We start from the raw sequence: 101,833 nt of genomic DNA on the forward strand, positions 1-101,833 counted from the left end.
AGAGTTTGTTTGTTTAAACGCGCTAATCTCAAAAATTACAACGATTAGAATATATTTTTACTAATAGGAAGAAGCTACATTATTCTGGAGTGCTGTAGGGATTTATATCCCGGTACATATTTATTACGCAAAACTTTTCCACGCGGTACGAACCGAGGCAATAGCTACATACAATATATAGACATTAATAAAGCTTCAAATTAAAATAAATAATGTAAAATTGAACAGAATCAAACAACACTCCATCACGCATCTTCCCTTCGTGTTAAAAACATCTGAAGATAAATTGTAGAGTCCACAAAAAACATTGACACTCCCTCTGCATTCACTAATATATCTTCTAAGAATTTTCGCACCCTATAGACGCGTTTAAAAATGCGTAGGACGTGTCTTTCAGTATAAACTAAATTAGGAAGTGTGAAAAAATTGGTGACAAAAAGATGTTTCGGATGTAAGGTTAAAAAATCGTTGAGAGCTAAGTTGGAGACTCTGATGTGGTAAAATAGAATAGAGTATGCAGTAAATACTTCTCTAATATTGTAACGACTACCAAAAATATAATAAATAATATATATGTATATTTAGTACAGCTTTAAGTCATGCTGGTGGTCGGATATATATTTCATATCCTCCCGGATAGCGACCACCGTACGTAGGATGTTAAATCCACCATAGCAACAGACCGGCATAATCGTGTCGACTGTCGAAAGGTAATCATCTCTCGTCTAGCATACCCCCCCCCCCCCCTCCACCACCACTGACCAACCGAGCATATAAACACAATTAGCGCCATTGTCATTCAACCACTGGAAAATAAATAAGTCCCTTTGGTTGAATCATTTGGACAGAAAAAAAAAATCTAGTCAGTCGACATACTATTAGACCTTACTCCACTTAACATCAGTGCAGTGAAATCAATTTGCCGCGCCCGTATAAGGAAAATCATTAGATTTTAAGACAAAAATATATAGATGCCAACAATAGGAACTATTTTGAAGCAATCCGTTCAAGTCTAAATAGACTACCTACGGAAGCGGCATTGAAAATTCTGTTATATAAATCGTAATACAATCTAAAGAGCAGATCTGTAATGTGTGGTAGCACGTTACACCCACGTTGCATAATGAATAATGCATTCTCACACCACGCTTAGATTTTTAATTGAAAAACTGACGAACACATTTATTTTTGGGCACTAGATAATCTTTGAATAGGTATCTACATAAATTATTTAGATGATTTCTCACAAATTGTGAATATAGCCTAGCTTTTAGTTAAATAATAGAGTTAAGAACAACGCAAAATTTACTAATATTTATATTTATTTGGTGCTTCAAAAACTATTGTTTCAATTTTTTATTTATGGTATCTTTAAACTAATTATAGTAACGGTTAGCCTAGCCTAGGAGCAAGGTAATGAGTATGCGTATTTATGTATAATAATTACTTAAGTAATATTATATTACATAATAATTTTAAATACATTATATAAACATCGAAAATGTGTAAAAACCTATACAATAAATCCCTACTATAAAACTAGGTCAAACGATAAATTGTAAGACTTCTTGAGTGAATTACTGAAGCCACATTTGTGATTAAAGGCAATTCACTTCAACGAATACATCGTAAAACCCAGCTAAGTATGCGACTATTTTTTTATAAAGGCTCGTCAAGTGACCACGCTGTACCTGATGGTAAGTGGAGTGGGATCCAATAAAATGTCGACTGACGAGAGACGATTATCCCTTGGCAGTCGACACAATAGGGGACCGTCCTGTGTTTGATTTTGTACATTATTCTATATGTAATGGTTAATAATACGAAAAAGAAGCACATTTGCGAAAACTGCATAAAAATTGGTTAACAAATGAGCCAGCAATTCATATTTAAAATATTGTAATGTACAGAAGTGGGCACGTAGTGGGGATATCGCTTCATCTCTTTCTTTCGCACGTGTCGTAATGCCCGATGACGTCACACGTGGGTATTGCGCCTCTTTTCTGTTTCTTGTTACTTACCCCTTCTACCGAAATTGAAAGACTTATAACTTGTTGATTTTTTTACCGGATTTAAATAATTCTTTCTGTGTTATATTTTATATAACGTAAATGTTTGATAATAATAAAGAACAAAAATGAGTCCGGTCCCCTATTATGCTGGCCTGTTGGAACTGGATATACACAGACCAATCCCGGAACGCGGCACATGTACGTAAGGCAGTATTGCGGGTTTTAACGCTATCTGGGCGGATGTAAAATACCATCAGCAAAATCATCATCATTTCATTCTTAACATTTATTATATATCCTAAAATGACATAACACTCTCGCATATAAACAATCCGCAGAAACAATAGCAATTAGCAATACACAGAATTTTGAACCAAGCACTAAATAATCCACAGTATCGAACTGCTATAGTCACCCTAAAATTAAACCTAAAGCTAAAAAAGCATAAAGAATTACGTATCTTATTTATCCCTCACAGAGATATCCATTACGTATTCTATATTTGTACGTACAAAAAACGATCAGAAACACTTCATAAATAATGTCAGTCATAACAAAATCGTCACGTAAATGAAACACACGTTTTTACCTCACGATATTTTTGTTTCTTTGTCGGCTTCCGACCCTAACATGGACGGATATAATGACGCGAGGGCAAAAATTAAAAGTAAAACATCGAAATATATTAAATAAAATTACTTAATTAATTTATTTGTATATTCTGATCCCATTTGACTTTAAACATTACTCAAGAACAAAACAAAGATTTGTTAATCATATTGAAATCTAAGAGATTTGAATCAAGAATATGAGTATATTATAATATGAGTGAAATCATATTTTTTATAAAAAAAAATGATATAATTTCGTAATTTTATTACTCTATGATTACAAAAAATATCTGTTTCGTAATTTCTGCTTGACATTCGATTTTTTTCAGAACATATTATGAATTTCAGTGTGATGTGGTCGGCCCCTTTGAAATTCATGCTACCCCTGGTATGGCACGTGGGATGGGTGTCATTCGATACATGTTTTTTTTGTCGTTTTTTGCGTCCCGCAGCGAACGCCCCCGGTATCGTTTTAATTTTGTAAAAAACTAAGGATACACTCATCTTTCGCGCCCACGATATGTTGTCATTTACGCGGATGCGATTCCCAATCTTTGAATAGCATTCAGTTGCAAAGAGTGACATTTTCCAAAAAACCGGACACTACATAGAGATACTGATAATCTGGATAAATGCGGTCTACAAATCGTTCCAAGTTCCGAAAGGGATGCCGGCACGAATCTAATTATATAGACCCTTCGCCTCTGATTAGCATTCATGTTTTAGTCAAAATCTGGCATTTGACATCAAGCAAATTGATCAGATAAGCTGTAAATTAATTTTAGTTGGCTGCATACACTACGCGAGTTTAGTCGGCTAACTTATGGACAAAATTTAATACTGCAGCTTATAAAAGCAAAAGTGATGGTGAAATGATTACGATAAATTTAATACAAAACGGGTCAGTTATTAATAATAATTGTACGTCAAAGGGCACTTTATAAACCTTTGCAATATTTCATGTTCCACCAAAATGGAGACCTTCTTCTCCATCTCAATAGAACACTATTTGAAATTTAAATGGAACGTAAAGTTTGAGAATCTTTCATATTGCAGACCTTAGTAATCCGTACTGACAACTTCTCTAGCTTGTAAAGACATCCGTCATTCTACGCTCTGCGACGATTTAGCCACCCCTGAGTTTTACCGCCCCTCCTTACAACTACCCACTTTACCATGAACTCACATCTTTTTAATTTTGAAGGTAAAATTCTCTAAGGAGGTGGGTCATGTTAGACTGGCCCTTTTTTAGGGGTGTAATGTGCCATTTCCGATTTAGATTTTTAAAGTCAAAATTTTTGTAGTTTAGTGAAAACTTAATGGTTTTATTCATAAATCATTTTGTAGACAATTTATATTAAACAAACAGGTAAGAAACAAACGTTACCAACGCTACAATGTATCTTGTATTCTCCTACTTAAGGTGTATTTTGAAAGAAGTGAATGTCTAAAAACATTAAAGAATCATAGTTTTCGAAAGTATACCCTATCTAGCCAACACTTAGATAGCTAAGTGTTGGCTAGATAGGGTATATACCACGAAATTATAGAATTTCGTGGTATTCTAATAACATATAATCTTATCTCCACTAAAATATATCTAAAGAACCCCTAGTATTGGATTAAACATCATTCAAGAACTTGCTACTTTGTAAAATACAATCTACCAAGTAATATATACATAAAATAAAGCCGTAGAGTCTGTTAATTTGTCCGCGCATCACGTAAAAACAGCGGAACGGATTCCGCTACAGGTTTCACTATTAACTTAATCGAAACTCCGATAAACAAAGGCTTTATACCGGGGTTAATAATGCAAATAAAATTCCACGAACGAAGCCTATGACATAACTATATCTCATCGTAATAGAGTTTATTTTGCTATTATAATAAATGAAATTGTTTGTGAAAAGATAACCTAAAAACCGCTTAACGGAGTTGGTCCAAATTTGGCACATAAATATACCATTATCCGAATTGACCCTTAACTTATTTATTCTAGGCACCTAGATAGAGGTACTTTTATTTCGAGAATTAATCCAAGCGCGCGAAACTTTGAGCAAAACTAAGAAAAAAAAGGTATGATTCAGTAAGAATATCCCACTACGTTTTACTAATATTTTTCATCTCCAGATTACAACGTAGACAAAATATAAGCAAAACATACTTAATGTTTAGTATGCTTTTTACTCCACATCGTTCAACTGTGACACTGATTCGTCCAAGCCGCTATTACTGTGTGACATAACCGTTCTTCTTTACGTTCTAATTTTCCACCAGGCTTGCTGTACCAACTATCAAGGCTAAGTCGATTGTTGTTTCTTTCTTGAGAACACTATCATGAATAAGTATTGAATTTACTAAGTTTAATAATACCTATAAATGCTTATGGATTTAACCTCTAAGCTTATACATTAACTAAAGATTTCAAAAATAATAAAACCTATAAACGTATTATTCTAATTTGAACTCTATTGTTTAGGTCATTTGTGTTTTTGGACAGAATTATTAAATCCCAATTCCAATAAACTACCCAAACCGCTAACTACGCGTTACTGGTAAAAATAAACTTATCAAAGTATTAAAGCCTGAGAAAAATATTGCCTAAGAATAGGTATGCTTTGAAGATATTGTATACGTACCTATTGTTAGTATTCAATTGCTTTTTCCCTCGTTTTATAAGAAGTCGAAACATAATAACTAAGTGCCAATTAGCGAGAAAATTACATCGAAATATCTGATTGGCAAAAACGGGCGGATGTCACACATTCGAAGATATTCGGAGGGAGTTATGATGTACGATCACAAAAACATACGACTCTTTGTTAATGTCACCTTGATGAATGGAGCCGAGGTGGAAAATGTTTGATTTATCGGCGTAGGGTCAAATCTCGGGAATGACGTCGTTAAGAGTTACCCCTTGATACTGGAAGCTGGAAATAGATTTGGATTGACGTAATTTGTAGCTTACCTATTTGGAAATACTTGCTCCATGAAGTATAGATGCATTATTGGTTATGATATGACCTTATAATTACATTTTAAAACATTAGTTACAAGATGGTGAACATATTTATTATTAAATGTTTTATTAGATTAAAAGATTTGTTTATTTGTACATAAAATACCTCTAAGGCTGATGCATAAGGTATCTCATGTATATTCGTATTACATAATATAGTAATCGAAGATATGGGAGACTTGTTACTCGCGTAAGACTATCTTTTTAGCAGATTGTTCTTCTATAACATTGATTACGACGTTATTAAATACAGATTTGTGTACGTTTTTTTAGTTAAAATACGTTATTAAATACAGGTACGTGTAAATATTTTTAATTAAAATATAATAATTATTGTAAAGTAAAGATCGTTGGTTAGCTGCTAGTTTCAATCATTGCGTTTGATTGAGTTTATTTTAAGAATTATCGAACCTTTCGTTGGCTGTCGATCTATGTTACATTACAAGTGTGGTATTCTGTAACAATGCTTTAATCATACCTCTATTCAATAAAACTCACTCGTGAGGTTGACTGAAGGATTTGATAACTCTTTTTGCAAGAAAATTATGTTGTTAATGGGTATACCTAACATGAATTATTTTGTACATTTTTATCTATTTCTCAGGATGGATGCTATGGGTAATATATTAATCCCTAATGGTGTTCATTTAAGAGTTCTCGCGGCGCTTAGCAGGCAAATAAATTGTCAGTCTCGTCATTCAGTTGCATGACTAATGTACTAGTATCACCCACATAAGCTTGCTGGAGGTAGGATATTGGTATTCGGCGGGGTATAGATCACCGTGCACGAGATACCCACCATAAGGGCCTACGTGTCGCGTACTGGATCAGCCTGAGTATGTACTCAATGTTTAGAACATACCAGCATACTTGTGTCTTTTGGTCAAAGGTTGCAGTGGCGAATGGTGATATTTTCCAAAAACTAACTTGAGACAAAAATCAATTGTCTTAGTGAACCTAACCCGGCCAATTTGACAGAAATGAAAAACTAAGACTAGCTAACTAAGGGAAGCCGGCAGGAATCGGATTCTATGGACGCTTCGTCACTGAAAGATTGCCATCCATCAGTCAATATCTATTACCACTACATATACTATCAAGTACATAGAGGTCATTTTTCCTTGCATTTTTATAAAGAAATATTATCAACGCGATATACTTAGTAAAACGGTATACACTCCTACAGACCACAAATTACTTCGCAGGCATCGCTAAATGTATTTAAATTGTCAACATTGTGGCTTGCTTGTGGTCTTAAACGTGAAGGTTTCAACTTATAATTCAGAGCGCGAATATTCCACGGATTTTTATCTGTATGACAGTTATGTTCGGGAATCCCAATGTACGGAAGAAATGGTTTATGTCTTATTTATAATTCGCACTCTTAATAAAATAATGACCCATTCCAAAATTGCCAATTTGTGGGAATCGTCAAACAACCAATTTCTGTTTGTGATCTTTTAGTTTTTTCCCTTTTTTTCATGCTATAGGTTTCATTTTTGACCTATCTTTAATAAGCTCAATTTTATAGCAAATTCAAAAAAAGGAAGCAAACAAAAATTTGCTTTCTGACGACTGCCAAAAATTAACAATTTTGAAATAGGTCATTTTATTAAGAGTGCGATATCTATTTATTTCGTAAATATTAAGTACTTTGTGTATTTATAAGAATATAACGTTTTTACACCCCACGTCACGCTACTGGAACGCTTAGGCAGTAGCGACAGCATCTTACACTGACGGTGAATCTGCTTGATCGCCTGAGAACACTTATTCACCTTTAACCAAATGGAGAGAATTAGAAATGCATTTATGGAACACTGATGTTCCTAAATTCCAAACACCGGATGAAATTAGCTCTAAATTAAATTACTCTGTATTTAAAACCTAATTGTATACAAAAACAATATCACAACTTTGAAGAAAATATAGGCGACGAAATAAAAAACCTGGGATATATTTTGAATACATTTAAACTCCTACAAACATTATAAATATCAGCAAACAATTCTCTAATCCACCCTATATCAAATGTATAGCTGTGGAACATTTCAGTGAACTGAAAGGGGGCGACTGCATACGAATGAGCGGTTTAATGTGACGCGGGATAACGGGCCGCGCGACACGACTCCGCCACTGGTTAACACACTGTTCAATAGGCTTCCAATTATAAAATACTATCATATATTCATAAGCTTTCGTGAGATAAATAAACTACTATAATATAGGTTGACATATTAGGTTCTGTATGCTATTAGTCACTCTACTGCAGGCATTCTATATTTAAGTAAAAATGGATTGTAAGACAGAATTTTTCAGATTCAAAGTCCTAACTGGAATTGATTGAGTTCATTTTTGGACTAATACATTCTTTACTAAAGTATTAGTAGTAGTAGTAGTAGTAGTTACATATATTCTTTACTAAAGTAAGACTGCGAAAATACTTAGTTGTCGGCCCGTCAATTCATGTTTAAACTATGCTTTGCCTACTCAAAATGATAATGGTCGAGAACGATTATAATAGCGTGCGTATTGTTTTGGAGTTCTCGCATATTTCTGATACCTATTAACTAAATCTATTAAGTATAACTATGTAGATGAATTAACCATAAATAGAACACATTATGTTCAATATAGAAATCTTCGGAAGCACACACATGTAGCTGCATAAAATTGACTGGGAGAAAATGCCTTCGGTATTAAGTCCGTCTTGAGACTTTTAGTGTATAGAGTGTATTTAGTAAAAAGAAATAAATAAAATTCATCAAACATCAAGCAAAACTCTAGATGCGAGCAAAATCTAGAAGGCGTATGACGACTAACCTCGAGAAATTCGTAATTAACAAGAGATCACTATAACTTAAATAATATGTAACTGTCGACGTTTAACTTGTCTAAATACTTACGAGCTTGGGTTGTTATCAACATCCTCGATTTTTATTATAATTTGGCAAATGACAACAGCCAATTGACGTCAAGAGATCTCTAGTCTATTCCGCCCAAAATATCAATAATTCCGGCCATACGGTAAGGTAAGGTATTCACCTCTAGAACTCCTTCTCTACACCAAACTAAACAGCTGGCTTTAAACACAGTAATTTTCTGTTAGATCTACAATATATGAGGGATTTTTAAGCCTGCTTTTTATTTGTGAATGAACAAGTCCACGTCCACACTTGCGCCTTGTCTGCCCACGTCGCCGGCGCACACGCGGTCATTATCACCGAGACCGCGCATACATATCAATTAGCAAGCGAATTGAGCTTTTACGCAATGTCAACATCAAATTCATTAAACCTTTATACGATTCCTGGAATTGTGACGTTGAACAGGTTGCGGATCTTTTCGTTGTCTGATGTGTGGTTTTATTTTATTAAAGCATGAAAAACTGACTAAAATGCACCTGATGATGAGAACGATGCCGTCACAAAGAAACAAGTTGGCGCACCTTGGGGTCGTGATGGTGTTAACCATGAAAGCTGTGGCTTCGCATAACTGCACGAGTGGTTCTGCTCAGCAAAGGAACCCAATCAAATTGAAAAAATCCTGGAAGTGTTTACTGTAAAAAAGGGCGAACTCAGGAGTGAAAAGAAATTACTTGCGAGAAAGAAAGAAAGAAAGAAAGAAAGACAACTTGCGAGTTATACAGCCTCTCCATCATTGAGAACCAGACTAATCTCACTTGCACTGGTGACCGACTAACGGACGAAGCTCTGATGACCTTATAACTAACGTGAAGCTAATGCAATACGATTCTATCATAAATAAAAATAATGTTTGGCCCGCCTATGGAATTATATTTATATGAAAGAAAGAAAGCTTTTATCGGATGCCACATTGAAACAATAATAACATAAATACATGAGACAACTTAGATTCCCAGACTATGTTGTCTATTTGATATTCGGCGTAATTCTTAACTATCCCACAGCTTTAGTGTGGGATCTGTATCTGTCTGATATTAAAATTCAATAGCAAGACACAACACGACATTCCGACGTGTTGTAATCAATTAGAGCGAAGTGTTAGTTATACAGAAGCCATAATAGTAGTTGCTGTCCGTTGTTACTTGCAATGATCGCTTCTAGAATGCCAAATATGTGCGCAGTTCGCAAAACTTTGTTGTGCAAGTTATACGCTGTGGCGGGTTTTGGCGACTTACAGACGTTGTCAACCTGTTGCTTGGAAAAACTACTATGAAATTTAGGACGTGTTTCAAGTACATTTTACTTGACATATTAATGGCAAAAGTATGTAGATAGTACTCATTTTAATACCATTTATTTTGGAGCATACATTATTGTGACTTTTGTTTTGGTCGATTTATACATTTATGTAATGAATAGCATTTACTCAGAAGCTGTGAAACAGGCTCTTATAGTTGCAATAACTTTAACAATTGTCAGTTTTATGGTAAAGTTTCTCAGCAAGAAATTGATAACGCCAACCATCGGCCTCTATGTTACCGAAGCGTTTTATTTATTTAATTACTAACCTAACCTAACCTAAACTTATATAAACACTGTTAAATTCCAATACAGGACAATAAACAGTCTATTATTACATTATTTAATTTACCAAGCATTACCCACTGCAGCCATCTCTCATGCATGAAAGAGGAGCATAAAGAAATTTCACAGTACGCTTAGAAAAAAAGGATTATCTGGCCACATTAACCATTTATTACAGATTTGTCCGGTATCACTTATACCTTACACCAGAACGAAGCGACATTACGACGAGACGAATTGTAAATGTCCACGCGACCGCGGTCGAGCAATAGTAACAGTTCACACGGTGACGCATCATGAGTTATCTTTGCGAATGCTAAGCGATCATTTCATGGGATGATGTTTATATGCATATGGCACATTTTCCTGGTAAGTTAAACAGTTAGAATCATTGATTTCTGGATGTTTAATTTTCTTGGAAATTTTGTATAATTCTTTCACGTCTATGTGCGACGAAATAGGAAAATGAACGATTAGGAGAAGGTTAGCAGGGTAACCGCCCAAGGGTTCTTGCTTTAAGGGGCCTCGCGTTTCCAAGAGAGGATAAAAAAATAAGTAGACCTACCCTCGTTCGGAAATTGGGTAAATGGCCCCACAAAATTCTGAAAAGACAGTTATTGTCTGTAATATGTATTACATGTATAATAATGTGCAATTGAAAGCTTGCAATTCTTCAATTCGCTGAGGCTATATTCCTTTTTTTAAACAAGAGTGATGTATGCTATTTTATGCGCAAACTACATTTACTAAGGACTTCTTTATGATAATATTTTATTGGAATTTATCACAGTTCAATTCGATCTTTTGGCGTTTTTTTTTTATATTTGATTGTGAAATAAGAACATTTTTGTAGCTACACTGTATGGTACTAAAATAATTTGTTAAAACTACTATGTACCGCGACGCTCATACAGAGCGTCAGTTACAAAGTCAATGATGACAATATTCATAAGACCTATAAAACGCGCTTTGAATATAAATTGCATATTACCGACCTACATCGTAAACAGGGCAGCGGGCAGCTGATAAATGAATCGCGTGTTTGAATTCCTTAAGATGAAGTATGAGATGTGATGGTACTTTATTCTATGTGAAATTAATTAATATTTCTACATACATTCAGATTCACACACACATTCTACACATTTTAATTGTGTTAATGTTATAAGTAAAGTCGAGATAATTCTGGAGACTACTGAGTGGTACAAAATTTGAAGAGCGGTTACTCTAAAATCTTGGGTACGTATAGCTGCTAGACAATACAAATAAAACAATCTGTAAGGAACGAAATAGTGTAGCAACTTGCTAGTCAATAAATAAATAATGTGATTGAATAAAGCCTGGTTCCTAACATGGCCCACCATCCATATTTTTGTTATTTTGTTGTTTTGTACTGTAGAAATATACTATTTTTTGTTCGTTTTTTTATTGTTAAATTTTATAATAATTACTTACTTAGTGATATATTGCAATTTTATCAAAGGTCTTTTATACTTTTTTCATGAAACGATTTAATTATTTGGTGGCCTTTCAAGGGTACCGTTACCTTATTGGTAGTAATATATTGTAAAAAAATTACAGTATTAAAAAAATATACGGACTACGCCGCACTTACAACTTTGATAACTTTAACGTGCCTTTAAAAAACTAAATTCCCACATCCGCAAAACCCAAAAAATCAACCGATACATCCTGAATTAATACAATTTTATTATCAGTCGTGTTACAAACAAAAAGCCGGCACAAAAAGCGTGTGTCGGACCGGTACAGGAGCGTGACATCGCAGCGACGCATCTCTAATTAGGATGTTTAGCGTGCCGCGGACCTCCCTGGAGAAATGGAGACGGATTGCTCGTTACATGCATGTTTTTGTCAGGATTCAAACGGAATATGAACTTTGAGAGGCGTTTGTTATTGTTGTACTAATGACAGTTTTATTTCAAATGCAAAATTGGAAAATGTTAGACGATAATAGAAAACGCAGAAATTCTTGAAGGACTCGATGAAATTCGGCACATACTTACGGACAGGTATAAATTATAATTACTTTGTGGTACAACAACATTTTCCAAAAGGCTCAGTTTTTTCAGATAAAATCCAAAAAAAAATTGTTTAACAAAGTTTTTACATTGTAAATGATAAGAAACGAACAACACTTCAATTAAGTACAGAATAACAATAGACTGCGGGAGCTAATCACCGATTTCCATAGCTTGACACGAACCTTCACCGCGCTAGCATTGTTTGTTACGTAAGCAATTGGAAATTGCTTTTAAAATCCTACAATGAATATTGAAGTTTTAATTGCAAACTATAATCTAAACTAATATTATAAATCTAAAAAGTTTGTTTGTTTGAACGCGCTAATCTCAGAAAAACCGATTTTAACATTTTTGCACTAATTTAAAGCTACATTACATAGACTGCTTTTTGTCGCAAGAAAATATTTATTGCAGAAAAACTGTTTTCATGCGAACGAAGCCACAGAACCTAAAATAAAACCTAATTAGTCTACATAGGTGTAGGTATTCCTATTTTTATGACTGGTAACGTTTTATTTAAATATCCATTACTAGTAGTTTTTTAGATCATTTTCCAATTACCACAAAGACCTTCGTAATGCGGTATTAATACTTCGCGTTAGTAATTGCAAAGTCAAAAAAAAGAACTTTTGAGTAAAAAAATAATAATAATGGGTTCCTATTACAGTTTACAAAATGTGTCGACAAGACGGGAATGGATAAAATTGCACGGTAGGGGTATCAATTTGAATTTTTATAACGGAAATTTCACGCGGGACAAACCGTGAGGAACAACCTTTTATAAATAAATATACTAATTCCTTCGTATATTTATTGATAAAAAATATTTCGTGTAAAAAGCACGACATATTTTTTATCTTGTGCTATTATTATTCATACATACATAGTATCACGCCTCTATACCATAGAGGTAGGCAGAGACTATGAATTGCCACTGCACGATTCTGGCATACTTCTCGCGCTTCCTCCACCTTCATTAATCTTTTCATGCAATCCCGCAGGTTCCGGGTATTATTCGCTTATGTGAATTTGATTTGGTTTTTACAATCAAATGTATCTATCGTCAGGTCCTTTAGATATAACAGCAAATAGTTCAGCTAAAAAAATAATATTAAAAAAATGAAACACCATGTACATTGTATATTAAATCACCTTTATTCGTCAACAGATTCTATATTGGTTAAAGCGTATAGTCACAACATTTATTTGTATAACAATTGACGGTATTTACTTCTTGTATTTTCAGTTCAGTCACTTATTTAAGGCTATGAATATAGGTAAATGGCCAAGAACGTATGAGGCCAGGATTACTCGTGCGTGGAAAATACAGGTGAAGGGTGAAAATGTAAGTGTCAAAAACTGGGAAAAAACAAGAAAGAATCCTTCAATCGATGAGGCAATAAAACAACTTTACATCATAATAAATATGAAATAAAACATATTTTTATATATTTACAGCTTTATAACCAGTCAAACTTTGTAATACTTTCTAGCATATTTGTACATGGTTTATTATTTTTTACAGTGTTTGATGCAACGTATATGGCAGTCCGCGTATTGTAGCTATATTCACTGGGTCACAGGTGGGTATGGTTCGGTTGAAGTGTAGGTATATTATGGTTTGGCATCACGAATTCTGGAACAAAATATTTGTTTTAAACCAACAATTCTATCACAATCTCGACTAATTTTTTTTCATATCATCTCATCCTCAAAGATATTACCTAAGGCGGCGGTGCTAGCGGTACGAGCAGTGGCTCGCGCGGCCTGCGCGGGCGACGCGGCGGCGCGGCGGTGCGCACGCGCGGCCGCCCCGGTCCGCGCCGGCCGCGTCCGCGATTTACGTCCTCCGTGCGAACTTCTGGTTCCAGCGGTGCGTCAGACTCTAGGAGGGCTGCACCTAGACATAAATATTATACAATTTATTAAAAACTTTGATATGGTATGGTTTTTAAGTTGACAATAACTGGGAATATTCATTCGTAGACCAACTATTTAAGATCATGTAATGTATTTTAATATTTTTGTTTATTATAAATGTTTAAAAAATCAAAGTAACAGACTAAAAATGATTCATAAATTGAATACTAAACTAATGTTATTTTATAGGACGCTGCGTACAATTTTGTATAATTTTAGCTGCCTTTTACTTGACATCAATTTAAACAACAGTCAATCACACCCAAGAACAGCCGACACTCAATCAGGTTATCCCTACAAGTTACATGAGTTACGTACCAGCGGCGAGTGCGGCGGCGTCGTCTGTCGCGGGCGGCTTGTGCCTGCGCGTGAGTGCGTGTCGCGAGCCGCGCGGCCTCCCGCGCCGCGCCCCGCCGCGCGCGCCCCGCGCCGAGCCCCGCGCGCTCCACGCCGCGCGCCCCACCGCGGGAGCTGCGCCCGCGCCCACCGCGCCCGCCGGACACACCCCGCCCACCGGGGAGTACGCTGCAACACACACCCGCAACACGTTAGCTTAAGTTCGTTTTTCAAGTAGTCCTTATACCTACATACAGTCACCCGCAATATTGGCTGAACATCTTCGGCAACAACTTTTTTTTTAATAAGAAAATAAGGGTTAATTTTAAATACCCATATTTACAAAACATCATATTTAACACAATGTACTCACATCTAGGCGTGGCGGGCTGCGACGGGACGTCAACGACGAGGTTATCTCCCTCATCGTCCACTTGCAAGGGACTGCCGGGCTCCGACGCTGATTCGCGAGCTCGCTTCGGCTCCACCACCACTGGTTGTTGCTAAAAACAATATATATTTTCTGATTAATTATATTAGAAAGTAAGCTCAAACTGTTTAATATGAGTATTAGCTAGTGTTTCTTAATTCTTTTAAAACACTAAATAGCGTGAGCTGAGTTACTTACTGCTACAGGCAAAATGCCCAATTTTCGTTTCCGCTCTCGTTCCTCCATAATTTTCTTCTCCTCAGACTTTTGGCGGTCTGTTAAATAATACAATATTGATATTAATAATTCCAACAAAACTATACCACTTCACTTATAGTTGTACAGATACGCGGCACGAATCGTGAGCACGCTCGTGATTGGCCGGTTTGACGTCCAACGCGCCGATGTTTTGCGCGATTGGTTCCTCATTCGATTCTCATTGTCGCACATTGTGTGGCTTACACATGCCACAGTTACTATATACTTGTCCAATTTGTATTTATACGAGCTGTCACAATAACAAAACAGCAACATGACAAATTTGTTACAAAATTAAATAAAATTACACACCTGCTCTGTAAATATATTATCGATACTATAGAAAGGATCCTGGAAGTAATATTAGTTTGTAAATAAATAAATAAATAAATAAATTGTTCATGCGTGCTCATGACTTGTACCGTTTACTGTAAAAATGTGTGTACTCACATTTGAGTTCAATTTCCTCGTCGTCCAGAAGCAACGAAACCACTTCCTTAGGCTTCAACGTGTCTGGCTTGAAGTTGCCGCCACTGATTACCATTCTTTGGATCTGTAAGAAAAATATGCAACGTCAACATCAGACCCATAGAGGAATCTTTATAATCGTTTATAAATTAAGTCTGCTCACAAAGCTTTAATTTTTTTAGCCACCACAACGACGTCACCCTATAGTATCCTATCTATCCTATCTATCCTATATCTATCCTTTTTACTTTGTAACAGCCTTTATTTTCAATAAAAGATACTGCCACTAATATAAACACAGGTAAAATTTTTTCACGCAAAATATTAAACACGAGGAAATCCGTTTACGAATTTCTGCCGGACTCGCATAAACGGTCGGTATAAACCGTCCTACCGACTACAACCCTGCCATTCGACTCTCTCTCCCTAATATCAATGGTCACGGAGTGCGCAAGACCGTGCAACCGCAACCCTCTCAAGAGCCGGCTCTTAGGCAGAGTATCTCACCATCCAAATTAGTCGTCCTCATACATAAATGTCAACTTACCTCACTCTTTTCCCTAGCCCGTTGCATTATCCTTTCTTCAATGGTGCCTTTGCATATGAGCCGATAGACGGTGACTTGCTTCGTCTGACCCAAGCGATGAGCGCGGTCCATAGCCTGTTGGTCTACAGTCGGATTCCAATCCGAGTCGTAGAAGATTACCTAAAAATATATTAAATAATTTAGAAGGCTGAAAATCACTTGGTTACTTAACAGTTTTTGGACATAGTACTGACTACCCACCATTTTCATTAAACACAATCGCTTTTTTCAATGTATCTCAAAAATGAACCAATTGGTCTGATACCAAGGTTTTGTTTAATGCTTACAAATGAGTTATTTTGATTAGTTCACTCTCGGAATCGGATTGGAGATTGAGATTGGTATCGATTATTGAAAACGGGTGTAAATGTTCAAATACCGGATTAGGTTTGGAAATTGGTAACTCAAAAATTCGAAACTTCAATTCTTGGAAATATCCACACCCTTTTTATAACCAAATGTAAATTATTTAACAATTTCACAACACTTTGCATAGCAGTTATTTATACTGACGATTACTATAACACAAATGCACTTACTGTATCGGCAGCTGTGAGATTGATGCCAAGTCCACCAGCGCGAGTCGACAATAGGAACACGAATATATCCGTGCGGGCCTGTAACATAAACCAAGTATATTATGTATAGTGGTAATAAATCGTTTTTTTTTCTATCTATCTATCTAGTATACTTGATAATAGGTGGAACAATGCAATTATTGATCTTACGTCCTAATACATATTATAAAAGTCCCTTGCCGCGCCGGTTTATCTGATCGAGATAAACTCAAAAATTACTGAATGGATGTCGGATGAAATTTAGTATGGAGATTTAACCCTGGAAATGACATACGCACTTTTTATCCTAGATAAACTTTGACGCGTGGGAAGCCGCGAGCAGAAGCTTGTTAATAATAAGTAAAAGTTTTATAATAATAAGAATAATATCAGCCCTGTTATATACTGCCCCACTATTGAGCACGGGCCTCCTCTACTACTGAGAGGAATATTAGGCCTTAGTCCACCACGCTGGCCTAGTGCGGATTGGTAGACTTCACACACCCTCAAAATTTCTATAGAGAACTTCTCAGATGTGCAGGTTTCCTCACGATGTTTTCCTTCACCGTTAAAGGAAGTGATAATTCACAAAGAATACACATATAACTTTTAGAAAAGTTAGGTGTGTGCCCTTGGGATTTGAACGGACATTCGTCTCAGCAGTACGTTCCACAACCAACTAGGCCATCGCCGCCTTTTCTAAGTGTTTTATTACCTGAAAATCTGCGACCATGTCGCGTCGAGCTGAGATCTTGCTCGAGCCGTCCAGTCGCATGTATTTATGTTTGCGATGCCACATGTATTCCTAAAATGTACACAGAATTAAAGGTATCAAATTAAATCAACTTCCCAACATACAAGGCAGTAAATAATGTTTATGTTTATGCGAATGTTAGACATCGCAATAAAACTAGTTTTAGGACTTTATCGACTTTTTAAATTTTAATTTTCTCACCATATTTTGGCGGCTTTGCAGCCTTCTTCGTCACAAGACGTTTTGACGTGTTGGTCGTCCAAAAAGACAAAGATATAATATCTACCTACATTTTACAAATGTACATTTTTTTTTAATTTTATTTGTATTTCGATGTCAATAAGTCAGTATTTTTGCCCAACTTGAAATTGTTTACTTCATTTTATCTTAGAGAATAAATAATAATAATTGTTACTGTTCGTGACTACCTTCAGTCTCATCCAGTTAAATAATTGTGTGTAGCTGTTATCTATTAAAAATTATCTAAAAATTTTATGGTCGATACTGGGTACAGTCGGCAAAACAATACCTCTAAGAGATCAATCATCTTCGTCATTTGGCTGTATATGAGCACCCTGTGCCCACGCTCCTTCAGTCTTTTCAGCAGAGAGTCCAGCACGGTCAGTTTACCCGCGTCGCTCACTAACTGGTTCTTATCTGCAATAGTGGTGTTACTTTCGATTTTTATCACCTTTTTTTTTTATTACACTTTAATTGGAAAATTGTGAAACATAAACATGTGTAACGGGCGTAGCCTCTGGAGCTATTTTCGGTTCGAAGTTTGAATCTCGGATTTATTCAGGAATACATTCCAATTAGCTCCCGATGACGCGACATGCGTGCTCCGCCAATCGGAGCGCGGGAACCCCGACGGTAAAAAGCGCGAGCAGTAAAAACTTTGCGTGCGTTGGTCGCTACCCGGATGCTCATGTGATAGGACCCTTTCTTTTAATTTTATCCGTGGTGCTTTATAACTAGCTTATCTTGATGTAAACGTCCTTATCCTTGAGGTTAAAACGCCTCCTTAGATCATGATTTTGTCACCCGCATTGCTATGGAGGGAAGTGGAAAATTAATATTTCCAACTCCTTCCTATCATTTTATTTGATTAATTTCGTTGCGGGATAATAAAATATTAGTTTCCCCTGAGACTCGCCGAGCTTCACTGCTCGATGTCATAAAATGCGTGCCACTGCTGATCCTGGCTTACAGGAGTTGTAGTGGTGGGTGTGAGGGCGGGGAAGTCTCTACCCGGATGTACACTTACCGGGCACCTGCAGCGTGGCCCAGCCGGCGGGCGGGCGCGCGGCGGCCACGAGGCGGCGCAGCGTGCGCCAGCCGCGCGCGCACTCCGCGTGCTCGTGCCGCGTCACCGCGTACGCGACCCGACGCGACGTGCGCTGTACACTTACCGGGCACCTGCGCCAGCCGTGGGCGTACGCGCGACGCGACGTGCGCTGGGGCGGCGGGCCCAGCCGGCGACGAGGCGGCGCAGCGTGCGCCAGCCGCGCGCGCACTCCGCGTGCTCGTGCCGCGTCACCGCGTACGCGACCCGACGCGACGTGCGCTGTACACTTACCGGGCACCTGCAGCGTGGCCCAGCCGGCGGGCGGGCGCGCGGCAGCCACGAGCGGCGCAGCGTGCGCCGCGCGCGCAGCGTGCGCCGCGTCACCGCGTACGCGTGCGCTGTACGGGCACCTGCAGCGTGGCGTGCGCCAGCCGTCACCGCGTACGCGACCCGACGCGACGTGCGCTGTACACTTACCGGGCACCTGCAGCGTGGCCCAGCCGGCGGGCGGGCGCGCGGCGGCCACGAGGCGGCGCAGCGTGCGCCAGCCGCGCGCGCACTCCGCGTGCTCGTGCCGCGTCACCGCGTACGCGACCCGACGCGACGTGCGCTGTACACTTACCGGGCACCTGCAGCGTGGCCCAGCCGGCGGGCGGGCGCGCGGCGGCCACGAGGCGGCGCAGCGTGCGCCAGCCGCGCGCGCACTCCGCGTGCTCGTGCCGCGTCACCGCGTACGCGACCCGACGCGACGTGCGCTGTACACTTACCGGGCACCTGCAGCGTGGCCCAGCCGGCGGGCGGGCGCGCGGCGGCCACGAGGCGGCGTGCGCCAGCCCGCGTGCTCGTGCCGCGTCACCGCGTACGCGACCCGACGCGACGTGCGCTGTACGGGCACCTGCAGCGTGGCCAGCCGCGCGCGCGCACTCCGCGTGCTCGTGCCGCGTCACCGCGTACGCGACCCGACGCGACGTGCGCTGTACACTTACCGGGCACCTGCAGCGTGGCCCAGCCGGCGGGCGGGCGCGCGGCGGCCACGAGGCGGCGCAGCGTGCGCCAGCCGCGCGCGCACTCCGCGTGCTCGTGCCGCGTCACCGCGTACGCGACCCGACGCGACGTGCGCTGTACACTTACCGGGCACCTGCAGCGTGGCCCAGCCGGCGGGCGGGCGCGCGGCGGCCACGAGGCGGCGCAGCGTGCGCCAGCCGCGCGCGCACTCCGCGTGCTCGTGCCGCGTCACCGCGTACGCGACCCGACGCGACGTGCGCTGTACACTTACCGGGCACCTGCAGCGTGGCCCAGCCGGCGGGCAGGCGCGCGGCGGCCACGAGGCGGCGCAGCGTGCGCCAGCCGCGCGCGCACTCCGCGTGCTCGTGCCGCGTCACCGCGTACGCGACCCGACGCGACGTGCGCTGTACACTTACCGGGCACCTGCAGCGTGGCCCAGCCGGCGGAGCGGGCGCGCGGCGGCCACGAGGCGGCGCAGCGTGCGCCAGCCGCGCGCGCGTGCTCCGCGTGCTCGTGCCGCGTCACCGCGTACGCGACCCGACGCGACGTGCGCTGTACACTTACCGGGCACCTGCAGCGTGGCCCAGCCGGCGGGCGGGCGCGCGGCGGCCACGAGCGGCGCAGCGTGCGCCAGCCGCGCGCGCACTCACCGCGTGCTCGTGCGCTGTACGTGCACCGCCGTAGCCGCGAACCGAACCGACGACGACGCGAACGCGCGCACTGTGCGCGCGCACACCTGACAACATTACAATAGATATAGTATTCAATTTATACATTCTTTTAGTAACATTCTGTAGACGCACCTACTTATCTACGGTAGAAATCAATTCTTATTTTCACCATCAGTAACGACCGAAATTAACAAACAATCTCCATATCTCTGAATCGATCTTGAAAATAAACTGATGAAAATATAGTTGAATCTTAACTCTTACATATCACCTATTTTGATTAGTGTAACGCGCGAGTTTTGGCGGCAGTAGTTTAAAGTAATGCGCGCTGAACTGAGGCTCGGCGTTTGTTGTTATACGCAATCCGCCGCGTCGCTAGCCTCACTGATTGGCTGAAGCCGCTCCGACGTGCGGTGTGCGCATCGAATCACGCGAGGCGTCTGTCGACCGGGTTTCGCGAAGTTAGCCGACAACAATAACCGCTCTCGAGCTCACGGACGCGCGAACGGAAAACAATCCTTTTGTTATTATTTTTATTGTGATTGTGATTATGTTTAGAACACAAACAGATGTTTCTATATTAGTTTATTTTCGAAATCGAACTGCGGGTATCGATCAAAATAGTTTATTAATTTGTTCCGTAAATCCGAGACACGAATATAAATCAACCACTAAAGACTATAAAGTGTAAAGTTCCCCGAACAGTACCTTCTGCTGCGTGGTGTAGAGGAAGCCGGGCAGCGTGGTGGGCAGGTCGGGATAGAGCACGGGCGCGCGCTCCACGTGCGGGAACTCGGCCACCTCCTCCGTCTTCACCGGGATCACGCCGCCGTCCTCAGTCTTTATCTCCGTCAGCATGTCGGGCTGCAGGACATTCAAATAACAATCTTTTAGGTAAGAATATGGAACATATTTCCTAGTTTGGACACAATGCCTCAATTTTAATTAACTTTAAAATTTAATATGACGAAATTTTAAAGGCCGAAATATCCATGATTATTAATTATTTTTACATTTTTCTTTCAACTGCGAGAACTAATCACTAACTAGACGTGAATTTAAATTCTTTACTTGCCAATACTTGTTTAGTTACCCAGATTAAAGCCGAAACAAAATGTATGAAAATGGACCTTGAGCTACCACCTTAATGCTATATCAAAATTAGTCCCTACATCGATACTTTCAAGGCTTGTAAAAAGGTATATCCCATGGTATTTGATGGGGAATGACACCATCTTTCCAATGTTTAATAATCCTTCAAAAGTGCACTTTATAGATGGATAAAGTAATACGCACCGGTTCTCTCTCCTTCATATTCCTCGTGCGTAACGCTCGATGCTCTATCGTCTCGGGCATGTAGTATATCGTGACGTCAGCATGCGTGTAGAATGGACCCCCTGAAAAAAAAATCACGAATGTATAAAAAAATCTGTTCATACAAGACGATAGTAGCTATAAATCATCTATGTATCAATATTAATTTCAATTTTGGATTGATATTTGTTAAACTGTCGGTTGAAGTTATGTCTGACTTCGAAGAGGTATGCCCTTATAAATTGGAAAGAAAGTTTCTGAGCATCTCCAAACCTACAATTTAATAGTTACTCATACCTTCAATCCAAAGAGGATCTGTAAACAGAAACTCCCTCCACAAAAAGCTGTCCTCTTTCCTCTTCTTTAAAACATCACCATCGGGACAAACGGACAACATGTTTTTGTAGTGTATTCTGTCGTAGTATTTAGGGTTGTGAAATGGGTCGTCTTGTGATGTTTGTTCAGATATTTGATCGTACCACCAGTATTGCCTGTGACGTAATTTCTCATATTTCTCTAAACATTGTTCTATGTGAAGCATTCTGTAATAAATTATTGACTTATATTTGACAGATAAGGTTTTTTTATTTTGACGTATAGTAAATATGGCATAGGTTTAATAGGCTTTCGTTGGTTCAATAATGAATAATTAAAAAAGTATCGATAAAATTTACCTCAATGATTGCATAGAAAATTTTATAAACGGTATCAATATTTTTTAATCGATTTAACAACTTTGACGTGATATTTATCACATAATTGAGTACATTAATTGTTCCTAATAATTTATAAACCATCGATTTCAAAGCTACAAACATCGATAAAACAAAAACATCGATACTCACGCGTACAGCCAACCGCATAACGTCACTCTATACAACTCCATGGGTGACAGATCAATAAACCTTGTGAATCCATAGAATTCGCTCTTCCCACACAAGCTACTATGTATATACTCTGGTGTCAGCACTGACAATATGTTGTACAGCAGATGACGTTTAGACGGCACTGAACGGATAAGAATGCCGTCTTCAGCGATTAACTTCGGTATGTGATAGTCGTCAACTTGCATCGCGAAGGGAGATCTGACGTCACGTCGCTCGAATAGTTCTGGGTGATTGCACACCTGAGGGGAAATATGAATGCATGTTAGAATTGAAGACCTCAGTGGCGTAGTTGTACTGCATGCGGGGTACGGCAGCGCTCTGAGGTCCTGGGTTCGAATCCCGGATCGGGCAGTGATATTTAGATTTTTCTGTTCAGTATCAGCCTGGAGTCTGGAATTTGTGCCCGATATGGCGATAAGCTCGCCCCCTATCACATCATGAGACGTAACACACTTGACGAAAAGTTGGTGCCCTGGTTGCGCCTTGGCCTGTGTGTGTTGTCAGAATTATAAAAATATTCTTTAGTATCTCAAAATCGCCTACTCTTAACGCTAAGATAATACAAGCATGACAATAGTATGTTGGTAGAATTGTTCAATACATCCCGATATTGAACACTGTACACAAGATGTAAAACCCGCTATAAGAGATCAGCCGGTGTATATCCTGTGTTGAACAGGTCGGCATAATTGTGTCGACTGTTGAGCAATGATCTCTCGATAAAAATGCCCTTCCTAAGGCTGTTACTAATCTATACGAGAATAGTGATATTTTTTTAATTACTCCATTATAATAAATGCTTGTTTACCTTCCTGAATTGCATAACCAAGTTCATCAGGTTGGATGTGAAGTTCTTATCTACGCTGTGACCGGACTCGGCACCGACCGAATAATGTAACAACTCCTCTATCTTTATCTTCTTTTTTAAAGCTGAAAAATAGGAAATAATATTTTTATACTCATTCAATATTTATAGTATTTACTTCTCTATTACAATAAAATCTAAAGAACTTAAATTACATAGCATTGTTTGACTGAACATTTTAACATAAGTATGAAATACCTCCCTTATTAACAGTTCTATTTTATATTATTAATCTATAGTTACATATACAGTTCAAAAGTTTGTTTGTTTCAAAGCGTTAATCTCAGGAACTACTAAACCGAATTTGAATATTTTTTCATTAATAGAAAGCTACTTTACTCCTGATTTCTATACTACTCTCTATCCCGGGATATGAAGTGGGAAATTTATCCTGAAAACCTTTTTTCACGTGGACGGAGCAGTGAGCAAGAGCTAATGCATTAAACAAATATATAATTTTGACTCACCTATATACAAAAGTTTCTGTCTAATAGTGAGTGGACAGTGCACCATTATCTCGATCTTGTCCGACAGCTCGTTCTCAACATCTTTCTTGATGCGCCGCAACATGAACGGCTTTAGAATCATGTGCAAACGGGACAGATGTTCTAAAAAAATATAGTCATAATGATTAATTATATCGGAAATTATTTTGGAAGGAAAAAATATTAAATTCGACAACTCGTTATCTTAAATAACATTGTACCTCAGACAATTTTAAATAAAATGTTCGATATTTGGTAATATAAAAATAAACTATGCGAAATCTTCAGAATTTTTCGTCGATATTTGTTTTTTTTTAATGACTTGAGACTTTATATAACTCGACTGCCTTCAAAAATTCAATATTTGTTTGATACAGGCCTTATTTGTTTAATAATCCCTTAAATACGACTACATCCTGTATAACTCACTCTCATCAATGGTGCTCTTGTTCTCAGCGTGGCTCTCGATGTCTTTAGAGAACCACTCGTTGAACTCCTCATGAGAGTCGAACAACGTCGGCATTATGAAATGAAGCAGCGCCCATAGCTCCGCCATGCTGTTTTGTATAGGTGTACCTGAAACAGGGGATTTGTTTTTTAAATAGGGGATTTTGTTGTTTAAATAGGGGATCAAAAATTTATGTGCAATTTTTTTTAATCATAGAACGTACGCGTCTAAATCAGTTCTCATATTGTGTACTGAAGCGATAATTGGCCAAAGTAAATTGTCCCGCTCTGGCGTTTGGCATCACGACGCGAATGAGCGAAACAGTCTTAGGTACTATTGTCAACGCTCTAGTTGTGTTAGTCGTACGCGCTGTACCCAAAAAACACAGCTGTTACGTTTATACTGCAGTATTGCAGTCTACGTGTTAAATAAACGAAGCACTCACCAGAAAGCAACAGTCGATTCCTACAACTGAACCCAAGTAACAACTTCCATCTCATACTGGCTGAGCTCTTGATCGCCTGCGCTTCGTCTAAAATCATGTACTGCCACGACACTCGATTCAAATACTTGAGATCGGACACCACTATCTGATACGAGGTGACGACTACGTGGAACGCGGCGGCTCGCGTGTGTAGGTCCTTGCGTTCCCAGAATTGACGGAGGATCTTGCGCTCGCTCGGACTGCCCCAGTATGGGACCTAGGGAGGGATGTTGAGGTCAAGATTATATCACATTATGAAGACTGAAAAAACCAGACTTATAGACATACAAGGTCAATATTAAGGGGGTGGTGCTCAGACGAGTGACATGACATTACACTGGGCTTACCCAGGACTTATCCTTAGAAACAGTTTACAGATTTGTAGTAAAGTATGTCGCAAAAAATTTTCCTATGTAATGAATTAGATTATATAACATAAAAATTACCAATTACAACTATCAAATTCCAAGGATAAACTCAACTTACTACTTTAAAATCAGGCACGAATCTCTCCATCTCCTGCTGCCAGTTGTGAAGAGTCGAAGCCGGAGACACGACAAGGAACGGACCCCACACCCCGAGCCTCTCTGCCACGTGACAGAGGAACGCTATGCACTGCACTGTCTTGCCGAGACCCATTTCATCAGCCAGGATGCCACTTATACCCTGAGGAGAAATGTAAACAGATTTTGTAATTAGTTCTCGTTTGACAAAATTTTATGTTAGTGATTCCAATTCTATGCAAGTTGTGAATATTATTAATCAAATTTACATATAGATATTATTTGTAATACTAGCTATTATTCACTGTTTCTCTTGCATGGAATTTAAAACAAACGGATTTTTTTTTGTACTTATAAAAATATATTGAACATATGTAATTGTAGCATTATCCAGTCATTATTTTACATTTCTCACCTATTACTTTATATTGACGAGGAATGCTAACCTGATCATAGAGATTGGCGAGCCAGTTCATGCCCTTAAGCTGGTAGCCCTTGAGCGTGCCCCTGAAGATGGAGGGCTGGTCGTAGTCGCCGGGCGGGCGGTCGGGCGGCTGCTGGTCGAGCGGCGCGGCGTCGGCGGGGTCTGCGGGGTCGGCGGGCGCGGGGAAGTGGCGCGTGCGCGCGCGCTCCGCACGGAACGCCTCGCGGGCGTTGCGCGACGCACGCGCCTTCATCTCCTCACTGGGGGCGACAAGTAACGTGTTGTTATTTACTAATTTAATTAAGTTATAAACAACAACCACCTTCTGGTGAGCCTTAACGAATCGTCAATAACGATAAACGATGCCAAACTTTTTTTTATCGATCTTAAAAATTAACCAATCAGAATGGCTTTTGTGGACATGTTTACAAATGAATTATTTTAATTATTTTATTCTAGAGATCAGAACAGAGATTAAGATTGGGATCGTTTATCAAAAACAGCCGCTAATACCCATCTCGTGATAATTCAAACCCAATTCTACGATTCCAGCCGCCTAGTAGCAATTCTTGGAAAAAAACACCCAATGTAATGAACCGCACCTGTCATAATGATCTATAGCAGCGAGCCTCGGGTCCCGGTCCTCGTCGAGCTGCCTCAGTATCCTGTCGGCGCCGTTCTCGCCGTCGTCCGCCGCGTTGAGCTTGCGCTGCATGAAGTGCGCGTACAGTTCCGTCTGCGTGATCAGGAAGTTTAGCTTGCGACGTTGCCGCTTCGCTTCCATCAGTTCTACGTCCATCTGTGAATATTAATATATTTATTTGACTATGTCATATCTTACAAGTATTTACGTAATGTTCAATTATATTACTATTAATATTGTTGAATAGTTTTCTTTCCCGAGAATGCAATTTGTTAAACCATGAATTGCTTGGGCACATTCTAGAAAGAAAACTAATATTTTGGAGCTGTTTTTATGTTAATTGACTACATTATCAGTTGACTCAATCGCTATCTCGCCCACATCATACATTGCCCACTTTCCTGTACAAAAAGGTATTCAATAGCACATTTTAAATACGGAATAAAAATTCAGAATCACACTCTCTAAGAACGGTCTTACCTTTCTCTGTTCCTCTGCTTCCTTCTCCATGCGCCTGCGCGTCTCTCTCTCGGCGCGGTCATATCTCCTCCAGTACGACTGCATCTCTCTACTCAGCCGCTTGCACCGCCACACCGTCTCCTTCATGTTCTTTTGTGACTGTTACAAAACTTTTGTGTTATACATTTGATGAAGCTTTGAACCTGATTAATTATATTTTATGACACAGTCAACCTCATTGACATGTCGGGTTCCGGGATTAGGGTGTGTATATCCCGTTCTAACAGGATGTTACAATTTTGTCGACTGTCAAGGGACAATCAATTCTCGTCTGTCGGCATTCTATTGGACCCCAATCCACTTACCATCAGGTGTTGTGGGAGCACTTTCCGTGCCCTTACAAAAAAAGAAATAGGTCACATTCAATACATTAATTGGTCAAACCCTTCATATGTGGAAACTGGTTGAGGTATTAATAAAAATATACCTAAGCGAGTTATTCAGTTTGAAAACAAAGACTTGTAATATTTAGGATTAAAATTTCAATTGCGACAACTCTGTTACCACATCAGTGGACATATAAGCTCAATTAACCTTTATATCTCTGCTATCTATGAACGCGTACAATTATAAACAATATATTACCTGCATCGCGATATGCCGCCAATGTTTACAGCACAGAGTCGCGAGTCGCTTCCTCTGCAGCGTGACCTCCCGATGCGTGGACGTCCTCGCCCTCTGCACCTTGCCGAGCTCTTTCTTCACCAGCAGTAGCCAGTGGCGACGTCTACGGGCCGTCAGGGCTTCAGGACTCTTGAGGGTCGATAGCTTTTTACGACCTCTGAAAATCGTAAAGTTGTGACCGATGTTAATGATTTAAGTATGTTGATGATATTAAATATTGTTGCATGAAATCAGGCATTTTAATATATACTGAAATTATTGTATGAATTTGAAATATCAAACTTCAAATTCAAGTATAAAAAATATAGTTGTTTTTGAGAGGTATGCTAATAACTTACGTTGAGCATTTTATAGTGTTTTATAAGTTCAGTGTGGAAACTGATTCATACCTGACTCCCGGTTTTTCAGGAGCGATAGTGTACTCATCTTGGTCATTCTCCTCCTTCAAGTGACGCAGTTGCTCCTCCCAATCCACTCCGTCAGGCTAAAATAAAAAAATCCCGAGTCAAAATATAACAAAACTTAAATCAAAATGAATTATGAAACTCGGTTTGTTTTACTAATACTTATAAAAATGACAGATTTCTACTGTTAATACAAAAAATATTTGTTTTATACAATCTTCGGTGTTTTTATTAAGGACTTAAGGATTTATGAATTTAACCACTTAAAAATACATCAAAACATTTACAAAATAATTTTAAAAATAATATTTCATTTTTATTTTAACACGCAACAAAAACTATAATTACCATATCGCCACCATCGCCTGACCTTCCCTCTCTAGCCCGGCCCCTGCGAGCCTTATGCGCGCCCCTAGCCGACGCGCCTCTCTCAGACGGGCGGCCCCTACGCCCCCTAGTGGACGGGGGCTGCGGCAATGGACGAACGACACGACGCTCTGGGTACCGGTCCACTGTAGACAGCAGCCCAGCCCCGTAGTACATGTATCGGGAATTCTTAACAATGGAATAAATAATAATATCAGCCCTGTATTATATACTGATCCTCCTCCTATTACTGAGAGGATATAGATCCTCTATTACTGAGAGTAACTAGATTTTAGTCACGTTGGCTTAGTGGGGATTGGCAGACTTCACATACCCTTAAAATTCCTATAGAGAACTTCTCAGGTATGCAGGTTTCCTCACGATGTTATCCTTTACCGTTAAACCAAGTGATCATTACAAATAATACACACATAGCTTTAGTTAGCGAAAATGGACAATCAGAACAAACCCTTTTGACATGCCTACAAATGACTTATTTTGATTGGTTTATTTTGCGATCAAATCAAAGATTAACATATGGATCTATGCGTGATTATTTAGAACAAAATTTATACCGAAAATTATTCCCAGATAAAGCTACTTATTTGTCAATAAGGTTTTTGTTCAAGTACTTTCCTATGTACATGCTTAAACATATAATAATTTTCGTCAAATTCAAGTCACGCACAAAAATCCTCTTCATTACTGTGTGCTGAATAATTCAATTCCACCTTCAAAGAATTAAAATGGCCCAGATGTGATAAAATGTGAAAGTTTATGTTAAATGTACTTTTAGAATCAAAAAGTTCTGGTGAATAAACCAAAAATGTTTATTGAAACGGAAATGGCCTACAATGCCTGCTTTAGATATAAAAATTAAGTTAGTTGCAAGAGAATATTTACATATTATCATCAAAATAACAAAATATTATGCACATTAATTTAGCTACTTCTCAGTAAGTAACTCAATGCTAATAAGTTTTTTTTCATGCCTTTTTTTTACTTGAATTTAGATTTTTTTTCTCCATGAGTATTCTGTCCTATGATGTGATGGGGACACTCGGACAAGTATATCGTCATATCGCTTATAAATTCAGGACTTCGAGATAATATCGAGCAAGAAACCCAAAACATTTTTCAACATTTCGTCTGCGTTTCGAACGCGAGACCTCAGTGCAGTAGTCATACTGCGCCCGCAATAAAACTGCCACCGAGAGAGTAAAAAATGTTTTAACACATCCAAATTATTTTGTCTACCACCTAGTTCATATTAGAAACTACCTTTTATATTAAGCTGCGTGTGCAGAAGGAACCGGCTATAACGACGTACCGGTTATAACGATTAAATGGCAAGGTCTCATCCAATGCTCCATATAAACACCTATGTAGACAAACTACATATACTTCCTATGTTAACGCAAATGTTAGATATCAAAATAAAAACGAGGAGGACATGAGCACGTGACCATAAAGACTAGTCTCCAAACCGTCGGGACAAAGTTAAAGTATAAAAAACCGCAATAAAATCCAAAACATAGTTTTATTTCAATGCATATAACTGTTAAGCTTTTGTCTGTGTTTTTTGGTTTTGTGTAAATTATTACTTATTTATTTTTTAATTTATGTAACCAGTTTGTATACCAACTGAACATCCATGCGATTTTGGCTTCTCATTAAACACCAGCACTGTAGCTGTATTGAATTGAAATTGAATGAACTGCCCATTGTTGCCAGATAAATTGATTTTATGTAAAAAAAAATATACTTTGTTTTTGTAAATGTTAGTTGTGCTAAGAATAAACTAATTTCTTTCCTTCATTCTTTCTATATAACGAAACCGAATAAACCGAAACATATCACTTCACAAAAGTATTATTTTTATCCTTTTGTTACATCTGAAGCCATGACATAAGAATTTATTTTATTATTAGCTATAGCTATGATACTTCAGAATTTTCCTGCATGTTATATTAAGACCTTACATGTATTAACAACTAATGAGGGCAAATTCACAATTTGTATACAATTTTATTGCTATTGTTTGCAAACCAGTTGAGATGCATAATAAAATATTTATTTCAGTAAAAAGGAATGACTATTGGATATAGGTCTATATGTAGTCAGATTTATTCTCTTTAATGTTGTTTTAACCAGATTTTGCTATATACAGTTGAAGCCATAACCATAGTAATTAATAAAACAAAACAATATCTTACTCCTGGATCCTTATAATACTTCTTAGCATATTTGTTCTGATATTTCCTCTCCTTTAACATCCTCTGTATCCTCAACTCCGTCTCCACGGGAGTGTCTTCATCACTGCTAGTCTCCGACTCGGATGAGAGGAGCACATCTCGAAGCCATTGCCTTTCCTCACCTACTGCTGAGAAGTTGTACAGTCTAAGACGGTCACTCTGTCGTTCTGTAATAAAATTTATTACAAGAGCTGAGGATTTAAAATAGCAAACTTTAGCAGAAAAGAGACATTTTATACTAATATATCCATATAATTATATCCATAGTGCTAGGATAAACCACCAGTAAAATGTTAATGTGATACAAACCGTAAACTAAGACATGTATGTTACTTATATGATTTTTGGTTCAGATGTGTTGTTAACGCACACACATATTCTTCTCCATTAGTATTTCCAAAAATTGCGACTCATAAGTCAATGTAGTAAATTTTGATATTTGTAATGGATAGAGAAATCAATGAATCAGTTTCATGTTAACAATGCCAATAAAACGCCATGAAGTTGTCGCATTTTGTTATCCATATTCTAAACACTTTGTGTGTTTTCCATACAGATACTATGATGCTATATTACTATCTACATAGGTCCTTGCTAATAAATACTGTGTACTTGTATATCTGTCACAGTTGTACAATGTTTTGTTTCGTTTCCTGTGATAATGTCATTCAACATGAATATACCAAACACTAAAAACTAGTACAGACATATGTACCAATATTTATTAGTATAACAAATAGCATTTAATGCAAGTTTCAATCACATTTACGGCATAAAGATGCTTGTTAGTTTATTACAGATACATGTGTACAAGTAGGTCTATATAGTTTAAATGAGTATTCGGTTTCATAACATGCCGATTGTCTCAATGTTAACATTCAAGATTAAATAATTGGCCTGCTCCAGGGCTTTGGTTACCTCCTTAGTTACTCAATGTGGTGCGTATAGTTTATCTTTTTAACCTCTTTAATAAATTTCTCAACTCTTTCTGACACACAGACACACTTATACAGCCTAAACTGATGGCAAGAATATGAAATTTTGTACAGAGAGAGATCATTATGACCACTAAGGATCACTTTTAGATCTTTTTTCCCCTAAGGGAGATATACATAATTACACAAGTGGCTAATTCTATATAAAATAATTCCAAAAAGATGCTTACTAGAAATACAAACATGTGCATCATTTATACACTGCTAATAAATGCCTGCCAGATATTATCTATAAAATAAAATGAAATAACTCATTGAAAGCAAAAGCTTTAAATGAAATTCTCAACAGTAAAATATAATTAACATTTAAGTATATAGAAGTACTTCACTTAAGCAACTCAGTTTAAACACATTCTTAGGGGACTAGTGTGGAAATAAAGTTACTTGAGTGTGTTTTACAAGTGTGTGATAATTGCAACTGAGAATTATTATATGATACAATTAGTTCTTTGGCTACTGAGAATTATTATATTAGTGGATGAATTTCCAAAAACAAATTCATAGTACTCACTTATATTACATAAGGAAATTATGGGCTAATTTTCGTGCTTCTAGATCCATCAGCTTAGGCGGAATGTCTTTTAGCCAAGTATGTAGTTGAGCAATAAAACACTTATGAAAACAAACAGATAATGTTGTTTAAAACATACCTTGCTTGGTGGTGACCACTCCATGCACCAGTCTGTCACCTTTAGACATCTCATTACTGACAGATTTGCTGTCAGAGTCATCCTCGCTCTCAGAGGGGCCATCGGAGTTCAAAATCCTCTCTACTTGGCACACGAACGGGCGCACGTCCAAAGCCGCCTCCAACCTTTGGATATGCACCGGCCTAGCGACCTCGTGCCTCTTTAGCACCGTCTGCCCCACCAATTTGTCAGACATTTCACTAAAACCTGCAAAACCCACTGTTTCAAGTACGAAAGGTTAAGAGATGACTAATCGCACTACACGAACGACAAACTCAACGATTTGAACAGAAGTAAAACAAAACAGCAACGAATAAACTGTTATCACAGGCACACTACGGCTACCACACAGAAATCGCGAATATTTCAAATATAATCTCGAATCTAGAGGATACATTCCATCAGTTGAACTTACACGTATTTTGACCTTCTCACGTGGATTACTTAATACAAAATTCCATAGCGTTCACAAAATGGCGCACGAGAATATTCGACAAATCGCTGTCAATGTCGCCGCCCGAGCGGCGCAAATAACTACTCATTTCATCTTTGAGCTTGAAAAAACACGAACCCGCCATAATTGACGATATTTGACAACTAACTGATTTCTTTCTCTTAAAGTTCATTGGTCAGCCATAAACAAATTACATTTTTAACCAATTATATCAGTATCTATTATCTATTAGACCAATCGTAATAGAAGATGCTGCCTATTACGGAAAAATGTAAATGAAAACAATCTATATTATATGTAGCTGTCAAAATAAAATGCGTTCAAATTAAATTCGTTAAATCCAAAAGAAAGCTTTTATAATTCCTGATCTTTATTTCATAATCAAAATACTTAATTCCAATAATATAATAGAATTATGAATAAATATAAAAACAATAAATTGATATTTAATTAGTCACAAACAAGTCTTGATTTTAAAACCATCGTTTTATAACCCTTTCTTTGGGGACCAACGATCAAATAGTAGTGATTCGTAAGTAGGTTTAGATGTACTAGGAACTACTTGAGATTTTCGGTCCCACGATTGTATTTTTATGTGAGAATCGCGGATGAAAGAAATATTGTTTAATTAAAATAGAATATGAGTGTCAATTGAAGCCAAGTGAATTTCGGGAGAAAGTATGAGAAAGATACAGCAATTGTGAAATCAATAGACACTTTATTCTAGAATTCCAACTCGTTCACATCACAAGTTCGCAGAAACGAATGATTTTGTACCATAATTAAATCTGCCTTCGACACTAGAGACTTTGGAAAAAAGAGTCATAGGTATTTGCTGCTCAATGATTTTCTTTTTTTTACTTATGTTTACTGCCAAGTGATCAATGTTTTGATGATATTGTTCAATCCATTCTTTATTTACTATATCTATGGATTTACACGAAATGCTGAAATCATGCGGTGCTATACTTGAGCTATGACGCAGACCAATCTATTAAAATCTATTTATAAAAAAATGCCATTTGACGATATATTTTTCACAAAGTTCATACGTTTTTTATTCGTATTCATCGCAGAGTTGGTTTAAGCTACATTTAATCCATAAAAGCAATATAACAGGGTAAATAATAAACTACGTACGACAATAATATTATAATACCGTAAAGCATAATACAGCTCAGCCAGGGAATAAATTTAAATGTATAGGTAGGTACTATGTCTTTCCGCAGAACAAAAAGGAAAGTAGTGAACTATGAAAACCGGTATATCCTTGAATTATATTAACGTGGGACATCACTGAAAGCGTCACCTGTTGCCAACATAACCATTCGAATTTTTAATTGATCACACACAGTACTCTTTAATTAATAATTGGCCATATGATGCTTTTCTACACTAAATACTGATTTTAAAATAAATAAAAAAATATTTTATTGCTAATTCTCAATGTTTTTGTTTAAGTTATGTATTTTTGGGCTTTAAGTATTTTTTTTGACAGCGTATATACATCCGCAATTATTTGGCAGGGTCAGGTTGATTCCAAAATGGTGGCCGTTTGTTGTGCTTTCAAGTGAATTGTGAAAAATATATGGGCTAAGTAAGCGAATTTATGGACTTGTAGTGCTTTGTTAAACCATTTTTATTGAATTTAATTTTATGACCTCTGTTATATTTTGTGTTATGAATATATTTTATGCTATATACTCGCATTACTTACAAAGGAACTTCTTGGACATCCTTGTGGTAAAAGGCAATAAATATGTACGAAAACAAATAAAACAGTGCAACACCGTGAATTGTAGAGATTTTAATATTGTGAGTGTATCTTGAAATATGTATGGCATAAAACGGCGTGAAAATTTCCAAACAGAAATAAGCGCGGGATGCTCATAGCTTGCGTATAAATTGGCGTCATGAACAATTAAGCACTTTATTATGTTCTCGATCTTGTAAATGAATATTTCTGAAGGGATTTTTGTGTATATTGCATTCAACAATTAAATTAAAACACATATTTGTTTATATTTTTATTCGCTGATGGTACCCAGTAAAGTTATAACCTAAAAATGAAATCTGCCGGGTGCGGCGAATCAGTGTATCCAAAACAGTGTTTTAAAATGCCTTTCTTTCATTTCAGATGCGATATCTTGATTGAATTACCATAACCTTCCTATTGGATTGGAAATATGGACGAAAAAGAGAGTGTGGTGGAGAAACCAGAAGCGGAGGTCTCTCGGGGCTCCGGGGACGATCCTGGGGGTGACACGGCCGAGGTAGCCGACCCGCCGGCTGATATAGTCGACCCACCGGCTGACATAGTCGACCCACCGGCTGTTAAAGTCGACCAGCCCGCCGATGTAGTCGAACCACCGGCCGACGTAGTAGATGCCCCGACCGAAGAAAGTGATGTGAAAACCGACTGTGATATAGACAGTGAACTGAAGGACAGTGCGTTACAGAACCATATCGAGGACAATGCTAGTGCTGATGACAATGTTAGTGTAAAAAGTGATGTGGATTGCTAAAAAAGACGATGCGGAATCTATGGATGTAGATAGTCAGGATGGAAACAAGGAGAGTGGTATGTTTTTTTATGTTATAGCAAATTTAATAAGTGTAGGTTTGAAAAATCCTTGCAGTGACATCTAGCAAATTTAATAAGTGTAGGTTTGAAAAATCCTTGCAGTGACATCTAGCAAATTTAATAAGTGTAGGTTTGAAAAATCCTTGCAGTGACATCTAGCAAATTTAATAAGTGTAGGTTTGAGAAATCCTTGCAGTGACATCTATTTATCAGGACAATTCACTTATAATGTTGTATGAATACAAATTTAAATCTACAAATATTTATGTGATTTGAAATTTGATGCAAAGTTGTAAGTGAGTAATTCATGGAAAATTAAATGTATCAAGGGCTGTTCATTACACAACTGAAAGCTTACTGCATGTAATTTATAAAAATGTTTAGCATCATAGTAACTGACAAACTTTTACGCATTAAATATTACTTATAAATATTATTAATTTATATTTTCATTTTATTGATAAACCCACAAAATTTGTCAAATATAGTTTAATTTGGTCATTAAATTATATTTGAGCAAGTTTAATGACCCCACGTGGTCAGCAAACATCTCATTTAAAATCAATATAATAAGGCTATTCATTTTTTTTTGTTTAGTAGGCCATATAAATCGTTAGGCTCGGAAGTCTCAATAAGATAGCAAAATAAATATAAAATACTTAAAGGATCTTTGTCTAACATAAACAAATACTGAAATCATATGTTTAATCCTGGAGAGATGGTCAGAGGTGAAAGTAGGGCACCCCTTATACACCTAATTGTTTCTCTCTCGTAATGTGATAAGGAGCCAGCTTATTGTCATTTGGGGAACTAATTCCAGCCTCAATTTAGCAAAAACAATGTGATTATCCTTCTTGTTAGTGTTTTATAGCATATTTCTTATAATGAAGATGGCTTGCCAATATACATTTTATATTGAATGATGTCATTAAATTTGTTGTAAACAAGTTTACTTTGCTATCAACAGTACTTGTAAGACTTGATACAAGCATAATATTTTATTTATTGTTATTAAAATATTATTCTTTTTAACTAAAACAACTTCAATCAATTCAATTCAATTTAACTATAATTCTTATTAACAATTTATTTTTTGTCAGTAATATTTGTTTTTAATGTATTAGGTTTAGGGTTCCATATCTTGAGAAACCCTTATAGGTGTGTAACTGTCATGTCACTTTGTAGTCTGTCTCTAAAGATTCTTTTTGTTGGGGAAATACTTAGGTCTATGGTCTCTTAGTTGTGAAAAAAAAACCTAAATTTTAAATCTACATGATCAAAATATCTGTTTGTTCATGTTACATATTTTACAATTTCACAAGGGAATCGAAAACCTACAGAGTACTTCCCGTTGGACTAGAATTATGGAATTTGGCAAGAAGCAATGTCTTGTAGCATGTAAGGGAAAATCGAAAAATTGTAAACATGCTATTTTATTAACAAAAATAAAAACCAAGTTGGTATGGAACTTTTGGTGTGTGAGTCCAACTTGCACATACAGTTCTTTTTAGACAGTGACTGCTGATTGACTAAAGGCATACAAAAAATAAAATACACACAGCCGATGGTTTCAAAGTCCTAGTCATGTACTTAGATAAAAATAATATCAAAATGAAACATACATAGTCTTGTTTTGCCATTGGCTCATTACCTATTCTGCCAAAGGCGCTGCAAATACAATAATAGAGCCAGTACAACATAATTGTATTATAATAAATAGAAACTTTGGATGGAATTGTTTTATCAACTAGTAACAGTGAATGTATTATGAATTTACAGCTTAAATGAAAATGTAAAAACTAGTTTGGTGTAAATGGAACCAGAACCCCCAAATTCATGCAACAATAAATTAGTTTAAAGCTTTGAAATGCGGTGGAAGGAGTAAGTGTCTGTATTAACAAATTGCAATGTCACAGAGTCACTGGCCATAACACCTCATGTTTGGGACAGAGATAGAGTGATAATCCCAGCACACCCCCAGTCTTGTTAACAACAATAGTTAAATAATTAATAATTGCTTTATTTTTTTACCAATTCTGTTGCCAATGTTACAAATGATTGTTTTTGTATTATTTATTGTTATAAATAAAATAATTTACAAAATAAAACTATAGTAAAATACCCTATTGAATGTATTAGTTTTGCTTGCGGATCTTCCCATGATAATGACTGTGCCTGGGATGAAAAAGCTTGTAGGTAAATATTGGTAAAATATTTTTTGAAAATTGGTTAATTATTTTTTGAGTTACATAAAGTTTTTCATCTCTCTCATTCTTGTGATTGGCAATCTAGATGGTAAATTCCTGAGGTTCAGATAGTCAAGTCTACACTATATTATATTTATAATAACAGTACAGTACAGTACAGTAAGCTTATTTATAAAGTAAAAATGTATGAATATACCTAACATTTTTTAATTTATATATACAGATTTATTGATGAATACATCATAACAAAAATATACCCTGTTGGTGTTGGAGTGTATCTCAAATCAAGTTTATATCAATAAAATGAAAATATAAACCAGAAATTCAATATTTTCTGCAGTTTTGAAAATGCATAAAACATCATAAAAATTATAAATGTTGCACTAAGGTGATTTTTAAAATATGTGGTAATACATTCCATCTACATATAACTAAATGTACAATAATTAAAGTTACAGAAGACAAAGAGAAACCACCATCAGAACAAAATACAGAAGACAAATTAAAAGAGGAGTTTACCAGTCAAGATACCACAAGCCATGAATCGACAAGTCAAGACATTGCCTCACAGGAAAGTGAAAAGACAACTTCCGAACAGGATGAGGTTGGAAAGCCAGAGTTTGAGAATGCACCAAATGTATCAATGGATGAGTCACAGGAAGATCACACACAGGTATTAATGATTGTAATTGGTTTAAAGATACTATATACCTGTGTAAGTTTAATATATTGAATTTAATTGCCACAACACTAAGTTAGTGCCCATGTCACCTGGGACCTAATTGATAATTATCAGCACTATCAGTTGGATTGTACTGCACTGTACTGCAGCATGGAGATGAATGAAGTTCCCAATGTTGGCTTGTAATATATTCCTGCTACATTTTATAGTGAAATCATGTAATTGTTAGTCCCAAGAACAAAATTCTTTTCTTTTGTACATTTGAGGTATGCCCATAGTCAATGTGGTTCAATAAAAAAAAATACCATTAAAGAAGTAGCAATAATATGTTGCAAAATCTAATGATATTTTCATTTTATTAAAGTTTTTGTCTCCTTTATATCCATTGTAACTTTAAAGTCTCATGTTTGAAACAATCAGTCTTTCATGAAAATAAAAATTCCCTATCAGTTTTACCTCATCTAAATAAACCTATGTATATTGGTATTATTTACAATTTTTTTTTACCAATGAAATATTATACATCAACATATTATAAATATAATATGGGAATTTAAAATAGAAATACATTAATCACAAAAATATGTTGGCAGGCCTTGGATCCATTTGATGCATTGTTAAAAGATACAACCACCGACGACAATCATCAAGAGCCAGAGACGTCAAAAACTCAAAACGCTGCTACAGCAACTGATGATGACGATGATGATCATGCTGATGCAGACATCAATCGTGAAGATGATGAGGAACATGCAGGTTGGTTATAACGCTTTGTAAATTATTCATAAAACTGCAGCTAGACTAATGTATGTTGACTAATATTGTATTAAAAGCTGGAAGGTAATGATGCAAAATGTATGTTGAGTGCGTGACTCATGTGCTTCAGTGTAATATCGGGCGAAGGGTAAACGGAAAAAAAAGCTTTCTTAAAACATGCTAGAAAGATTGCAACATCATCTCAAGATAATGTGTCTATTGTAAGTATAATTCAGTAGCGTTGGAAAACAAGGCGAGAATATTCAGATTTATTGAAATCCCAAAAAAGGCATAAGATATTAAAACTAAACACACCTCAGGCCTATATGCCCAAAGGGGGCGTGAGATTAGTAGCTCGGGCACGAATTTTTCGCCAAGTATATTCTCCTATCACTATGATGAGAGCGAAAATATCGCCATATCGGGCATGATTTCACACTAAGGTCGTAACATTGAGCACAAATACCTAATGTCGTTGCCTGATCCGGGGTTCGAATCCGGAACCTCAGAGCGAAGGTCGTATTGCGCATGCAATACAACTACGCCACTATGGTACAAAATATTGTAATGTTGGTAAATAAAGTTAATAAAAATAAATAATGCAAAAGTACTGATGTCTGCATAAAAGCAATCAAATTTGTATGAACTATTTTTATTAAACACACAATTTAACATTTATTTATAAAAACCCTGAGCAATTTATACTTTTATGTTAATGGCACAGACGTTGATTGTCCACTTTAACTGGTTTACTAAGATGTTATGATTTTAAAGAGACCTATATTTATATAGCATGGCTCGACTAACTGAATGGAAATGAAGTGAAATGTAATTAAAATTCTCCGAATTCCGTGAAAGATGGTTAACATAAAATTTTTAATATAAATACCTTTGATACAAACCTCCTTGTTAGGTTTTATTGTCATTTCATGTTTAATTTCATCTATGACATTTCTAAATTATTTATTTATTATGTCAAAAATGTGTTGAACTTAAATAATAAATTAAAAACACAAATATTCAATTTGTAAAACAGAAATAAAACTTAGTTTATAAAATATAATTGTGGGATGTCACTATACTGCTATAAGAGCATGCGCTACCTCTACTCGACATTTGGTTGTTCTGACCAAATTATGGATCGGAGGCCACGCTTAGTAGCGCTTTTAACAGAATACAAAGAACAAGATATAGGTATGTGGTATTGAAACAAAATACTATGAGATATCATAGTGATAGAAAGCAGGATAATTGAACAGTAGGAATAAGATTACTGTACATTCATCATTCTTTGATGTACTATAGGCTAATGGTATTACTATAAGATTAAATAGGGTTGGAAATGCTTTGTGTGCCATAGTATTATAATCGAAATGAGATAAAGCGATCTGCTCAAGTTGTATGAAAGTTGCTTTCCATAAAATATGATTGTCAATTCATGGTAGTTTTAGTTATTACTAATTTCCAATGATTAATGCCAAATTATATATGTAATTTCTCATTATTTGATACAAATCACAAATCAAATTGGATCCTAATCCTTGAGCAGCATTTGTGTGCTTCTTACTTTCTATATTGAATATTAAATTAACAAATTAATTTATAAAATATTAATCCTTATGACTTCTTAAAGCTGCACTTTTTAAGTGGAACATATTTTTCGTTATTTATTTGTCCACTTCCGGTTTTTTCTGAAGCCACGGAACCATAGGCCGTGTACAGTTACTCCGAAGTTTAAACCACGTTAACTAAATCCCCACTGCGGTTGGACAGAATGAAGCAAATTGACTCCATAGCGTCTAATGGAAAGTAAAGTGGCTTTCAAATATAGACTATTGTCGAGAGACAGTCCCTCGCCTGTTGACACAATTATGTCGGCTTGTTTAATTTGGATATACAAAGCTTGATTCCGCGACACTCTTCATGCCAACGTCGCGTTTTTTTTCAACGTTTTTGCCTTCCATTCAAATTGTTAATTTACTCAATATTAAACTTACTTTATATTTTACTCACAAGATGGAGCTGAACCAGTCGCAGTTGATGATCACGACGAGCTGCACGAAGTGCCTGGAGCTGATGAGGAAGTGTGCCTGCTTCCGGACACCGAAAGGGAAATCTCCGAAGCAGATAAAGCGGAAGCGGAAAAAGTACTTGCGGAGAAGAGGAAACAGGCCGAAGGTAATATACATTTGAAGTTTCGAAGGTATCGGAAATGATAGGAATAATTTATTAAGGAGAAACTATGCTCCTTTGGAAAGTTATTAAGGAGATGATTCTGCATTTTAGTTATTTCTTTCAAATGATGTATTTGACTAAATAAATTTTTGTTTATAATTTACAGCCGAAGCGGCCGAGGCGGCGATACCTAAAACGGAAGAGGAAACATTAGACACAGACGGACATGCGGAGGAACACTCGGCGGAAGGCGGAGAGCACATGGACGGCGATGGGAACACTGAGGAGACGGAAACCACGCAGGAGAACGGAGCTGGTAAATTATTCAAATATTTGCTTGATATTAAATAAGGGTAATTTTCAAGATATCTTTTTTTTGTATTTGTGCAATAAAAGAAACATGTTCTTGGGTTATTATATTATAAATAAGTAATAGATTAAATTATTTGCAGACAAGGAGTATGAACACGAAGGCGGTGAGGCTGAAGATCAAGCAGAACATACATCAGTATTCAATGTGATACAGGACCCAAATCCCACGGAAGGGAAGTGCCTACAATGCAATCGAAAAATATTATGCTTATACAAATATACGAAAGATGGAGAAACATTTTACCTATGCAGTGAAGCATGCCTAACTGCCTTCCAATTAGACAACCCTGGTCAGTTTGTTGTCACACACAAAAAGTACATGGTAGAAGAAATTCTACCCAAACAACTGGTATGTTCTGAGTGTGAAGAACGGAAAATGTGTTATTTCTATTACAATTATGACGGCGAGGACACGAATTACTGTTCTTTAGCTTGCTTACACAGTATGATGGCGGACGAAAAGGACAACTACACTTACAAACGGCGAAGAATCACAATAGACGAGATACAGAATAATCATATGGTGGAATGTTTGGTGTGTAACCAGGTGAAGAATTGTGCCTACATGATGAGGAGGTACGGGGAGACGCATTATGTATGCGAGAATAGTTGCATAAAGACATTGAACTTGAAGGAGAATGGAAGGTATCTTATTAAGAAGTTAAGGATGCCTAGAAAACAGCCGGCTAAGGTGCAAACGAATCCGCCTTTACTGAAACTAAAAGTGATAAGCAATGCAACTGACAAGTATTTGGACGAGGCTTACAAGATCCAGGCGAAAACACCCGCCATGGTGCAAGCAGCGAGGGAAGAGAGAGAGCGGACGTTCATGCGCAGATGTAGTTATTGCTCGCTGTTGGTTAACATCGATGAGAAGCTGCTGAACTGGGAGACCATGGACTTTTGCGACGAGGTGTGTCTGGGACGGTATCAGAACAAAATCGGTTCTCGATGCGCCAACTGTAAGAACCACGTTCAGCATACCAGTTTAGGGAAGTATTGCGTGCGATTCGGCTATGATATACGGCAATTCTGTAATTCGGGATGTTTGGAGGAGTTTAAGAAGGGATTGAAGATATGTTGTTATTGTCAGAGGGATATTTCTGTCGGACATCAAGGATTCCTAGCGCCTGTTGGGGACAAGGGCCAGTTTAAAGACTTTTGCTCGCAGACGTGTATGGAGAAATTCGACCAGATGAACAAGAATCAGAATCAGCCGTCGGTATGGGCGAAGTGTGCGGTGTGCTCGCTGGAGAAGGCAACTAGTATAGAGGTGGAAGTAAATGAGGATACTATGCAGAGATTGTGTTCGGATCCGTGTTTTGCTGCTTTTAAGTTCGTCAATAATATATTCCCAGGTGAGATATTATTGTGTGTACAGTTTTTGAAACTCATAAAGATCTGTAGTATGAATCAGTTTGCTTCTGATACTAATATTTTAAAGAAAAATTATTGCCATAATGTGTATGGCCGTAGGATGTCCAGAGTCTTAATAAACAGTCCCTGTTCAAACTCCAATTTCCTCACCTTAATAGTTAGTAATGCACCTTCTGAATGTACATAGATCATTTACCATCAAGTGACTCATTTTCTTATTTCCAACCTTTTTTTTTATATGGGCACTGGAAAGTAAGCCCACTGAACACGATGGTAAGCAGAATGATACAATTATTTGTTTGAAACTAGATGTACAGGGTGATGTCGGAATTCGACATACTTACGTCGGCCACCATGAAGGTTTTATAGATAAAAATATCGTACCTCCAGCAAACCTACCTACTACGCCATTTACCAAAAAACTTTCACATCCACAGACCAATGCCGCTGGTGCAAAAAGTACTTCGAACGCAAACAATCGAAATGCTTCACGATATACGAGGACAACAACGCGCAGTGTTTCTGTTCGAAGGCGTGTCTGAACGTGTACATCAGCAACACGCGTCACATAGTGCCGTGCAACTGGTGCAAGGTGAAGAAGTACAACTTCGACATGATACGGCGCGTGCAGACCAACGGGCAGGCGGTCATGATGTGCTCGCTTAATTGCCTGAACTTGTATCAGGTTTCGGTTAACGCCGTGTCTTCTAGGAGGTGAGTATCGTCCAATTATAATATATACTAATATATGAACTGAAGAGTTTGTTTGTTCGAAGTAGCGCGTTCAAGGAACTACTAAATCGATTTTGCAATTGTTCTACTAATAAGAAACTGCATTACTCCAGGATACTATAGGCTATTTTTATCTCGGGAAAATATTCACGCTGGCGAAAACTAGTATCTTATAATGGTCTCTCATACTGATATGCTGTGGAGTGTTGAGGGTAAATGAGATAGGGGTGTGTGGCTAGCTGAATGTAGCTGTAAATTAGCTCCTGATGGCTTTTCGATGTTTGAGGTCTCAGGTTCGATTGATATCTGAGGTATCTGTAATAAGTTATTGGTTTTTGGCGTCACCAGTTAAGCTTTTCTTTTTTTTAGGACCTATTTTTGGTTTTTACTTTGCCACTTAAACATTCTATAAAATCGATATCCTAAACATTATCCCACTTATTCATATTGAAATATACACACAAAAACTACAGATATCACTCAATTTATTTTCAGAACGAAGTGCGACATGTGCAAGAGGACTTCGCTAGCGCAATACCACCTGACGATGTCTGATGCAACTGTGAGAAATTTCTGCACGTACCAGTGCGTCATGAGTTTCCAGGTAACATAGCTTAGATGCAACGGTTTTAAGAAATGATAGAATAATAGGGAATATCCTAGTATTTCATCTAGAATACTAAGAAACATAATATATGAGCTGTATATTGGCCTGTTGATCAGAATTTCCTATGCTCGACTCCTGGGTTGGGGCTATGCGTTTTGCATGTGATTTGCCTGAATTGACCACGTCACTGCATCACGCTTATCACCCAAGAGATTCGATCTTATTATACAGTATAATTTCGCTGATTACAATATCTTTCAACTGGAATTCAACAATACTAACAATGTTGCTTGATGAGAGACATAAACATAATCGAATACAGATAATATCGAAACAGATTTGAATATAAGAAAACTTATCGAACTGACGGTTAGGTACGAAATTATTCAAATACATTTAATCTCAATGTGTATGATGACTAATTTATGTAAAGGCCCAATATTCGAAACACACGCCGCCTCTCATCCCTGGGGAATCGATGGAACAGCAGAAAGCCGTGCCAACAGGAGCGCCCAGGCGGACGTATTCCGTCGCTAACAAAAACAATGGTTAGTTGCTTAGTATTCTATTATACACATATTATGTCCAATATAAAATGTCTGTAGTTATATAAACAACTTAATTAGAGTAATAATTAAATATTCTCATGTACTTTGAACAAGCATTTATTTTTTATTTTTATATGCAATAAATGTTTTTAGTATAAATTATAAATCTTGGTATGGAATAACTCGAGAGATATCTTGAGGGTACCAAGTTATATTCAGATTCATATGAGGCCTAGTTGCTGAGTGAGCCACCTTGGGTTCAGAGAAACAAGTGAGGCATTTGCACCCAGGACAAAATAAACTAATGGTAGTTTAGAAAATAAGTAATTAATTGAACTTTCTAAGTAGTATAACAGGCCATGCCCAGCAGCACAGCATATGTATGCTGTTAAATCATCCATGTGGATAATTAAGGTTAATTCGCTAATTTATATTCTACCAGATACTAAGGTATTTGCAGCCAACCAGTAAGTTGCAAGTCATCTGCAACATGACATACATCGGAGCCTACAACCATCTATAGGTCTTTTGTCCTGTCATATGTGAAGAGATGTTGACATTGTCTTTGGTCAACACTGAACTTATTTTCTTAGGAATTGGGTACATGGGGCGAGCTGACATTCTAAACCTAGTGCCTTGACTAAATTTGTATATGAGCAGTTATTTTATTGGATTTGCTATTATGAATATGTAATAAGATCTGATTGCCACGGCTTATTTGTTAAATATCTGCACTGATTGGGAAGCAAAATTAGAAATACTCCAATGCAAGGCATTCTTCAGTCCACACAAGTGATTCACAGAATTTAATGATATATATGGTGCAAGTAATGAATGTTACGACTAATCAGCTCAACTCGCACTTAAAATCAAATCATCAGTACTGATATTGGTTTGTTGACTTGAATACGTTTTTTTTTCCAGCTCAACGTACGGGCGGTATGCCGGTGATTTCCAACGTGCAGTCGTTAGCCACCCCACCACCGCTGATGCCGTCGGTAACGCGCGCCAAGTCCAAACGCCTGGCGCAGCCTCCACCCCCGGAGCCGGAGCCCCCCGCAGCGCCGAAGACTCCGCCGCCGCCCCCGAAGCCGCCCACACCACCACCGCCACCTCCTCCGAAGATCTACAACCACGTCATCGTCAAAACGCTACCCCCACAAGAGGTGGCGAATAAGGGCACCATGTCGAAACCCATGATGGTGTCGAAAGGCGTGTCCTGCAGACCTCATCCGTGTACTAAGGAATGCCAAACGGACCCCAGTTTGGAAAGAAGAGTATTAATTCCTGTACCGGTGCCAATTTACGTGCCAGTGCCATGTGTGATGTGGTCGTTGCCATTCCCAGTGCCAGTTCCGATTCCAATTCCGATTCCGACGCCCGTGTTCATACCGACGACGAGGAATTCGGCCAAAGGTATCATGAAGGAGATAAATAAAATTCACGATAAAATGCCGACTGATCCATTCGAGGCCGAGTTGTTGATGATGGCTGAGATGGTTGCGGGGGATAAGAAGAAGGACCAGAGCGATTCAGAGACTGATGACGATAATGGTGAGTTGAAATTATAATATCATAATTATGATAACATGTTTGAAATTTGTAATGTGTGAGATGTTGATAAAATGGGGTATCAAGAGCACGTAACTTACGCCTACAGGAAAAGTTTCTGAAGACAATTTCCTTTAAGTGTAGAGATACTTTTATTGGGTTTCACAAATATTGACGAAAATTTTGTAAAAAAAAATTTTCGTTATTAACTTCGGGCTGATGATAATATTTTATTTTGGCGAATCACCGATACAGGCGTAAAGCCATTGAATTATAAAAGAGGACTTTGGACGAATTATCCATAACTCTTTCCAGGTCCAGAGGAGGGCTTCAGTCCAGTCGGCGCGATAGATGGCAACAACGCGTTCGGCGAAGATATGCTGCAGATGGCGCTCAAGATGGCCACGGAGTACGAGGACCAGCCAGTCGACCTGGAGTCGGCCATGACTGCCAACACCATCACACCTAGTTCTCATCCTGGTATGCCTGGTGAGTAGGCCATGTATTTTATGTTTGGGCATTAATTCTACCATGCCAAATGCTGTGTAAAAGTTAGTGACATATTGTGAGTTGTGTATTGTCAACGGAAATATGCTTGCCTTAACAGTTGACAGGAAAAAAATGTTTCTTTTTGTATTGACAGTAGTATAACTCTGGTCGAGTTTATATATTTGTATTTATAGGATTGGCAATCCTTTATTTAATCGATAAATGAATTAGAATATGTGTTAAGTGGATAAGTAGTTTGAGTAACCAGTGTGTACTGTGCAGGATTAGAGGGCGAGAGCATGCACCACCACCACATGATGGTGCTGGAGCAGCAGCGCGCAGTAGCAGCGTTACGAGCAGGCGCGGGGGCGGTGGGCGCGGTGGGCGCGGCGCCCGCGCGCAAGCGGCCCGCGCCGCCCGCCGCCGCGCCCGCGCGCGCCCTGCGCCTCCAAGCGGCGCCGCGCCGACCCGCCGCCGCCGCAGCCGGACCCGCCGCGCGAGCCCGCTGAGAAACCGGACGCCAACATGTGCCTCAAGGTACTACACGTTACTAACCTCACCCTTTATACGACCGACTGAAGTATGTCGCAAGTAGGTGTTCAAGGACTAATTAGAGAAGTATAGAGGACATGTAAAGACGTTAATAGCAACTGTCCCTATTATTATACTGCGAATTTTTTACGTTAATACTCAACTACATCCATGAATCACAACTTGTAACATTATCATAGCAAACTCTATAAATAAATCAAATAAAACTTACGTGAATTAATCGTTCGCTTAAAAATTATCAATATAAACTCCAACAAGTTTCACGTTACAGTACACATTCGGCGTGAATGCGTGGAAACAATGGGTGATGACTAAAAATGCGGAGATAGAGAAGAGTTCGATACGACGGAAACCGTTCAAGTCGGAGATATTGCAGCTGACCGCAGACGAGTTGAACTACTCTCTGTGTTTGTTCGTAAAGGAGGTGCGAAAGCCGAACGGCAGCGAGTACGCGCCGGACACTATTTATTATTTGGTTTTAGGTGAGTTTTATTAGAGATTTCGATGGAGAATTCTTTTATGATGATAGTAGTTATTGTACTACTTAGATTTTCAGATATTTGATAAAAAAATAAATAATATTTTAGAGTATGCATTGTTGACTAAATGATCTCTTTGGTAAAATAAAATATATATGAATTGTACACATCTATTGTAATACAAATTCAGCTGTGTAAAATAAAATTTATGTTTTCAGGTATACAACAATATTTGTTTGAAAATGGTAGGATAGACAACATATTTACGGATCCGTATTATGAAAAATTCACAGACTGTTTGGACGAAGTTGCGAGGAAGTTTTCAGTTTTATATAATGATTCACGTGAGTATAATTCTATATTATAAAATATTCATGTACAATAATGTAGACATATACTGTATGTTCTAATCAAATACAAATAGTATTATCTATTAGAAATCTATTGGACCTTGTTATTACTGGAAATGTTTGAGGCTAGAATGTTTAAAATCTAAACACACAAACAAAATACTATCGATTAAGAATACTGTCTTATATTATAAGTAATTTATTGCTCATATAAAAAGTATTAATTTAAAAACCCACGACCAAACAGATGAATGCTAAAGGAAAAAAAAGTTTTTTATTTATTAATGATCATTGAATTTCCAGAGTATATCGTGACGCGCGTGGAGGAAGAGCACTTGTGGGAGAGCAAGCAGCTCGGCGCACACTCGCCGCACGTGTTGCTCTCCACACTCATGTTCTTCAACACCAAACATTTTAATTTAGTCGTGAGTTATTTCTTTACAATTTTATTTTTTGAGTTGCCATCCTCTTCAGCCAGTTTCTGAATAAAAATATAAGAATTGGCAAAACAAGAGTTGGTAAAGTAAATTGAAGTTTCCACACACAATTTAAACAAATGTGACAGTAACTTCGATGTTTATTCTCAATAAAGAGGATATTGAATCTACAAACTAATTATACACCTGCAGAACGTCATTGATACCCCTTTTTTTGGAACACCCTGTGTTGAATAAGTTTGACCAACGTCAACACTCTGTGTGTAATTTGTCTTGTATGAGTTTGATGCAATGCCATATGCTATTGCACTCGACTCTATGAAACTGATGTCTATATGTATCATATAGACTGGGATATTATGTAATTCCCACCTTATGTATCATTTACACTGAGCAATTAATGCTAGCAATAATGGTATGCAACTTTTGCTTATAAAAGTTACCCCGTCTGAACTAGCGCAATGGCGAGGCGATCCTCGCGCACTTTGACGCATAATAATGAATTTTTTGACAGATATTCAAAAGGGCAAAAAAGGTAGCAATAATCGCTCCGTGTAAATGAGGCTTTACCCTTGCCCGGCGAAGAGAAGGCATATATTTTTAATTATTTATTTATCACATAAATCTTAATAGGTGAATAAACGTTGTGTAAAGTTTGTCGAATTCTAGACAGTTGAAGAGCATATGCAGCTATCCTTTTCGCACATAATGAAACATTGGAAACGGAATCCGAACCAGCCCGGACAGGCGAAGATACCGGGTTCGAGGAATGTTTTATTGCGATTCTATCCGCCACAATCTGCATTAGGTAAGATCCGTAAATTGTTTTTTTTTTTATCTGAAATAGGAGTTATAAAATTTAATAATATTCAAAAATATTCGAAGAATTAAAATCAAATATACGACTGGTTTACCAAGTGACGTCATTGCCATTTTGGTGCTGGCGCGCAAAAGAGATAACGTTGCTGATAATTTTATTTTTCTAACTAGAAAACAAGTCATAGGAAACTGTTCTTTTCAAACAAAAACATACTAATATAATTGTTATTTATTTTGTTGTATTTCAGAAGCTAATTCAAGAAAGAAAAAAGTATATGAACAACAAGAAAATGAAGAGAATCCTCTACGTTGTCCTGTTAAATTATATGAATTCTACATTTCGAAATGGTAATTTTTAGATAATAATTTTTGTAAGTATGTACTGAGTACATAGAAACGATACAATGATACCGGAGTGTGGCGTTACGGTTAAAATTCCTTGTCCATTCTACTTCATGTTTGACTAAATGCGTTTAGTGAACGCAGCGATTTCATATTACGAGCGTTACAGAGAACCCAGCTTGAAGTATAAATACAAAATTGTAATTTACAAATACCAAGCAAAAATCTGGGCGCATTAAGGCAGCTACGATAATTACGTACAGTTTAAGGATAAACAGACTAATGTAGGATGTACGATGCTTTGTTCCAGCCCGGAGTCGGTGCGCACGCGCAACGACGTGTTCTATCTGCAGCCTGAGAGGTCCTGCGTGCCAGACTCACCGGTGTGGTACTCCACGCAGCCGCTCAGCAGAAATGCGCTCGCCAAGATGCTGCACCGAGTCAAGATGGTCAAGGAGATCAACATTGCGCTACTTACTAGCTAAGGTGATTTATAAATTTGGAAAAGTTGCCTGTGTGTTCTTACTTTATTTGGAGACTGGTATCTTAAGGATATGACCACTAACCAGACATGTATCGTCTGTTTCTTTACAATTCTTAATTTCAATGTTTCACTGACAGTCGTGTCGTGTTTCATAGGACAACCTACGGCAGTTGTTATTGTTTTTGCGAAGATAGCACGCTTACTATCACGCTAGTCACATTCTTATACGTGTATGTCAACGTGATCCCACTCACTGCATCTGATGGTAAGTGGAGTGAGGTCCCATACAATGTCGAATGACGAGATTACCAGTGGGCAGTCGACGCAATTATGCTAGTCTATTGTAACCGAATATACACTGGCTGATCCCAGAACCCATTACGTGGGCAACTATAGCGGATTTCATGGTATACCGCTACCACCAATAAAACATCACTAGCTTGTCATTGTGTTATGAAAATAAAATGTGTCGATATACAAATGTTGATATAAAAATTCCTTTCCAGATTACATGGCAGTCTACGTTTGGCTAGAGATAATGTGCATCGACATGAAATCTAGAACTCTCTTTCAGCCGACCACTGCTGGGCCACTGTGGCGCGCGGGCACACCACACGGGCGTTGTGGTTCTTGTGGCTCACGGTGACATTGTATATTTTTTCTACATGTATATCAGTCTACGTAACGGACGATCGAACATTATTTTATAATGATAAATACTTTATCATAGTTTACGTTTTTTTATAATGTTGCAATGTTTTAGAATGTAAGATTTCTGTGCGGGACTGTTTATTCTATGTACAGTTAATGGTACTAGTTTAAATATATAAATATCACATTTTTCGTTTTATCTAATTTATCATTTTACGTCCAGTTATTGATGAAATGAGTCAGTTTCGTCACAAATTCGAAGGTCTAATGTTTCCTTATGGTGGATGTCAATATTTTATTTTGGTTAATTTCAAATTGTAAATACGCAAAGCGGCATCAATCATGATTTTAATGACGAATACAATAAATATATTGGCAAGATAGATAACGCTTTCTGCAGTGCCAGGGGATGGAGGAAATGTTTATCGTGTTGCCCATGTGTAATAATGGAATAAATAATAGTTTAGTAGATCGTAAGTTGAAAAATTCCAACATTTGTTTTTAGTGGAAACGCACTCTTATGTTACAGTAGCGTACATTTTATAAAAAGGAAAATGAATATAATATTCTCACAAATAGATTTTTATTGAAATAATAATTATAACTTAGTGAAAGAGTCAGATTCGTATTATATTTTAAGAATAAATACATCAGCTGTAAGGTTCTAGAATTACTGCTGTGTAAAAAAGAATACTGATTCTCGAAACTGTGTTTTATTTACTTCCCCATATCAAAAATGCTAAATTGCTTTGGTAGGTGTCAGTATATAACCACTACGTGGAGACTGTGTACAGCGAGGGAGAATGGCGCATATTCGGTAATTTCTCAGTTCGAGGATACATATCTAAGAAAAGGGTTAGATTAAATCGTCTGAAATAAATCAGTATCACTGGAACGATGGCAGTAATAAATCAAACAAAAATCTATAATCGCAAGCGTTTTTATTTAGTGATCTATCTGAAGATGGTTATTGAGATTGTCAATGAATTTCATTAGTTCATCAATTGTTCTAGTGGTCCGTAACTTTCTGGTCATATTTTTATAACAGGTGTAAACTTCTGAGGCTGCTTCGAAAAAATCAGAAAACGTCTGTGAACAATATCTCATGTGCCAGTGGAATAAAAATAACAGTATCTATGACCTACTTTTATTGTTTAGAAAATGTGTTTATTTATTGTACATGTTTTTTAAATATTCAGTCCGGACTCAAAAGTAAGAAGACATAAAAAATATTCTCATTAGTTATCATATAGGTACAGAGATTGAGCATTTTACGTAGTGGCACTGATAGCTTAGTTTGCCATAAATATTATAATTATTTTTCGGCTTTGGCTTGCCATATTGCTTGCTTACTGCTTGTTGTATCGGTTTTATCTTAGATTAATTAAAAGAGCATTACAATTCTACGGAAAGAGTAAAAGTAATATACCACGTAAGAGATTTTATAAAACCTTGTCTACATAATTTTAAAATAATGCCTAGTATACACTGCATAAGTTTGTTCTCTGTTACAATTGTCTTGACATATTGGTGGACAAAAATACACTAAAAAGGTGACTACTGTTATCTACTCTATTCCGGTTTCCGAATTCTAGTCTTTACTTTAATTATTTTTCGCCACCGAAAACGTAATAAGAGTTGTTCGCAACTTAAACTCATTGTCTACTATACAATGCACATGATGACAACTTAGACAAAAATACACATATCAGAATCTATACATAATTAACATGTTTTATAACGATTATTTATGATAATATTACATAATATATTAGATTTCAACAATCGTCTATGTTTTAATAATACAATATGGTATTAAACTTTTATTTGATAATTTACTAATAACAATCTGTTAAAAGTCAACAAAGTGTTAAAACACGTATAGAACATAGCTATTTTGTGCTATAACTTGAATCCCTCTATAATCTACATAACGCATACAATAGTGTACACTTTGCTTTACTTCCGTTAAGAACTTCAATGAAAACTCGTTTATTTGAATAACCGTTCATACAGGCTGGACAAATGACACAAGTTCGACTATCGGAAGTCTCGCTTTGATGAAAGCAAACTGGCTTGGTAAAAGCGAGACAGAAGAATACACAGAAATTAGGCGCAAGACACCCTAGATTGGTAAAATTGTAAATTGTAATTACATATTGTGCAGAAAGAAAATAAATTATCAAGTGTTTTCAAATTCTTTTCAGTTTTCCTTTCGGGTCAATCGATAATGCAGTTTTCATTTTAAAACCATACTAAATGTTATTCAGTCAATAATGCGAACTTGTACTGTATTGTTTGTGATTATCGACAATTAATAACAGAAATCACAAAAAAATTGAATGAATGGATCACACACGTTCGCCATTACTATTAGTGATACGCAAGATATAAAATAAACGACGCAAGTGTTAGACGATGTGGAAGCGTCATCTACATACCATCTTGAAGGTCTATTGCAGCATTTTGTAAAAGGAACAAAGTTTTCTTTCAATTTTGGCGGGAGGGCTGGCACGTTGTTTCACTATCGTCAAAAGGCGATCTGTCACCTGTCGCCTGCGGGCCTCGTCGACGCCGAAATAAGTTTATGTTTCACCAGTTTTGTGTAAAATTAGCAGTGAAATTAGTGGTGTGCGTTTAATGTGGACGTTCGACGATGGTTTTCGCGTAGGGTCGGATATGGATAGCAGGCGAGCGTGCCCAAACTACGAAGTCGGATTCGACGTTTGCGATCCGTTGGGATCGGTGGTGGAGTGGTCGGGCGCGCGTGGTCCGGCTCGGATTCTGCGGCGGAGGTGCCGCAGCGAGGGTGTCGACCGTTCGCCGTACGAGGATGCCAGTCGGGAGCACCGTTCTGCGGACGGGGTTTCTCGCCATCGGCACGCCAACAAGAGTCACTTCACGCTAAGCGCCGAGGAGGCGCACTACGACCGCTTCCGGCACGAGTGCCTGTTGCCCACCTCTGCTGCCGAAAACGGAGACTACCTCATGGCCCACGACCAGGACAGGTACCATGGGTGAGCATCATAACATAACCTTAACAACACTATAGTTGACCATAACCTATTTTCACATGTTGTATTGTTTTGGTAATGTTTTGTTACAAAAACGAACATTGCCTTGTTGTGTTAATTTTTTCCATATACAGAGGACATTATTTAAATAATTACCCAATATATTAATATATTAATATACAATATACAGCCAAACATCTTCCTCATTATTTGCATTTATATTAGTCATAAAATTATTAAAAACCATGTGTTCAGTATTCATGATATCCAACACATATTACCAAAATAATTTTCCACTATTCAAGGTCACAGAACTTGTAAGTAATCATAATGGAATACTTTCAGCAGATATTCCCCAGGAAGATCAAAATTGTACAGATCAAGTCCGACCAGACCGTTACTGGTGACAACATTATCGAACACAAAAGTTGACGACAGACTGCCCAAAGTAGAAGAGTTGTTTGAGAAGGTAGATCATGACATGATGGAACCGATGGGGAAGCAACCGTTAAAGTCAATACTTAATAACCCACTGCCAAAATCACCACCTCAGGGTATACTCAAGAAGCCAAAGAACAGGTCTTACCAGGACTCAAGGACGAGCCTTGAGGGTCGACGGAGAACACGGGCATCAAGCGAGTCTGATAACCTCTATTGTGGATTTCAAATTGGATCACCGATTCCATCATATGAAAGGTGAGTTTTCATCTTTCCGTTACTTGAAAAGAACTATAATTTTGAAAAAGTATAGATTTCTGATACCATATAAAATCAAACAGAAAAAGTCTTCCACGTACACACAAACTCTTGGCATTGATGTGTCATGTGAGTGATTTATTAAATTTTTTAACAAGTATGAACAAAAGACAGCTTGCATTTGATGTTTACACAAGTGAATATGGATTAATTTCAAATAGTAACAAAATTAATCAGTATTTTATATTAGTCCGAATAGAACTGACATAAATTTGTGTGGAATTTATTATTACGATTGATCTCCACTTTATTTCATCATTCAGTATTCGGGATTCATATTTGGTATGAGGAAAATAAACACAATTTCCTTCAATTGTTCTGTTTATGTGGTATACATGTTCTAGTTTTGTCTTCTGTAATTAAACTATGTATTATCCAGGCTGCTTAAAATTGCTTTACAAAAATATACTTTATTTCATGTCCATCAATGCCACTCTTAAAGAGCTGCCGGCAGCTGCGATCAGTTGACATTTTGGTTATGGTTAGTCTGCTTATAGACAATATGAGAAGTTATTAGAAATAGGGATGTGGGACAAACATATTATAAATTAATAGTTCCTAAAATAGGTTGTCCACAATGCTTGAACTGTCTTGTTCTGCACATTATTTTTTGTAAATGGTTGGTCCATATGGTATTAGTAGTGTTTTGCATTTTGTCAGTTTGCAAACCTTTGGATGAAGTCTATTATCAGCCATGGAAATCCTGTTGATGCGACAAGATGACAAAAATCGACAACAAAACAAATAAAATCAGACAAAACTGTGTTACGCTATAATGAGGTGTTAACATTATTAATTATCTCTGCCAGACCATCTTATAACCTACTAAGAATATTTTGTTATGGACTAGTATTTAGTGGCGGTTTCATCCTAGTGAATCTTTCGCTGCAGTATAAAGTTCTACAGGAATCGTATTTTTCCGCTATATAAAGCAATTTACGTCACGGTCCACTTTCCTGATATAAATTGGCAGCTTTTGAGCCTCCCTCCCATCAAAATAAAAAAATGTCAATCATTTTTGTGCTAAAATATTATTTTGTTCACTTTAAAAAGTAAGCTAACGTTTTATGAAATAGGTATAGAAACATGCGTATTTCTCAAAAAAAATAAAAAAATGTAACGAAATAGTTTTTGCGAACTATTCCTTTTTCATGTCGATATTTCTTTTTTGTTTGTATCAATACGTGCATTATCTGTATTATTTTATAGATAATGCATTAAGAGAAACAAAAAAAAAAAAAGAAAAATGAGACCGAAAATTTCGTAAAAACAATTTCGTTACGTACATTTATTTTGAGAAATACTCAGAAACTAAACCAGAGTCGGTGCTTTTATTATATTATTTGATATGATATGTCTCGCATACTAGACAGTGCGATTCCCTTGTTACCTACTTACGTACTCAAACATGATATTAATTATCTTATCGCAACGAAAGTGGTAACAACATGTTTATATTACAGTTATCTGTGTGATCTAGTAGGCTTCCTCGTAACAACGCACAAATCATTCCTTACTGACATTCAATGTAAATTATTGTAATCTAAAGATAAATTCGTCTGACATATTTATGAATGGGTTGTGTAAGTTCTTTGTATAGAAAACATAGTGTATGAACTGGGCTTGTTTAGTTTTATTCCTTTAAGCATATATCATAAAAAAGCGGCGGTTAGGAGTGGAATTGACTGCTGAGATGAATGTCCGCATGTTCAAAACCCAAGGGCACGCACCTCTGACTTTTCTAAAGTTATATGAGTATTCTTTGTGAATTATCGCTTGTTTTAAATATGACGGAAAACATCGTGAGTAAACCTGCATACTTGAGAAGTTCTCCATAATGGTTTTGAGGGTATGTAAAGTCTGCCAGCTCGCAATAGGCGAGCGTGGTGAAATATGGCCTAAACTTTATCAGTAGTAAAGGAGATCCATGCCCAGCAATGGGACAGTATATAATACTAGGCTGATATTATTACATATAACATCAAATTTTTCGTAATAACGGTAAGTATATTAATTTTCCGATTTAAGATCCTTTTTTTGCTGTAAAAGCAACCCATCGATGATTTGTTTGGTATTATGGATATGTGATATACATTCTTAACATCCTTTAACAAAGATTAAGGAAAATGCCAATAGGAAATGACATAGTAAGGCTTCAACTTATTAGGCGAAGGTCGTATGCACTAAAAATAAAATGTAATCAATACTTTAAATTCCCTACGGGCTAGAGATTGTCAATGTTTGGTTCGGTGCCAATATCTGAGTGCGTTTCTAAGAGTATTGACTAATTGGAGACTAGACAGCAGACGAATGGATAATGTGTTTATAGGGCAACGGCCCTAATATTTTTATGCAATGTATTACAAGCACGTAATATGTGTTTAACCCACGACTTGAACAGCTTGGTATTGCCCGAAATGTTGTTTGCTATTGGCTGCTGCGTCTCATATTTTATAGTTCTTACGTCATAATGCTGGTTCTATAACACTCCTGGTTTTGAAATAAAATTATTTTTACGGTTTTGCCGCGGTTTTTTATATAATTTTCTTTTGAGGTTTCAGTCTGCAGGCTTCACGGAAACGGAATGAAACTGAGTCCCTTATAAAAAACAGCTATTAAAATAGCGAGTAAATGCAGGAAGTGTTGAAAGTATTTGCATGAATTTTCGGCACACGGATAGAATATCCTTAATTAACATTAAAGCTAATTTCTGGAACAAATTCAGATCAAGATCGATCATTATCAGCTTAAATACATACTTGACGCTTTTACCTAAAAAAATAAATGTTTGGACATGATTTTGGCGCTTGTTGAAGAAAAAATTGGCGTATCGTTTAGTCTTCGTGACGTCAATTCTAGTTGATTTAATGCAAGCTATTCAGATAAATAATTTGCATATCGATTTATGTTCTTTTGGCAGGCGTCTTTCATTGCGCTGTATCGATCTTCAGAATAATTAGTTATTGTTGTCATTGATTTGCCATATATTTGGGATGATATTGCAGAAAGTTAAGGGATTTCTATTCATAAGCTGTGGACGAATACATGCTATAATTCTATAGCAACTTTATATCTAAGTTAAATAAACTAGTTTGCGACCTCTTATAATCTTAAAACGGCTACTCTTATCTTAAATTAACGAAACGATATCCACATTATATAAAAAAATAAACAAAGAAAGGATAACATATTCTAGAAGTGTGGTATTTAATTTTGTTCCTATATGTATAATAAATTTCGAAAAATACGGGTAGCGCGCCGTTATGCGGGGGGCATCGCCTTAAGTTCTTATCGTCTAAACTCGCTTCAGGGTAACATGTGCATAATTTGTAATCCTTAGTACCTGGTTGCGTTGCTACTTTTGTTTAACGAAAAAATATCTTTGTCATATAAAAACTAGTTCTTATCACCTACAGCCATTTTCAATAAACGATCCCAATCTCAATCTTTTACGCGAATCCGAGATTGAACCAATCAAAATAACAAATTTGTAAGCATGTCGAAAAGTAACTTGCTCTGATTGGTCAATTTTTGCGATAGATCTAAAAAGCGCTTGCGATCGTTTATTGAAAACGACAGTCAGTAATCTACGTTTTTTTTGCCAATATATGGTAGTAATATTGTTTCCTTTTACAGCCGTCTAAACTAAGTGCCGAAAAAGCGATTGGGATCCTTTATTGAAACCATCGTTTTTTGCCACTTTCTGGTAGTAATATTTTTTCTTTTATAGCCGTCTAAACTACGTGCCGGGCAACATGAAGCGAGCCAAAGACAACTCAGGTTCATACTCCTACGGGTCGGCGCTGGCGACGCTGGGTCCGAAAACATCGTCGAACTACTCGCGGGCGTCGCGGTGTATGTGCAAGGACCAAGTGTTGGTGACGGATAGCCACATGCATGTGCTTAGGACGACCGCGATCAACAGCGATACTGTGGACTCCGTTGATGATATGGTGAGTGTATAGTGATTATACCACTGCTCGGAAATACACGCCGGTAATTTTTTTTTCCTTCCTAATCGAATTTCGGCCATGGCGGCCAGTCTCAGCGGAGATCAGCCAAGTATGCAGGAGATATAGTGAACAAGTGTGTGCTCAATACACAGGTTCACTCCAGTGGCGAAGGGTGATATTTTTTAAAAGGTAACCCGAGGCAAAAAAAATTGCCTTAGTTAACATATTGCGGCCATTTTAACAGAAAAAAAACATACGTAATAAACCTAAAAGGGAAGCTGGTAGGAATCGGGTTGTGTGGACGCTTCGCCACTGGTGCACTCTCTGTTCCTTCACTCTCGAGTCCGGTGAGACGGCAATCCGACATGACCGGAGTGAGATCAGGCGCAGGACCGATGGCTTTATGGGCTTACGCCGGCAAATATTAGGTATTTAGCTAAAGAATTGACAAGATAGCAACTATCCGCTGTTTCAATAACCCGATCACTTTTTCAAGCGTGAAACTGGACCAATCGGAGCAGTTTTTATACATGATTGTGATTGGTTTAATCTCGGGATCGGATCGAAGATTGGGATTGGGATCGCTTATTGAAATCTTTTATGAATGTGAGTGGCATTGCGTTTCTCGGTAGTTGGTACTCGGTATGCTATATACACATGCATTGTCATTTGATTTTCGAGTACAAACTGTGCTTTTGTTGTAACTCCGCGTAGATTTACATGATCGATTCATTCGGTATGTTAACTAAAGAATATACGTAGACATTTCCATAATTCCACCACACTGTACAGTTGTGTTCCGGTTTGAAGGACATTGTAGCAAGTGTAACTACTGGACATAATAAGACTTAATATTTATTTAATATCTTATGCCTCAAGATGGCGAGCGCAATGGAATTCCAAACAATACTTTGTTTTTACTGTGTATGGGCGATTGTATCTCTTACCATCAGGCGAACGGCGAGCTCGTCTCGTCATTCAAAGCAATAAAAACAAACACTGATCTATCACGTTTTCATCCATTTTATAATACTATAATTGATGCAAACTGAGTTACCCTATACATCATAATGTCAGGATGCGTTCAGCGTAAAGTCGACGTATAAAATTCTTAATGTCAATTTTTGTATTATGGTTTGATGAAATGCGAAATGAATGATGCTATATATCGCACTCTTAATAAAATAATGACCTATTCCAAAATTGCCAATTTGTGGGAATCGTCAAACAACCAATTTCTGTTTGCGACCTTGTAGATTTTTCCCTTATTTTTCATGCTATAGTTTTCATTTTTTTACCTATCTTTAATAAGCTCTATTTTATAGCAACTTCAAAAAAAAGGTAGCGAATCCAAATTAGTTTTTCGACGACTGCCAGAAATTAACAATATTGAAATAGGTCATTATTTTATTAAGAGTGCGATATAGCGAAGTCGAAAACCACAATGATTGATTATGTTGAATGTCATTGAACGCATACAAGTTAGCGTAACTGGATATAAGCTGGTTGATTCCGGAACATGACTCATGGAATGAATTACTGACATATTTACGGATGGCACTGACCGTGATACTGATCCGACCTTGTAATTTCGATACTAACAGCAGCAAAAGACGTCATTTAACTTTATTGATCATTAAAGCTGTCGTAATTCTGTTGTTTTCACATCCAGAGCGGATTAACGCTTCAAATTAATCTATACCTAGTCTTGCCATAAATATTGTAATAAAGAAAAAAGAAAATTGTTAACTGCAAATAACATTTATTACTTTTACAGTGTGTCAGTTTAATACATAAATATAAAACAATTAAAAATATAAAAAGCTTATTCGAAGTGGTCTCCATTGGCTGCAATACAGTCCTTTAAACGATGAGGCCAGTTATCAATAGAAGCACGCACTCTTTCCATGGGAAAATTCTTCACTGCCAATCGTATAGATTGTTTTAGGGACTCAAATTATCATGGCGTTTAGAGCAAGCTGTACTCTCTAAAACTGACCACAAATCATAATCCAGCGGATTAAGATCGGGACTAGACGACGGCCAGTCTTCAGCTCTGATGAAGTCCGAAACGTTCGATTCCAACCAAGACTGCGTGGACCGAGCTTTATGACCCGGCGCCGAGTCTTGCTGGAAGGACCATACTTGGTTATTGAACATGGTGATGTTAAGGGGCTTAACTACCTTCTCAAGAATGGTATCTTGATACACTTGTGCCGATGTTTTGATACCTTTTTCACAAAAATATGGCTCAGTCACTCCTTCATAGCTAACACCCCACCAAACCATCACTGAAGTCGGATAATGTCCACGTTGCACTCTGTCGACTAATTGGGAAGCTTCCTTAGAGCTTTGAGCATAAATACGGTCATTTTGTTTGTTAAAATGTTGCTCAATTGTAAAAATTTTCTCATCCGTAAACAAAATTTTTCTGTGACCTCCCTTTGCGTACCGCTTCAGTAGTTGTTTCGATTTTACCACCCTATTCTTCTTTAAATTATCAGTTAAGAAATGGCCAGTGCGTCTCTTATAGGCTGCAAGTCCTAAGTCATCTTTTAAAATACGCGACATGGTTCTAGGTGCTATCTTCATTTCCCGAGATAAAATCTTTTGCTTTCGGACAGGATTTCTTCGAATTCTTTCCCTTACTGCTTTGACCACCTTTTTCGTACGAACACTACGTGGACGGCCAGATCTTTTTCTGTCACAAACAGAGGAGGTCTCATTGTACCTATTAATAGCCCGGTACACAAACATTTTACTAATACCAAGTGTATGGAGAGTTTTAAAAATTGCATTTGGCTCCATACCTACTTTGTGTAATGCTATCACAGCGATTCGGTTCTCTTTATCACCCCACACCATTTTAATATCGCAAAATATTTTACAATGTATTGGCGCCAAAATGAGAAAACACAATGAACAATCGTATAAAAATGACAGATTCGAAATTCAAATGTAATATTTTTTTATAATTAAGTGTAACAGTATTTATGGCCAGACTAAGTATATCTATACTTATATCTATCTATACTTATAATAAATCTGTAGAGAGGTCAATTCTGTACATGAAATATATTTCCAAAATAACTATCAGGGGGTGATTAGGGATCGATACTGATGCCAAAAATGCAATTAGTAAAATTTTTGTCCGTCTGTCTGTCTGTCTGTCTGTCTGTCTGTATAACCGTTATAGAAACAAAAAACTACTCGACGGATTTTAACGAAAGTTGGTACAATTATTTATCATACTATTGAGCTGGTTATAGTATACTTTTCATCACGCTACAATTAATAGGAGCAGAGCAGTGAAGGGAAATGTCGGGAAAACGGGAGAAGGTACTCCATTTTTTAAGCTTCCGTCGCGTGTGCAACCTTAATGGTTAAAGCTACACAGAAATCATGTTCACCAGGATCCCATCATCAGACCCTGACCGGACAATCGGACCACCTGCATACCACCATACATTAAAAAACATCACAAATTGAGCACCTCCTCCATTTTTGAAGTCCGAAATCCACGCGGGCGAAGGTGCGGGCGGAAGCTACTATGTTAAATAAAACTGTTTCGGTGGCGTTGTTGTATTACGGTAGGTTGCAGTGCTGAGGTTTCGGGTTGGATCTCCGAGTCCGGCAATATTATTAGGTTTTTTTACTCAGTGCCCGACTGACTTTGTAACCAATATGGCGATAGCAGTTCGAAGTCTGCAATTTGTGCCCAATATGGCGGTAGGCGCGACCCCTCTCACATCATGGGACGAAATACGCACGGCGATGAGTTGCGCTTCTGCCTACCTCTTCGACGATATAAGGCGTGATGTGTTTATTTTTACTAAATAAGGGAAAAAGAAATTATAAAAGGTGACTAATGTTAAAATTATTGTACTTATGGAGAAATAATCAAATTCAAATAATGGCTAATGATTATTAATATTAAGTAATGTCAGTGCGGCCTTAAAATCTGTCTTTTACCTAACTAACTGAAAACGTTTAAACCTTTATTATCCATACAGAGTTATAAATAAAATATCGATAAATTATAATTATCCCGGATTTATCTTTCTCTCGGTTCAATTGTCACCGCTTTGATCGACAAGCGGATCTTCTCGCAACATGTAGTTTGCGGGAAGCGTGAACCAAGTTTTTATTTATAAGCTTTAACGGTCAATGGACATCGCTAGAGAGCCTTTATACTCACTAGGGCACACTTACGCTCATCTAGGTTAGCGTGAGTGGACTTGAGGCTTTTAAATTAAATCTTGGTTGATATTAGTATTTTTGCGTTTAAAGGAAACATGTTTTATGTTGAAGTTTGCTTGCCGTAACGGGGTAAATAGTTCTTGGGGATAAAATAAATGAAACTTTCTTTGTTATATTGTAAAATATTAATATTGTATACATTTTTTATATAAATCATGCTTGATATGTTAATAGGTATGTTCGTGTTATAATTTGATTCCAAGTTTATTTGACAAATGAGTTTTGCTCACACTAACAAATGTCACAACTTCAAGACGTGAGTTTAACTTTAATTTTTAACTTTCGTATATGTTTCAAAACAATCAGATTTCAATCACAATAAAATCCATTACTGATAGTTTTTTATGTAATAAAACTCCTAACAAATTTTATTATGAATGAAAGAATATCTACACTATGTGACGTTTCCCCACGACTTAGTGATCGTACGTCACCAAAAATCAGCGCTGCAGTATTAGTTACTCTCTACTGCAGTATGGAGTTGAATGACGGTTCCTATTATTGGCACAATATATAAATATGTAATTCTTTTATTGTTTGTACAATAAAATCCTCCTTTCTTTCTTTCAATTCTCTCTAATATGCCTTTCTAATGCATTATAGTTGACATTACCCTTGGAAATTTTATGATTGATCGAGATAAAATGTGTTCTAAACGGGTGCTCAAAATCAACTGCCAGTGCACATTCCATAACACTTGCAATGATTGATGTGCATTTAGGAAGATTATGAGTGCTGCAAAGGTAGATTTGAATTATTATTATATATATATTTTTTATATTATATTTATATTTTTTGTTAGACATCAGATTAGAGTCTTAGGTGTATTGGAAGGCCTAATTGACCATTCGAATTTTGATTTAGGTTTTATTTTAGATTTTTAGCGCTGGATTAATTGAAATTTGATAGATCGTTAAACGTAATATCGGGTTTGCACATCGAACTGAAGCAAAATGAAGTTATCGAGGAGAAAGTAGTGAAGTATTAGCACCTTCATCTTACTTCATCGTATATTTGATTTCCCTGGAATTATAGATATTCAAAGGATCATATGATCTATCATTTACACAATAACGTCCACTCTCACTTACCTATTTTCTGTCTGCTAAAACACTTTTGCTGGTGGTAGGATATATTTTATATCCGCCCGGATAGCGACCACTGGTGTTAAAACTAGCCACAGTGGCTTACGTAAGTGCGTCGCGTTCCCTAAGTCTGTAATATGCACTTCCAACTCCTCCCTATCTTTCTATTTGATTAATTTCGTTGCTGGATAATGACAAATTAGTTTTCTCTGAGGAACAGGAGTTGTAGTGGTGGGTTGGTATAACTGTGTCGATTGTCGAGGGGTAATCATCTCTCGTCAGTCGACATTCTATTGGACATCAGTCCACTTACCATCAGGTGCGTTGGGGATGACTGCCGTGCGAGTAAAAAAAAAAACACTTAAATATGTTACAATATGAAACTACGATTTATAAATAAACACAATCACTTTCAAAGGGTGCGCATCACTATTGAGTTTACATTCATGATGCAACATCGCTTATTCATCTATTTCAAAAGCCGCGTTAATCACGCACTTGTTGATGAGTGTTCTTGGATATAATTGTTGTCAAGGTTGTTTATTGTTTATTTATATACTTAGAATTTATTAGGGCTATAATGGTGTAGCATGATTTTCTAATGTTGTTCGTGGATTCCATTAACGGCAAGAATTGCAATTGTAATCTCCGATCTCGTCCAGAAAGTAAACTAATCACAATCAGTAATTTGTAAGCAGTGCCGAATTTATATTTTTTATGAGTGTAGGCCACTTTATTTCCGCTGCCCCATGTAGGTAGGTTTATGTATGTATCTAGGTTTCCAATATACTCAATAATTTTCCATTTGTTTGTATTATGAAAGGCACTAAAGTTAAATAAACGAATAATTAATTAAATCGAGAGAGCGTATTCTGAAATCTGCTGCCCCTAAGAAGCTGCCGCCCATAGGCCGCGGTCTATACGGCCTATTTACATATCCAGGACTATTTGTAAGCTTGTCAATCTTTATTCTAATTGGTCCACTTTGTGATGGATCGAAAAAGAGCGATTATGAACGTTTATTGAAAACGAAGGTATGAGTCAATCGTGGTGTTTGATGGGTGAGATTGGGCACTATGAAACCGAGTCGATTTGTAGCAATAATTTCGCTTCATTTACGTACTCTTTTGTACTCAGAGGCAATGTATAAATGGTATGAATCCTTATTGGTGTCAGGGCTGATCATAAACATCGTTACAAAAACAATAGCATATACTTACACACAATGATTTACGCGAATGTTAGATATGAAAAATAAACTATTTTTCAGATTTTATCGCGGTTCCTATACTTTAATTTTCTCCCGACGTTTCGAAGACTTACTTACTGCCTTCGTGGTCACGGGGCGGACTGAGGTGTTGGTCAACAGAAAAGTCAAAGCTACAATATCTACCTACATTTTACCATTATACAATTTTGTTTTAAATTTTATTGATGACGGTAGTTACTACGTAAAATGACCCGTGACAAGGAAGGCTGCAGTATTCGAAACGGGAGAAAATTAAAATATTAAAACCGCGATCAAATCCGAAAAATAGTTTAATTTTAATAGCATACACAGTTATTATTTACTACCCACCTTGAGGAGACTTCTTTCATCGCAACAGTCCCCCATTAGTGCTGGCACAATCAGACATTCCTCTAGCATTACAAACGCTACGGAATCCACTCGTCCGTTTGTTTACACGAATGCCGCTAAACATGGCGGAAGTTGTGGAAATTTTCAAACTAACGGTTGTTTTATATTCATATATCTCGTTGAAGTGACGACGTTTTTACATCCGTGACGTGTACATTGGTACACGTTATGCAACAAGTGAACAGTAATGTGATGACTAAAACTTGTTAGTCGTTGTAAAACTTGTTAGTCGTTGTTGATGCAGTGACGTTGACACATGGGTCGTTGTCAGAGATGGGTTTTTTGAAGAAAATTATAAGGAAATTTTGTGTGGGCGTGAGTGTTTTTCAATTACAGATGTTTGATGTGGTAATGATGAGGTGTTGGCAGTGCGCCAGTGGTTTTGTGATTTGACGGAATCTGGCAATCGTTCAGACACCTTTATTGAAATAATTGGTTAATCATCACTGTTTCGAAACTAATTAATGTCTGTTACGGATGAGGATAAGTTTTTTCGGTATAATATTAATGATTACAGTTTAAACGGTTGACAATCTGAACAAGCGTTATGCGTGTTGCGCGTTGTTTTGGAATAGACATGCGACGCGCGTTGCACGAAGCCGTATTTACTCAGACATAAGTATTAGATAGTTTATCTGTGTGAAAGCAGTAAATATTTAATGTGAAAAATCAATATGTCTCAAATGTTTTGTTTACACAAAGCGATAAATGATGAAGTATCAATGTGAATGCTTTAAGTTGCTCTTTCGATTCGTTTATTGAATCTATAAATATATGAGCTATAAAGTTATTTTTAAAGAGCTAAAAATAATAAGCAGTGCATTAGTCGCACCTCGTTGCCCTAAACAAGTATCTGTATTAATTATAGATGTTGGCGTTAACGTCGCTCGGTTGACATTTTCAAAGCGCGTAAATCACGATAACTTCATATAAACTTCCATAAATTATACAAAATTATGCAATAAATTATTAGAAATATGATATGCGGATAAAGCGAATTTTTCGCACGCACCAAACGCAGCGTGGGCGACACCTAATCGTTTTATTGTTACTGGTTACATCTCGAGCTAACTCATTATTATCTGTTAATTCTGTACACTTGGTTTTTATTGTACCATAGTCTGGCCGTGTGCCAGGATAGACCAAATGTCAATACGAATGCATTATCACTGTTACTATCGTCGCGTTTTCATCTCCCGTCGTGTTGTTGATAATATTCGCGATGGACACTATCGACCCACTATCGAACACTTAGTGAATTAGTGCAAAATTGATCTTTAAGTACCTTATCAATGTCGACCTTGACACGTTTATCTCACGTGTGATGAATTGGTGATATGTAATACCTGTGGTGATGCGTGCCAAAACGTTTCGTGAAATTTGTCCAGTGCGCCGTCGGTGCGGGTGATACGTTTAAAATTCCTCGTGTATTTATTTCTGTCGACCCATTTACACGGTATCCTGATTTGTCTAACCTTGCCGTGTGCCTGCCGCGTGAGACTACATGATTTCTACCTTTCTACCTACTCTGTGTCGATGTGTATTAATGTTTCTATCTACTAATGAATTATGGTGAAATATTGTCCAGCTTTGAGGGTTCGTTCGAGACAGATGGGCTGTATATGGGCTAGTACTATGTTATTATTATGTGTGTTGCTTTTTAACATTTCATTCAGGCCAAGCAGCCTGTACATCTTTAGGAACTGTGTGACACTAACTATTTTTTTGTGTGTTTTGTTGCTACCAAGTGTATCTTCATCTCTTATACAGGTGGTAAGCGCTTGTGGTTTTGAGGTATTTAAAACCACGTGGGCATGTATGGATTTGTCATAGTGAGTCATTCGCTCACGGGGTCCTCAAATATTCAAATGTAGAGCTTGAAAACACGTGCACGCAAAGCACGTGTAAAATTATTATTGCGGAAGCTGATACTATTTTTAATGTGCTCTCATAAAATATTGAATTTGTTTTAGTTTTTGTAGCTCTTATTGGCGAACGAAAATAGTGAACGATATCGCAAATATCAATAAGTGGTATTGAAATTATTTTTCCGATTAACGATAGTTTTTAATAAACAATCACTATTCTAATCTTCGTTCCGATCCTGGGAATAAACCAATTGGAATAGGTAATTTGAAAGCATTCAAAAAACCTGTTCTGATTGGTTCGTTTTCGTGATGGATTGAAAAAGCGATTGGGATCGTTTATTGTAAATCGTGGTTAATCCAATTTCAAATAACGATTCTGGATAGTAAAATATTATCACCATCATCACTACATACTCGTCTCCTATTGGACATAAGTCGCACCTAATAAATAAAGCTTTTTTCCATTCCGGCGTGGTTTCAGAGGCAATGGGTCCGGGCAGGGGCGTAGCTACCGCCGTATCAATGATACGGGACCTCCGGGCCCCTCGTGGCCAGTCTTGGCCCATTTCTACATTAAACTAATCAGGCGCCCAAAAGTTCCCATTGTCTCTTAAGGGCCTCCGACAAAATTTTGATACTTTTTGAGATTTGATTTGATTACCCTCTACGGCAAGCTCCGCTACTGGGTCCAAGTCAACAAACTAACAGATCAGTTCAAAGATAATTGCCTTCACCTTGTAACAGTGCGTAACAATCTATATAAAATGCCTTTAGAGACGAAAGCCCTGGTCCACTACTAACTTTCATACCACACAACCTTCTGTAACCCTTTGCAATTTCCATCCGGTTATTACCTACCGCTACTGTTTAATTCAGGAACTACAGACCTTCCCTCAACAACTGATCGATAGCTCTGGAAACCTACCCGTCTACATCCCGCTGTGTAGGTTGGGAATAAATGTGGGATGAAAGTGTTGGATGAAAATATACGCAAGATAGATTATGTGTGGATGCAACTGGCAGTTGTGAATATTTGAGTGTTAATACGAAGTAATATAAATTTGGACAAGATTCGAGATATTTGTAACTGAGGAGCGTAGGAAAAAAATACAGTTTATGAATAATATTTTGATCACTGATTTAACTAATCACTTTTACATTGATTCCTTCGTACGTGAATTTATTGGGGAGAGACAAAATTAATCAAAATCAAAAAGTATGAAACTAAAGATATTTTACGGATATTATCGCGATTTTTATATTATAATTGGCTCCCGACGTTTCGAAGACTGCAGCCTGTGGTCACGGGGCGGACTGAGGTGATGGTAATCCGAAAAATCAAAGTTACAATATCTACCTACATTTTACAATTAAACAACTTTATAAATTTTAGATGTTGTCGGTCCCATCTCTTGAAATGTATTATTTTGATTGTTATTAAAAGAGACTGTAATAAATTTGAACCCAGATACCGCATTCCAACAGATATATATGTTAAAGTTTTGGCTCACAGTTTTACAAGCTCTGAAGTAAAATAAATGAAAATGCATTTGACTGCTTTCTAAATAAACACGAGCAGCTGTGCGCGCAATGTTTCCCGCGTTCTGGTGGTGTTGTGACGTTACCCAAGACGTCTAGATTTCTGGCTAGATTTATTTTAATGCTAGTTCAACCCCGCATACGGACAACGTCTAGGTCGAGACGAATGTCTAAACCTCTGTGCAAAGTAACAATTTTGTAAAATATATTAAAATAAAAAAAATGATTGATTAAAATTGTTGTTATGTGGGTATTTTTGTACATATTATAAATAATGTTAAGGCGATACCTCAAGGTCCATTTTCATACATTTTGTTTCGGCTTTAATCTGGGTAACTAAACAAGTATTGGCAAGTAAAGAATTTAAATTCACGTCTAGTTAGTGATTAGTTCTCGCAGTTGAATTAAAAACGTTATAATAATTAATAATCATGGATATTTCTGCCTTTAAAATTTCGTCATATTAAATTTTAAAGGCCGAAATATCCATGATTATTAATTATTTTACGTTTTTCTTCAACTGCGAGAACTAATCACTAACTAGACGTGAATTTAAATTCTTTACTTGCCAATACTTGTTTAGTTACCCAGATTAAAGCCGAAACAAAATGTATGAAAATGGACCTTGAGGTATCGCCTTAAAAGGAATTATTTTAAAGAAAAAGTAGTCTGAAAGAAATACCGTTCAAATATTATCTGTCTAGTTTAAAAATTATCGCACATAGTTGATATTATTCGGGTACATTCCTAGTAGTAATAGTAAAAGTCTGCATCTAATAATTACTGTTCCTTCAACTTTCACTTCGCTACTGGTCGCGTACATGCATATTTATGTAAGATTTCAGTATTAACCGCACATGCCTGTGATTTACGTATGTTCAAAATAGATTTTATTACGATTCGTAATCCTAACGCAGTTTATTGCGTTAAAGGATTACGCCCGTTTCTATTTTTCATAATTGACGTAATAGTACTTTGGGCCAAAATCGTGGGACAATTTGGCCGAATGTTTTCCATATAAACCATGCTTATTATGATCGTGATCATTTGTGTTCTGCCAACTGTTTTACTCAGAGGTTCTCGCGTTTGAGAGTTGGTAGTCCATGATCCACTTTTGGACATAGTAAGTTGATAGAGCAATTTTTTGTAATTTTTTAATTCTGACAGGCGGTACGTAACACAAGTTCCATTAATTTTAGTTACCAGAGTTCAGTATACTACTAATATTTTAATACTAAATTGAGCCTTTTCTGGTGCCAGTCAGAAGTCTGTAATTTGTGCCCGATATGTTCATAGTCTCGCCTCTTATCACATCGAGAGGCGAACACGTCATGACGAAAAGTAGGTGCACTATTTACGCCCCTATTTTCGGGGATAAAAGGCATGATGTGTGCGTGTTATGCTCAACGAGATCGAACTTTGTTTGCAAATGTTTGGTTCAAAACTACATTGTGCTCTGAAGAATTGTTTAACCTTATCCCATACTCTCTATTCCTTAACAGTACCATGCATGCTGGCTTGCAAAACAACAGCTTCGTTTCCTTTTGTATTCTGGTTCGAACCAAAAAGTTTGGTAACTCTAAACTGTCGCACTATTTGGCTGCGAAATTATTTGCCAGCATATGTGTTCCCCCCTTCTTAAAACTTGGGATCCTTCAAGCCGGACGTGAAGAAGCAATTAATCGGGCCGGCATAACTATGCCGACCGCCCCGGGAACTTTATGTCTTGCCGGTCGACATGTTTTTAGGCATCTCTTCAATTACCATCAGTAAAGATGAGGCTATTATGCCGTGCGCCCAAAAGAAATGTTTGCCAACCAACATTGGCCAAACATTTGCTCCAATATCATTAAATGTACACGCAACAGTTGACAATAATTGCATACTGGTATCGGTTTTCAGATCAATACGTTATTTTTAGACGGTGAAACCTTACCCGCTTCGCATAATATCTTGCATAGAGACGAATGCACCTTGTCGTCGAGGTCTGCTAAGCTGGTTAGAGAAGCTATAAAGTTGGTATCAATGCTAAGTTAATCAGAGCATTAAACTAATCTGTTACCAGTATGTTTAGATTTCTGAATAAATTCTGTGTCGAAATTTATCACACCCTGTATAGCATTATCAGGTAACTAATTAAATGTTTATTTACTGTCGAAAGTCTTACCGGTTCGTCAAATTATTTATGGAATTCTTTTGAGTTTTGAATTTGATTAGCAAGTCTAGAATGAAGAAACCCTCACAAAACGTAAAGCTTTTTTATTCGACAGCGTTCCAGACGTGACAATTTTACGTCTTTTCGGAATTTGGAAATGAAATTCGTCAATATGTATTACGCACGAAGATATCTTTTTGATACCTTTTTCGCATCTGTTTGTTGGACTATGCATGTTGCTTCTTCCCAGGCATTACATAGGATCGTTGCAAATTAAAATCTGCATACATAGTAGAAGTTCAGTTTTTAAATTTATAACGACGGAAGGATTGTAATTTGTTTTCTGTGTGTGTTTTAATTCATAGAAATAATATTATCGTCGAAGTTTCCGATGACGTTCCCAAGTTATTCAATATTCAACTATAATATAAGCTTACAAAGTCCTTTCTCCAACAGCCTCGCCAAGACACGCCAACGCCGACGTGTCCGGTGGTGAGCCCGGCGCTCCCAGTCAGCTCGGTGACCGCCATACCCGTGCTGAAGAAGTCCGTGAAGGCCGTCAAGAAGAAGTCCAAGGCGAAGGTCAAGGTCGCCAAGATGAAGTCCAGTAATAAGATAGAGTGCAGCGTCGTCGAGGGCGAGGCTGACGAGTGAGTAAACTGTTATAGGCTTATGTTTTAAACCGGCACGGGAAAATGACCCTTATGAGCAAGATGGTAAGTGTTGCGGGGTCATGATAGAGAGAGACTTTCCCGGCGTCATACCCACTATTACAACTCCTGTAAGCCAGGATCAGCAGTGGCACGCATTATGACAACGAGCAGTGAAGCTCGGCGAGTCTCAGGGAAAAATAATTTGTCATTGGGGTCATGATAGCTTTAACCGATTGGAATGCTTATTCCTCGCCAGTCGACACAATTATGCCGTTCTGTTTGGAATCGGATACGTAAAAGCTGCTCCCGGGACGCAGCACACCACGTGGGCCATTATGGCGAGTTTTACACCTTGTGGTGTCTATATAGACGGATGCAAATATCCAACCACTCTGTTAAGTCTATTACAGTCGTGTGTTTACTAAAAATATTGTTTTTATGTAATGTTTACATCTTTCCGGTTTTGGGTGTGCCCATACTCCGTCATACAGTAGCACAGCTTCACTATCAAGAGCCTCCATATTGGGTGTTTATTCCTGCTGTCCCTATGAGACATGGTTCTAACATGTTTTGTTCACCTCCGTTAAGCGAGTAGATTAGCGAGGAAACTTGCACAAGATGATTTCCACAAGCAATTTTTACCATGTAAACAATCATGGAAAGCTGATTTCTGCAAATTTTTACCTTGCAGAATTTGCGGCGAGTCGCATGCGCATAGTAGTATTGAAATACTGACGCCAGTGTAAGCCCATTTGGAAGTTTTCGCGCAATAATACTGGGAGAACTTTCTAGTCTTAGATTAAGAGTATGAAGATTTAGCTGTTATTCATATCCGTTCTCCCTACAGTGCCCACAGCAGATCGCCGTCTCCAGATACCTTAGACTCTGAGTGGCGGATGGACACAGAGCCCATGACTCTAGACATAGAGAAGCAGGAGAAGCCGCCACCTGCGCCCGCGCTGGAAGCCGTCGACTACAACTGCGTCAGCAAACTGTCCACCAAACTCAACGGGACTGTCGTCACGCCTAAGAAACTTAACTCTAAAGGTAAAATTATGAATGGAGAATTTATTGAAGTCGGTTAATGTGATTTTTTTTCAGTCTTTACACTTTAAAATAAGACTGTTTTGCATTAAAACAAAACAGTTATTATGTGTGTGAAAAAACACACAGCATTTGTTGAAGAAGCATCCGTAAAGTCTACCCATAAATTACGCAATATCTTAACTTACCATACTCCTTTCTCATGTTACCTCTCTTTCACCGGTGGCAGAGCGCTACAACTTCCTTAGTCCTGAGGCGCAACTGTCAAAATGTCATAGTCTTCTATCAATCACCAGCAAGTAACTTGCTTAAATGCTGTGTGTTTAACACACATAATAACTGTTTTGTTTTAATGCAAAACAGTCTTATTATATGTGTTTTCAAAACACACAGCATTTGTTGAAGACCTGTTTGGTATCTGCTGGTGAAAGAGATTATAACAATCTTTAATATGAATGCTATGTGAAAATAAATAAAACCAATTTCAAAAATCAATGCTATGTTCAATAATAATTAAACAAGTAACAATACTCATTAAATATTTAAAATTTAATAAAACAAAATTAATAACTTCTCATTAAAATCAAAATGAACATAAAACAATAACTTAAGGCAAGTAGTCTTACTTTAGTACTTCCTTAATTAACTTTAATAATATTGAGATCAAAAAGAAAGGAACAAGTTAACATAAAAACAATTCTAAAGATTTAAAAAATTATTTAAAAGATGATCCTTAATACTGTTATCTTCAGCTATACTCTTCTGTACTGTACGACAGTAGAATTTCCTGAATGTGTCAGAACTCCTCCAATTTGCTCTCTGTAAAATTTCTTCAACAGGCCTGTTTTCGAGGAAGCTTCTTGAAGCCACAGCTGAACGCACACTACCTGGTGGTGCATCAATGCCTGCTTGTTTAAAAGCATTCTTAATCCATCCAGCTATCATAGTCCGAGTTGCTGGTTTAATGATTCCTAAGATTGATATAAACAGGCTTGTTAAGTTATTACCTTGAGAACGCCTTATTTCTGTAGCCTTTACTAATTTTTTTATATGTCTGATTGGACATAAACTCTTGTCTGGGTGTTCTCTTAATAACCAGCCAGACTGCCTGTTATTTGCACTGTCAGTCTTAGAGCCAAATTTTGGCCACAATGTTATTTCTTTACCATTCTCATTTAAGTTGAAATTTTCTTTTGAAACATCTAATAATGTGAGATCATGTACTCTTCGCCCAGAGGCAAGTAATAAAATGACTGCTGTTCGTCTACTTATGTCAAATAATGTGTCCAACTCTGATGTATTCCTGAGCCAATTAAAAAGCAATTCTGTGTCCCATATGGGGGTTCTTTTTTCTTGTGGCTTTAACAGGGATACTGCTTTCAGAACTTGCTGCACAAAGAAATTTTTGGAAATAGCTTCACTAGATGCTGTAAAAGTACAAACCGCAGACTTATGAAGAAGTATAGTCCTATAAGCAAGTTTGTCTTCAAGACACAACTTGGCTAAAAAGCGAGCTACTTCGTTGGCCTGTGGACAATTAGGGTCTATGCTGTTTTTCCCACACCAGGTAATCCAGCGTTCTACTGGAGCCTTATATGTCGACAACGTTGACTCTCTCCAGCTCTTTCTTAGGAGGTCTTTTTCCTCTGGAGCCCAGTGTGCTACTTGATTGGCCCACCCCCAACCTTCCAAGCCAAAAGCTCCAACTTTTCCACTTGAGCAGGGCACCTGCCTGTTGTGAGGTCCCTTAGATTGCTGTGAAGGTTCTTTATAACCAGTGGTTTTGATAAAGCCCGCGCTTTCAGGTCTGTTAGCCAAAAACACTGCGTCCAATTTGGCGCTATTATTATATAGGTGCCTATTGCCCTGTTGAGATGCCGTAGCACTTGTGGAATCAAGTTGGGTGGTGGGAAGACCCAGGCCAGCTCGAAGTTCCAAGGTCGACTGAAGACGTCGTAAAAAATGGCTGACCCATCTCTGGAGTCCCATGTTACGTAGGGGTCTACGACCGCGCTTTGCCTCGACGCGAACAAGTCGACGTTTGGTACACCCCAAATTCTGAACACGGCCTCCGAGGCCGGGGGCAACAAGTGCCATTCCGGCACTGGTCGATTTCTGGATAGGCGATCGGCTATGCCGTTGTATCTCCCCGGGAGGTACGCCGCCGATAGCATTTTGTTTAAGTGCTCGGCTAATTCTAGAAGCTTTGTTGTTAACTCGAGTAGGGCAAGGGATCTTGTGCCGCCTTCGTTCCTGATATAGGCCACTAGAGTCCTGTTGTCCGATTGGACTAATATGTGTGCATTTTGCAAGTACCTTCGATGACGACTTATGGCACCGTACACAGCGTACATCTCCTTTTTGTTCGAGTGCCAGGACTTTTGGTGAGCTGCCCACCTGCCTGTTAAAAACGTCTCGTTTAGGTGCGCACCCCAGCCTGCATCTGCGGTGTCGGTGGTCAAAAAGTGTGTCACTTCTCTTCTGTGCATCGCAACTACACTGTGGTCTATGGCGTTTTGCCACCAGCTTAACTCTCGCTGCACCCCAGGAGGAAGGTCTCTTTTCTTTGGTGTTCTGAATCGGATGAATTCTCTCAGAAATCGTTGCGTAAGTCGGCAATGCAATCGTCCTCTTGGGGTGGTTAAATTGGCAAAATTTAGTAGTCCCAGGAGACTTTGAACTTGTTGTAGAGTACAACTGCCCCTGTCTAGTAGCCTTGTCAGCACATTCTTTATTCTGGCCACCTTTTGCAGTGGCAAAGCCATCATGCAGTCTCTTGTATTCCACAGAAGGCCTAGATACTCCAGCTGCTGAGTGGGCACTAGTACTGATTTCTGGTAATTGACATTCCAGCCCAAACTTTCTAAAATGTTTAAGGTCTCCGTGACTTGACTCTGTAACTTGATCTTGTCTTGATGTGCCAGTATGTAATCGTCTAAGTAAACTAAGAGTCTTATTCCTTGAGCACGTAAGATTTCTGCTATCCAGTTGGATACAGTGGAAAAAGTTCGGGGGGCTGAAGAAAGGCCAAAAGGTAGTGCTGTTAACTGGAGCACTTGGTTGTTGTAAGAAACCCTCAGGAAGCGGCGGTGGGATTCTGCAATGGGTAAATGAAAATATGCTTGTTGCAGATCTATTTTTGTCATCCAGTCGTTTTCTTGTAAAAAATTGGTTACATCTATTTGGGATATCAATTGGAAATGTCTGGTATAAATATGCTTGTTTAGTTCCCTCAGGTCGAAGATTGGTCTCATGCTTCCATCTTGCTTTTTTACCAGGAACATTTTTGATAGAAAACCAGGATTCCGAACCTTGGGTGTCTCCAAAATACCTTTTTGTTTTAGGTCCTCTATGATCATGGTCATGTCTGGCGATACTTTTGTGCTGAATGTATTTAGCAGGTTTGGTGTTAAAAATCGAAGTGGGGGTTTTTGTTTGAATGGTAAACGGCCCTTGGTCACTATATTTATTATATACTGGCTGGCCCCCCGTTCCTTCCACACCTGTGCATAATGCTGTAAACACCCCCCCTTGAAAACTTGGTTGCTTTGTGCCATATAGTCATTTTTGTTTTGGGTTTTGATCGGCATTATTTTTCTTGGAATGAAATTTACGAAAGTTATGGCGTTTCTGTGGGCCCTGAAAATTATCTTGTTTTAATTTTTGATCTGATCTAGTAGGCTTATTATCAGAAAGACTGTGAGACCTTTTTCCTGTTTATAATTAGAGGGATATCGACTATTCTTTCTCTCTTTTATATAATCTGGCTTATTAAGCCATGTCTGAGTACCACCCAAGGATTTAATTACTGGATGAAGAGCATCTCGGCTAAATAAATATTCAGAGCTAGGTGGGATTGCTCTAAGGGTCGCCTTTAGATTAGGATTATTAATTTCTTTTATTATTCTTTCTCTTCTTATCTCAATGCATTCCCCACGCCTGCCGCAAATTATCTGCATTATTTTCTCTGAGCATTTATGAAGTGGAGAGCCAGGCCCCAATAACCCCATAATTTTCTCAAACAGAGAATTAGAATTTAATTCACCTGGGTTCTTAGCACTCCAGTTCAGTAAGTCTTGCAAGGCCTGATTTAACAATTCTTGTTGGTCCAACTCTGCATTTGTTAGTCCAGCTAACAGGTTTTCTGCTGAAGCTAAATAGTCCTTTGTTTTATTTAAATGACAAAATTCTTCATTTGTTTTTAAACAGACAAAACCTGGTGTTGCTGAAAAGCCCCGTAGTGTGGATTTGTAACGAATGCCCTTCCAGGCCTGTGTTTCAAAATGCTGGAGCTGGTTGACCCTGTCCAGTCTCCCCTTGTTGGCAGAAGGGATAACTCTTTTTTCGTCAAACTCGGTATTAATTTCACCTAAGTGAAACCTATCTGTACTACAACATGGATTGATCAAGTATGGTGACTGTGAGTCCTGATTAATCTTACTATTAGGTACCGAAAGGGTTAAACCCGGAGAACTTTGGCTTAATTGCGTTAGGTAACTGGAAATGTAGCTGACTTGATTTATTAAACCGTCAATACGCGGGTCAGGATAAATATGTTTGTACTTACGACGCTTGTTTGGTGGCGGCGATGCAAAGCCCGCCTCATCTTCCGAAGATGAGGAAGACTCGCAGTCCCCGATGGATTGTCCCGGGTAGTGTCGAGACTGTTCTCCTTCCGAAGCAACAGTCTCCGACCTGCCGCTACCGCACTCACCGTCATCTTTGTTCGTCGCGGTTTCACAACTCATCACTTGTATTCACTACTAGTAACACTTTAGTACACAGAAAACCTTATTTAAACATAAATTATTATTAAACTACGAGAACTGAAAATTTTGGCGCGCGTACGGGTGACAAATATGAACGCTATGACATTTTGACAGTTGCGCCTCAGGACTAAGGAAGTTGTAGCGCTCTGCCACCGGTGAAAGAGAGGTAACATGAGAAAGGAGTATGGTAAGTTAAGATATTGCGTAATTTATGGGTAGACTTTACGGATGCTTCTTCAACAAATGCTGTGTGTTTTGAAAACACATATAATAACGGCTCATTTTATTTTCTTAAATTAAAAATTTTCTTTATTGAAATAGTCTTTCATAAGTTCTTTTGAATCGTCATGAATCTACCACCGCTGTGAAGAAGCGGCGTTAGAAACGCCTTTAGCAACACGATCTGTCAATATACATCTTAATTTTATTTCCAAATTGTCATAGTAAATGTAAACCCGTGAAATAAGTCGTCGAAATAGACCAAATGAAATACAGAGTGATCGGAAAGTACACCTATTGCTTATTAATGGAAGAGATAGCTATCTGGATTGTTCTATATCTGTCAAACATTAGTCCAGTAGGGGTATTGGTACCTCATTATGAGTTTCAATTAGCACTGATTGCACAATTTAAATGCAAACTTTACCCCAAAATAACTACCCCAACATAAAATTACCGTTCGCGTCACGCACAACCCTCGTTACGTGTAATCGTGTTTACAGATAAGATAAACAACGACCAACTGTTTCTGACTGCGCTGCACACGACCAATCCGTTCAAAACGATGCCCACACGCAAAGGTTCACCATTTGCGTTTTGTTAATGCTCTAGATTACGATTTTATATCATTCAATTTACCGATCGAATAAACGATGCCAATCGCTTTTTTATTTATGTCAAAAATGGACCAATCAGAATTAAGTATTTCGACAAGCTTACATATGAGTTATTTTGATTGGTTCATTCTCCGAATCGGATTGAAGATTGAGATTGGGATTGTTTATTGAAAATGTCAATGTTAGTAGTTATTTGTTGCGTTTTGTTACTGCTCGTTTATTACCGTTTTCAAAAAACTATCTCAATCGATTTTTTCGATTCATCTCAAAAATGGACCAATCAAAACAATGTTTTTTTGACATGCTTGGATCGAAGATTGAGATCGTTCATTGGAAACTTTCGTTAGTTTCATCAGTTATTGTTACGTTGTATTATACTACCGATAAATTAAGAAGTATTTTGTGACTTTTTTTAGTGTGATTAAACCTATTTCAATTTGGCTGAAAATAATCGTTGTTGGACCAGAGTAATGCAGCTTATAATAATTATAGTAGTCGGATAGCATAATGTACTAGATATTCTACTGTAGTCTGTACGATAGATAACCGATTTAAAGTGGTTAGGCACTCACATAAGTCCTCTGCCCACGTGGCTATTGAAAAGCGAATGGAAGTTTTGCACGCATATCCTACCGGTCGCTCGAAAGTAAGTGGCTGCTACTTAGGCTATGTTCCGCATGCGACGCATCAACAACGCGTTTGACATTTCAAAATAGGTAAGTTTGTTTTTGAGTGTCGGTCCCCGCAGCAGCACCTGGGGACACCTGCGAATGGGTTAATGGAAGCCCCTGACTTAGCGACTCCAGGGGTCTGGAGGAAAGTTGGAAGGGGACATCTGAGGAGGGGAGTGTGGGGGCATAAGAATAAGTTCTTTTAGGAAGGAAGGAAAGGAGAAGGCCAGGAAATGTTCGCGAGCCCTCATAGGCCTCAATGTGAAACGACAACCATGATGTATCACACTTAACTGTGTGCCTAGGGTCGCGATAAATGTCCCGAGGAAGGTGCATTCAACATGGGGAACTTGTATGGCGGCTAGATATAAGCGACTGGTAGTAAACGTGTATAAAACTTCGCTTCGATTGGCAGTAGCCCCGTGGACGAAGGGTCTTAGTGTGGTCGAAACATTACTGCATAAAATACTCCATTCCTTTATTTAACGTTTAGCAAACAATCCATTTGTTTGTATTGTGAGTTCTGGGGTCAACCACAATGCCATTATTCTTCCTGTTGAAACTTGCCCAGTACCAAATTTCATAAAAATCGGTTTAATAATGCTTTAGCTCTCAGAGCATAATTATAACTAGACTAGCTTTTACGCCCGGCTCCAACTGCGTCATTTTCCTGGATAAAACTCCCTAAAAAGTAGCTTATGTCCTTCTCAGATTGTTAAACTATTTCCATACCGAATTTTATCGAAATTGGTTCAGTCCTGTAAGTGGGAAAAGGTAACAAACAGACAGACATACTTTCGCATTTATATCATGAAAGTAAGGAGGTATGCGGAAATTAGCGTACAATGACGTCATTAGTCAGTAAATCGGGATTACATTTCGAATATTTTTTTTATTGCGTAAACATTATAATAATAATAATAATATCAGCCCTGTATTATATACTTGCCCACTGCTGAGCACGGGCCTCCTCTACCACTGAGAGGGATTAGGCCTTAGTCCACCACGCTGGCCTAGTGCGGATTGGTAGACTTCACACACCTTCGAAATTCCTATAGAGAACTTCTCAGATGTGCAGGTTTCCTCACGATGTTTTCCTTCACCGTTAATGCGAACGATAAATTCACAAAGAATACACACATGATTTTTTAGAAAAGTCAGAGGTGTGTGCCCTTGGGATTTGAACCTGCGGACATTCGTCTCGGCAGACCGTTCCACACCCAACTAGGCTATCGCCGCTTTAAAACATTGATGTTGTTTTATAGAATGTTTCCCGTTGCGTTTTTAAATATCTTTTTTAATGTTTCTATGTATTCAATTAGATTTTACGTAATACCACAGTTTAAACGTTTTTGCAGTATGTCATTGAAGTTGTTTGTAAATATCTTGTTCAGGGTGATAGACATCTAATTCGTCATTTTATAATCATGTTACTTCCTTGTTACTCATTAGAGTAACGTGACTCAATCGCTTATGGATTTTTCTGTGTACACCACTAACGTAATATTCTTTATAGGCATCAATAATTACCCTACTTTACTCTCGAAAAATTCTTGATCGGCCCATGAAAATGTCGTCAAAAATCTATTCAACCATTTCACGGATTAATTCTGACTAACAGACATATTGTTGTCTATTTTTAAAAAAGTAATAATTTTCGGCTTTCGATAAATAATCACAAGAGTCTGGAAAATAGTTTTATAAAAAATAGTTTTATGCATATTATCAATAAAAAACAATTGGTAAACCGTAAGGTCCTGGAAAAAATAATTAAATACCAGATAAATTTTCATCATGTTTCTTTCCTTAACAAACAACGCGATAACTTAATAAAACTTTATACTGTGGTATTTATGGTAATATTCCCGTAGATAGTATATTTCTATCTCAAATTTAGTATGCTTGTCTCATTCTTACTCCTCACGATTGATTCTTTAAAATATCATATTTTACGTAAATATATTTTACCATCGAGTTTTCGAAAATATGTATGTTTTTTTGATACAATTTGTAGATACCTTGTTTATTCCTCTTTAAAATGTATTTTAATTTCAAACCCATTTTAAAATTATAACTATCGACCTTTTAACGTTTATTCCTCTTTAAAATGTTTCTTATGTCCTTGAACCAATTTTAAAATTATTAGTATCGAGCTTTTAACATTCTTCCATTTATAATAACACAATTATTAATCAATGATAATATTATATTTCAGAATCCCCACTAAGCCTCCCGGAGTCTGTATCAAGTTGCCTTCGAGCCTCTTTGTTCCCGCGAGTCCCTCCGTACCTCAAATTCGTGGCCCACGACGAGGCCATGCCCCTCAAGATACCATTACCAATACAGAAGCATCTCAAGTGGAAACTCACCACGATAACACCAATAGTAGTTAAGAAAACCCTCACTAACTCAGGATTCAGATTGGTGAAGAGCGATTGTGATACGGCCGAGTGTCCGCAAGAAGGTAAGAAGGTATTTTAGTACTAGTTTTAGATTGCGACTTCACCTGCGTTATCGACCAATTCCGGGATATCAAGTAGCCTGTAGCATCACGTGGTAATGTAGCTTTTTATCAGTGAAAGAATTTTCAAAATCGATTGAGTAGTTTTTGAGTTTTTTTCGTTACAAAAATATTGGAAATAAATTTTCCTTTTATTATATAAGTTAGATGAATCTATTGGTGTTAAGTATAAGACTGCGCGTTCATAGACTTTTGAAGAATTTTTTTACTAGTCACCGAAGTTATGCTGTCAATATTCCCATTTTTGGAACATAATATGTATTTACTCATTCAATAAGGGACTGCCATTTTTAACAGAATAGCGTTAAATATATTTGAGAATTTTCGCGTTCTGATATAATTTACACCTATTGACGCACGTACATATTTGGAATTCTCTGCCAAACGTCTATAAATAATGCATATGTGTATTTCAGATTTTAATTAAATTTCTAGTGAATTTTTTTTCAGAAACCGTAGAATGGATCGGTATATGGGGCAAACACATGAAATCGATAATGTTCAGAGCGATAAAGGACGGTCAGAAGATGAATCACTTCCCGGGCACGTTCCAGATAGGGAGGAAGGACCGTTTGTGGAGGAATCTGCAGAAATTAGCATCTAAGTATGGCGTGAGTGAGTTTGGGATAATGCCCAAGACGTACGTGTTGCCGCACGACCTGAAGCTGCTCAAACACGATTGGGAGAAGTACGCGGCTAACAATGAGAAGTGGATTATTAAACCGGTATGTATTTAGTTGGTTTTTAGCAGAATTAAAGGCAGTGGTAAATCTATCTCAGTTTATAGTAGGATCTCAAGTAGACATTTAATGATGTAATTAACCAAGTTGAAGCTGTTGTTTAAGAGCTTGTACTCAGCTGAATCAGCGCTCTTGAATAAACAAAACTCAGCTACCAAAAATCGTCACATATTGTGACTTAGATATCTTTTGAGATGATGTTAATATGGACTTGTTAAGTAGCGACTATCTTGAGATGCTGACTTTAATTTGACAGCCTCTCGGCCGAAATCGCACTTCAGAGCGAAACTGAATTGTATCTATTAATATTATGCAAATCATACTGATGGTAACAATCCTATTTACATTATTAATAGGGGTATCCAGCCATTAATGTTCTTTTCGTAAGAAATTTTATCGAATTTGATCGAATATCGAATTTTATCGAAAAAACAAGATCAGTAAAATACCCTATCATTTTTATATTGTCATATATCAGCCTGTAATTAGTATCGTGACGTTTCTTCTCTGAATGTTGTTATTATTTGAGCTATGCTGGCGTTCATCATTATGCTGTCTTTCGCTACGTTGCTTCTCTGAGTGTTGTTTTGATTTGAGCTAACTACTATGCTGTTTTCCACAGCCGGCCTCAGCCCGCGGCACCGGCATCAAAGTGGTCTCGCGATGGACTCAGATACCCAAAAAGCGGCCGGTGGTGGTGCAGAGATACGTGTCCAAGCCGTACCTGATCAACGGCAACAAGTTCGACATGCGCCTGTACGTGCTGGTCACCTCGGTCCACCCGCTCAGGATATATCTGTACAAGGACGGACTCGCTAGATTCGCTTCAGGTATTCATAATAGTCATTGTGATCTAGTTCTTGTGAAAACACACCGGTCTAGGTTATTTTCAACTCCTCTCTATCTTTCTATTTGATTAATTCCGTTACGGGATAATGACAAATTAGTTTTCCCTGAGACTCGCCGAGCTTCACTGCTCGGTGTCATAATGCGTGCCACTGCTGATCGTGGCTTACAGGAGTTGTAGTAGTGGGTATGACGGCGGGAAAGTCTCTGGTCTGGGTTATGAGAATTTGTAACAATAAAGAATAGTTTCGGCTCCACTCATGTGTTATTATGTGTACCAAGTATAAAAACGTGATGTCCCGATAATCGATTAGCTTCTTGATTCAGGGTAGGTATATTTGCCAGCCGTAACACAGATATTATAATTAAAAGGTGTAGGTGTTTCATAAAGAGTTTTTAGAGCTTGAAAATTACTCACAATTTTTTTTTAATCCATACCATTCCAGTTTTGTCGCTAACATTGCTTATAAGCGACAAGTCGATAAGTCTTCGGTAAGCGTATCGACATTTAAAAGGGGTTATAACTATGAGCTTTATGTACTATATATTCTATAATACGAATAAATATTTCTATTACAGTAAAATATAATGACGAGTTGACGTCGTTAAACGACAGGTACATGCATTTGACGAACTACTCGATAAATAGACTGTCCAAGAACTACACGCCGAATGAGGACTTCACTGCCTGCGAGGGACACAAGTGGTCAGTATTTTATCAATTACCTTTAATTGAAATTACGAGTATTTGAAAAAAAATCAATGAGAATTGTTCTAAAATGCGCATATTGGGGCACTTAAAAGTTTTATGATTGCACAGTAATAAATAATAATTTTGTTTCGGACGACAGAGATCCATTTTCGAGTAGTGATTGATCGATGAAGTTCAAGAAAATCATTTGAAATAATTTATGAAAAAAACATAAATCCAAGGTGTCTTGTTAGTTAATGCTAAGTGATATCTTTATTAAGAAAGTTAAATAATCTATACAAATTTTTTAGGACACTCCAAACCCTATTTCACTATTTAAAGACTGAGAAGAACGTGAACACGGACGCGTTATGGAACGCCATGAAGGATCTCGTGATAAAGACTATCATATCAGGCGAGGCGAGCATCAGCGCGCTGACCAAAGCCAATATCACCTCGCGGTACAACTGCTACGAACTGTTCGGCATCGACGTGTTGCTTGATGAGGATCTGAAGCCGTGGCTTTTGGAGGTGAGACTTAAACATCTGTGATGTTTGATGACGATGTTGGTGGTTATTTATTTATCACTTGATCAATATTTTTACACTTTAAACCTTTACCTTTTACAATATTGACAATATTAACTAAAGTAAATATTCAAGGACACAATGCTTAATGCTATATTACTTAAACATAAAAAATCTAAATTTTTGATATGACTAACACTTCCAAATTGTGGAATACTTGATGCATTTTTATTTGGTGCATTGTGTGTTTCTTTTGTAGACAAATTTTTATATGTGAACAATCGCATAAGGCCAATTTATATAATTGATGATAGCATAAGTCTTTTCTATAGTGAACCTTGTGATTAATTTACCGCCATCTTTAACCAACGATCCATCGCGAAAATAGATCAATCAGAACAAAGTATTTTTGCCATGCTTTCAAATAACTTATTTTGATTGTTTTATTCTCGGGATGGGATCGATGATTAAGATGGGGATCGTTTATTGAAAACGATTGTTAATAATATAAGAAAGTCCATTTATCTAAGGTCGGCAGCCTATCAAAAATAGCCTATCAGTCTATCGCTTCTTGTATGTAATCAGATTTTAATATAACACATTTTTTAATCGAGTGTTTATGTTTGTGGATGTTTTAATTTCAGGTTAACATATCGCCTAGTTTGCACAGCGCGTCGCCTCTGGACATTCACGTGAAGGGACCTCTAGTGACGACTGTCCTCAACATAGCGCAGTTCCAAGTACCGGTTAGGACCAACCTGGAAATGCTGTCCAAAGATAAACCTCATAAATTGGTTTGTACAAAATGCATTGTCAAGTATACACATACAATTTTAGGTAACTAAATCGTAACTTATTAGTTCAAAAATATGATGCATATAAAAATATAGGTACACAATTTGTCAGAAAGAGAATGAAAATGTTCTAATGCTTATATAATTATCCTTTATTTCATTTATGTTCGCATTAAACATTATGCTACAATATGAGAACAGTATCCTAACATTATGCGACTACCAAGTCATATATAATTTATATCCTTCCGGATAGCGACCACCGTACACAAGGTGTTGAAACCCGCCATAATGGCCCACGCATGTCGCGTTCCGGGATCAGCCTGTGTATATCCGATTCCAACAGGCCGGCATAATTGTGTCGACTGCCGAGGGGTAATCATCTCTCTTCAGTCGACATCCTATTTGGACCACACCCCACTTACCATCAGGTGTAGTGGTGACATTTTGTCATGGCCGTATAAAAAAAAATAAACGTTTGTTAATACGTAATGCTACGTACGCGCCCGTCTAATATGTGCGTTGTACCAATAGCCAATAAGAAAAGTTCCTAAATACTAGAATATTAAACATGTGTTCTCTTCAAGATTTTTAATATTGGTTTCAGGCTGGACTACCATATGACAGTAGATTGTACACGGTATACCTATCGAAAGAAGAGAGGGACAAACACATCATCTACACTAATATGGAAGATCGAGAAATGGTTTGTGATGGTTTTAATACATTTCATAGCCTAATTTGAAGTGGAGCGGACTGCTGAGATGAATGTCTGCACAAAACTATGTGTGTATTCTTTGTGAATTATCGCTTGCTTTAACGGTGAAGGAAAACGTGAGGAAACCTACTTACTTGAGAAATTATCTATAGGAATTTTTAAGGTGTGTGAAGTTTACCAATCCGCATTAGGCCAGCGTGGTGGACTAAGGCCTAATCCCTCTCAGTAGTAGAGGAGGCTCGTGCCCAGCACTGGGACAGTATATAATACAGGGCTGATATTATACATTTATGTGACGTATAGCATTTACTCCATTGTGAAAAAGACCCTTAATCTTATTGATCCACGCAACATTTAATTGTAGTACCTCCGCGACATCCTGTCAACGTTAACACCGGACGACGTGCGTCACCTGATCCAAGCGGAGGACGAGTTGACGCAGACCGGCGACATGGAGCGCGTGTTCCCCACCAACCACACGCACAAGTACCTCGCGTACCTCGCCGGCCCGCGGTACTACAACCGACTGTTCGACGCGTGGGAGACTAGATACGGCAATAATAGGAATTTGGGTGAGTTCTTGGAATGTATGTCCAATGTCACTGTCATTGACTTGGTAACAAACTAGCTACGGGACAGTACGGTTGTTTAATTGCGAGTGACTTATCAATTGGCGACGAGGATGGGAAATTTAATTGCGTGTGACTTATCAGTTCTCCAATGTTTTTCTGTAAGATTTCAATATCGAGATAGTTTTGAAAATCAGTGATTATACACTAGCACCACATTAAGGGATAGCGTTGCTATATTCCAAGCTAGTTCCACGAATATAATATTACAACTTTTGTGTTACGGGTTGATACTGTCACAGAGAATATAGTCCAAGGCGTATACAGCCTGGTTAAGCTTAAAATCATTTTAGAAGATACAATGATGACATAGATTTTATTAAAGAAGAATGACAAATATTTTTTATATTCCATTTTTATAAAATTATATATATCGTAATTCGATGTCAAGCAGCCAGTATATTATATTATTAACCCGTCATGACTTGTCAAAATTTTATTTTCAAATATGTACAGGTAGCTGAATGTTTGCCGCCAAACATTGACAGCTACGCGTGTGACGGAAAAATAACCTTATTATGTAGTATATAAGGTTATAATCCCGTGACACACGCAAATGTCATGTAGCTGTCTTGGCTCGCCGGCGAGCCACGAGAGACCAAGAGTTAATATATTATGGCTGCAACACAGCCTTACTAATAATATTCCGTACGGTTCGGTTGCAGGTATCGACCTGCTGCGCAACCTGTGCGACATCGGGTACCACCTGGAGACGCCGCCGGTGCCGCTGAAGGTAAGCGCGGCGGGCGGCGGCTGGCTGCACGCGCTGCTCGCGCTGCTCTCGCTCATTCTCTCTCTCTACCACGCTTGGTGACGGGCCTGCGCCATGTGTCTGTTGTAGTCTTCACAAACGCGGTTTAAAATTAGATTAACACATTAAAGCATCGGAATGTTTGCCGGCAAACATGGCAGCTACATGACATTACGCTTGTCACTGAAAAATAACCTTATTATGTAGTATATACTACTGCACTATTACTGCACGGAAAATAACCCCATTGGACCTGGATGGTAAGGATGGGTTTCTACAGCCTTTCAACTCGATATTGTTAAATGATTGAAATATCGATATGCAGTATCGATATTCTATAAGAGAAATTTCGTTGGTTGCTTTATCGATATCTTGTCGAATATCGATATGTGAAAATAATATTCGATAGCAAAATCTAAGGCAAACTTGTGCCACATGTTATCAATTTATAATCGTTTTCCGGAGGCATTTGGTTAAAACAGTCATTATAATTTACAAGTATTGGACATATTTTTTTTGCCAAACGATATTGACAAACATATAATCAAATATTTAAACATATAATTTTCGTTTAATTATTATCTAAAATAAGGTTTAATATTTCCATAAGTTTGTGAAGATTGCAAACAAACACAGATCTATGTATCATTTGTATGTATGTATATGTATATTTACATTTGCGTATTATATTCCTTTTTATATTATTGTAAAATACTCAAAGTATCCACATTTATCAAATCACTGCCATAGGTTTAATATTAGGTTAAGAGTCAACGATTATTGTGAATTACAGGGGAAAAGCGGAATTAGTTTGGTGAGAATTATTAATTGAATAAGCATGAATTTTTAATTAAATTTAAAAATGCTGAAAATAATATCGCTTTTAAATAAATATGAGATCGATAGTCGATAAGACAAGTAGCTGATGTTTCTGAACACGGTTAAATATCGATAAAATCATTTTGAGGTTTTGAAGGAATGTTAGTAGTTTACAACGACGAATTTAAACTTATTAGGAAATTTATTTGATAGGAAAATACCAATTGAAATAAAAAAAAATATAATTTAGAACTAGTTATTTCCTATAAATTCTCAATTACTTTTTGACAAGGACGCTAAGCTTTTTATATATTTTTGTAATGATAAATTAGTTAAAATGTACGCATCTAAAATTTTATTATCAATGAAAATATTAAACTGAGTGTGACTGATCATCAGGCAAAAGTGACAAGCGCTCTGAGGCGAGCATACTTGGGTTGTAAGCACATCGCTCACAGTAAGTGCGTAGTCGACGTACCCACAAACCAACGGTACATAGTGTGGCTAACGTCCGACCGACGGCTTGGCATTGTTGAAGTGTACCACAGACTAGACCAACAAGCATAGACAACATAGAACGTTTCGAATTTGAATTTTAGTGCCCGTGACGAGATTTGACGCTAGAAGTAACATGACGTATTTTTTGGCTATGGTTTTAGCGGCTAGACTTAGCGAAAAATGTTACGAAACAAAATGTTACCAATTTTTTAGCGTTTTGTAAAAATTGTACAAAATAGATTGTAACAAATTTGTGGTAAATTTAGTTTTTTCGAAATACGTACGAAAACGCATGGATCCAACGATTGTATTAGTTTTCCGAAACTTTTTACCCTTAAATACATATACAGGGATTATAAGCTATGTCAAAAATATTATGTAGGTTAGTTAGTATCGTTATATTAGGTAGGCAGTTTTTTGTAAAAATTTTGACTAGAATGTGTGCTAGTGTGAATAATAAGATATTTGATATTTTTTATCTAGGTGCCACTCGTATGAAAGGTATTGTGAAGTATTTATTACACTGTTAAAGATTTTGGACTATATAATTTTAGATTACACCAATGCTACTTTATTGTAAAGAATAGAAATTGTAGAAAGCTATCCGGTTAAATTAGTATAACCATATCCCTGTGCTTTTTATAGAATTTGAAAATATAAATTAGTATTTGTTAAAAAACATAATCAAAGAAAACAAATAGGGTGCCCTGTTAAAAAAAAATCGTTGAACCATTTTGGTCAGATAGAAATTATTGAATAAAATTCCAAATGTGAAATAAATACAATGCTCTTGAGGCGTTATACATTTTATATTTTTATCTCTTTTAAATTGGTCCTTCGAACCGAATGTTAGTATAAAAACAGTCTAACAAAGCTTTTATATGTGCATTTTTTAACTTTAAATTATTTACCATTGGGGTATGGTTATAAGTATAGTACGATCATCAGACTTGTAAAAAAAAATTACAAATATTTCAAAATGTAGCTTCCATTGTGATAGTTAGGCAGTTAACACGTTCCTATGTAAAGTATATATTTTTTTTATTACGTATTTAGTATTGTTTATTGTATTTATATGTTTTTTTCTATTAGAATATAAAATTTTATTGTATCTTTTTATATCACTTCACCTGCTTATTCATTTGCTTTATACTCTCATTTCTAGATACGATTTGTAGATGAACTTCCATAGAATTAATAACAAAAGTTATTTTTTTTTTGGTTGAGTATTCCTTACAACATTTCAATTTCTATTTATTAGTCGCGTCGTAGACTGCAATAACATATCAAATGCTGTTAGAAAAAGTCATATTATGGGCCATTTCAACCTCTGCAACTTTTATCTTATTTCTTTTTTTTTATCTTTATTTTGGCCGATACAGTATTAAATATAGAGTTTTAATAGCTTTTGCAATTTTGACCGTCTATGAACCATATAGTTCCTACATTTTGACGTTTTATGAGTTTATTGTATTTTCTAAAAGTTAAAACAAATTAATCAACAAAGGGCTGCTTGCAGTCATTCGTTAAATATTTTTTAACGATATGTATATTTTGATCCATTCATTTTAAAATTATGATGACGGCAAGTATTAAATATTCCAAAAAAAATATATAATGAATTTAACATATTATGCATACACCGCATTGATATTGTGTCATTCTTTTGTTTTTTTTTTTTTTTTTTTTTATTTATATTTCATTTGTTTCCATTCATACGTTCGTTCACATTCCGCTTCCCGCTGCCATTTGCTTTCGCTATCGGCCCCCTGTCAAATGTAAATGTATACATTAGTTACTCTTCCTTTAGTCAAACAGTTGTAAACTATAGTTAAATATATTTTGTGACATCCAATCTTTTTATTTCATTAGAATCTCACGTAAAGTCTCCATATGATAACATTAGCACAGAGTTTTAGTTTCGACGTGATGTCTCACAAACAACCGTTAACTGTCTCATTGAAAAAAAAAAATAAAGATTGTTAAATTGTATTAAGTTTTCCAGTATTTTCCTATGATAAAAACTTTATTAATAAGGAATTTAATTTTGAATCTGTTAATGGTACAGTTTGTAACTGAGCACTCTCCACGCTAAATTAAACAATAAACATGTAAAGCGATAGTGATTTGTGGTATTTTACGCTACATGTATAAGAGACAGTAAGCCCCAGTTTGTGAACTGTCACGTTCGTATGCGAGTGAGTAACTGTGTCCTCCGTCCCCGTCCCTCCCCGTTCCGTTCCGTGCCCGCGTCCCGTCCCGTCGCGTCCCGTCCGGTCCGGTGTGGTAGCGGGCGGCGGCCCAGCTGAGCGCGTTGGATCGTTCCAGAATGACGTGGACGCGCCGTCGCCGGCCCCCTCGGAGCGGCCCTCCGCGTCGTCCGTGTGGTCGGGCGGTGTCGGCGGGGCTGGCGGCGGGGGCGGGGCTGGCGGCAGCGCGGGCTCCCTGCCCCCCGCGCACGCGCCGGCCCCCGGCGGCTCGGCGCACGCGCGTGTGTGCGGGGATGCGCACGCGCTGCCTGCCGGCCCCCTCGCCCCCCTCGCCCCCCTCGCCGCCGCGCTCGAGCCCCGCGCCTAGCGCCACGCGAGCCGCCTGCGAGTCATCCTCATCGCCGGCGACACCAACACAACCACACACACATGCAACCATAATGTATACGATAACACCTAACAGTAAGTAAAGGTACATCCGCAGTCGATGTGTAATAGCCATTTAACATATGGCGAAAATATTGTCAACATTGATAGATCAATTGGTTACCACGATTATAGAGCCACTGGTCGCGAGCTTTGCAGTAAAATTGCCAAATATATTTGTGTTGGTTCATTGTCGGGCCGCTGTAGAATAAATGGTAAAGAATATAATGAGTTCGGATGTTCGACGAGTTCTCGTAGATCTTTCTTGGCTACAATTTTAATGAAATTATGGAGTTGTGTGATTTTACTCACGTGTCCACAACTATTTGACGTACACAAATGTACTCCCTCGCTATGACTTTTCAATTTATGTTGGTTGAATCGAAATTTTAGATTAATAAAATATTTGACAATAAATAAATACAGCTTTTTTTAGAAACATTAGCGTTATAAGCTCAGTAATATCATCAGGTTTATATTATCTAATGAATTTTTATCAAAAAAATTGCCAAGAAAGATTATTAAATAACCGCAGGCTCGGTTAAAGTAGAAAGCACCATCACTTAAAAAATCGATATTATAATACGATTTATATGTGCTAGATGCGTTTCTATTGAAAAAACAAAAGTGAAGTAATATGAAGAAGAATTGTTAAGAAAAGTTAATGATAGAAGAGAGCTTATTTTGTAAAAATATTATTAAATTTAATAGTAAATTAAATGGTAATAATGTCACTCGACAACTTTAATTTGTGTGATCTTTAACATTTTATCGATATCGATCTATAAAATAAAATAAAAATCTTCATAGCCAATAGATACAGAAATTATTGTTCTAGATGTTTAATGTGATCATAAAATAAGTCTAACGTTTAAAATATTTATTTTATTGCGTGTGTAATATTCGAATTAATAATAACGTTAAGTAGTACAAAAGTACTTAAAAATACTAAAATTGAACAAAGCAATTACAATGCTGGCAATATGACATAAAACACGCGATAAAATAAATTAATTTATATCGATATAAACCATTTATCGACATCGATTTTATGCGAATATTAATTTTCTTTAATTACGTAATTAAATATAATTAAAGCTGTCGAGTATTAGTTATTAATGCCCTTTCTATTTTCTGCATCTTGAATTTACTAAATTTACATTCCGGGTGAATAATTTTTACTTCTTGCTCGAATTCAAAAAAACATACGAAATTGAATAAGAAATATGTACGTGCATCCCTTTGGTTGAACATAAGTAAAATTGTTTTTATTTTCTTCGTAAATTAAAAAAAAATATTCATTTTACTTCACTGAATTTTCGTGTATTTCGGTTACTATCTGCAGCTAATAAAAAAAATGTTTAGAAAAATCTTTCTGCTATAGTATGTTTAACTAAAGGGATACAACATAGATTTATTTAAACTTAAATTTATATTTCTATATTCTCGTAGCCTTACTCCTAATGTGTTTCTATTAGAAAGATAAAATATACGATTTCTGAAAGCTTTCTAATATGAAGAGGAATCTCGCTTATTGTGTTTAAATTTGAGTGCGGTTTAAGGAGTATCATTTTTAATATGTTGGAGAGTCGTAGCGTCGATATATATAAATTTATGAATCTTTCAGAAAACGATATTTTTAGTCTATACATTGAGACTGATAGACAACAGTCGTAGATTTTAACTTGAACAAATAATGTACATAAGTTTATAAACTATAAAAGCTATCTATGTAAGTGTAGTTTTTGTTCGTCAGTCTTAATTTTGTGCGTGGCGGGTTTAAATTATCAAGTTGTGAGGAAATTAATTGTTAAATTCATAAATGTGTCAACGACAATAGCTCTTCGGAAGAAGTAAAATTTTCTAACTTTCGTTGTACACAAATTGTCTATTTTGAATGATCTAGTGACTTGATGTTTTATCCTTGAATGCAAATTAATTTAAGTGTTTAAGCTTATGCAACCTGGAGATTCTAAAATGAATAAACTAATGGTAATTTTACATTATTTCCATAATTACAATGTGTTCATTGTATACCTAGTGTGGCTAGATTAGTGAGTTTGTAACGCTCGTGGTGTCTTGAATCGTGTTCAAGTGTCGATAAGAATCGATTAAAATTGGGTGTAAATAATATAAAATTAATTTAAATCGATTCGATGGGTAGTTTCGATTGTCTCCATTCCTTTTAATGAGAATTAATATGCTGAGTATTATGTTCAATTGAAATTACCAGTGTATTTTCATTTAACTATAATGAATGAGTGTATCAATATAACTATTGTTTCATAAATTATTATCAGTGTAAAATAATAAATTGATTGGAACATCACACTTGTATTGCGATTTACTTTAATTTATTTTTGAACATCGATATGTTTTTTTTTTTATTTGTAATTCATTTTGACTCTGCCTTTATGTGTACCAGTCGGATTTAAATACAAGCGAATGTGACATTTTTTGTATGTTTATTTTATGGCACCTAATATTCCTGATAGAGTTTACATTTGACTTTTAAAGATCGAGTACCTATTGTTAAATAGGTCTCTTGTCCGTTCTTTATCTACAAGTGATATGAAATTATTTATTTAATAGACATTAAACTTTACCTAGTTTATACTTGAATTAAGAATGTTTATTTGATCATTTTAATTTAAAACGAAAGATATGGGTGCCGCAGCAAAGAAAGAATAAAAAAAATCTGGTACATACTTTCTCTAGCTTCGGTTCACAATTCTTGAATTATGCTATGTTTATCTAGTTATTGAATTTTTAATGTGGAGAGAAAAAGAAAAACAAAATTTGGAGATGCCGGGGATCGAACCCGGGGCCTTTCACATGCAAAGCGAACGCTCTACCACTGAGCTACATCCCCTATATTAGCATTGACCAAAATTGGTATCGCAATTTCAATTCCGTTGCAGTTACGAGAATATTTAACATAAATTAAGTGTATCGAATATTATTTTTCGTGGTCGTGTTTTTTTTTATATTCTATAACTATTTCCGTGTTAGTTATTGAACATTTTTTTTAATGTATTATGATCAGGTCTTGCACTCTCGTAGCGTAACCAGTGCGATGAGAGTATGCTCTTTATGCTTGACGTAAATCATATTTATTACTGTTTTATTATGTATCATTTTTAAAATATCTACTTAATAGTTAGGTATCTAAAGAAATAAAGGGGAAAAGTTTATGTCTGTTTACAACTAACATTAAACTCAGCCCAACCTAACTGTTTGTATTCCTTACCCAGCTTTCTGTTACATTAATCATACGCGGTTAAATTACCAAATTGAGCGACGATACATTCGTATTTGCTGTTTTCTGAATCGCAAACAGCTTTAATATTGAACGTTATGTAATTTTCCTTTTTTGTTTGCGCATTGATCTCTATTAAAAAGGAATTAACTTGTCCGTGTTTGGTATTTGCGGAATGCAATGGGTTCTTATTACGGGTAATTTTATGACTAGGTTTGCTCGTGGATCTGCTCTTTTGGGCTCGGAAAGTATTTTAATACGGGCGCGGCAGTGATCTCACTGCACCTCAGGATAAGAGGCACATTTACTTGGAGAAGATAGGTTTGTAAGCGAAGTAGGATCCAGATAGTGTTATGAAATCAAAATAAAATATTACCTATATTGCTTAAACAGTGTTATTTTACTAAAAAAAAATTCAGAATTTGAGTATAACAAAATGTTGAGAATTGTGGCATGCGACATTGGAAAGACTCATGGCCAGTACTGGAAATATAATTACTGTTAAAACATAAGCATCCTATTAAATATGACAGCAATATTTAATACCGTGTATATCATAATGCAGGGAAGAAAAAATATGGGAGAATAACCTACCAAAAGGATGGCGAAGATTAACTCGTGAGAGAGATGAGTGGAAGAAACTAGGGGAGGCCTATGTCGAAAGACAACCTGACCAACAAACCGATTGCTGAAGAATAAGTAGGCACATTTTGCATTAATTGGTTCTTGTTAAATAAGTTAAAACTGTACTATACTTGGTCAGTGAATAAAGACTTTTATTATTATTTATATCATAATGCAAGTAATGATATTAATTTTAACATTAAATCATACGTAGTGGTCGTTGGTTTTTACAAGTCTTCGACCAACAGGTTGCTATCTTAAATCTCGAATACTCGACTTACTATCTGAACTGGTCGGCACGCGTGCCATTTTGGGAACGGCGCAATCTAACCGGGAGATCTTATTGATGGGAAAATCTCGCTCGCTCTCCTGTTGAATGTTTTATGCACTGGAAATTAATATGATTCTTCGGTTATTTATTGCCACTTTGATGTATGTTTTTATTTGTGTTTATGGCGTGTATGGTCATATGCATTTAGAGGGTTTTTGTCGATATAACTATGGTTGCGTTATAGGGGAATGACCTAAGGACAAATTTGTAATTTTATGAAAGTAAATCGATAAGTTCTCTAGCTGACTGCATTGCGCATTTTGTATTCTAATGAAATAGGTAAGTTTTTTTTGGACTCGATCGATGTTAGTGCATTTAGTTATGGTCTTGTGCAGATAAAACGTCAAGTAGGTACGTGCGGTAGGTACGGTGTTTTTACCTACGTATTTAGGAAGGTTTGTATAAATATTGGTTTTGTTGACAAATTACAAGGAAGTCTACAAATAAATAAACAGAATTGCAAATATAATTGATTTAATATTTTCCAAATAATAATGATTTAAAAATATATTAATAAGTAATACATCTAGCATTTCATACGAACATATTACAGCTTATGGCGTAAAAGTTGCAAGCACATAATCGATGAGAAGTATGAATGTGTACTTATTCGGTAGTATTTACTGAATCGAATAAATCGATTATGGACTGTTCGCAATTTTAACATTGATTTACTATCTACATAAGGTAGGTACTGTATTAATATTATTAAACATTGTGTCATCCCCTTAGTAACGTTTTTAAACCAGATGTTACGTATAAGAGTTGGCACAAAGCATGGCAGATCTTCACAAGATTATGTTTTTATTAAGATAGGTAAATAATATACAATAAGAATACGTGGTTACATAATTGTGCAGATTCTTGATTATTTAGCAAAATTACAATCGATACTTAAGTTTTTGTTAGCAAATAAGGACTAGAAAACATAAAGCCTTAACAGATACCTTCGAAAATGCCTTTATACATCACAAAAAACGCTAAAATATAACTAGTAATGGTATCTAATACTTATCAATTTTAATTCATAGTTTTTGTTCTATGTTTAAAGATGCAGTATTGACATTTTTACTAATTCAGAACACATTATTAAATTACCACTTATACATTTATACATTTAAAATAGCATCTCGTTTTTAAATAATTGGTAATATTATCTTAATATATCAAACATGATAAATTAATTTATTTTTATTTTGTCTAACGTAATAAACTACCGCCATCTATAACGTAATGCGAGCCAGTAATGCTCTTCGCTTTGTCACTGGCTAGAAACGCAATGAGCGCAGCAACCTCATCTCCCTCAACTGGTTTTTTCAAAGGCATATTACCAACAACATTCTTCACGAATAATTCCAATTGATCGTCACTCAAGCCGATATCTCTCAACAAATTACTTTTCACGAAGCCAGGGTTTACAGAATTCACTCTAATGCCATCTGCCGCTAATTCGAGCGCAACACATTTAGTGAAGTGGTCTACAGCGGCTTTCGATATGTTGTACGCAAGCGCCATCGTGCTGGGCTTTGTACTGGCGATGCTAGAAATGTTGACGATACAACCTTTACTTTCCGTCAAATGGGGCACCGCTAACATGGTTAAATGATACACTGAGCGCATATTCGTAGTCATAACTTTGTCGTAAGTTTCCATGTTGGAGTTCTTGATGCCGCCCATTCCGATGACGCCGGCGTTGTTTACAAGCACGTCTAGTTTTCCGAAGTGTTCGACGGTTTCCCGGATGATTCTCTCGGCGTCTCCATCGTCTGTGACGTCAGCTGTTATGGCAAGCGGCTTCACACCTTTAGCTTTCTCGCAGTATAACGCTATCCTTCGTAAATTGGTTTCTTTTCTTCCAACTAAAGCCAATTTTGCTGATAACTTTGATAAATAGATCGCGGTAGCTGCTCCTATACCCGAACTGGCTCCAGTGATGAGCACAACTTTTTCATTAAACTCCATGATTTTGTAATGTTTGTGTACGCGACCGAGGTTGAACAGCTGTTTACTCGAATAATGACACGCCTGCGCCGACTCAAGGCTAACTAAATCTAGAAGGATGTTGCTGCGTAACGATTCGAATTTCTACCGTAGAAATTCTAAATGTATAGTAATAAAATAAAACTAATAAATTAAAGAATTAATAAAGATATAAGTTAATGCACGAAAGGCATTAGCGAATTACTAGATACAATATGTATCAAAAAAGTTAAAATTGGATTTTATATTATGTTAGGAAATATATTATGGATATTTGGTGTTGCTCCTTGCTTCGGCCGTGTGTAAAGCATTTTCCGCTGCAAAAGTATCTATATAACTTTACTGACCCATGTAGCTTAATCAATAAAAAAAAAGATTAAAATCTTATATTATTTCGTACGGGAGCAAATTGCTGGGATAGAAAGAAGGCTAATTATAACTCCCAGTTTATATCCAGGACAAGAAAATAAACAAATTCGTCCATCTGTTTCCGAGTTTATTTCAACATCAATTTTTTTTCACAGATTTTCATATTAGTAAAAAAGCAAGATTATTTGTATCGAAAGGCCTTCTTAGCTATTTGAAATTACGAGTAAAATGGTATATTATTCATTTAATGTTTTTACATTTCGAGAAAGAAGGAACCAATTTCTGCATGTGCATTCCTTTTACTAAACCACGTAATGCGTTTTTTATTTATAAAGAAATTTAATTTCAACCTTGTGCCTAATATTATCTTTAAAAGTACAAAACATTTCCATTTGAACACATGATATAGAGATACTAATTTGGTAGTAATTTTTATATAACGGCAACACTGAGTTTCGGTTTACGTAGCAGCGGGCGGCACGTGACGAGGCGACCGGCGCGGCGCTATTAGATGTGGTCATTGTTTGATAACAGGATAATGGACTTAGGTGTGGGCTGTGGGGATAATCTATTATAATGCAGCTAGTTATACAAATCCAAATACCGGCATATCATATAGGTACCTAACATGTGACTTTTTATGGCACCTAGATTTTTTAAGTTCTAGATTTCATTCATGTGAATTAAATATGAATTTTGGCGTCAGAGGTCTGAATCAAAATAATGTTTTTACTTAATTTTTTTTAGGTCGGTTATAAATTATTGTCATATATCGTTAGTGTGACGTGTTTATTTAATCAAATAATTTACGACGGCAGTGGAAACTACATCGTAAAATTTCTGACTAATGAATAATAAAACTAGTCCAATGAATATTTAGCGGCAACTCGCATTTGTTCTACTTTTTAAGCTTTCTTAGAAATACTATGTTATGACTGATATCTGTACAGTCAATTTAGAATGTCTAAGTTTAGTCTAGTTTGAGTTTTGACGACGCATATAAGCATTTGAAATTAGAACTAAAATACCGAAGCTCATTTGAAAAGTCACGACGTTTTTTAATTGAAAAGGTGAGTTCTTCGTAACAAAATATATTAACAAAAATATACCAGTCATAATATCTTGACCAGTCACAAGAGATTAGAATAATAACATTACCGATAGCCTACACACAGGTACCGAACCACAAGGGTCAATAGTTGTCATTTATCGTGAATAACGGATTGGGTCACGGGTTCGAACCACGGAATCGACCTCTGTTGTGAAATGACATGATTTACGTCCACCAAGCCATCGGTCGCACAAACGTGACCGCTGCATGTAGATATTGTAATATCCGCTTATTGTTGTTGCGAATATTTTGGTCTATTAAGTTGTTGAGGCATTTCTGCTAGTATAACAACTAGTGTCTGTTTGTGTCTATTCAATTTAAATACCATTGACATTTAAAATGTTCGACTATACGTTTAAATGATTTTTTTGCACGTGTACGACAAAGTGAACCCACTTCACCTGATGTTCAGTGGAGTGGGGTTCAATAGGCTGTCCACACAATTATGCCGGATACACAGGATATACAGGTTGATCCTGGAACGCGACACACTTACGTGAGCCACTATAGCTTTAATACCTTGTGTACGGTAGTCGCTATCCGGGCGGATAAAAAATATGTCCTACCACCAGCAAACTATGCACTATTTTAATTTTGGTGGAAGAAATAACTAATTTGAATTAAAGATTTTAATAATTGCGTAGATTTATATTGCTAAAAGTATTAAAATGTGCGTATGAGTATAAGATATAGATATACATATTACATACCTACTTTTCACTAATTTATAAAACGTATCAAAATCTCGTGACGAAGTTGCGCACAAAACTAACACTAACAATTACAAGAAACATTTCGCATTAAAGTAAACAATTACAATCGATATAGAATCGGCCGGCGTTTAAATCATTCGATATCTTGGCCAGCCATGCGTCTTAGGCCGCATTTACATATAAAACATGCCGATATATCAATTCGGCCACGAATGCAATTTGTGAATGGTTGTAATAAATAACTATTTCTGCTTTGACACCCGTCGACCCTCTATGCCTGTGACGTATGTCCCCAAGCCGTTTCTCGACGGGCCGATCCCAAATCAAGTGTGAAATTCAATTGTACGACTATAAATTTTGTGAGTTTGAAAAATGTTTCACAGTTTTATAGTGTTTTTATTTTGAGTTACTTGGTGTTGTATTATGGTCCGACTGCGGTATTAAGGTCTTGTGTTCGATTCCTGGGTGTGATATTTGGTTTTCCTACTCAGTAAAGACTGAGTCTGGAATTTTATGGATATGGCGATAGGCTTGCCCCCTATAACATCACGGGACGAAGAACACGGCGGAAGTGAGTGTGTGTATGTGTGTGTTTAATTCGGGTGACAGTGGTTCGCATGATATGTTTGTATTGAACTGAATTGTATTGTCGCGACATTCGCTAATGACCTTAAGGCTAAAAATCCAGAATCCCTTATCTGGCTAAAATAATTGGTTAGTGGTAAAAGATTTGATTTAGATATGCTGCTTTTTAAAAACTTGAACGAGGAATATAAATTTATGATAGAATAACTAATTTCATTTAAGAAAGGAAATGTACAGTCAGACATAAAAGATGGTGAACAAATTTAAAACTTCAAATTGCTTATACACGTAAAGTTTAATTAAATAATTTTTGTGAAGTGAAGTAGGAAAAATCTTCTTCAAGGGATCCCGGGGAACAGTGAATCTTTTACTATAGCTACACATCTATTCATAAAATAGAATATAACAATATTGTCATTCAATAAAAAACTTGGACGAATTAGAAAAAAAAAATCCAAAAAGGTTTTGTAAGAAAAAGTGATATAACGTAGAATATATAGCATTAGCTTATATAACTATTGTGACTATGTACAAGAAAGACTTGGAAAAAAATACAAAAGAAGTACTGAACAATTGATGACAAAAAAGAAAGCCCGGAGTTTCTTTCTGCCTTTCTTCTTCGGGTAGTCATCACTTAGGTAGCTAGTGAAAGGCTGGTAGGTTAGCTAGGCTAGGGCTCATGTCCTCACCGGTGAGGATCGCGACGCGTTACCCTTCTATTTCCCCTACTTGCCAGCCCGAGCTGGTTACTTCGGTTTGTACCTAGTCTTTTGTATAAACTTTATCCCTAATTTAAAATCTCCATAGTTATATAAGTGATTTTAATAGTTGTTTAGAAATAATAATTATTCTTATTCTTTGTTTTGACGTATCATAAGTGCAACTTTGTTCGCCTACGTGATAAATAAAGTATTTTATTTTATTTTATTTTAATATCTTCTCCATAATCACCTTTATTTTATTGCTGTAAAAAAGACATTTTGATAGAAACACGAGCGTGCTGGCGATTAGAAATTTTGAATTCATTAACCTATTTTTGTGATTGACTGTACATGGTGATAAAAAGGCCAGTTTTTAACGCATGAACGGACACACTTGAACATTTTCACATTATTATAATAAACGGCCTGTAAAGTAGTCGAGTTAAAACACTGCCTTGTATGTGCTCACGATAGCTCAAGATATATACATAGCATAAAACAGCACTTGAGAAATATCGCACATTAAACTGTAAAATATCACCCTAGTTATTAGAAATCATTTCGCTTTTTATCGTATTGGACAGTTAAAGAGCCAATGGAGATTTATTCTGTTACTATACATTTAGAATTTCGTTTTATATTGATATTTCTCTTTAGACGACATTAAATTTACTGATAGTAAGTCTCTCATGTGAGAGTCCGCCTGGGTAGGTATGTGGCAAT

At 37.2% G+C, this 101,833-nt stretch overlaps 4 protein-coding genes and 1 non-coding gene across 15 annotated transcripts; 2 read left to right on the forward strand and 3 right to left on the reverse strand.

The window, feature by feature from the left end:
- Window positions 1–13,330: 13,330 nt before the first annotated feature.
- On the reverse strand, window positions 13,331–33,030 carry LOC115444449 (chromatin-remodeling ATPase INO80). The gene is made up of 31 exons (XM_037447513.1): window positions 32,792–33,030; window positions 32,338–32,583; window positions 30,654–30,859; window positions 28,420–28,626; window positions 28,057–28,151; window positions 27,629–27,824; window positions 27,005–27,142; window positions 26,484–26,680; window positions 25,904–26,141; window positions 25,441–25,620; window positions 24,916–25,171; window positions 24,452–24,598; window positions 24,005–24,145; window positions 23,481–23,602; window positions 22,631–22,911; window positions 22,083–22,327; window positions 21,768–21,868; window positions 21,180–21,335; window positions 20,471–20,536; window positions 19,927–20,204; window positions 18,775–19,499; window positions 18,037–18,164; window positions 17,469–17,558; window positions 16,736–16,813; window positions 16,158–16,316; window positions 15,593–15,695; window positions 15,083–15,159; window positions 14,828–14,957; window positions 14,437–14,643; window positions 13,923–14,098; window positions 13,331–13,834 (listed from the first exon to the last, which is right to left on the reverse strand). Exons 2-30 carry the CDS (start codon window positions 32,570–32,572, stop codon window positions 13,923–13,925), a joined length of 5,358 nt encoding a protein of 1,785 aa, XP_037303410.1. The 5' UTR covers window positions 32,573–32,583; window positions 32,792–33,030; the 3' UTR covers window positions 13,331–13,834.
- A 1,158-nt stretch (window positions 33,031–34,188) lies between these two features.
- Window positions 34,189–51,730, forward strand: LOC115444455 (zinc finger MYM-type protein 4). Its single transcript, XM_037447382.1, is given in 21 exon segments — window positions 34,189–34,427; window positions 34,968–35,411; window positions 38,074–38,294; window positions 38,897–39,059; window positions 41,076–41,237; window positions 41,401–41,550; window positions 41,687–42,964; window positions 43,421–43,697; window positions 44,211–44,319; window positions 44,756–44,870; window positions 45,795–46,424; window positions 46,737–46,910; window positions 47,193–47,356; window positions 47,358–47,447; window positions 47,734–47,944; window positions 48,160–48,285; window positions 48,595–48,716; window positions 49,398–49,536; window positions 49,796–49,895; window positions 50,200–50,375; window positions 50,880–51,730. Coding segments are annotated over 19 exon segments (4,476 nt in total). The 5' UTR covers window positions 34,189–34,427; window positions 34,968–35,341; the 3' UTR covers window position 50,375; window positions 50,880–51,730.
- Window positions 51,731–53,077: 1,347 nt separating this feature from the next.
- Window positions 53,078–93,893, forward strand: LOC115444446 (tubulin polyglutamylase TTLL4). 11 transcript variants are annotated; one of them, XM_037447391.1, is made up of 17 exons: window positions 53,085–54,041; window positions 54,384–54,734; window positions 58,525–58,747; window positions 71,750–71,943; window positions 72,794–72,993; window positions 78,482–78,559; window positions 81,482–81,730; window positions 82,223–82,512; window positions 83,150–83,357; window positions 83,953–84,079; window positions 84,376–84,595; window positions 85,237–85,386; window positions 85,994–86,092; window positions 86,469–86,676; window positions 87,399–87,466; window positions 88,703–88,760; window positions 91,130–91,149. In XM_037447391.1, the coding sequence occupies exons 1-17, from the start codon at window positions 53,665–53,667 to the stop codon at window positions 91,132–91,134; spliced, it is 3,105 nt and encodes a 1,034-aa protein (XP_037303288.1). In that variant the 5' UTR covers window positions 53,085–53,664; the 3' UTR covers window positions 91,135–91,149. The 11 variants fall into 11 exon arrangements, with proteins under 11 accessions (XP_037303281.1, XP_037303280.1, XP_037303286.1 ...); XM_037447384.1 differs by lacking the exon at window positions 88,703–88,760 and having other exon boundaries at window positions 53,078–54,041; window positions 54,387–54,734; window positions 91,092–93,893; XM_037447383.1 differs by lacking the exon at window positions 88,703–88,760 and having other exon boundaries at window positions 53,079–54,041; window positions 91,092–93,893.
- A 344-nt stretch (window positions 93,894–94,237) lies between these two features.
- Window positions 94,238–94,309, reverse strand: Trnaa-ugc. The gene has a single exon. It is a non-coding gene; the product is annotated as a tRNA-Ala (tRNA).
- Window positions 94,310–96,108: 1,799 nt separating this feature from the next.
- LOC115444447 (uncharacterized oxidoreductase TM_0325) lies at window positions 96,109–97,697 on the reverse strand. The gene has a single exon (XM_030170226.2). It carries the CDS (start codon window positions 97,611–97,613, stop codon window positions 96,852–96,854), a length of 762 nt encoding a protein of 253 aa, XP_030026086.1. The 5' UTR covers window positions 97,614–97,697; the 3' UTR covers window positions 96,109–96,851.
- Between the last annotated feature and the right edge of the window lie 4,136 nt (window positions 97,698–101,833).

Source organism: Manduca sexta, chromosome 6, assembly GCF_014839805.1.
Source record: "Manduca sexta isolate Smith_Timp_Sample1 chromosome 6, JHU_Msex_v1.0, whole genome shotgun sequence".
Lineage (NCBI taxonomy): Eukaryota > Metazoa > Arthropoda > Insecta > Lepidoptera > Sphingidae > Manduca > Manduca sexta.

Coding starts and splice junctions, on each gene's coding strand:
- LOC115444449 (XM_037447513.1), bottom strand. CDS start 32,572: ATGTCTGACAAATTGGTGGGGCAGACGGTGCTAAAGAGGCACGAGGTC. Junction 17,559..18,036: donor AGATGATTGATCTCTTAGAG/GTATTGTTTTGC, acceptor TGTACATTTTAG/GAATACATGTGGCATCGCAA. Junction 14,099..14,436: donor CGCCGCCGCACTCGCCGCTG/GTACGTAACTCA, acceptor ATTTATGTCTAG/GTGCAGCCCTCCTAGAGTCT.
- LOC115444446 (XM_037447383.1), top strand. CDS start 53,665: ATGTGGACGTTCGACGATGGTTTTCGCGTAGGGTCGGATATGGATAGC. Junction 58,748..71,749: donor TGGACTCCGTTGATGATATG/GTGAGTGTATAG, acceptor TTTCTCCAACAG/CCTCGCCAAGACACGCCAAC. Junction 85,387..85,993: donor AAGATAAACCTCATAAATTG/GTTTGTACAAAA, acceptor TATTGGTTTCAG/GCTGGACTACCATATGACAG.
- LOC115444447 (XM_030170226.2), bottom strand. CDS start 97,613: ATGGAGTTTAATGAAAAAGTTGTGCTCATCACTGGAGCCAGTTCGGGT.